Source organism: Microcebus murinus, chromosome 8 (genome assembly GCF_040939455.1).
Source record: "Microcebus murinus isolate Inina chromosome 8, M.murinus_Inina_mat1.0, whole genome shotgun sequence".
Lineage (NCBI taxonomy): Eukaryota > Metazoa > Chordata > Mammalia > Primates > Cheirogaleidae > Microcebus > Microcebus murinus.
This window is the reverse complement of record NC_134111.1, coordinates 59,750,052-59,894,230: the sequence shown is the minus strand read 5'-3', so window position 1 is coordinate 59,894,230 and position 144,179 is coordinate 59,750,052. Positions and strand designations below refer to the sequence as shown.

Here is a 144,179-nt window from a genome sequence, read left to right as displayed (position 1 = left end):
GATATAGAGATATTCACAACAATGCCTTCACTGCAGCCATGATTCTGAGATTACTTGAACTATTTTAAGTAGGTTTTTGCCATTTGCAACCAAGAGAGTATTGACTAATACATTCTCCAATCATTTATCTCATTAAAAGCTACCTCACATACACTAAGGTAAAACCATTAAGTTAGAAGAAAATAGACTAATGATAATTTTAAATGCTTATCTGTAAGTAGCATCCCAGTTGATTGATTCTAGATGATTGGCTAAAAGTGAACTACATAGTTTGAAATAAATCTTTTTGTTAGTTAAATTCTTTTTATTGTCTTTAGTCTTTTAGTGGGGATTTTATAGAAAAATGCCTAGCAGCAGATTTACAAGTTCTTTCTAGCATAAAGCCCATGCTCTAGTTCTGTTAATCAATAGATTTGAGAACACAAATTCAAACCATGTTAAATTATTCCCTTATATAATTGTTTACTACCAGTTCTTTCATCTATTGATTAAACAAAGGGAACTAAACTGAAACCTAATTCTAATGCTATCCCTAGAATCAATCCTGCAGGTGAAACGACTTTATAAGAAAGTATCTGAACCTCCTCAGACATGGTTCAAAATTGTCTAGCTTTATATTAAGTTATGGTATGTTTTTAGTATTAAATGTGGACTAATTTTGAAAATTATTAATGATATTAATAAGAAAATAAGTAACTCACTAATTCTATTTTATTAAATTGTCATTTAAAGTAACAAAATAAATTCAGTTATCCTAAGTCCTAGCCTAGGGCTAGGCTATCTCTTCTTAATGGGCCAAAATGGCCACCACTGCTCTTTATTAAAAAATAAGAATAGGCCGGGCGCGGTGGCTCACGCCTGTAATCCTAGCTCTCTGGGAGGCCGAGGCGGGCGGATTGCTCGAGGTCGGGAGTTCAAAACCAGCCTGAGCAAGAGCGAGACCCCGTCTCTACTATAAATAGAAAGAAATTAATTGGCCAACTAATATATATAGAAAAAATTAGCCGGGCATGGTGGCGCATGCCTGTAGTCCCAGCTACTTGGGAGGCTGAGACAGAAGGATCGCTTGAGCCCAGGAGTCTGAGGTTGCTGTGAGCTAGGCTGACGCCACGGCACTCACTCTAGCCTAGGCAACAAAGTGAGACTCTGTCTCAAAAAAAAAAAAAAAAAAAAAAAAAAAAAAAAAAAAAAATAAGAATAATAACTTATACAGTGAAAGTTTATAAGCCTCTATCATTTTAAAATCAGAAACATCTCAATAATATTGTTGGTAAGATTGAGAGCAAAGCCCTACAATTGACTCACAGTTTCTGCTTTAATTAGTTAAGAAAGTTTCATACTTGCCATAAGTCAATGATCATGAGATTATTATTTAGGTCATTAAATATGAAGTGTCCAATTTTGAATCAAAAGTTTGGTTTATTATATGTCAAACAAGAAGCAATATAATTAATCAAAGTATGCACCTAAACTTTTGACCCAGTTTTGCCATCTTAACAGTAGTTTGTTTATACTAACAACGAGAAAATCTGAACAGCGAGTGGCAATGAAATCATGAAAGGCATTTTCCACAGCTTGTTGAGAATTGAATATTTTTCCCTGGAATAAATGATCCAAAGCTTGAAAGACGTGATAGTCAGTTGGTGCGAGGTCTGGTGAATACAGCGGATGACAGAGAGTCTCCAAATCCAGCCCCTGTAGTGTGAGCAGCATTGTTTGTGTAACATGTGGTCAAATATTGTCTTGCAAAAGGATTAGCTTGTCTGTATTTACCAATCTCAGCTGTTTAATCACAAGCGTTCTCATCATTTCATCCAGTTGGTTGCAGTAGACATCTGCTATAATTGACTGACCAGGTTTCATGAGGCTGTGGTGGATAATGTCAGTGCTGGACCACCAAACACACACCATTAGCTTTCTTTGATGAATATTCAGTTTTGGACTGTGTTTCGGAACTTTACCTTTATCCAACCATTGTGCCGAACACTTGAGATTGTCAAAAAGAATCCATTTTTCATCACACATAACAATATGGTATAGAAACAGTTTGCCTTTATACCGTAATAGCAAAGAAAGGCAACCTTCAAGACTAGTTCTCTTCTAACGCACGTTTAATGCATGTGGAACCCATCTATCTAGCTTCTTTACATTGCCAATTTGTTTCAAATGGTCCAATATTGTTGGAAGAGCAATGCCAAACCTTGCTACTAATTGACATGTAGGTTGAGATGGATTCGCTTCCACTACAGCTTTCAGATCATCATTGTCCACCTTCATCTCATATCTCCCACATGGCTCATTTTCAAGATTAATAAAATCACCAGAATGGAACTTGTCAAACTATTGACCTACTGTGCGCTCATTAGCCACATCTCTCCCAAACACTTCGTTTCGTTAATATTTCGAGTTGTCTGTGCTGCATTGGTTCCACAACAGAGCTCATACTTGAAAATAACATGAATTTTTTACTTAACCATGGTCTCACAAAAATTGCTCTAAAAGAAAACTTGAAAGATTTTATCACAAGCCAGATCATACATTTGAAAGAATGAGCATGCACCCTCACAACAATAAAACAAGAAATGTCATGAAACATCATAGATATCAACTGTCAAACTTAGTATTTAAGGAAACCGAACATTTCATACTTAATAACCTAATCCTCCATGAATATAATTATAGGGAACTTTTGATAGGCCTTAGTTAAGAGGAGCTACATAGGGATATGGGTATTAACAAGATAGTGCTTGGTCTCCTTCATAATAGAATACTCCAAAGACCTCTCAAACTACACATGTCCCATTACATTATCTCTTGCACACTTCCACCTTTATTTTCAGTGGTGAGACACTATATAGCTTCTTGTTAACTTTGCCCTTTTTGCTTAGGGCAAAGCCTCACCTTTTTTAAGATCTCTGCAGCAACTACGGCAATAAATCGTTGCCTGCTGGGCCATCAAATCGAGATGCCTTCTGAAAAAGAAAAGTTTTTCTTTTTCAGCTCCTCATTCACATTCCATGATGTGCCATACACAAGACAATTTTTATTTTTAGACATGCCCATTAAATTCAAAGTAAAGGGATAATGGTGGATAGAAAAGATTGAAACAATAACAACTTTATGAGAGTGGCTTTTTCTAATTTTTGGTTATAAAAAAGGAAAAATATAAATCCTAACTCTTTTAAGAAAAGTACAGAAGGAAATGGAGCTTAATAGCAAGAAAATGATGTTTTAAACACTTGGCTTACTTTCTCCCATTTTAGTGTACTGAATTATGTTGGAGACCTAAAAATAGTCTTCTGACGTTATTAAATGAAAACTAATTTCTGCCCTGCATGCATTTAAAACTGTGCCCAGCATACAGTAAAGGCTCAATAAATATTAGCTATTATTATTTATATCATTATCACCAACAAACTTAACTATATTTCTTTCTTTTCATCCCTCCAATCTCAGGTGACAAAGCCATCCAATAAATTATTCCAGCTACTCTCACCAACTCAGGGCCTTGCATTCTCCCCTCTCTTCTCTACTGGCTGTTCCCTCTCTGCTATAATCCTAATTAGTTCTATTCTGAGCTCTACTCTTTATCTCCCTTCTATCTACTACTCTACTTCTTATCTTCCTTTCAAGGCCAAGCTGGCTCTAATTTCTCACTGTCTATTCACCCCACAGCCCCCCACAATTTAATGGTTGGTCAGAGAAAGAGGAGCTAACAGCGCCTGGGATGCAATTCTGAAGTTGGATCACTCTCCAGCCAGATGGCAAGACGGACTCCCTCTCTAGTGTTAAGTGAGCACTGAAGGCCTCTGGCACGCCGCAGCGTGGCAATTATCGAGAATTTCACCTGTGGTGACTTGGAATGGATGGCAGCTTGAAGGGATGCAGCAGGTTCTGATAGCTTTGGCATTTGTGAAATATGGAAGAAACAGTAATTATAGTGACTGGGGCTTTGTTTGGTTGTTGCTAAGTGTTATTGATGCATTGGAGAGACAAAATGACAAGCTCAATTCAGCCAATTAGCTACTTAAGGCAAAATGTGAAAATCAGAAGGCTTGCAGGGCAGTGTTTACAGAGACCTTCCTCTCTTGCAGCCACAGACCCTGCAGAAGACCAGGCCTGGATCCTAACTACAAGAGTAGAGAAGTTGAGATAAGCCTGAATTCACAACTCCAGCAAGTCTCCTACATCATCAGGGAAGGAGTGAGACCCTGAGGGCTTGCAGTAGCAACACATCCCTTAGAGCAGGAGTCCTCAAACTTTTTTTTTTTTATTTCGGCATATTATGGGGGTACAGATTTTAAGGTTTCAATAAATGCCCTTTCCCCCCTCCCCCACAAGTCTGAGTTTCCAGCATGACCATCCCTCAGATGGTGCACATGTCACTCATTATGTATGTATATACCCACCCCCCTCTCCCCTCCCCCCCTCCCCAATACCCTATTACTGTAGTACCTATGTGTCCACTTAGGTGCTAGGAACACTCCTACACTGCTGGTGGGACTGCAAACTAGTTCAACCTCTGTGGAAAGCAATATGGAGATACCTTAAAGCAATACCAGTGAATCTACCATTTGATCCAGCAATCTCATTGCTGGGCATCTACCCAAAAGATCGAATGACACTCTACAAAAAAGACACTTGCACTCGAATGTTTATAGCAGCACAATTCATAATTGCAAGGCTTTGGAAACAGCCCAAGTGCCCATCAATCCAAGAATGGATTAATAAAATGTGGTCCTCAAACTTTTAAAACAGGGGGCCAGTTCACTGTCCCTCAGACCGTTGGAGAGTGCGCACTGTGGGCCTGGGACTAGTTGGCTGCTAAGCAGGACAGGCAGTGGTGGCAAAAACACCCGGAGGGCCAGATAAATGTGCTAGGCGGGCGAGCCATAGTTTGAGGATGTCTGCCATAGAGGATAGTAGACCCCACTGCACTGCCTGAGGCAGAGGCCTCAACTTAGGCAGATGCTACACGAGGTAATACATGCCCTCCTGAAGATCTGCCCTTGTTCCTTTCTCCCCAAGATGAATAGCTAAAGTCAAAGCTCAGCACAACTCTGGCTAAAAGGAGAAAGGATTTATTCACTAAAAAAGCTGCAGGACACAGCTAATACATAGCAGAAGAATCCCCGAGAGCGTCTTGTAAGTCCTGCTTCTGGAGCACCCAACCTGAAACAAATATAGACACACATGCGGATGACTCCCAAATCAAATGTGAGCATAATAAATAAGTATATTGGGAGAATAATTGAACTTGGAAATCGAATGATTTAAATCTAATCTTGTTTCCCATTGTCCTTTCTGTTCTCTTAATGAAAACAATCTGGCAAACACTAAATAATAAATGCTTGTTTAAAGAATTAAAGAATCAACACAACATTTTAAATCATAAAATATTTCCAAAAGCTATCATTAAGGTAATTCTTGCTTTTTTCTAAATTAATCTTTTTACGTTGAATTATATTACAAACTTTGCTAATTAATGAAAACTTAGGAGGACAGATGTATCAGGCTCTGCAAGCTTGGGTGGCAGAAAATCACTCAAGCTATCTCAAGAAGAATGGATTTGTTGTAAGGAAACATACAGAAGCAGTGGAAACAAGAATCACACAGAAACCCTGCATAGCGTTCAGCTGAGCCTCATAGAGGATGGACTGCAGCTCCTAACCTGAAATGCTCTGGTACATTTCCAGGCTTAAATGATCTTGCTTCCCCCTCAGCAGGAAAAGGCGGCAGAACATATGCTATGATGACTCGGTCCTTCTTGTCCCTGTTTCTGCTACTCTCACAACTGACCAGCTTCCTCTCCATTTATAGTATCTGCTTATTCATAACTTTGTCTCCAACCTCAGGCCCTTCTCTCAGTTCGTCTCTTTGTACTTCTGCCCCCACAGTGAAATGTCAACTTTCTCTCTCTCTGTCTCTGTCTCTCACTCTCTCTCCCTCTACATATATATATATCTATACACACACACACACACACATATATATGTATATATATCACATTCAAACACTCAATAAGGTAAAATTTTATTAGTCAGAAAAATTCTCTATTTTAGCAGGTTTTTTGTACCAGGCACCTTAACAATGATTGGCTAGTTCTTGTGACAGATGACCACCTCTCGTCTGATTAGCCGCAGGGGAGGGGATCACATTGCTCAATTGGTGGTTGATGACTGATTAATACATGGCCACACCTGAATGCAAAAGAGTCTAGGAAATGCAGCACCTGGCTGGGAAGCTGACTCCCAGCAACAACCCCCTGCCATGAAATGGGAAAATGAATTTTTAGTGTACAATTGGTCATCTCTGCCTATTTTTTCAAGCTTGTGTTGTTGTCTGTTTATTAATTTGTTCATTTGTTTTTTAAATAAAGACAAAGAAAGCAGGGGAGCTCCCAGAGCAGAGTTTAAGTAAATTGAAGAAGATAGTTTCTATCTGGAACTAATAAAGATTATGGAGATTGCATTAAAATGAATTGTCAGGGCAAAGCAAAATAGCTTGGTATAATTAGGAAACGACTGCACTGAAACTGGCAGGAGCTTTTGCATTAAATCCTGATTTTGTCTTCAATAGCTATGTGCTTTGGGAAATGTGAGGAGGGTCACCTATCAGAATAATCTAGGACAGTAGTTTTTCAGACCACTTGGGTGCTTACTCAACCCTCTTCCCACTCACATGGTTTCCGTACCAGAATTCTTCCAGAAGACAGGAAGGGTATAATGGGAAAAACGTTTCACAAATGATTTAGATAAAGCCACTACCACTCTACCATACCCATCTTGTTTAGAATCACTGGACTAGATAGTATCTCAGATAACACTGTGATTCCTTTCTAGCCTACAAGTTTCAAAAATAACATTGTATATGTATTACAAATTCTTTAGAAGATTATCATGAGACTATTTGAAGAACTTCTATAAATCAATTAAAAAAGAAACAATTCAAAGTGGGCAAAACATACAGCCAGAGACCATGTCAATGACCAATAAATATATGAAAAAGTGACAAACCCCACATGTACCTAGAGAAATGCAAATTAAACCAACATCGATATTCAATTACTCATCACACCACAGTGAAGAAGTTTGATCATAAACAATATCAAGGATGTGGAAAGCAATGTAGTAGTATCACAATACTGAATGTTTGTAAGCCAATTACTAAGGCATTTCTACCCCTCAGTACATATTATTAATAGAAACACATGTGTAAAAGGAAACACACACACAGATCTGTATTGCAACATAATTCATAATAGTGAGAAGCTTAGAAATCATCTAAATATCATAAAATATAGCTGGATCTCTAAGATATATTAAATGAGGGGAAAAATAAACATGATGATACTTATGTAAATATTTTTTTAAATATACAAAACAATACATTATGTATCTCCAAGTTCCTATATATATGTATTTCCAAGTTCCTATATATATGTAAATATATCAATAAAGTCTGCAAGGATCTCTGGGGAATGGAGGGAGGAAACAAATATGAAGAGGTGGTCCAAAGAAAATTTGTTCTCTGGGTTGCCACAGAACCAACTCCAGCTCTAACACTTTGAAAGCAGCATCACGTAGTGTCTAGGAGTATAGGCTCTGAAGTCAGACTGCCTGGGTTCCAATGTCAGCTCTACTACATACTTTGTCAACTTGTATAAGCTATTTTACTTTTCAGTAGTTCCTCGGTGTGTTTATCTGTAAAATGGGGATGACATTAATCTATATCATATAGTTGTTAGAATTAATATCTTAGACATGAAAAAAAGCTCAGGACAATAGCTGATACACAGTAAGCTCTTCAGTATTTTAAGAGCCGGCCACAAACTAACCGATGGCTTAGGTCAAATTTTTGAGAGAGAATCCAATCAGCTAAGTTCAAGTGAGGGCTTTATTTCTCCTTTCATATTGTCCACATATGGCCACAAGATCATCCCTTACCATAACCTCAAGACCTTTCATGAGCCAGCTTTGGCTGGCCTCATCTGACCTCTTCAAGTTCACCATGGACCACTGGTAACTTATATAAGAAAAAGAAAATAGCATTCTGACATTTGTTATAAGACCTAGCTATTGTTCCTATATTTTATATCCATCAGATTCCCCTTTCTTTTTTAAATATCCCTTTTTTTCCATGAACTTTTTGAGTGGGTTCCTGTTCGTTGCAACCAAAGAACCTAGAATAGGACAATTCTTCAAGTAAATGAGTCATACATAAAATATCCTCATACTCATTGCTTATGACAAGTGTTGTGCAGAAGAACTATTGTACATAGGAATGATGATAAAGACAAATAAAAGTAAAAAGTTAAGGTCCTTCCTTCCTGCTTCAAAAACAGAAAAGATGTTCTGGGTAGTAACAGCAGCGTTTTATTCAGATGCAAATCCAACCACCCTTTGTGTGAGAATCTGTTTTATTACCTTTTCAAATTCTATTCTCTACCCATTAAATTGAGCCCTGAAGGGACTTCGATTTTGCAATATTTCATTAGTTACAATGTTAACCTGAAAGTCAAAACTACATTTTTGTTTTTAAGTATTCTATAATTCTAATTTCTCAGAAATTTAAACTGTGTTTTCTTGCAGTCTGATAAAGTGAAATTTTTGTGTGTTTTTTCTGATGATAGGAATGATTTTGGCATCCCCTACCTGTGTAAACCTACATGTAACCTGCTCCATGGCAACTTTGCCCATACTGAAGAAATAAAAATACTTCTCCCTGGAGTCAGCGATTGGCAGCTTCTCTGCCTCAAGGACATGGTCTATGTCTTTTTTAACTCAATCAGCTCAGCACCATGCCAGTGCCCTGCACAGACAGATGCTTCATAAATGCTTTTGAATTGACTGAGACAGCCAGAAAATGCAATGTCTTCTCTCCCCACGTTTCCTGCTGCCTAAAGCGGGTTGAGAATCAGCGGGAACATGTTGGGAGAGAGGATGATAAAGGCAGAACTTAGATGCTAAGCCTAGCATTTAAAATAATAATGAAATTTTCTGAGAAAATTCTTACTAAAATCCACGTGTATTCAGATAATCCCACTAGGAAATATTACAGGTGATAAATTGAGCACAATCATATTTCCCCCAGGTTCCCAGGAACATTTCATCCATCTCAGTGTGATAGCCAGAAATCAAAAAAGAGGGTGGAGAATTAATAACTGCACATTTTAAAGGATTTAATGAAATATTTATAGACTATTTCAGGCTTCTAATAAAAATTATTATCCTTTGGTTGGTAAGTATGACCTCCAGAGGACAATAACATTCTATTATAGCCCAAAATTCTATAAAGTTATTAGTTATCTCCTATGGGAAACCATCCTCTATTGACAAGGGATAGGATGGATAGTCCAATAGTTGAAATGATTCCATAAATAAATTTCAACTTGAAAGCTCTGTTGGAGTCACTTACCCAAATCAGAAGTTTAAAATTTGTTATCACAGGACTCTTAAAATTATAGCTAAGTATTGCTGAATTCCATGACCACAACAGAACCAGCTTTACTCTCATCTTGTGATTGATTATGTGATTGATTATGAATTGTATAAGCCAATTGATGAAAAACAAGTGCTATATTTCCTGCCATGACTAATGCTCTCCTTTGATGTCTTCCTTTAATGTCTATAAAGCTCATAAAATACAAGTCTGAATTAAAACCCTAACCAATGAACACTGCTTTTCTAGAAGGAAATAAATTATGTTTAATGTGTTGTTTCCATAAATATGAAGTTTTGAAACATACACTTAAATTTATACATATGAGTGAGATTGATATATATTATGTGTATATATGTATATATAAAGAATATAGCCTTTAAAGCCTTTTCATTTGAGATGGAGTATAAAAAAAGTAAATTGCTCCATCTGCTGGCTATATTTGGAAACAGACTCTAATTCTAAGCTCCAAGGAAAATTGGCGAGAATTGAGAGCTATTTCCAAGTATCAGAAAAAAGCTACATCCAGTAGCTTCTCTGACAATAAAAAATGTCAGTGTACCACCATTCAAAGCCTTGAGGGGTCACTAGAAAGCGCTTGATATTGTAGAACTAAAGATGTTCAATTGCTGTCTCAGTCCCACCAAATGTTTCTCTGCCCTGGTGCTAGCATATCCAGAAAAAAGTGAAACTCATTTCAGTGTCTACCACACACCCCATAACTAATACTAAACTTTGACATGTAAAATCCAAAGGTCATTCACACAGGCAGAATTGCTAGGCACACAGCATTCTGGGATCATATTTTGGTAAAAACAAATTAAATGTTCACAAGTTAGCAAATGTATAAATCCTTTAGCCAATCTGATGCCAAGTAGCATGTAATAAATTTGAATACACTTTAATAAAAAGAAAAAAGTCTCCAAATTTGGAATTGGAGTCCTGTTTAGCCCTACCTATGAGCTGATCTTCATAGTTATTTTTCCCAAGCTTTAACACAGCACTCTTTTAAAAAGACCCATACTACAGCTTTCAGCAACATCACTTATTTTATCATTCAAAATGTAAAAAGTTTCCTTTATCCTGCTTGATGACTAGTCCTCTTCCTGAGCCTGATATTATACTTTTCTCTTTCAGTGTTGAATTATGCAAGTGAGAAGTTTTGCTATCTCAAGATGTTTGAAATCTACCCTGTATTAATATTCGCTCCCTACTAATTTTTCTAACTTACTCAATAGCTGTTACATTTGAAATTTTTTATCCTTGTTCCATTTACTATACTAAATCACATCGTGAAAAATTCAATTACGAGTTCATGTGAATGATTTGAACTTGGGTTTTGTTGTTTATGATGCCACTGAAACTCATCAACTGTGCTACATTCAATACAGGGAGCACATTACTCTTTACACAATAATAGCTTCTTGTGAGGCTTTGGCTTAGTGTAGGACTGTGGTTTATCTGTAAAATCTTTTTCTTTCCTAGCATATTTTTCATGTTGTGAACCTGAATCATTTTTCTATTCTATTATGAAGTACTAAAGTAACTTGTAACTTGTTGCAAAGAAGAAAATCAACTTATCTTTTGAAGGAGTCCAAGGTTTATATTGAATGTAAACTATTATATGCAGTTTTCCAACTGGATGTGACAATGTAGGACAAATGTTCCTGTCAATGATTCTTTTCAAGGTGATTTAATCTCTCCCAAAAAGCAAGTTATATTTAGCAATTACTTTGGGGAAAAGGTGATTTTTTTTCACTTAACATTTCCCTCTACCCTGACATTTTCTTACTTTTTTTTTGTATTTATTATTTGAAATCTCTCCAACAGTTCTTTGAATACAAAACTCAACCCAATAATTTAATAAATGCTACTAATATCTGATTTCCAGAAGTTTATAATTTAATAAAGGTAAAATGCAAAAACAGCTTTTACAACACAATGTGGTAAGAATAGTGAAGACATACTGCAAAAGCCATTGTTGCATCCTTTAGAGACTGATAAAGACATCAGAGGAGAGGTAACTTGAGCTGAGCTGGCCCATGAAGGATGGACAAAAAATTCACCACCTGGCAAAGGACAGATGGGGAAGGGATTTCAGGCAAAGAGAAAGCATGTGTAAAACTCAAGATGTGAAAGAATGTGTAAAGTTTCTTCTTCTCAATTCTCAGTTCCTGTGACATTTTAGTTGAAAAATTCCACATGGAGAACTGATTTTCTAATAATGTTAAATATAAAACAAGCCACCCTATAAACTAGGGAAATTTTAAACCTTTATAAATGAATTATCTTTTAGCAAGCAAGACTACAAATATAAAATCTTTATGACCAAAAAAATATTTGGCTGCATTTTTATAAATGTTTCTAGCTTTCTATACATGGTCAGAGGAAAGGGTTGAGGGTGTGGGGACCCTGAAAGAATAATTACATTCCATAAAGTTTGGTGTTAAAAAAACAAAAAACAAAAAAACAGCATCAGAAAGAGCAGTATAGGCAAATTATTGTGGAGTAAGCTGGCAAAAAAAAAACTAGCTTTGCTTTGTACTCGCAATAATCTGTAGTCAGGTTGGATAATAGCTCTGTAACCCTGTCAATGACTTTATTTCCTAAAAGAAAATAGGTAATTAGTTGTTCCTTTTGCTTTTATTAGGATAGACACAATTGGGAATTTCTACATTTATTTTCATAGGAAGTTTCACCTGATTCTCAGCATGTGGCACCCTGTGCTATTGCAATTGCAATTTAATGATGAGGAAATGAATAGGAACATGGGCTGAATACTCCTGGAATTAAATGCATGCACTTTAGTGTCACTGAGTGATTGGAAGGTTTGATAACTTAGGGCATGAGGGCCCCACATTTACACTGCATGAGATACATTGGCAGCATTCCATGAGCATGGCATCTGCATCTTATTTTTTCATCAATTTTCCCTATGAATGTAGGGGTAAAGGACAGAAATATAGGTATTTCAAATATATCTGTAATTTTTATTAGGAAAATTTTAAACATATGCAGAAGAGTAAAGATTATTATCAACATAGCCAAGTTTATTTCATCTCTAACTTCCTCATTACCTCCCTAGTCCAAATCACTTTTGAAGCAATTCCCAGACATCAGATCATTTTCTCTAGAAACATATTAGTATATATCATTAAAATATAACATTCTTTAAAAACAAAACCACAGTACTATCAAAAGATTTTTAAAATACTACTGATTAACCTTTTATGACTTCTATATCTGATTTTTGTATTATATAATTACTAAATAATTCTCAGAAATATATATCTTTTCTTTTTTAATGAATGATAAGAAACTAATAAGCTAAATACTAATAAGCTAATACTAATAAGTTAATTAATAAGCTAAATAATCTTTAAAGACAAAGTAATTGTAGAGTAAATATAGAAAGTATACATAGGAAGAGAAAGCATAGAATAATGTCTGTATGTATATACATCTATATATATAGTCATTACCTCTTAAAATATATCCTAAATGACAAATAGTAACATGTGTTGTTGTTTTTTTAATTTTTCCAATGGGCTTTAGGATACATTGGTAGACCAGAACCATATTCCCAGAGTGCCAGGAGATTTGGTAGAAACTTAGATGAAAGTGACTTTATGATACCTCTGGGAAGATGGAACATGAGAGGCCAAGAGTCTCAGCCCTAGCAAAAGTTCCCAACCTGAGCCTGGCACAAAATGTGCAGAGCCACTGTCTTTATCAATGTAACCAAAATGTCAAAAAAAAAAAACAAAAAAAAAAAACTTTTTATCGGGTGGTGGGCAGGTGGGAGGGGGGAGGAAGAAAAGGGTGTATGTTTCCATAACGTGTGTGATGCACACCACTGGGGGATTGGACACATGGGGGGGAGGAATGGCAGGGGCAATATTTGTAACCCTAACAATATTTGTACCTCCATAATATGATGAAATAAAAGAAAAAATTGGGGGCAGTTATTGAAACCTTAAAATCTGTACCCCCATAATATGCTGAAATAAAAAAAGAAAAAAAGAAAAAATTTTTAAAAATTTTAAAAATCAGTAGAATAAATTTATATTTCCTATTGACTTCTTCCCTTTGTGTTAATAAAAAGCATCTGTTAGAGTTCACCAAAAAAAAAAAAAAAAAGACATCAAATGGGATTAGACTGAAGAGCAAAGGACCGTTCTCCACAAGCTACAAACTGCATTAATTCAAGTACTATGGACAAAATTTATACCTGGTGCAGTTGTTTCCATATTTATTTAATTAAAGCTAGAATGACTATACATGGCAAAACAGAAACTCCCTCCTCCACTACTATACCCTGCAAGCCCATACAGCCTATTAAAAGGGGATGAGAAACACTGGCCTGACATAAATTCTCCCCTCACAAAGGAGTTGTAAATATATATGGATGATAAATTTATATATTGCATCCTATGCATAATGAATTAAATTGCACTTTGATCAATTTAACTCAATATTAAGTTGACTAATTTTGAGAAGTGGAATATTCTCACCTTGTAAATTAATATTTGGAACATATGGAACTGGCTGAGTGTTAAAGTAATAGTCCTCTTAGCTCTGCTTTGAGGACACCAAGGAGGTATTACAGAAAGCTTATCAATGGATGAATTGCTTTTTATATACATTCAGTTTTGTACCCACAGATTATTCAGATCTGTAGATGAAACCACTATAATTGTTAAATTGCCCTATAGATTCAAAATCTGTGCATATGTGTAAATAAAGTATATGACACTATTAAAAATAGCCACTTTTTTATTTCAAAATATTAATTAAGGGGATACAAGTGTTTTTATTAATTGGATATATCTTGTATAATGCTTAAGTCAGGGCTTGCGGTATGCCCATCACCAGAACAGTGTTCATTGTACACAATAGGTAATTTTTTAGCCCACACCCACCCTACTTCTCTTCTTGGTTTCCCATGTCCTTTATATCTTTGTGCCCATGTTTACACATCTATTAGCTCCCACTTGTTAGTGAGAACATATGGTGCTAGGTTTTCCATTCCTAAGATACTTCACTTAGGATAATGGTCTCCAGTTCCATCCTCATTGCTGCAAATGACATTATTTCATTCCTTTTCATGCCTGAGTAGTACTCCATGATGTATGTACCACATTTTCTTTATCCACTCATGAATTGAAGGGTACTGGGTTGATTCCACATCTTTGCAGTTGTGAATTGTGCTGCAATAAACGTTCAAATGCAGGTGTCTTTTTAATAAAATGACTTCATTTCCTTTGGGTATATAACCAGTAGTTGGGATTGCTGAATCAAATGGTAGGTCTACATTTATTTCTCTGAGGAATGTCCATACTATTTTCCATAGAGGTTGCACTATTAATAACTTGCAGTCCCACCAACAGTGTATAAATGTTCCTTTCTTCTTGCAGCCATACCAGGGTCTATTGTTTAAAATAGACACTTCTGAGAAGTAGTTTTTTTAACAACTGCTATAGACAAGTAGGAACCATAAATGGCAGAAGTGGGTTAAATGAATTTTGATGGGATGGGAGTCAGTGATTCAACAGGAGGAAGACAGCAAGAAGAGAGGCAATAGAGCTCTGTGTGCTATTAATCTCCTCAACCAGATGTCTTTGTCTCATTGAAAAACAGGTACCATTGTGTTTTATGTCAAGAAAAAAAAAGTGTGTGGTTCTTTCTCTGCCTTTCTCTATTATGAGCTATAAAAGGAAAAATTAAAAAACCAAAAATCAAATTTTGGAAATCCAACCAAAAAGGCATTGTAGTTTGGTGGAATAAATTTTAGTTGAAGAATCAAGAGACCTGAGCTCAGATCTAACACTGTTCTTCCCTTATTACAGTCAATTTTTCCTGGTGAAATAATTTCCGTCAGCTGTGGGTGACTATACGAAAACCTAGCTCTTTGGCCTGGTCTCCTTGCTCCACTGAGCCTCCTATTTGGCCTTTCCATCTGCTTTCTCTATCAGCAGGGCTATACCGAATTAGCCAATTTTGTAAGGATCTGAATTTCCTCCTTGCAAAGAACCAGGTGAGCCCATTAAGGGTGCCATCTGTTTGGGTCTTCATTTACTCATTCATCAATATTTACTCAATTGAGCATCTACTATGTGCCAGAAACTCTGTTAGGTGCTGGGAATACAGAAGTAAACAAGACAGACACAGTCTCTGCTTTAATGTAGTTTACAGTTTAACAAGGGAGGCAATTACAATTGTGATATCTGCTACAAAGGAAACTACAAAATATAACAAGAGAACCAATTATAAGTACCATAAAGGAAAACAATATAAAGAAAAGTGCCTGTGAGACTACAGTTACAACTCATTAGTGAATCGTGAAATCAATTTAGTGAGCTAAAACCAATGTGCTTTTATTTAATGGAATGAATTGGGATAGACAGAAATAAAAAAGGAAGTATTAGAGTGTATCACGTGTAATAAGGAGAAGTATTGTTTCAAGCATTAACATATAGATAAATGCTGGGATAGAATAAAAAATGTATTTATTCCTGTGGGTTGTGGTGGGAAAAGTTTTAAGACCACCAATTTAGACACACCATAGAGACTATAACAGACATGCTTATCAATATTTGCTCCGACCAACTACTTCAATAAAGCCTACCATACCCAAGTCTACATGGCCTTACTCCATAATTCTTAAACATATCTGAGTAGACAGGGATGGACCTCTGAGCTAAGTTCTGCCACTGTATTACTAATAATCAACTAGATTTATCTGTAAGGATTTTAGAATTGAGGCACTGGGAGACAGAGCCTATCAGATGCAGATGCAGGCATTTGAGCTAAAAGATCATGCAAAGGCAATGTTGACAGTACCACATAGATCCCTGTGCAAGATGAATGAGCTTGTGAGAGAGAAGAATGGAGCAAACACAGAGAAAGAAAGAGCAAGGAAGATCAGCTCTTGACTTCGGGTATAGAAGCTGAACTCTATCTACTTATTTCCATTTCTCAGATTCCATGAGATCTTAGTCTTTTTCAGTAAACAACATCCCTCTTTTTCACTTGAGCTATTTGAACAGGTTAATTTATTTTATAACCAAGAATCTCCCTTAGAAAAAATTGGTATAAAGTTTATGTTACCCTTTTGATTCCTATTAACATCAATGATAATAATGTCTCCAGCAGCAAACAAGCAGGGTATCTATTTAAAGAGATCAGGGAAAGAAAACTAGTCCTTTCGTCAAGGAGGCCCTGCAAACAAGTCCTCAGTCATTTACAGTCTAATATCTAGACTGAGAATTTTTCAGTCTTTTAGACAATACCCTTCCATCATAAATAATTTTCTACATTGGTTTCACAATATTCTCAGCAGTACAGTGATCCATTTTCAGATACAGAGCAGAGAAACTGGCTCTCTTCCAGGTCACTCTCAAGTTAATGACACATCAACAATAATCTGGACAAACTAAACTGAAAGACTCAGTGTTCATTTACAACAGCTTGTCTGTTGCCTTTATTATGAATGGCACAATAGCTCAAATATGAAGATGCCACTGATAGATGACACCCTTGTGTTCATTCACATTGAGTTCTGTTTGCTACTTGAACTTGATTACAACTGACATCCATTGAGGACTATAAAAACATCCATGCTCCCTTCAGTCATTCAGGCACATAATGAGTTTGAACAAAACACAGGAATCCAAGAATATGCATCACTCAGAGAGTGCCCTTGAAATGAAGCCTTACCTTTTATTAGAACAAAGTATTATCCATATTAAGAGGAAAGCTGGAAATGTATACACTGCAGCTGAGACTTCAATTAGACATATCCTATTTTTCTTGTGCTTATGAAAGACATCAAAATCATTGAGTAAAACAAAGAGAATGTTTTCTCTTAAGGGGAAGGGATGGAATGAAGCAGGGTTTGAATTAGTCCCAAATTAGAAAAGACTTATTTTTCAAGTTGACTTCAAAAAATAATTCCTTGTCAACCTAAAATACATCAAGCTATGTAATGGCATAAAATAAAGAATGAAAAACTGTAGGGAAGAAAAAGAAAAATCAGTCTAGCCAAAGATATATGTTCAGATGGACTAGACAGTTACACTATAGATACTGGCTCTGTAGGTCTTGATGCTAATATGACCAAAGCTGGATGTCTCCTTCAGGTCAGTGAGTTTCCTTCAAATCCCCAGACTAAATCCCAACCCATACTGACCATCTTCCAAACACATATAAGGATGCTAAAAAAGAGTAAAACCCCAATGCTTTTATCAAAAAATAATTAAAATTACCCCTCCCTCACCCAGGCCCCAAAGCAACACCTCAGTGTGTAAAGAATAGCCAATTATTATTAGAGTAAAATAAAGCTTTATAATCTTATTCATCATTTACTAAGCATCAAGAAAAGTCTGAGAAATATACAAAATTGCTTATCTTTTGACACAGGAAATAGAATGGTGGTTACCAGGAACTGAAGGGTGTAAGGCAGGGATTGAGGATATATTCATTAAAAGTTTAAAAATCTCTTTTATACAGTAGGAATAAATTCAGGAGATCTATTGTACAACATAGTGACTATAGTTAATAACAATGTATTGTATACTTGAAGATTGCTAAGAGAATAGATGTTAAAAGTTCCCACCACAAAACAATGGCAGGTGTGTGAGGTAATGGATCTGTTAATTAGCTGGATTTATCCATTTCACAATGTACACATATCTCAAAATATGTTGTATACCATAAATATATATAATTTTTGTCAATTAAAAAGAAATAATGGATAACAGATGAGTCAACTCATAACTAATGGGTACGGAGTGCACTATATGGGGGATGGGCACACTTATAGCTCTGGCTTGGGCAATGCAAAGGCATTATATGTAACCAAAATGTTTGTACCCCATAATGTTCTGAAATTAAAAAAAAAGAAAAGAAAAGAAATAAATTAGAAAAAAAGGAATTTTTTTTTTTTAAAGAAACTAAGTACTTGTTCCTACATGAAAGGAAGAAAAAAAGTAGAAAAAGTATTCATGCCTCTTTCTCAGTCCAGGAAAACCAACAGAGTTGTATTTTTAAATATGTGTTATTCAGGTTCAACTTTCACAATTTTTGCCATATCTTGATAACACTTGTGTCTTATTATTTACTTAGTGTGTTTCTTTAAATTGAACTTAGCCTTTTCCTCTGCAGTAAAACCCTTGGGATCACAAGTGTGATGTGTTAGTTATATTTTTACTAATATACACTAAAATAAATATATTTCTATTAATTTGCCCTATTTTGTCCATGTCTCAGCTTAAATCATCACATATGACTCTAGTGATGAAAATACAAACTACACATAGGAAAACACTAACAATTAGGGAAATGGTACCCTTGATGAGGAATTGTCAAATGCACAAATTTTCTCTAGCTCCCAACAGGAAAGATGTTCTGCATTTGGCCTTTCTCTAAATGAATCATTTACCCTACACGGGCAGTTCAACAATCATGAACTCCAACTTAATCCATGTCAAGGCCAATACCGTGCCCTGGTGGTACCAAAGACTCATCCTTACTCTCCAGGAATCTAGAATGTAGTGCCAAGTGAACAAATTCTCTGAAAAAAAAAAAAAATACTTACTGTGTCTTCACAAATATTCCTATTATGATCCAACCTTAGCACCTTTCTCCTTCACTTAGAATGGTCACTTTCTCCTGTGACCATTCTAAATACCACTAGAACAGAACTGATTTCTGGCAAAACGAACTGGGGAGGCCGAGCCCCATGGCTCACGCCTGTAATCCTAGCACTCTAGGAGGCGGAGGTGGGCAGATTGCTCGAGGTCAGGAGTTCGAAACCAGCCTGAGCAAGAGGGAGACCCCTATCTCTACTATAAATAGAAAGAAATTGATTGGCCAACTAATATATATAGAAAAAATTAGCCAGGCATGGTGGCGCATGCCTGTAGTCCCAGCTACTCAGGAGGCTGAGGCAGAAGGATTGCTTGAGCCCAGGAGATTGAGGTTGCTGTGAGATATACTGACACCACGGCATTCACTCTAGCCTGAGCAACAAAGTGAGACTGTCTCAAAAATAAAAAAAAAAACATACTGGGGAGCATAGAATCAAATGTTCCCACAAAGGAGCTAAGTAAGATCAATCCTATATGACATTATAAAACAGGTAATGAGACAGTGTGTACAATAGAAGCATAATTAGATGAATATATGTATATTTATGCATAAAATAAAAATCAGAAGGAAGTACACTAAAATGCCAAAATATTAACAGTAATTATCTCCACATGTTGAAATTACAAGTGTTTCATTTTCTTATAATTTTTGTGTTGTACAAATTTTCTTCAGTGGGCTTATATGCTTTTTGGATATCAGAAATAAAATGCCTTTGTACTTTAATATTTGATTGCCATTTACTGAAGACTTTATTACAAAGGTGTGTTTTTTTTTAATAAAGTCTACCTCCAAAAAGAAAAAGGGACACAGCTTTCAGAATGTTTAATCACTTGTTCTTTGTAAAGGCCTTACCAGATGTCTTCATCTCTTTGCAGATCCTTCTGAGAATGCATTTTCCCTCATCTCCATAGGTGAAATTTATATCTATGAGGCCTGCCATGAAACTCAAAGTTAGAGGCAATTTCTTCTTCTGAATGCTGTAACATCTTGTTTGTAACTTACATATGGCAATCATTTTCTAACATTTTAAACATAAAAAAACAGGATTACAGAATTTTAGAGCTCAATAAGATCATAAATATTAACTCACTCAACCTACTTTGCAAGCGGGGAAACTGAGGCTCAATTAAATTATGTGACAAACTCCAATTTGCACAGTGAGTTAAATGTAGCCTCAAGACCAGACTCCAGGCTCCATCCAGAATCCGAGGACCCTGTTCTTTCTATTTACACTGAGATGTACCTTTTTGGAAATAATGGTTAAATGTTTTTTCTAAATTGAATCCAAATTTTGTCAACTAAGAGTCGTACATTCCTTTGCCCCCAGTGAGTTAAGCAAATATTTGATGATTATGTCTGGCACAACATGAGGCAGCAATGAATTCATTGGAGTTTCTCTTTTTCTTTCTTCTTGCTCTTGTGAATCCTGTGTTCCATACCATAAAAGGGAGAAAATCAGTCCTTAAAGCAGGTAACATAAAGTTGGGTACCAAACATAGTTGAACACTCCGTCTTAAGCAACAAGAAAGACAGTTCTTAAATCTGATATTTTCAGCATTGACTTTTCCTAGAGTTTCCAAGATACTTACATCTTGTCTCTACCTACCTATTCCCAAGTATTTCATTTAAATGTTAATATAATTTAAATATATTATTTTATTGTCAGCTAAACAATGCTGATTTCCAAACCCAGCAAGCAATTCACTCAAGTATTTTGTAGGAAGGGACCATACAATATATTAGAGATCCAATTAAAGGGAGTCCTGAATTTTCATTCAACCCACACTTCCCTACATTATATTCCAACCTCTCTAAAACACCTTTCACACATAGGATCCAGATTTTTAACAATGTTCAGGTAAACATTTTCAAGTTAGCTGATGGTAGTGCAGCAGTTCAAACAACGGTTTTGTTTCTTTATAATTGTGCAATCATTTAAAATTTTATTTCCTCTCACACAATATGGGAAATGGGAAAATAAAAATACATACACAGCTCTAGTATTATTAATGCAATTTATGGGAGGAAATGGCATACTCTAGGAAAAAATCTCTAAGCATTTTGAAAACAATACATCTTTAGCCTCAGTCAGATAGTCTTTGGACTATGTTTATAATTGTGAAGGAAATAAAAGAATATGTTCAAAAGGTTGAAAATATTTTCTTAAAGAAAATATTTTGTAATATAACATTGTTTCAACTATCTGGGAAGGAAATCTCTTTAGAACATGTAAATCTTTCTCAGATGCCACTCAGTTTCCAGTAAATCGTCTATTAATTTTCTTTGACTTTTTGTTCTTGGATAAAGGAACTCACTTCTGCACCAGCTCCCTGGGCTTTCTTCCCTTTCTAAAATATTGGTTCTTTCCCTTTTTGTTCAGAAGCCAAATGATTAGCTTCAGGCTCATGACTGATTTCCCATTGTTCCATTCACTTTAACCTCTCTCATTGAGCCAACAATCCGGACCCCAGAGGGATTTGTCACAGTTCTCCAATTCTCTTTCTCCCTCGGCAACAATTTTTATTTGATTTTTCTTTTTCTATATTTTTATGAAAAGAAAAATTCTCACTTTAACACTTCCTTTTAAATTGTCCTTTAGTTATGAGAAGAGGAAAGGACCTTAACTTCTTGGAACTCATGTTGACAGTGAACACTGGTGCTCATTTCTTTTGCTACAACCCAAAGAAGTGGAAATGATACTCTTAAAAATGGTGTTGCCTTTCAATCTATATTTGAAATCTATTGATCATAATGACAAACTTCGGTTTGATTCAGCAATAGAACAATCTCTCTTTTAAATCACCTAGAAATAAGAACAATCACCAATTACTAAAAAAGTTTCCAGAAAAGAAGACAAAAGTAATATTTTGATTCATGACATTCAATTAACAAAGTGCATTCAGTGATAGGATAAACGTAGCCATTGAAATCATCCTGAATGAGGCAATTTGTCATTATCACTAGTATTATAGTAGCAACGACATAAATAATAACAGGTACCACTTATTGAGAATTTTTCCATCAGCCAGACAGTATATACACTGGAGATGGTATTTAATTTTCAAAATACTCTGTGAGGCATGTAGTTCTTATCCTCCTTTTTGCACATGTCTTTCTTTATAGCCTCAGAGAGGTTGTTTAATGCCCAGTGTCACCCAGCAGAACCAAAATTCAAACTTGTGTATAATTGGAAGGCCAGGATGCAACAAGCAAGTCAGACAAATGAATTTTGTATGAGACTCTGAACCATTTGAAATCTGTAAGATTTTGCCAAAAACAAAAACAAAGATCTCACTTCATTGAAATACCATCTCTTCTGGTGTAGTTCCTGAGCCTGTGTTTTTGCAGGACAATACAGCAAGTGAAAATACCTACCCATAACACCATTTTTGTGAAACATGAATGCAATCATACACAGGAACTAGTCCAGAGGATAACACAATAAAACTCAAAGGTTTTATAAGTGTCATCTGATAACAGCTATCAACACTATTAAGGACTTTATATTTGAAAAATTTGATATATATCTTTTTCCCATAATTCAATCCACATAAACAATTTTTGTTCTGTTTAACTCATTTACATATATATTATCATTAAAAAGTTATCAAGTTTGGACTAAACTCACAGTAGAAATTTGAAAGCTAACCACAAGTTTCCTGGAATTCTAATGCTTATATTGGCAGTAAGATGCGATGAATATAAGAGTATCCTTTTGGAAGCAATCCCAGTGACTAAGGATAGTTTTTATCTACAATTCATTTCTTATTGAACATCACAGAACACAAAGGGAGGATGGGCATTCAAATTATTAAGAATCAGTTTTGAAATATAAAACATACAGATTCTTACTAATTTTACCATGATTTTTTAAGGTTCTTCTAGCACTGTTTCCAGTTATTAAATAAGATCCTCAGTAAGAGCTGTGTCCTTACAAATTTAGGAACTAAGCTCTTCATTTTTAAAAATAATGGAAAATTATTTTCCTCCTTTCCTTTTAAGATTTTCAAGTCAGAACAGTGGCACCACTACTCCCCCTCTCCCTTTTCTTATATATATGCCTATAGCATCAGTCCATTTTTAATAATAATATGAAAATGAAACTGTATCTTAAACCTCTTGATTGCGGGTATGATATAAACAACTAAATGTTGAGTAACAGAGGACTTAGAAGACAGCAGAGCCTCTTTTACTTGCCAAAACATGATTTCCCATTACATAATCAAATGAGGAGCCTTTAAAAAACTTAACTGATGTCCTGGGCACCTCTGAGCTTAACAGCATAACATTTTGATAAGAAAAGTTGTAAACAGATGAGATACATATGGATTATGTTTCCCTTGAAATTCTCAGGGTTTTAAAATCTAACAGATAATGTGCTTTGAGCTTTCATCTAATTCTCTGTTCTTGTGAAATTCAATGACCCTGAACATGGAAGATCTCTCCCTCACCTAGGATTACAAATCAGTCTGGAAAAACTAGTCACATATCACAGCAGATCAGTGACTTGGTCACGTAAAAAGATCTGATGCACCAAACCCACACCGTATGTGCAGACTTGTAATCTAAGCCCAGGAGGCGCATGAGAAAGCAAAGGGGAATAAAGTAGCAAAAGAGGCCAATGGAACAAAAATGGCACAAGAGTATTATAAAAAATATTATTGCACTAACAGTGAGTCAACAATTCTCCATCTTGAAACATCCCTGAACATTAAACAGTATGAATCAATCTGATAAGCCTCAGAAATAACATTAAAATATAGCATTTTTTAATATTCAAAGGCCACAAACAATACATGCAATCAACTGAAAAAGACATCTCTATACAGAAAAAAAAAAAAAACCTTTGAACATATTTTATTAAACAGTGTCATGTAGGAACTAATCTCAGAAATTTCATTAATTTTTTGGACGTAAGTGAATCCTTAGGAGAGGAATTTTACAAACCAGTGATCTGAAATTAAGCCAGGGGCCTGGGGAGCTGTACACAAAAGCACTTCGGTAAGGAGGATGAATGGGCATTGCAGCTGCTGTAATGGCAAAGCCATGCTAGGGGCATAGTTTCCAGAGACCTAAAAAATGCTATGAGATTTAACACTGGACAGATAAATGAATATTCTCAGAGAGTCTACTATGTTCCAGGTGCTACAGGTATATTACATATCTGATCTCTTTTTATCCCAAAAGCTTCGTGATACAAGCAGCAGCAGCATATCCAATGAATAAATGAAAGGCAAGTTTCAGGGAAGACAAGCCAAGGCATAGCTAAGTCTCAAGATTGTTCAGTGGATTTAGAAACAACATATACAATGTTTCTTTATAAATATAAACCACATATAGAGATGCAAATAAAATAGTTTAAGATTTTTTAGTAAATTGGTAGTTAAATAAGCAATGCAAAGCATACATTTTCCTACCTCCCTTTGAAATAACAGTGAAAGTAGACAAAAAAGAATAGTCCTCAGCATTATGAAGTCAAGAAAGGATGCCTTCTACAGATACAATATTCAGATATTTTCATAAACTTATGGGAGATTATGGGAGAGAAAGGAATTATGTTTATAGACAGCCCTATAAAACCAAAACAGTTCATCTTATATATATAAGAATGTTGTAAGGCCGGGCGCGGTGGCTCACGCCTGTAATCCTAGCTCTTGGGAGGCCGAGGCGGGCGGATTGCTCAAGGTCAGGAGTTCAAAACCAGCCTGAGCAAGAGTGAGACCCCGTCTCTACTATAAATAGAAAGAAATTAATTGGCCAACTGATATATATATAAAAAAAATTAGCCGGGCATGGTGGCGCATGCCTGTAGTCCCAGCTACTCGGGAGGCTGAGGCAGAAGGATCGCTCGAGCCCAGGAGTTTGAGGTTGCTGTGAGCTAGGCTGACGCCACGGCACTCACTCTAGCCTGGACAACAAAGCGAGACTCTGTCTCAAAAAAAAAAAAAAAAAAAAAAGAATGTTGTAATAGAGGATGTCTTCATGCTCTCGGTTGGAACAGATGCATAGGAGGGCTGTAGCGTCCATCTCCAGCTGGGCCCCCAAGAATCTTCCACCAATCAATAGTGAAAGATTTGTTTGGGAAGGACTATTCATATGTTTGGCTGAAGACATGAGCAGAGCAAACCTGCAAGAACTACAAAATACCTCAATGGACTCGAAGAATAAAACAAGAATGACTTCCTCCACAGGTAAAACCCCCTAAAGGTCACTGCTACGGGCTGCATCATGTCCCCCCTCCAATGCATATGTTGAAATCCTAATACCTAGTACCTCATAATGTGACTACAGTATTTGGAAATAAGGTCTTTAAAGAAGCAATTCAGTTAAAATGAAGCTTTTTGGGTGGACCCTAATCTAATATAACTGGTCTTCTTATAAGAAGAGATTAGGACACAGTCAAGCACTGAGAGAAAACCATGTGTAGACATAAGGGACAGACAGCTATCTACAAGCCTAGGAGAGAGGCCTCAGAAGAAATCAAACACACCAACACTGTGATCATGGACCTCCAAAACTGTGAGAATGTTTAAGCTGCGCCATCTGTGGTACTTTGTAATGGTAACCCAAGCAAACTAATACAGTCACCACCATATCACCCCCAGTAAAATCTCCCTTACTTAGAAAATTGTGGGAGTTCCAAGATATAATACCAATTCCCATCGATGGGGCCTAAAGCTCATTCTATAATCAATCATCCCATTCAAGATAGACCTTTTGCAAAGAAGATCTCATATCAGCTATTTATATGAATTAATATACCCTTCATTTAAAAAATATTATAGCTCAACAAAAACTCAGCAGACATCTAAGGGAAACAGAATGAAATGGGAAAAATGACCCTAGGTAGATGAAAAATAATACAAAGCAGGAATGCAATCTCAAAAAAAATTCTAATTAGTATCCTCAGAGTGCCTCAAGCTATTATGAAATGAAGAGCTAGTCTCAGAATTGAGAGCTATCTCATCTGGAGTTTAGAGAATCCTTTCTGAAGACAACAATCTGGTTTTAAAACTGCAAAATCTTATTTTTTAATATGGGCAGTTAAATATTATCTTGTTCTTCTTGCATTTATTCCTATTCTTCCCAAACCAAACCCATTCCAATGGATATTCAGAGATAGATAGGATCATGTATTCAAAAAAGAAAAAAAAAAAACAGTGTTGTAAATGACCCCACTTACTTATATATGTTTTTAAAGACTTTAGTCATGTTTCATAGTAGTGATTCATTGTGGTCCTTCATGCTAACTAGGGTTTCCCTACATCTAAAGATGTAGACAAATTGCTCTGGAACTCTTATGCATGGCCTGTGGGATTTCCATGTCTTCTCTAAGAGTTCTGTGACATCTCAAGGCTCTTGTTCAAGGTGCCTCTGACTAATTTCCTGCTTCTTCTGACTTCTTGTTCTCTTCTCTTCATTCTGTGATTCCTGTAAGTCTCATTTACTGGTGTCACCCATTCATAGAACACAGCCGCATCTTCTTGATTTCTTACTCTTACTCTTAACACAACTCACATGTCAGCTGTCAGTGCTGACTTTAATAGAGATTTGGGAGTAACAGTGAAGGAAAGTGCATATCAACACTGTTGGAAAATTTTAAAGTAAGTACTATACATTTGTTTTCCAAACAACAAAATGGACTTTCTTACAATTCAGATTCCAATTTTTCACCCTCTCTTTTGCTCAACCATTTCACTCTCCTTCTGTTCAAGCTACAACACAACTTCAAATTTCTGCTTTCATTTTATTACAAAAAAAAGTCTCTTTGCCCATTATTTACCTCCAAATTCATCAACTGATGAATAGATAAATAAAATGTGATTTATTGGTACAATATATTATTAAGCAATTAAAAGGAATGTAGTATTGATATATGCTACAACATGCGTGAATGTGGAAAACATGTACAGTAAAAGAAGCCAGTCTCAGAAGACTACATATTGTATGATTCCATTCATATGGAAGGTCCAGAAGAGGTAGACCTATAAAGACAGAAAGCAGATTAGTAGTTGCCTGGGGCTGGGAAAATGAGGAGGAAATGGAGAATGACTATTAAATGGATATAAAGTTTTGGTTATAGGGTGATGAAAATGTTTTAAAGTTGATTGTGGTGATGGTTGCATGACTGTGAATATACTAAAAGCCATTGAATTGTACACTGTAAGTAGGTAACATTTATGGTATGCAAATTAATCTGAATAAAGTTGTTATAAAATGAACAAACAAAAAAGTACCCAGCCTTCCCTGCTGACAATAGCAACCAATATTTGGTGGCTACAGGGTGTGTAGCAGGTAAGCAACAACCCTTACAGAAGGTTGTCTTAAAAGGGCTTTTTCCTCTCCAGGAGGAAATGCTATGATGGCTCCTGCATTGATTGATATTTGTGATTTAGTAACATCACCAACCTTCATTTGGCATACTGATTATAGTTCATTGCCACCTGTTCTCCAGTTGTCTCTTGCTGTGATTCCTATTGTTCTGTTCATTCTATTATTAAATAAATCTGTTTCATTTTAAAAGGCTGTGTTTTGGCTCATACTACACAACAACAAGCCCTTGGAAACTTGGCTCTTCACACTTATTCTGGATATCATTTTAATGGACTTGAGCACACATAGGCAAACTATAGGAAGACTGCCATTCTCTAAAAGATTCTTTTTTCAGAATTGATGTGGCGATATTAAAATTTTAGATATATTTTAAAGATTAAATTTTTTCTTTAAGCTCTTCAAACTGTAAGGTGATGAGTAAAAAAAAATTCTGGTTAAAACCAAAGTACCTCACCAGAGCATTAACGTCAATTATTGAAGTATTATTTGAGCTCATTAATTTTTCTTAGTCATAAAAAATATATAATAAAAATATCTTCAAATTTATGTCTATCAATGTAGGCTTACTTTTTAGCTAATATGGGCCCAGGAGGACAAAAAGTAGGCCAAGTTTTCATCCTAGACCAGGTTTGCCAGAAAAATAAGAATCTATGTCCCTGTGAAGATGCTGTCAGGAAACAAAGGACACTCCTAGGTTGCAGAAAGGAAAAGAACTACATCTGAAGCAAAGTGTCTGCAAAGGACAGACAAAGCAGATGATTGGGTCCCTGAGGCAGAGCCTAGAGTGATTCCCTAGGGTAATTACATACAGAAGGTGCAAGGTAGTAGGACGGAGCTTTTAAGTAGCTGCTGCAGCCAGCCTATAAATAAGAAAACTGCTGTGAAAGATACTGGCATTCTGATTTTTTTTAAGCTTTCCTTTTTCTTAAGTCCTTAAAATGGAGTAGATTCTATGCCCACGCATATTTCTCAAAATCTTAGTGAGAACTGGAAATGCAACTCTAAAATCTTCAAACCTGAAAAATTATTCAGTGTCAAAACTCATATTCATACCCTATACAGTCACTTTTATTACTTATTATTATTATTCTCTTAACTACCTTTTAACTACCTTTGTATCCTGTGACCTTTGTATCAGCTGGAGGAGGGGAGAGAGGAGACTTAAACATCCACCTGAGGCACAATTTACCGGAAGTTCCCAAATAAGCCTTTCACAAATTCACTATGAGAAAGCACAGAGGAGAGAAATAATGGAGTGCCAGTTTCAATAGAGTCTATAGATGAATGTAGGTGCTAAATAGGTGTTTTGATTAAAACTAAAGATGACTAAATATATGCCTAAACTGAGTCCTTGCAACCACTCCCAAACTCCATCATAAAATATTAATTTTAGAAGAGCTGGCAAAAAACTTCCGAATATTAAATGCAGTAGAGATACTGCTACAAAACCAGTCATGTTAATCCCTACAACCCTTCAGAACAAAGCCAACTGTAATAGTGTTGATCTTGACTCACTGATCCCCAAAGCACAGCGATGGGCCACTTTAACCATTTACTCATACGGTTCATCTGAGGTTTCCAGAGTGAATGGCAACCAGTTGTGATAATGGACACTTTATGGCATGTCAAAAATGACAACAATTTGAGACTCTCTTTAAAGATGTCAAAGAACATCTGTGTATTTCCCACTTTCTAAATAGAAATGTTCATTATGCTAGTTATTATGCATGACATCCCTAGAAGAATCTATTTAGAAAAGAGAGTTTCAGTGTTTCTCTTAGTAAATTCAGAACAAAGATGTATTAAATTCATATGAGATACAAATGAAATTAAGGTAAAGCTTAATCCTATTTACAGTGTTGACCATTTATGCACAATTAGTTACTCTCACATAATCTTCATTCGTGACATTGTTCCATATTTTAAAAATATAAGGAATCTTTGATGATCAGTTTTCACTGGGACATCATCAATAAAATCTGCTAGTTTTCTAATGGATAATTGTTGATAAAAGGCATTTGAGCTATCACATGTTCTAATGAATAATCAGGTACTCTACAAGATTAGTGAGCGTGGGGCAAGATAATGAGAAACAAGGTGGGAAAGCTTTTAAGGAAATAGAAATGTGTAATTGTGAGGTGATCACTTCAAAATCAGGTCAATATTTAAACTAAGAGTAATTCCAACCACAAATACAGTGGAATAATTTCTTTAATCACATAAAAATAGATCAAGTTCAAAGTTTATAATGAATAAGGAAAAAACTAAAACTCTTGAAGGTGCCAATTTTTAAACTATAGATGATATAATTGACCTACAAGAGCTATTTGAAAGGTTTCTGACAATTTTTTAAAAATCTAATTTTATTAGCTGCTACTGCCAAGGAATGCGTCAAGTTAAAAAATGAAAATGTCATACAATGTGTCCTTCGGCATAAAATCACCAAAGTGTTCTATGTTATTAACAACAAGCATCTTTATTATTCATAGAGAACTTCATCTCAGTGCCTTTGAATGAAAAGGGGTTAACTTAGTGAACAGTGTCCTCCATTTATTGCATACTTTCTCTAAAGCCCTGGACATTTCCAGCTGACAAATACAGACACAGTTTTCATTTTCAGAAACAACATTGGTTTGCTACACCATTGGGTAAAATCCAAGCGTTTAGTCAGGCTTGTTTCCCTTGCTGCCTGGCTTAGCACATGTAATGAGAATTATGTCTTTCACTTTCATGCCAACTTGAATACATTAGATGCAAGAATAACAGAGTCAGCACTATATCAAAATAGACATGCCCGCAGAAAATAATCTAATGTGTCCTTACCCAGGTGGCATTCAACTTCTAAACACTGTAACTAATGAACCACAAAAAAACTAATGACAGACTAGAGTTTTACATTAGTGTCATGAAATTACATAAACTATTCAACCCCTTTGTTCTCTTTCTTTAACCCATTTGTTCTTTTAAGCATAATTACCTTCAGATTGCCTGATAATATACTCAAGTATTTTTGGCCATTTTAAAAATAAGTATAAAAGGAATATGAAAATGTGATTATATTTTAGTTGAGAGTTTAAAAGGTCTAAGTATCACATGAAACCAACTATTATTTTCGAAAGAACAGTTAGCATCATGAAAAGTAAATCTGGATAATTATATTTTTTTGCTTAGCTGTATATGTAAATTTTAGACTTCTTTTCCAGTAAAGTGCTAGGTGCTAGGACTACACTATTTTGCATATATTTTGTAATTTGAGTCTTTTAGTCATAAATGAAGTAGATACATCATTATCTTCATTTTAATGATTTTAAAAATCAAGACTTAGAGAAATTAAGTAACTCATATAGATGGGCTAGAATCCAAATTTAGATCTGATGAGTCATTTAATCAGTAGGCTATATGACCTCCTTAGAAAGTTTTATTCTTTACAAACAATGACCACATGCTTTTATAATTTTTCATTTTTATGTTATTGTTTTATTTCATTTGCTATCATTTTTATTGTATTTGATCCCAGGTGCTTACACTCTTCTTTAAGTTTAGTTAACTGTCTGTCAAAAAACCCAAGTTACTTTTAGAAGTTAATACTAATTTGAACCATTTTGTCCATTCTGGAGCTAAAGCAAGTCTTGTTATTTGATTAATATTCATTTATTCATTCAATGAACTGCTTTTTTACTACTGCGGTAGATACTACTAGCTAGCTATCCTAGTGGCCACTCCCAAGCACCTCCCCTTGGCTCACCTCTCCTGTAGAAACTGGATATTTTGAATATTCACCTTCTAGACTCCCTTTCAGCTAGGGATGGCTATAAGATACAGTTCCAGTCAATGAGATGTAAGCACAAGTCAGTTAGGAAGTTTGTGGAAACATCTCTGCTGCCTGATAAAAGTGATAAATGTTGCTAGTACCACCCCCTTCCCCCTCTTTCTGCTTAGGTTATAAACATAATGCTTGGAACTGAGGGAGCCATCTTATGTCCATGAGAGAGAAAACATAAGATCAACAACAACAAAAAAAACACACCAAAGCTGGCAGTGCAGATAAAGAGTGAAAGTCTTGAGATCCCACCCCAAGTGTTCAGCAGTTGACACTTAGGCTTCTTGTAAAGTGTCAATAAATGTCCTATAGTTAAAGGTTCTCTTGGCTGCATTTTCTGCAACTCAAAACCAAAACGCAATTCTAACTCAGGTATCCACTGGCTCTGTTCCAGAGAATATAGCAAACGTTCTCATGAAGCTCATACTCTCATAGAAAAGACATTCAACAATAAATAAGTAAAGAATGTAAGAATGTTAAGCACAAGGAAGAACGATAAACCAGGGTAAGGAAACAGAGAGTGACAAGACATGCCTAGAAGTTTCTCTAAAGAGGTGACATTTGACCTGAATAAACATGGGACAAAGCCTTGCTTTGGAGAAAAATTATTGCAAGCTAAAGAAATAGCATGTACAAAGGCTATGAGACAAAAAAAAAAAAAGAAATGCCTGACATATTCAAGGATGCACAAATGGCCAATATGGCAAAGTCCAGTGAATTAGGAAAAACAAAACATTCCTGTAAAAGTAAGCAATTCAATTAACATCCATGTACTTTTATTTTAAAGCCTTTGTTTAATTTATCTGGAAGCATTTAACTTCTTAGAAAGCTACTCACTTGACTTTTGGCAATTTGCTGCCCTGAACTAAAAATTTTTTGTAGACCATTATTTTATCTCAAATACCATTTATCCATGACAACCCCAGAATGATTCCAAATACACAAACATTCCCCTGTTTTAAGGACAGTGATGATACCAAAAAATAGTGGAGTTTCTTCAAAGTTTGACTTCAGAGATAGAAAGGGTGGATAATGGTGCTTGCTGGGACAAAAAATCAGCTCTGTGAACAGAGGTCTGGCATATTTTTCACACTTCTTTCCCTAAGTCACTCTCGATACTAACCTACAGCACTTATTCTTTTCTTTTTTAACTGAATTAGCACCAAAGAATAGAAAAAATTAAACAAATTTCCTCACAACATGTTCAGAAATTTTGACATCCACATTTAATGATGAACTATGGGATTCCTTCAAGTCGCCATCTGTTAGCAGAGCTGCTTGAGGAGAAGCAGTGCAAAGATGTTGGATATTTCCCTCCATGAGGAGACAGCTGGTAGGCAAAACAGAAAAATGATAGACGCTAATCTAACCAATTAATCTAGTTTTCATATCCCTTTGCTTAAGCATTATGGCAATGAACTAAGGATGATTGCTTTTCACCTTGCATCTAAGAGGGAAGAAGTGATAGATTTGCAAGCTAGAAACAGTTCTACAAATGGAATCAGAGGGAAACAATATACTAAGTGGAAAGACTGGATTCTCTTTTAATGTACTTTGAAATTCTAATATTGTGTAGTTGAATTCATGATCAAGTCTCCAGTAAAATCAACATGAGTCTAAATGTTGAATCAGAGGATAAACAGACACATCTGTAGAAATAAAAATATCATTTTAGGTTTTCCTCTACATTGGATTGAAATATTTATGAAAGTTCTATTCAATTGTAGGAGAAAGTTTTTCTTTACAGAAGAATTTCAGCTAATAAATGTTGAAGGAATTATAATATTAGAATATCACCATTTTGCAACCCAAATGAAATCATTTATTCAAGCAATAATCATCAATGGATAAAACCATTGGTAACAGGTAAAACGTAACAGGTTAATGGTGAACAGGGTAATGGCGAACTTTTCAATGGGAGGCATCAGGCTGTCACCACCAGAAAGTACTGATCAATCTCAGTGTTACAGCAAGTGGGGAAACCTGACATTGTAACTCCTGATGTGATACAATAGAAAGCACATAGAACCACCTAAGAAATATTCTGGCCCAAAAAGTCCAATCAAGGCCAGGCATGGTGGCTCACGTCTGTAATCCTAGCACTCTGGGAGGCCGAGGCAGACGGATTGCTCAAGGTCAGGAGTTCAAAACCAGCCTGAGCAAGAGCAAGACCCTATCTCTACTATAAATAGAAAGAAATTAATTGGCCAAAAAAATATATATATATATAAAAAAATTAGCCGGGCATGGTGGCACATGCCTGTAGTCCCAGCTACTCGGGAGGCTGAAGCAGTAGGATTGCTTGAGCCCATGAGTTTGAGGTTGCTGTGAGCTAGGCTGACGCCATGGCACTCACTCTAGCCTGGGCAACAAAGCAAGACTCTGTCTAAAAAAAAAGTCCAATCTGGATCAAATCAAACTCCTAGAATTAACTTTTATTTATAAGAAATAGGAGGAACAATTATAGGAGGATACAATTATAACAATGAAAAGGATTATAACATATACAATGATCAATCTCAGTGTTACAGAAAATGGGGAAACCTGACATTGTAACTCTTGATGTGATGTAATAGAAAGCACATAGAACCACCTAAGAAATATTCAATACAATATAATTGTTATACAATTATAACAATGAAAAGGAGGAACAATTATAACATCAAAAGAGAGCAAAGGGATATATTCAGAACATGGGCATTCTATAGCACACCCACAACAAGGCAATGGAGAAAAAGATAATGAAGAGATTGCTTTATATAAAAAGAGACTTAAGAGGCACAACCACCAAATATGTAAACTTGTTTGAATCCTTACTCTGAAAACCATTTGTATAGAGACTTTTAAGAATTAGAGAAATATAATTACAAACTGTGTATTAGATGATACCAAAGAATTATTTTTAATGTTCATTGTGATACTACCACTGTGAGAAAATAGTGTTTTGTCTTTTGGAAATGCATACTGAAGTTAATAGCGATGAATTGATATTATGCCTTAAACTAAATCAGGAAAGAAATATGGGAGTAGATGAAGGAGATGTGGCAAAATCTTCAAAATCTGGCCGGGCGCGGTGGCTCACGCCTGTAATCCTAGCTCTTGGGAGGCCGAGGCGGGCGGATTGCTCAAGGTCAGGAGTTCAAAACCAGCCTGAGCAAGAGCGAGACCCCGTCTCTACTATAAATAGAAAGAAATTAATTGGCCAACTGATATATATATAAAAATAATTAGCCGGGCATGGTGGCTCATGCCTGTAGTCCCAGCTACTCGGGAGGCTGAGGCAGAAGGATCGCTCGAGCCCAGGAGTTTGAGGTTGCTGTGAGCTAGGCTGACGCCACGGCACTCACTCTAGCCTGGACAACAAAGTGAGACTCTGTCTCAAAAAAAAAAAAAAAAAAAATCTTCAAAATCTGAGCGATGGGTATAGGGAGTTCTTGAACTATTTTTCCTACTTTAACCATAGTTGAAAGTTTTCATAATAATTTTTAGTATTCATTAATCAGAGCTTCATTAGGTACTCTGTATGAAAATGTCTTCATACAGAGGACAAATGATATTAGCAAAAGGCAATTAAAAAGAAAATATATGGCTATTGAAAATGCAGTAATAAATACAAGCTGTCCTGTATCCATGGTATATCACCAGTAAAAAACAATTTGCAGGCTGGGCGTGGTAGCTCATGCCTATAATCCTAGCACTCTGGGAGGCCAAAGAGGGAGGATAGCTCAAGGTCAGGAGTTCAAGACCAGCCTGAGCAAGTGTGAGACCCTATCTCTACTAAAATTAAAAAGAAATTAGCTGGACAAATAAAAATATATAGAAAAAATTAGCCAGGCATGGTAGCACATGCCTATAATCCCAGCTACTCTGGAGGCTGAGGCAGAAGGATTGCTTGAGCCCAGGAGTTAGAGGTTGCTGTGAGCTAGGCTGATGCCATGGCACTCTAGCCCGGGCAACAGAGTGAAACTGTCTCAAAAAAAAAAATTGCATTTAAATATGATATATTTTCATTAACTATTTATGAAATGTATATATTATCAATCCCTGCTTAATAAGAGAAATAAAATATAAGGAAATTAAAGAAGAGATCAAAACTAGTCCTCACTTCATACTACTTTTTAAGAAAATAAGTCATACCATAGCTATACATACAAATAAGTTTTACCAATCTAAGATTTTATTTTTTTTGGAAACAGAGTCTCACTCCTGTTGGCCCAGCTAGAGTGCCGTGGCATCAGCCTAGCTCACAGCAACCTCAAACTCCTGGGCTCAAGCCATCCTACTGCCTCAGCCTCTGGAGTAGCTGGGACTACAGGAATGCACCACCACACCTGGCTGATTTTTTCTATATATTTGTAGTTGGCCAATTAATTTCTTTCTATTTTTTAGTAGAGACAGGGTCTCACTCTTGCTCAGGCTGCTTTGGAACTCCTGACCTTGAGCAATCTGCCTGCCTCAGCCTCCCAGAGTGCTAAGATTCCAGGCATGAGCCACCGCGCCCAGCCCAATTTAAGATTTTCTACAGAGCTATGTAGCCAACTGCCTATGGACTTCCATAAATTTAAATATCTGCACATTTTTATACAGCTCTGAAATTCTATCTATTTAAAAGGGTCATTGTCAATCATTGCAGTCCTTTTGGAGAGTAACCTGGCAGTGTATGGCAAAATATTAAGATAGTCAAACACTTATATTTAGAAATCTGACTCCTGGGCCTATATCCCAAGAAGAGGAAATTCTTGAAAAGAATTTTTAAAATAGGTGTGTCATAGCCAAAAATTTATGATAGCAAAACCTCTCAACAAACTAATGTCTGACCATTAGAAACACTTAATTGAACGAACTCAGTGAAATATTATGGTAAATATGGAGATTATATAGATATATACAATAGTTTATATACATACTGTTAAAAGGATGGAAAGTATAACTATAGATTTATTGGACTTAAAGTGATATTGATCTTACACTTACTAGCTGTGATTTTCGAAATGCTATGCAACACCCTGGAACTTAGTTTTCTTTAGAGAGTTATTATAGAGTTTCATCAAAATCAATAAATATTAGCTATTATTATGATTATTTTCATTATAAGAAGGGGTCCAAAAGAAATTCAAAGAATAGTATTAATATGCTTCAGAGAAAGGAATAATAGGTATCACTTATAAAATTTTTTCCAAATTATATTGTTTAAAATTCAAACTAAAACATTAAAACTGAATCATATACTTCTCAAATTTAGGATGACTTCTTTTTTCTCTATCTGTAGATAAGTAATATATATTTAATTAACCCAGAAGGTGTCTGTGTTTGAGACTTCAGTTAATCAAAACCTGGTAATTGAATTTAACAATACAGTTAATGTGATAAGTTATAGTCAAAGATTTTCTGCTAATCCATTTCTGTACTTCTAGGAGAAATACTTGTCTTTGATTTATTTATACATTGCTAAATTTATTTTTGACAATATTATATTTAGAAATTTGGCTTCGTATTCATAAATGAAGTTATCCTATATTTCTTTCTCGTATGTTTCTTTTCATTGTTTTTAATCAAGGTATATCAGCATCATAAAGTATTAGCTTTAAATTTTAAAAAGATGAGAAAAAGGCCGGGTGCGGTGGCTCACACCTGTAATCCCAGCACTCTGGGAGGCTGAGGCAGGAGGACCGTTTGAGCTCAGGAGTTCAAGACCAGCCTGAGCAAGAGCGAGACCCTGTCTCTACCAAAAATAGAAAGAAGCTAATTGAACAGCTAAAAATATACAGAAAAAATTAGGGGTGCATGGTGGCACATTCCTATAGTCCCAGCTACTCAGGAGGCTGAGGCAGAAGGATTGCTTGAGACCAGGAGTTTGAGGTTGCTGTGAGCTAGGCTGATGCCATGACACTCTAGCCTGGGCAACAAAGTAAAACTCTGTCTCAAAAAAAAACAAAAAGTTTAGAAAAAGTTTCTATAAATTAAAAATTATTTGCTCTTTGAAGGATTGTTATAACTCACCTAAAAACCATCTGGGCCTGAATGAGTGTATATTTGTGTGTTGTGTAGACTTTTAGCTAATGATTCAATTTCTTTTTATAGAGGTTATATATTTATATTTATATCTATATTTTATATAGGTATATTTAGGTTTTCTATATCTTCATAAGCCAGTTTTCTAGAAAGCTGTCCATGTGTCCAACTTTTCTAATTCATTAGCATATATTTTTGCATGCCATTCTCTTATAACTTTTTTTTTTGAGACAGAGTCTCACTCTGTCACCCTGAGTAAAGTACAGTGGCATCATCGTAGCTCACTGAAACCTCCAACTCCTGGGCTCAAGAGATCCTCTTGCCTCAGCCTCCCAAGTATCTGTCACAACCGATGCGCACCATGTTGCCCAGCTAATTTTTCTATTTTTAGCAGAGATGGGGTCTTGCTCTTGTTCAGGCTGGTCTCAAACTCCTGAGCTCAAGCAATCCTCCCACCTTGGCCTTCTACAGTGATAGGATTACAGGCATGTGACACCACACCCGGCCACTATTCTCATAATTTTTAAAATCTCTGCCATATCTGCAGTTATGCCCTACTTTTGTTCCTAATATTATATATACCTTCTCTCTAGTCAGTCTTGCCAGAGGTTGTCTATTTAATTCATCTTTTAACATAATCAGCTTTTGGCTTTTTGAACTTCTTTATAATTTTTTTTCTAATCCACCAATTCTGTTCTTTTCTTCACCTTTTTCTTTCTTTTGCTCTCTTTGGGTTTACTCCATTGCTGTTTTTCTAACTTCTTAAACTGAACACTTGGCTTATTTATCAATCTTTGTTCTGTTCTACCATAAGTAGTTAAGACATAAGATTGAAAATAGCTTCAAGGCAAAACCTGTTACTGATTATGCATTCAACAATAGGAAAAAAAGATTTGTGGTGAATAATTTGAAATGGGGGAAATAATAGAAAAATATCAACCTTCTGAATTATTTCCTAAATTCTAGTGAATTGGAATGAGAAATAATGCTAAATTAGCAAAGTCAGCTGATGTTGCTAATTTGTTCCTCTTGTTGAAGCCCATGAGAAGTGGCAGACAGAAAAGGAGAGTGGAAAATTTGACAGCTATGTACCAAAAACTTAGTCTAGATAAATATTAGGCAAGGAGCAATAAAATTGTCCAGACTTCTGATTGATGGTGATGGTTTCTCAAACTGCAGGATTTTCTGCATAGGGCTTAGTTAGTAGTCATTATGTATCCCAATCAGTGTTGTTTTTCAAGTACACCTATCCCTTGCTTAATGACTTTCATTAGTACCTGAAAACCCTGCCGTTCAGTAAAGAGCTTTTAAATGAAAAAAAAAAAAGTTTCCATTAAATTTAATGGGAAAATTATGATATGTTTCATCTCTACACAAAATACCCAAACAATTTTCACAGCTAGAAAAATATATCAGTTGAATGAAAACGTGTTTTTATTAGTAATAAACAGCAATTTGAAAGTAAACAAATACAGCTTGCACATAAAGTGCAGTATTATACTTGTTCTTTTTTCTTATTTCTGAAACATTTTTCTCACCAATCCATGAGTGAATAATCTTTCAATAATCTTTTAAATTTGGGGACTCATGATTATTTTGCACTTAGACTGCACTTGAAAACAAAATTATCCCAGAAAAACACCTTTTGGGAAAAATACAGGCTAAGTATGAGCCTATATATTGTGCCTAAATAAGGCATAATAGATTGCAGCCTCCCAGAGGTACTGCATCTTTATCTCTCTTGCTTAGAGCACGCACACAAAGCAAAACACTTTGGATTCATCCAAACGTGGCAGGCAATTCAAATGTGATCCACATGATAACTTCCGTCTAAAACTTGTCAAGTAAATTGTCAAATGTATCTTTGCCTGAAACCATAATGTTGAGATGCCACTTTTTTTTTTCAGGGAAGAGCGCAAACGCAGTCCCCCACTACCACAAATTATGCAATCGAGTTTCCCACATTTGGGGAAATCACAGGGGTCAGCATATCTGGAGTGCAATGGATAAGCTTCGCCCTGGGAAAAACCACCTTCATGATCATGGTAGAAATGTCACTTTTTATAGTGCATTCTTTGGTGAACAAGTTGTTATACAGAATAATTAAAAAGTGATCCTAAATAATATGAGTTTACAATAGTCATTATGGCAAAAAGTCATTTACTGAACAGTCATAGAGAGTAAGTCTGACTAGAGTTATGAATGGAAAGTAGATTATTGACTCAATAAGTATTAAATGCTTACTTAAAACAAGTTAGACTGCTCATGTAATCTAATCATTATATGGAGATTATACACCATTTTAACAACTTAGTTTATGCTGCAGGTTTAATTTAACCTCAACTATGGCTTTCTTTTAGGAAATTTCTGCAAAACAAAAGGCATACCATTTTGCTACAATTTAGCTCTATTTCTTAGAATAGAGTAATAGCAACTAGCAATATTAACCACACAATATCTGGAGCAATCTCATATGCTGAAAAACTATTAGTACAGAGAAGAGCTCTCTAAAAAAAAAAAAAAAAAACTGATGTTTATTCAGGAATCGGACATTTCAATGGGAATACGTGTGCATATTCGGGGAGGTAAAAGAATACAAAGGTTTTTAAAGGAAAAATGAAGAGAATTACATAATGTTTCTGAGATAATTATCTTTGGGTACAAGGATCAATAGCAAACATAACACCGGTCCAAGATTCGACAGGCAGTTGCTAGGAAGAAGTTCTCACAGAAGTATTTTTTGTGTAAGGTTGATTTGGCTTTTGTGCAAGGTTGTGGTTTTTGCAGAGTTTTTTGTAATCATTTTTGGTATCAGGCATTTAAGCACAAGAACTCTTCTCTTCATGGCCTTGCCCAGCTCCATTTGTCAGGGTTTTTATTTTTTCGTTTTTAACACAAGTGACTCCATTTTATTTCTGATAGTCTTCACACTTTGAACAGAGTAATAGGAACAAGCACTGTCAACCACACAATAACCAGATCAACCTCAGGTACTATTACTACCGTGTTTCCCTGAAAATGAGACAGGGTCTTATATTTATTTTTCCTCAAGAAGGCACCCTAGGGCTTATTGTCAGGTGATGTGTTATTTTTTTAAGTAGGGTACAACAATCTACATTTATTCAAATATAGTAAAAGTAAAATGACTAAAATGGCAGCCACAGGTTTCCTTCTTCCCCCTGGGGACACACAATACCTAAAGCGGAGCGACCCGCTCCTCACTTCACTGAGGAGACTTTCCCCTCAAAGCCTCAGCTTGCAGCATGCACAAGATGGCCGGGACCTGGCAGGGGGAGCTGACCTTGTTGGTGGGGCTGCCCGCACCTTTCTCATCTGCTATAGTAGCTGCCACGATGGGGCAGATGAGAAGGGCTGCTCGTTTTCTTTACCGCTCGGCGACTAAATGCACGGGTTGTGCAGATACGCTGCATAGCCACGCCCATCACTAGGTCTTATTTTTGGGGGTAGGGCTTATATTGTGCAAATGCTTAGAAATCCTGCTAGGGCTTATTTTATGGGTAGGTTTTATTTTCGGGGAAACACGGTACTTCTAGAGCTTTGACAAAACAACTGTCCTGCTTCATCAAGGAGACCTCTTTTGGGGAGGTCAGGAATGGCAGGGGTGGAAATGGACACCTACCTAGCCAACCAGGATCCACCAACTTAAACCAAGGTAGGACAGATCTGCAACTGATTGCCCTGTCCTCTGAATACCACAGTAATATTACCTCCTCCTTCTTTTTGTCTGGGTCAAACAATTTCTGCTCCCTAGTGTTTTGTATAGAGAGTTAACAATTTACTACATTATCTTTCAAAAGTATATGATAGTTAAATATCAATTATTGCTCCATTACCTAATCCTTTGTGACTAAATTTTACTTAAGTATTAAAAAAATTCAATATAGCCACCTGAATTCAAGTCTAAGAAGCTGTGACATTATGTCTATTAATAATTCTGAAGTCTTTTAGGAACAACCTGAGGCAGTGCTATCCATAGAACTTTCTGCAATGATAGATGTGTTCTGTATCTGCACTGTCCAATACGGTAGCCACTAGCCAATTTCTATTCATTTAAATTTAAATAGCTACATGTGCTCATTAGGCAAAAGTGAGAGGCAGAAGGTGAAAACCTGTGAGGTCCTGGCAAAGGAGTCTACGTAGCACAGCAAGAAATGTGGTTGGGAAGTTCTTAGCACAATGCACACAAAGGCCTCAGAGTGTGGTCATCAGGCAAGAGACCAGAGGTAGCAAGCCCTCATCTCCTTGCCAAGAAAGCAAGGGCCACAATTCTGATTACTCACAGAGGAGCTCATCTAAGACCTACTATTGTAGCGAAGAGAAAAAAACTTTACCTTTAGCCCTCTAAGGTTCAGTAGCAGAAGTCTTAGAATTAAACTGACAAAAGACAGATTAACAGGAGAAAAGGCATATTACTTTTATTTGATTTTAATATTTTAATTTTTACATGCATGTAGACCTTCACAGAAAAAAAAAAAAAAATGAGGACCCAAAGAGGCTGTTAGACCCAGAGATTATTATACCATTTTAACAACTTAACTAAATTGTTTAAATGGTATATAATACAATAGATTTAGAAAGAAGTGACAAAAAAAAGGAAAAGGGTTTGGGCCTTTAGGTGCAGCAAATTGTAAGAAGGAAAATACATGAAGAACCTAATGGAAGATAAAGGTTATTTTAGTAAAGTTAGTTTGTGCAGATGCACCTCAGTGCTGAGTTTTTATCTCCAGTGATAATCATTGTTTTTCTCCCCCTATGGGAGAGGTAAGGTGAAGACTTTCACAAAGGGAAATTTATGTCCTGCTTTTAGACAGATGGGGAAGGCAAAGTGCTCTTTCTGTATTTTCCATTTCTTAATTGCTTTCAGCGCACAATAATTTTTATAGCAAAGTGGCATATATTGAGGCGACATATTCAGATCCTCTTCACTATCACTACTGATTTCTGTATGAGCAGAAATCATTTGTCTTTATGATTGTTTTAAAAATTTCTTCCCTGTTTAAAAACATTTGTACAGAAATATAATGAAGCAAACATATAAAATTCAGCCTTCTCAAAGATGTAGTACCACCCTGACCATTTTTGAGATTTTGAATTCTCTTTTAATCATCTCAAATTTGGACTCTATAAATCTTTATTAGGTTCATATCTCTGCTTCCATCATTGAAACACATTGAAATGTGTAAGAATGTTACCATATTCCACAAAAATTAATTGAAAATCCACTATACATGATACTGTGCAAAGTGATAATACATTGATGAATAAAGGACACAGGGTCTCTGCTCCCAACAAGCTTATAATTTGGGGATAAAAAAGACATTTTGAAAAGTAAGCGAATAAATATAGAATTATGAACTGGGATGAGAACTTTGAAGGAAAAGTGCTAAGTACCATAAAAGAGAATAATGGGGATGTATTTTAGCCAGGGGGGGTCAGAGAATGTCTCTCAGAAGAGGTGAGACACGGAAGTATGCAAAGGAGCTAAGGAGTTAAACATGAAAAGAGTAAAAAAGAACAACTGTGCAAAGACACATTTGAGAGAACAAGAGACAGATGTACATAAGAGGAAACTAAAGAGGTAGGCAGGAACAATCTTATTTTGGGTCCTGTAGACATGGGTAGGAGTTGGAATTTTATTCTAATTACACTGGAAAGCTTCAAAGAATTTTGAGAAGAAAGTGGCATGATCCAATTTACATCCTAAAATAGTAGTTCTGGCGACTGTATAACACGGAACAAAAGAAATAGAAGAAGAGTGGATACAAGAAGATCATTCAGAAGATTAGAAAGTTGCCCTGTAAGTGCTAATAAATGGTTACAAATAAATAGTAGTTCCTGCAGCAATCTACCAATAACAGCCAATGTGTATGAACCATTTTTTGAAACCCAGAAGTATATCAATAGGTTAAGAGAACAGGTGCTGAAATTTCATCACAAATCAACTCAAGTCCTCAGGCTGATGCCTGAGATTCACTAAACTAAGAGATGATGATATATGATCCTTCAGGTATAAATGGAGAGAAACCAAAAGAGAAAAAGAAAGACTAATCCAAGGAAATTATGGAATTATATATATATATGTATATATATGTGTGAAACATAAAAAGATAATTTTTCATGAAATTAAAAGAAATTATATATATATGTGTGTGTGTGTGTGCGTGTGTGTGTGAGACAGAGAGAGAGAGAGAGAGATCTCACTTGGTGACAGAAGGACTACAGGAGATGAGAAGGAATCATGAAACACAGCTCTCAAATGGTGACAGGACTCAGACCAGAAGCCACACAGCTACTAAGCAGTATTTGTCCATTTGGAGATCTAGATTGAACTTGTCTGAGTTTCCTCATCTATAAAATGGTCATAAACAATAGTTTCTACCTCATGGGATAGTGAGTACTAAGTGAGCTAAGAAATATAAGCACTCGGAATAGAGCCTCAAAAATTTCAGATGTTCAGAACATATGCAAACTTTGTTTAAATAAATTTAAGTAAAATGTCAGATACCCTATGTTTTGTTTTGTCTTCAAATAATAGCAATTCCATATGGCAATCTCATAAAATTAAAGTTAATATTTACAACATCTTTTCAATATAAATTTTGTTGACATATGATTTAGCTACCCTATTTTCTTAACTTTTATTTTTTATTAGTTATTTTATGTATACCCAGTTACCTCCTTTAGAAATCTTGTTTATTAATTTTGGGGCTCCCTATTGAGTTTAATAAGATGTTTACTCAATAATGTAATAACTCCAGGTAAAATAGTATGAATAGTTTGAAATTTATTTTCTAACTTAATACTATATTTAAGTCTCTAAATTGAACTATATTGCAAGGCTATAATTAAGTTAGAAATTAATTACCTTTGAGATGATGAGTAAAGGTCTGAAGACATGAGACAAAGGGAAAAGGTTTTCTTGGGCTTTGAAATATATTTAGGAAAGGTGATAAAAAGAAGTATTTTTATTTCAAGTATGATTCATACTGTTCCTGTGATTTCAAATACAGTAGGAAGTATTCCATTACATTTCAATACCAAAATTATGAATCAAATAGCTATTTGAAACCTGAAGTATTTACCATATATAATTAATTTTTCAATCACAAGTACTAGAAATTGACTTAACATTTTTATTTCATTCTTTTTTAAATGGTTAAATGAGTATAGTTATCACAAAGTGATTAAGGGATTGAAAACCCTTTAATTGTTAATAAATCCTGAATCCTGTTCTGAACATGAATTTGCTCTTATGGAAATTTTAAGGCACTAGCAGTTTGAACTCAGTCTCCTCTTTACATAAATGCCATTTATTTCTTGCAACTTGCTTTTAATAATTGCTTAAGTCTTTAAATGCATTCAGACTTCTTAGTAGGTGCTGAAACTGTGTACCAGTATCAAGGGTAGAATTAAATGACTCATTTCCTTTATGATCAAAGCTGAAAAACTTTTTTTCTTATTATATTGTGAATTCCACCAAATAACCACAGTAATTTGTTGAATTTTTCTTTTTTCAGACATTCACATTCCAAGCTATTGTATAGTAAGTAAACTGGTAACTTTTTTCAATATACCTCAAAATTTCATTTTAAAATGCCCTGCAGCAAAGACAATAATACTAGCTATTACCTAGCAGTGGGGTGAGTCAGTTTACCCTTTCTATAGTTTGACATTTAAAATAAGTCTGTAAACATATTTAAAACATCTTAAATTGATGCTGTATATTAACACTCAGCAAAAAACACATTTGCCATTAACTAATTTTGAATAGATGTCTGCTTGTAAGAAAAAAATCAGTCTTTCCTAAACAACTAACCTTCAAATATAATTGTTGAAGTCATAAAGCATCTTTTTTTGCAAATATAACAGCTTCTATACCTCTACTTATATCATTCTAATGAAAAAGAAAAAACAAAACAGAAACTCTACAACCATAAAATATCAGTAATAAATTCTAAGAATCCTGGTAATTGTTTTGAAAAAAATCTATGAAAGCTTGATGTAACTATATGATAGTGGTTTGTTAAAGTGAACTTTCTTACCTCCTTTTAAAATCTTTCTCAAAATGAGTTTGGCTTTAGATGGAGAAATATTTTCACTCATCAATGACTAATAAAACTATAATCTTCATATGTTTGGCAAATTGTATTTCTAGTTTCTCGTCTGAAAAAGAGGACAGCAAGACATCAATCAGTTGATGTGACATCCCAGTGTTATGTACAATACTATTGAAAACTATACCAAATCACAGTATAATTTGTGTAGGCATCTTTTCCTTTCTCCCTTCATCTTCTATATTCAATCTGTTGCCAAATGCTGTTATTACTCTATCAGCATCTCCCTTTCTTTGCTCATTTTTTCTTTTCCTTTCCCAGGTTTTCATTATGTTATGCCTGAATAATTATGATATTCTCTTAACTCAGTGGATCTCAGATACCAATCTGAGGATCTGTGCAGCTTATATGACAGAATCTAACAGGCATAGGAGAAAGTGAGAAAATAAGAGCAATGCAGAAAATCTTTCATAACATCAAATTTATTCATCTTAATGTTCTGTCCTTTGGTCTGGGAGTGTGTCCTTCCTAATTTGATGTTAAAATTCTATTCATTTATGAAATAGTGAAAATAGTATGTGGTAATTTACTCTTTATGTTTTGTTGGTTTTTAAAAATAGTCTTTTTTAGCAAAATAAATAGTTGACAACTACATGGTAGCCCTCAAGAATTTTTTAGGAACTTTACTGGTTTATGACATCTAAAATTCTACAAAACAGTGTAGCTGATCTCCCTGACTCTGGTTGCTCCCAAATTCACCATTTGGTAAAGTGGTAAGATGCTCTGCCTAAAATCCAGAATCAGGCCAATCCATTGCTCAAGAACATTTACTAGCTCTTTGTTGCATCCAACATGTGTTCCAACACCAACAGCAGCCTCTACAATCTGGACTTATTGTACTTGTCCACTGTCCTGGTCAGGCAAGTGGCCTCACTGTCTCCCACATGTACTAACTATCTGTCTTTCGGCTCCAGGCTTTTAATCATGCTCTTAACCCCTGGAGAATTAAAAAACAAAAAAAAACAACACTCTTTCCCAAATTAAAATACTCCTGGCAATAAAATTTTTATTCATCCTGTTTGCTTGCTCTAGTTCCCTTCTAGAACCAAATTCCCTGAATTTCTTTTTTTTTTTTTTTGGTGAGTCAACCAATTAATCTTCTTAATCTTACTGTCATCATTATTTCCGGTAGTCAGTGAATCTTTTCAAGAAGGCTGCTTTTGAAAAGAATTTTAGTAATATGAATTGAACTATGAAAGGCAAAACCAAATTTTTTAATGTGAGTGTCTGTATATCCATTATCTTAATTTTATAAGATATCCAGAAAACCCAGATTTTAGTTTACCACATATGTATCAGTCTTACAGATAATGTTTTGTAGGTTCATAGGCATTGTGGCCAGGAATGGCCACAAAATTTTGTTATGAGTATCTTAGGAATATTTTAGGACTGGCTGAAGCTAAAATCAACAGACTGGTGGATATATTTAAGACAACAATCATATCCAATTACTTGTCTCACTATTTTGACTCAAACTCCTTTAATATCTTCCCATTGCCAAAGGGTATTAAACACCTACCTCTATATTAAAAACAACAGAGCAGAGTGGCATGAAAGAATATATATCAAAGCGTATAGTGGCGCTTCATTGCCAACTTAAACTTATTTAATACCAAAACTTATTCAATATATATTTTAATAAGCATCAAACTAGCTTAAGATTGTTGGAAATGCATAATTCTATAGTGTTTGAACAAAATGTCAATTAGAAAAATAAATGTACTTTGAAGAGTTACTATATGTTGTTACTTGTATACATGTACTGTATCCAAGTAGCTGGGGCATAGTAGAAACAGCTCTAATTTAGAGTCAGAAAACCAAAATTTGAGCATGCAAACACACACACCCTCTGGCAATTTATCTTCTTTGCGTTTCAGTTTCTTCATCTGTAAATAGGGAAAAATTAAATACCCTTCAAAAGCTGTTTGAGGATTAAATGAGGAAATGCCTGAAATAAAATTTTTATATTATTGTGTTACTATAGGAAAGTCTCAAATTGAAAAAGGCTTCATTAAATCTGTTTTCAAGAATTATGACTATAAGCCAAAAAAAAAAAAAAGACATGCTGCCTACAGTCAAAATCCTTAGTAAAAAAAGTAAAACATCTTGCATACCTGTAAAACTTGCAACCAAAGGTAGTATTTCAAGTGGGACAAACAAATATTTTTATTGTTCAAGTTTCTATTTACTGTTAATAAAAAATATTATTTCTCATTCCATCCAGTTTGACTGACAGGTTCAATTTTCTCTTTGGCTAATACAAAATGAACAACTTGGCAAATAATCATGCACTATATAATAACACAAAATTAAAGACATTAATGCAGAAAGTAAAAAAACTAATTATATGTGATGTTTATAATAAGTCTCCTTGGCATGAGCTGTTTCACTAGATTGATGAGGTCAAAAGTAAATTTGCAGCAGGCTGAGGAGAGAATAATAGGTGAGAAAGTGCAAATGGCAATTATATGCTTCTTTTTTAAGAAGTTCTGCTGAGAAAGAATGGAGGAAGCTGTGATGGAATCTAAAGGGAGGCCACAGAGACAAAATGGAGGGAAGGAAGGAAGGAGTAAGGAGGTGCTTTACATTCAAAATGAGCAGGGGAAAGGAAGGGGAAAAATTGGGGGGTTCAGAATCCAGACTGCTGAGGAGAAATAAATGAGAGGCAAGACAATAGCAACAGCAAGAGCTTCACTTTTGCTTTTTACAGCCCAGACTTGTTTTTATTTTTTTTCCTTTAACTGTTAACCATGTGAAAAGGACTTTTTTAAATAATTCATAACTTATTAAAATCACAAATGACCTGCAAAATCCAAATCAAATGAACAAATATCCCAAAGTAACTTGACATTTCTAAATCACTGCTCCCACTCTACCCCATTTCTTATAATGAACTGTTTGCTGTCTTTTTTCCTCCTATTAAACTATAAATTTTTTAGACTATTACTGTGCTTTATTTATGTTTTTATCCCCAGTACCAATCAAAATGTCTATAATCTAAAAAGAACTCAAGAAAGAATATATTTTGAATGAATGATAAAGGCAATGTTCATGGTGTTTTCATATATATATATGTGTATATATATATATTTTTTTTTTGACAGTCTCGCTCTATTTCCCAGGCTATAGTGCAGTGCATCAGCCTAGCTCACAGCCACCTCAAACTCCTGGGCTCAAGTGATCCTCCTGCCTCAGCCTCCCAGAGTGCTAGGATTATAGGCGTGAGCCACCACGCCTGACCATTTTTGTATATTCTTAAAAGCCTCAGATAGATCATGCAAGCCTTAGGATTCCGTGCCTTAAATTGAATTGGTGACAGTTATTGAAGCACATGCTTAAAAAGCGAGGTTCTAGGAATGAGGAAATCAGTCAACAAATATATATTGGGCACCTACTATCTGCCATGAACTATTTTAAGTACTTGGGATAAATCAATAAATAAAATATACAAAGATTTTTTCTGTTTGTCAGAAGGAGACAATAAACAATAAGCATTATATAACATAAACCTTAAAAAGTAAATTATATAATACTTTATAATTATGTAAATATTGTAATATTTACATAAATATGTAAATTTGTTAATGTGTAAATTATATAATAGTGTGGTTAAAGCAGGACAAAAGGCATGGGAGTCCCAAAGTTAGAAATAGGGGTGCAATTTTATTTTATTTTTTGATTTGTGGTTTTTTTTTTTCCAGCATATCACAGAGGTACAAATGTTTAGGTTATGTATATTGCCTTTGTCCCACCCAAGTCAGAGCTTCAAACATGTCCATCCCCCAAATGGTGCACACCGCACCCATTACCTGTGAATATACCCATTCTCTCCTCCCCTCTCCCATCTGCCCAACACCTGATGAATGTTACTACTACATGTGTACTTAAGTATTGATCATTTAATACCAGTTTGCACCTGTTTACATCCTCTGTGATTTCCTTCCTCAGTGTTTCATAGTTCTCCCTGTAGAGGTCTTTTATCTCCTTAGTTTTATATCTCCTTATATATTCCGAAGTATTTTATTTTCTTTGTTGCTATCGTGAAGGGTATTGAGTCTTTGATTTGGTGCTCAGTTTGACTGTTGTTGGCATATAGGAATGTTACTGATTTCTGTACTTTGATTTTGTAACCCAAGACTTTGCTGAATTTATCAATTCCAGTAGTCTCATGGCAGAATCTTTGGAGTTTTCTAGATATAAGATCAATCATCAGCAAAGAGCAATAGTTTGATCTTTTCTGCCCCCATTTGGATGCCTTCTCTTGTCTGATTGCTCTGACTAGGACTTCCAGCACTATGTTGAATACAAGTAGTGATAGAGGACAACCTTCTTTGGTTCCAATTCTAAGTAGGAATGCTTTCAATTTTTCCCCATTCAGTATGATGTTGGCTGTGAGTTTGTCATATATGGCTTGTATCATTTTTAGGTAAGTCATGTCTATGCCTATTTTGTTAAGCATTCTTATCATAAAAGGGTGTTGAATTTTGTCGAATGCTTTTTGTGCGTCTATTGAGAGGATCATAGGGTCTTTCTTTTTGCTTCTATTTATGTGGTGAATTACATATACAGATTTGCATATGTTGAACCATCCCTGCATCTCTGGGATAAACCCAGAGGGCTTGGTTGTGATGAATTATTTTTTTCATAAGCACCTGAATTTGGTTTGGTAGGATTTTCTTGAGAATTTTTGGATCTATATTCACAAGGGATATTGGTCTGTAGTTTTCTTTTTTGGTTACATCCTTTCCTGGTTTTGGTATCAGGGTGATCTTGGCTTCATAAAACGTTGGAAAGATTTCTTCCTTCTCAATGTTGTGGAATAATTTCTGCAGGATAGGCACCAGTTCTTCTTTGTAGGTCTTATAAAATTTGGATGTGAAACCATCTGGTCCAGAACTTTTCTTTTTGGAGGCTGTGTGTTTCTAAGAATTTGTCCATTTCCTCCATATTTTCAGGTTTATGTGCACAGAGGTTTTTATAGAATTCATAGATGATATTTTATATTTCCATGGCATCAGCTGTAATTTCTCCTTTTTCACTCCTGATGGAGCTTCTTAGAGTCCTTTCTTTTCTGTTTCTCATTAATTTAGCAAGATACATATTAATTTTTTTCCAAAGAACAAACTTTTTGTTTTATTAATTTTCTGTATAGTTTTTTTTGTTATTGATTTCATTTAGTTCTGCTCTGATCTTTGATTTGTTTTCTTCTGCTAGGTTTGGAGTTGGTTTGCTCATCCTTTCCCAATTCTTTGAGACAAATCATTAGATTGCTGATTTGTGATCTTTCTGTCTTTTCGATGTGGGCATTTATGGATATAAATTTTCCTCTCAAGACTGCTTTAGCTGTGTCCCGCAGATTTTGATAATTTATGTCTCCTTTATCATTTAGTTCAAAGAATTTTTTTATTTCCATCTTAATTTCCTCCTTAATGCAATAATCCTTTAGCAGAAGATTGTTTAGTTTCCATGATTTTGTGTAGAGATGAGAGTTTCTGTTGGAGTTGATTTCTAATTTTATTCCACTGTGGTCTGAGAAGATATGTGGTATCATTTCTATTTTTTTTAATTTTTTGAGACATGCTTTGTGACCAAGGATATGGTCAATCTTAGAGAATGTCCCATGAGCTTATGAGAAAAACATATACTCAGTGGTTTTGGGGTAGAATATTCTGTAAATGTCAGTTGGGCTCATTTTTTCTGGGATTCTCTTTAAGTCCATTGTTTCTGTGTTTATTTTCTGTTTGGAGGATCTGTCCTGTTCTGTCAGAGGGGTATTGAAGTCCCCAGCTATTATGGTGTTGCTGTTTATTATTGTTTAGATCAACTCCACTGTGTTTGTAATTCCTTGAATAAATTCTTCATTTCCAGAAGTTCTGTTTTCTTTAATATTTCAATTTATTTACTGAACTTTTCTTCAAAGTCCTAGAATATTTTTTGTGGTTCTTTATGTTGGTTATTCATTTTTTCTTGCATATCATTGAGTTTTCTTACAAACTATGTTCACCATTCTTCTTCTGTCATTTCAGTGTTCTGAATTTGGTTGATGTCCATTGCTAGAGAGCTGGTGTTCCCTTTGGGGGTGAGCTTTCCATTTGATTCTTTATACTTCCAGAGTTCTTTCACTGATTCCTTCCCATCTTGATCAGCTGTTGTTTTTTACCTTTAGACTTTTGTTTGGATAATGTCATACCCTGTTTAGTCTCTGAGCCAGTAGGTGGTATTTGTGGGTGAAATTCAACTACTCCCTGTATGATGAATGAGTAGATGCAGTGAAAGGGTGTGCACAATGACCTCCCTGTCAGTAGGTGGCACTTGCTGGCAGGAGCAAGCTACAGTGTTGTTTTGGGGTCCTGTAACTAGCTCTTGTTCCCCTGGAGAGGCACTCTAGTGCCTCAGGTGGTGGGTGGTGCCCTGAGACTTCCAGGTGTGTGCTTATTTTCCACCTCAGTTGGGGCAGGTGGGGGAGTGAGGCTGGGAAGAGCTGAGTTGGGTGAGCCTGCCCTCAAGCTCCACAAATGCTGTTAGCAGGGGTCAAAGGTCTGTTCTCTGCTACTGGACAAAGCTGCCAGGGAGGTGCTAAAATGGCCCCACTCAGCTGAAAACTCTGCATGTGGGGGTGAGGCTGTCTGAAACCTGCAGTTTGAAGCAGGCTTTGCTCCTTTCCACCCTCTCCTATTCTGAGGTTTCTCCCGGGCCTCTGCCAGCAGGCAGGACCTCAGGCCAGTGGATCTCCCCCAGCTGTGATGCGTGCTGGAATGTTCTCTGCACAGGATCACAGCCTGAGCTGGGAGCACGACCCTCCTGTGGAAGGATTTTTCCCCTCAAGCACATTGATCTGCCCTTGAAGGCACACACACTTCAGTAGGTTCATTCACCTATATCCCATCTGTGCCCTGGGGCAACGCGAGACCTGGGTGTACAAGATCTGGTCCGCAGGCCTCTCCCCTGGCCCCAGAGATCAATTCCTGACCCTGCCAGGAAGAGGAGTGCTGGTCTCAAGTCACCCACAGGGTGCCCAAGCTTCATGGATGTCTCTCTGCCTCAGGATTTGCCCTGATCTCCTGGAGTCACCAGACAAACGGCACCTGGGAGGGCTGGCAGGTAAAGAGCTTACAGTCTGAATATCCCTCAGTTCGCTGTAAGGCCCCAAAAGGAAAGGTACCATTCCCTACAGACACCTCCCAGTGGTAGCTAAATTATGTCTCTCAGCAGCCCTGGGTGGGGAAGAGGGGGAGGGGTTTGAATGAAGCAATATGGAGCCTGCCCATGGCTCAGGTCTGCAGCCAGGAGGTGCCCTGAGGGAGCTGGAAGCCTGGAGTCCTGTCTGCAGGAGGTTCACCACTCACTGGCGGCAGCCAGCTCTGGGCTGCTGTTAGCAGGTCTCTCCAAACGCTCCAAACCAGCAGTCAGAGATGCAAGGGAAGGGAAGTTTAATGCCTTCACCTACCGTTGTCGCTGGGGGGCTGACTCTCAGGGGGCTTTTCTGCTTCCAGTTCTCCTCCACAACTTCTCCCCGTGGAGTCTTCTGTAGTTTCAGGCACCCTTCTTTCTGACCCTCATCGGATCTATGCTTGTCTGCCTGTTTGTTTTTTTTCACTTTCTTCTAAAATCTGTCTTTCTTGCAGAGACACTCTGACTTGCGGTTTTTCTCCTCCGCCATCTTGCCTTGCTTTGTATTTGCAATTTTAAAGAAATAGGTTCCTCAGAGTATAACTCATTGGAACTGGTAACATCTAAGCAGACTGGAAGGAAATGAGGTGTTAGCCGGGCGGATAACAGGGCTTTCCAGTTGGCAGTACAAAGGCTATAAGGTAGGAGTGTTCCTGGGATGTCTGAGGAACATCAAAGAAAATAAGGTGGCTGGAGCTGAGTGAGTGGGAAAGGAAGAGATGAGGTCAGTGAGGAAACCGTGGGAGAAGGAGGCAAAAAATCATACAGGATCGTGTAGGGCATTAAAGACTTTAGATTTTACTCTGAGGAAAATGGTGACCCGTTGGACAGTTGTGAGGAGTGGCATGATCTGGCACTTGTAAACACTTCACAGAGCTGTGTTAGCAATGCCTTCATAACCGAAATTCCCAAAATGTAGCAGCATAAAACAACAAACCTTTATTATTTCTTAGTTCCTGTGAGTCAAGAATTTGGAAGCAGCTAAGCTGTGTCATTCTGGCTCAGGGTCTCTCATGAGGTCACAGTGGAGATGTCAGCTGAGGCTGCAGGCATCTCAAAGCTCACTTGGAGCTGGAGGATTCATGGCTGAGATGGCAGACCCACATAGCTGTTGGCAAGAGGCTTCAGTTCTTTGCCATGCTTGTCTTCCCCTACGGTTGCTTGAGTGGCCTCAAAGCATGACAGCTAGTTTCCCCCAGAGGAGGTGACACAAGAGAAAGAGACTAAAGCCACAATGTCTTTTACAATCCAGTCCTCAGAAGATGCACACTGTCACTTTTGTCTTATTCTATTCATCAGAAACAAATCTGTAAATTTTCTATTTCCCCTTTTTTTCCCCAATTTTCTTCTTTCCTGGGCTTCACTTTTGAGGGAAGTAGGAAAGTACTTACAAAGTCAGATTCTACTTTTTTCTTTTCTTTTCCTTTTCTTTTTTATTTTTTAATTATCTGTATTGCCCAGGCTGCATTGCAGTGGCTATTTACAGGCATGATCATAGCACACTATAGTCTTGAATTCCTAGGCTGAAGCCATCCTCCCACCTCAGCCTTCCCTGTAGCTGGGATTACAGGTGCACACTACTGACTTTTTTTCTATGTCTATTCAATCTATTTTTATCACAGTTTTGACTTGTACTTATTCCCAATAACTTAAAGAATTAGAAAATAAATGTAATCATTTCAAAGTGTTCAAATGTAGATATATTTGCACCAAAAATGTGAATTAAATGCTAAAAAAATTGAAAAGTTAAATTATTCCTCATTGTTTTTGAATAGTTTTTTCTCTTAAAACATTCAAAACTATTTCTTAAAATTAAAAGTCACAAGTATTAATGGATTCAATTTTTAAATCAAAATTCTTTAAAGTCAATTTTTTGCTTAACTTTTTGAAGATTAATATTATTAAATACTTTAGAAAAATAAAACCATTCATAATTCTAACATTCAGTGCCCATCTAGTTGTTAATGCGCTATCATGCTTAAAACATACTATATCTAAACATAAATTTTAAGAATGCGTACATACAAATACATATAACACATATATACATATTTAAGAATAAAATGAATTGTTTACCATTGCAAAATATATTCCTCATCAACCATGTGCAACCATTGAGAATACCTCACTAGTACAGGAGTACCCCCAAAACCATACAGTGGACACAAAGTGAAACAACAAAATGACACTAGCAATGGTGGGGATATACTGTGTTCAAGCTATCTGAAAGGAAGGATTTAGTAAGTTAATTTGTTTTTTTCTCTCACCTAAGTGTTTCCTCTACTTGCATTCTCCCCTTGCTTTGAAGCAGTGACCTTCTCCGATGCGAACACCACCAGAACACACAATTCTCACAGCATAAGGATGCAGTTGCATTTTGTTTCAAGGATATAGGGCAAGAGAGATAGGGAAGTTTTCCCTGGGGCCTGAAAAATGAGTCATGAGAGTACTGTAACAGAATTTCACTGTAGGCACTTTATCTTTCCCCTCTGCCATCAAAGGAGAGTAAGAAAAAGAATCAGAAATGCCCTACTTTGTTGCAACAGTAAACCTGTGCCAACTGCAGGCTATTGGATGAAAACTAGATTCTCTCATCTGTGCCCAATAACCAGTGAATAACAAGAGCTTTAGGAGCCAGGATCTTCTGGACAGGTGAAGACTGTCACCTTCAGAGAGAGGACTAAAAGCAGTGTAATTAATATCTGAGTATTATTGGAAGCATTGTATTTGAAAGAGAACAAAGGACATGCAAAATCCTTTGAATGACCTATCTCCTTTAATGTCCTAAAATTTCCATCTTGTTGCAATTATAAAAATCAAAGGAAGGTCTACCATAAGAAGGAAAATCACCTGTAGTTTTGGCAGACTATTTTCTATTTTAAAATCTTTTTGTTTTAAGACCTCTGTCCTATTTGCTTTCATCTTAATTTCTTTTAGTTCCTAGAGATGAATTAATTTATGTAATTGCAGCGTATCTTCCATTGGTTGGCAGTCATAGGGGAAAATTCTATAGTTTTGTGTATATTCTGATTTGTGGATATAATCATGTAGAATTTTTCTAACAGTTAAGAACTAGAATTTAGCATTTTGAGGGGAAAAATATCTTCCAAGAACGTAGTGCACTTCTTTTTTTCTTTTTCTTTTTTAATATTCACGATATTCCATACTTAGTTCTATGAAAGACTTAGTTCTCCATTGAACTCATGATAAAACTGATCCCAGATACAGTTTTTATTTCACTAAACACAACTTGAAAATGAACATGCTCTTTCATTTGGGAACAAAATTCAATTATAAAGAAACAGAAAATGCAATCTGAGATCAATAGCCTATTACAGTGCCAGCATGAGGGATAATTTCAGCTCAGTTTAATCTACTGAAATATGTGGCTATATACTGTTTATTTGCTTGTGCATTCCTACATGAGAAGTGACATACGTTTAGTTTAGTTTAGTTTTATTGGAGTACAAAGGATATACATAAAACTGAGTAGTATTCAAAAGCATAATATAAAATTCAAAATCAACAAGCTATTCAAATGCAATGGCTTCAGGAAAGAAAATTTAAATAAATAAACAATTAATTAATTAAAAAATTTAAAAAATCAACAAGCTAACAACCTTAGGCAAAAAAAAAAGTATCTCATTATGATATATAGATTCTCCTTAAAAATACAATTGGAATTTAATATTCAATAGTCTCATTTTAACATTTTCTTTTTTAAAAATTGGCAAGAATTGGCTGGGTGCGGTGGCTCAAGCCTGCAATCCTAGCACTCTGGGAGGCCGAGGCAGGCGGATTGCTCGAGGTCAGGAATTCGAAACCAGCCTGAGCTAGAGCGAGACCCCGTCTCTACTATAAATAGCAAGAAATTAATTGGCCAACTAATATATATATAGAAAAAATTAGCCGGGCATGGTGACGCATGCCTGTAGTCCCAGCTACTCGGGAGGCTTGAGCCCAGGAGTTTGAGGTTGCTGTGAGCTAGGCTGATGCCACAGCACTCACTCTAGCCTGGGCAACAAAGAGAGACTCTGTCTCAAAAAAAAAAAAAAAATGGCAAGAATATAGATATGTACTAAGTCTCTCAGCTGGAAATTAAATTTAAAGATGCATATTCCAATTCATGAATTTGTTTGTAAGATAGGAACTTTGTATAGATTATGAAATTCACTTCTATAATTTCATGTATGAGCAAACAGAGGTCCAGAGAGATTGAGTGACTTGCTTAAGATCAATCAGCTAGTTTGTTGGGATAAGAAGTGTGTTCTCACAATGGTTTGGGTGGGACAGGAAGCCTGCAGATTTGAAATGTCTCCAAGAGAATAAGTTCTGCAACTAGACTCTCCATTTCTCCACTTACTAGCTATGTGATTTTACAAGATTACTTAATCTCTTTGTCTTCAATGCCCAGATTTGGAAAATAGGGGTAATTTTATTGCCTGCTACCAAGGGCTATTGTGACTATTAAACAAGTTGATAGATGTGAAGCACTATGAATAGTGCCTGGCACCACCATGTAAATGGCACACCCAGAGTAGTGCAGTGTACAGTCTACGTAGCCACTTTATGTGTACATAAAGCCAATGGACTAAATAATATATGGTATTCTAGATTGGATCCTGGAAGAGCAAAAGGATATTAATGGGAAAATAAGTGACAGCCAAATAAAGTCTGGGGCTTAGTTAATAATAGTGCACCAATGTTGTTTTCTTTGTTTGTTTTTTTTTTAAGACAGTCTCACTCTGTTGGTCAGGTTAGAGTGCCATGGCGTGAGCCTAGCTCACAGCAACCTCAAACTCCTAAGCTTAGGGGAAATTAGGTAAGGGATATAGGAGGAATCATTCCACAATGTATATATACAACAAAATATCACATTGTACCCCATAAATATATTATTATTTATCAATCAAATAAAAGAAAAACAAGGGAAAAAAGAGAACTCCACCTTTGCAACATTTTTATAAATCTAAAATTCTTCCAAAATAAAAGGTTTATTTTTAAAAAGCTAATATATATGTTTATGAAAGTATTACTTTGACATTTATTTTTAAACACGTGGACTTAATCTGAATTCGATTCAGTAGGAAATATTAAGGATCACATGTTATTTATCCAGTGAGTTAAGACTAGACTCATAAAGCAATATAACAGTTGAGTAGATAATATGGCTTTTAGTAAAACACTTGATAAAAGATTTATCAATTTTTAAAATATGAATATCAAAATATTTGATTTACACAATAAGATACATTGGTTAAGCACTAAATCCAATGATAGTCTTCTTTAAATGGCTACAAGATGCACAAAAAAGCTTGTGCCCATTTTCTTAGTTATCTATGTATTTGTTTAAATATTTTACATACAAAACTATTGTACATTTATTATAAATAAATCAAGTGAAAGAAAGGCCTAATATTTTGTTATTTAACAAATATCTTTCGTTATGCAGCTTCCTTTTCTCTTGAACTACATAATGCCAGTTTTACAGTTTTCACAGGAAATTTCTCTCTCCATCTCGATATTCACTTTGATCAGATACTAGTTTCTAATCAAATACATTTGGTGTTTGTAAAATAAGCTTAGGCCTTTGCTAGGACTCCATCATTCTTATTTTATAAACAATGACAGAGGAAGTAAAATGCAAGTGTCTGACATTATTGTTGTCTCCAGCTATTTTCTCTCACACAAAAACAATCTTCAACAAAAAGAAAAAATAAGAATTCTACCTGGACACCTAAACTCTTCATTATTTTACCAAACTATAAAATTCAAAACATATACATAAAATTCTCTAGAAATTTCTTCCAAATTTCTTTTATATAATTCTTTTTTTTTTCTTTAGAACAGGGTCTCTCTCTGTTGCCCAAGAAGGAGTGCAGTGGTGCAACCATAGGCACTGTAACCTCAAACTCATGGGCTCAAGGGATCCTCCCACCTCAGCCTCCTAAGTAGCTGTGAGTATAAGTGCACACCACCATGCCTGGCTAATATATATATATATATATATATATATATATATATATATATATTTGTAGAGATGAAATCTCACTATGTTGCCCAGGCTGGTCTTGAAATTTTAGCCTCAAGTAATTCTCCCATCTTAGCTTCCCAAAGTGCTGGGATTACAGGTGGGAGCCACCATGCCTGGCCCTCTTCTATGTAATTCAGTTCTATAATAATAATCATTGGCGCAGTGTTTTACCAGGAAGAGAGATGGACCACCTGCATTAGCATCACCAGAGGAATATGTTCAAACTGCAGATTAACAAACTGGTCCCCAAACCTATTGGTTCAGAATGCCTTATGCTAGAGCCAGGAAATACACATTTTTAACAAGTTTTTCTCATCTCCCCCCCAACCCACTCCAAGTGATTCTTACCCACCCTAAATTCTGAAAACCCCTATGGTTCGGTAAGTCTTAGCTGCAATCCTCACTGTCTCCTATGCCCTGGTCTAGATAGAGTATGAAATGACTAATAAAATGGAGCATAGGGCTGGGTGCTGTGGCTCATGCCTATAATCCTAGCATTCTGGGAGGCGAAGGTAGGAGGATCATTTGAGCTCAGGAGTTTGCGACTAGCCTGAGCAAGATTAAAACCCCTATCTCTACTAAAAATAGAAAGAAATTAGCTGGACAACTAAAATATATATATATAAAAAAAAAAAACTGGGCATGGTGGCGCATGCCTGTAGTGCCAGCTACTCTGGAGGCTGAGGCTGGAGGATCGCTTGAGCCCAGGAGTTTGAGGTTGCTGTGAGCTAGGCTGACGTCACAGCACTCTAGCCTGGGCAACACAATAAGACTCTGTCTCAAAAAAATAAAAATAAATAAAATGGAGCATAGGACCTTTTTGGAATCCTTCACTTGCTCCTAGAATAGGACAGTGAACTTAAACTTATGGTAAATGTAAATTTAACTAACTTAGGAAGAATAGAGACAGCACAGTTTTCTTTTTATTAATTTTTTTAAAAAAAATTATTGTATATATTTGAAGTGTACAACATGATGTGTTAATATACCAACTCATAGTAAAGTGATTACTATAGTCTACCAAACTAGCATATGCATTATCTTATATAGTTACCTTTGTTTTCATTTATTTATTTATTTATTTATTTATTTATCTTGGTAGTAAGAGTACCTAAAATTTATTCTCTTGGCAAATTACCAATACACAGTACAATATTATTAACTATAATATTTATGTTGTACATTAAACTGCAGACTTATTCATCCTACATAACTGTAACTTCGTATACTTTTACTTGCATCCTCCCAACCCCCACCCCACCTCCACTCCTGATAACCATTGTCATACTCTCTGTTTCTATGTATTAATATTTGAATTTTTTTAGATTCCACATATAAAAGCTCATGCACTATTTTTCTTTTTGTGCTGACTTATTTTGCTCAGCATAATGTCCCGTATATTCATCTATGTTGTCTCAAATGGCAGGATCTCCTTTTTTAAGGTTGAATAAAATTCCATTGTGTGTATGTATGTGTCTGTGTATACCATGATTGGTTTATCCATTCATCCATTGATGGACACTTTATGTTGTTTCCATATCTTGTCTATTGTGACTAATGCTACAAGGAACAAAAGAGAGCAAATAGCTATAGATGGTGGTGATTTCACTTCCTTTGGGTATATATCCAAAAGTGAGATTGCTGAGCCATATGGAATTATAGTAGTTCTATCTTTAATTTTTGGAATATGTGGGAAATCTCTATACTGTTTTTCACAGTGGCTACATCAATCTACATTCTGAACAGTGCACAAAAGTTCCCTTTTCTCCACACTTTCCCTAATATTTGTTATCTTTTGTCTTTTTGATAAAAGCCATCCTAACAGGTATGAAGTGATATCTCATGGTGGTTTTGATTTGCATTTTCTTGATGATTAGTTATGTTGAGAACCTTTTCATATTCCTGTTGGCCATTTTTTGTCTCCTTTGGAAAAATCTATTTGGGTTTTTGGCCATTTTTTAATTGAGTTATTCATCTTTCTGCTATTGAGTTGTGTGAATTCCTTTTATATTTTAGATATGAACCCCTTTTCAGATATCTGGTTTGGAAATATTTTCTCCCAATCTGTAGGATGCCTTTTCACTTTATCAGTTGTTTCCTTTGCTGTGTAGAAGCTTTTTAGTTTGATGTAGTCCCACTTGTTTATTTTTGCTTATGTTACCTGTGCTTTTAGCACCCTATCCAAAACATCACTGCCAAAACCAGTGATGTGAAGAAGCTCTGTCCCTGTTTTCTTCTAGGAGTTTTACAGTTTCAGGTCTTACTTGTAGGTGTTTAATCCATTTTGAGTTAACTTTTTTTTGTACAACTTAATATAAATCTCTGATTTCATTCTTTTGCATGTAGCTATCCCATTCTCCCAGCACCATTTCCTCATGCTGTCTTATTGGTGCCCTTGTCAAAAATTAGTTGGCCTTTGGGTAGAAACTCAGAAGTCATTTTATCAAAAAGATGCCCGCACTCAAATGTTTGTCACAGCACAATTTGCCAATTGCGAAGATATGGAATCAACCTCAGTGCCCATCAACTGATAAGTGGATAAAGAAACTGTGATATATATACCATGGAGTACTACTCAGCCATAAAAAGGAATGAAATAATGTCTTTTGCAGCAACTTGGATGGAACTGGAGACCATTATCCTAAGTGAAGTATCTCACAAATGGAAAGACAAACACCACATGTACTCTCTAATCAGATCACTTCAATTTTTTTAGTGGAAAAGGAAGCCAGCTCAATTGATAGTAAGGACTCGGGGTATAGGGAGACGTATAACAGTTTCATTAGTAAATTCTCAAATTTACACTATTCCTGAAATGTGCAAAGTCTAAGTCTACTTTATTTTCCATAACTCATTTAATATTCTTCTTACTATTCCACCCCATTTGAAGAGTACAAATGAGTACCTCTCAAGGGTACATTTGAGAGGACAAGGGCTTATCTCAAAACTGTCAATTAATAGTATCAGTTTAAAAAAACCTCAGTAATATAAAATATTCAATCAGCTCAAAGTTTAGCTTCCTATCAGAACTGTTCTTCTCAGCCTCCTCTTCCCAAATTGGCATTGGGCATAGTGGAAAGCATACAGAATTCACCGAATTACTCCTCCAATGTCGACTGCTGTTCTAGTGCTGGTTCCCACTGTGCAATGGCTGGTGTGACTCTTGGATGTGCCAAATTGTTTGACTGAGAAATACAAGATCTGTTATCTTTGCTTAGAAATGGCCTGCTCAGAGCCCACCTCCATCCCATGCAACCCTCACTGACTCAACCCACAATCAAGCCTTGCTTACTGTGCAGATACCCTCGCGGAGTCTGGAGGTGACTCCCGTTGAGTGTCTGGCCTCACCCACTCCTGCAGCAAACCACTTTGGGCAAGTTCCCAGCAAGATCTTTTCCAGACTCAGATGGACTCTGGGAGCCAGGCATGTTGCCTTGGACTTACCTTTCCAGCCACTTTCATCTACCATTGCTGCACTATTTTTTTCTTATTTTTTTTTCTTTTTTTTTTTTTTTTTTTTGGTTCGATTGCTGCACTATTGCCTCCCATGTTGACACAGAGGCACCCAAAGTGGCAGTCAAATCAATATTCCAAAAGAAAAATAACATTTTTGGATTTTTTGCATATTTATCTGCCTAGAGAAGGGAAGTTAGAAACCTATATCTGACTACCTCTTTCTCACATATTCTGGGACCAGAAGGAACAGGCTTTTTCCCTTTTTTTCTGGCAGGGTTCTCCAGAGTATCAACTCCTTCTTTTCTTTTGGTTACTATATGCTCAACTTACAGAAGAAAATACGTGATCTGAGTCCTCTTGGCATGATTCTAAAACACAGAAGCCTTGGGTCAATTTGGAACTAGTGCTTACTAAAGATGAAAATATATTAGTTTAATAGCCCTAAGGTATTATTGCTTCCACACCAACAGCTATAAACCTAATCAGTGCTTTCAACATGCTCTGTGTATTTTGGAGCTGAGTTGAAAATACCTAACTTTCCACAATAGTATGGCATTAAAAGGGTGACTTTTTCAAAGCATTATTTCATTCTATGATTGTCTTAGTCACTCATGTTTTATTGTTATCATTGTCTTTTTACTTTAATTCTGTACTGAGGTAATTTCCCAAAGGGCACAATTTTTAAAAATCAAACCAATCAATAAACATGCCTTACTGCTATCTAAACTATAAACCCAAAATATTATACCAAGTGATTATGTTGAAGTTATTTATACATTCCCTTTTAAAGGTCACTCCTCTAAATTGAAGGCTTTCTATCAAACTGGCATTGCCTGTGTTTTGTGCATCGTTGTTTAACCTATAACAACCTATTTTCCTCTTGGGAGAAGAAAACCTCATTAATTTACATTAATACACACAGGTTTGACAGCTAACGCTGGTAGGCCTTCAATGCTTATTAATACTTATATACCACAACCTTACTGAGAACTTTTCTTCTTGTCAAATAATGCACTGGAAGCATTATATGAAAGTATAGCTTCACCAAAGAGGCTTGAGAGTTAACATTATATTTACTGGATGAAAAATGTTTACTTTATTGATTGTTCCTCTTCAAGGTTTAGTAGATTAATTCCTTAATCATATAGAGTTGTTTATGATGAAGGAAGTCAATTTATTTGAGCTAAACATTTTTTGTGATGTGAAAACATAGACTTTTTGGGCTAAACTATAAATATATTGTCATGACTTAAGATCAGTCTTTCTGGCTGGGCGCTGTGGCTCACACCTGTATTCCTAGCACTCTGGGAGGCCGAGGCAGGTGGATCACTCGAGGTCAGGAGTTTGAGACTAGCCTGAGCAAGAGCGAGACCCCGTCTCTACTAAAAACAGAAAGAAATTAATTGGCCAACTAAAAATATATAGAAAAAAATTAGCCGGGCATGGTGGCGCATGCCTGTAGCCCCAGCTACTCGGGAGGCTGAAGCAGAAGGATCACTTGAGCCCAGGAGTTTGAGGTTGCTGTGAGCGAGGCTGATGCCATGGCAGTCTAGCTGGGCAACAGAGTGAGACTGTGTCTCAAAAAAAAAAAAAAATCAATCTTCCAGCTATGTCTAGAATGATTTGAGCAGATGGAAAAAATTTATACAATATTATATTAACCTATTCATAAAATTATCAAGAACTGGAGATGGGCAGCTCACGTGATAATGAAACATGAGAGGTGAATATGAAGCATATTTCTGGAAAAAAATCAGAAGGACTCTGATTAACTGAATTTAGAAAAGAAAGGCAATAAAAAAAATCCTGAAAATAACCCAAAGGTGTCAAACCTAGAAGACTAGGAGAACAGAACGAAAGAAATTGGTGAGAGACACTGATTTGCAAAGGAAAAATGATAGAGTTCCATTCCCGACCTGTGTTGGGAACAACACATGAGCAACAGTGAGCCCTCCTGGGAGACACAGATAGCCACCAGGCGTACTAGAAGTCAGAGCCTTGAGGGAGAAGACGAGGCTAAAACTAAAAGATTTAAACATCAACCACAAAAAGAAAATGTTTAAAGCCCTAAGAATGGATCATTTCTTCAAGGAGAAACAAAAAAGTGAGAAAAGCAGAGAGTCAAACAGAAAGAAAAAATTAGTTAAGGAGACCAAAAGCAATTGAAAGACTGAATGAAACATCGTTCAGTTTGATTAGTTTTACATTTATTCTCCCTACAACCCAGAGGAAAACATTAAATAAATTCATAAAAAATATTGCGATGGGCTGGTAATTCTCTGACGCACTGTCAGAAGCTAGAAATCACACTTTTATTCATTCTTTCATTCGGCACCCACTCTATACTATGCATTCTGTAAGGTACAGTTAAATAAAACAGTCCCTGACCTAAAGAAGCTAATTTGAGTTTGCTTATAAAGAAAACTATGCCACTTTGTTCAATTATGCTTGGATATTTGCTAAGGGCTATTATGAGAAACAAGAGATGAAGCAAGTCCACATTTCTGGTTCCTAGATGTACCTCCTTTGGAAAAGAGAAGCACAATTACCACTATATTTGGATTATCTGTTCAGTTTGGAACTGGTGGTTCCGAATCATAACAAACAGGATGAGTTTAATTAAACTATGCCCAGCCATTGAAGACAACTGTGGGTATGGATGCAGCTGTGTGCCTTCAAGGAAAATGCAGAATTAGTGGGTATGCAACTTACAGCAACACAAAATTATCTTTAAAAAGATAAGTCCAAAATGGGTCTTACTGGGCTAAAATCAAGGTGTCAGCTGGACTGCATTTATTTGAAATGTATAGGGGAGAATTAGCTTCCTTGGCTTTCCAACTCCTGCAGGCTACCTGCATTCCTTGGTTCATGGCCCCTTATATCTTCAAAGCTAGCAATGTAGCATCTTTAAATCTCTCTCTCTCTCTGAATCTCACCCCTGACTCTCCTGCTTCCCTCTTTCACTTATTAGGACACTTATGATCACGTTGAGACCACAATCTCTCCATCTCAAGATCCTTAATTTGATCAGATCTACAAAGTCCCTTTTGCTAAGTGAAATAAGATATACTTATCCATAGGACCCAAGGATTGGGACATGGATATTTTGGGGGCCATTTTCTGCCTACCACACTGAGGTTTTATAACTAGTTGCCTATAATCCCTTTTAACAAACATTTTCAGGAGACAGAGTTTTTTCCCAAAAGTTTTTAGAGGCTGGCTGCAGATGGAAGGTTCAGTATCTGGAGAGCTAAAGATAGCTAGTTCCTAACATATGATAAAAGTCAAAAAGAGAAAAGTAGCCCTATTAAAACAGCCAAGGGGAGCCTGTTTGTTGTGGGCTTCATACGTTCAAGTAATTGATGTGTTTATATTTTTCCTACCAACACTATAACAGTTAAACATCAAGGAACATTTTCAACAGAGAGGAAATGAGTGGGAATGTTTTTCAGTTGTCAAAATAATTGGGAGGGACACTAGTGGTATCTAATGGGTAAGGGCCAGAGATGCCACATATACTACAATAAGAGGGCTAGGACTACACAAGTATGAAATGGCAACTGCATGATTTGTGTGTAGGTGAAACCCTATTTTTAATTACTTGGGCCTTGAACCTAATTCCATTTGACATGTAAACACAAAGTATTTTTTATATTCTTTAATGCAGTGACCACATATTATATATGGTACTATGTATTCAAGGGAAACATGTATACCTTTTATCCAAAACCAAGAGTTGTTCATCCTTTGGAAAATAATGCCATCATCAATCATGCTTCCTTAACATCTCTGGCACATCAATACAATACAGTCTGCATTATTAGCTATTGTATTCAATGTGCTTCCGTGTATGGATGCACAATATCATTGTCTTCTAGTGTAATTATGCTCATGGATTTACATACTGGATTATGTTTATTTTATTGTTATTCTTTTTTTATGTTACAACTAGGGCATTATATTTATTTTCCTAAATTTGTGCCCATAGGTAGTTAAATTATCTGTGAATTCTATGTTAAAATAGTGAAGGAGGGATAATAAAATACTTGTTATGTAAAGGGAAACTGGGGACTGTCCTGGCTTCTCAGGGCTATGACTAGCATTGATCCTACTTTGGTATTGATTTTATGCAGTCTTTGAAAATTACAATGCTACTTACTGCAATCATTAAATAACTATGAAGATTTTGTTTGCCAATTTTATACTTCAAACAATGTAGATGGCTGCTTGGAGCTTTGTTATGTACCATGTCTAATGGTCCACAAGTTGCCCCTCTATGAGACCCTGGGGATTTTTCTCCAACACTACTTAGTCTTATAGTTGGAGGATAGGAGAACATTAAATGAAAGTACTTTATTACACTAGTATTATAAGATAGGATAATAACAAAATAGATCCCAATTTTTAAAAATAAAGAAAGAAGTATTATGATTCCAGTAATCTAGAAAACTACAAGAAGAATTTGGCTTATGTAAAATGTGTACTTTATCTCAATAAGATAAATGTTGTACCCATAAAAAGGTGTTAGATGTGGATGTTAAGCAGTAACCTCTAACTATAAAAGAAATGATTTACTCTTTTTTTAAGTGAATTAATATTTTATATTTCTATCTCCAAATCTGAAGAAAAATTCTTGGCCCTCCCAAAGAATTCTTGATGTATATATCCAGTGTTTAAAGGGAAGAATATTTCTTTTAAAAGGCAAAATACTGGATAACCCTAGGTAAGAGGAAATGGACTTCTCACCTAAATATAGGTAGGATTCTGTGAAGCCTTTTTCTCCTTATGAACCAAAAAATAATAGTGCAGAAGGCATAGAAAATGATATAGATACTTACTGTACTTTTCTGAGAGGTTCAATAAAGGGTAAGTTTTACATAGCACATCACACAGAAAGTTGCCTACAATGACTCTTGACATTTTTCCCTCCTCTCAAAGTGTCACAGTTAGGACCATCATTAAACTTTTTTCACCAGTCCCTAGACGTTTTCAAATTATGACCCTTCTTATCAGCTTCTTGGAATAGGAGTTTTGTATCCTAGAATGACTGCTTTTCTTAAGGGACCCATCCACCAAAAATTCTGTCAAATAAAATTCATCTCAAATTCCCAAATTAAGGTTTATTAATCACACACCCCAATTGGTTTATACATTTTCTGCTCCCCTTCCTTGGCTCTGTCTCACAAACCATCTTACTCAGATGCCCTGGATCCTTCTGAATCTCATCAGTCAATAATACCACTTGCACCCTCTCAAATCAGTAGGCAGGCCAGAAGTTTCTAAATCTGAGATGCTCTGTGGTATCTGAATCATTATATCAATAGTTGTTGCTAGAGTCTATTTGTATATATCCTTCTGTGCGTGTTTTCTTCATCTTCAAGTGCTTCTTTCTATGAACCCTATACCCAATTTCACCACTTCTAAAATCCTTTCAAGATAGACTTTGAGTTCTGCAGGAGCTAGGCACATTGAAACAGGTTAGGAAGCAATCATTTCAACACTTCCTTTTCCAAAGTTGTCTTTTGATTCCTTAACTGTGAGATTTTTAAAATTCATTTTTAATTTTCTAAAATATCATTTACTGTGAAACCATTTATACAGCTTTATTGGAAGAAAAAAATTAAAACCAGTTTATGACTGAACTCTAAATATCTTTTTTACCTCTGTTACTCAACAATATGACATTAATTATAGCATCTGTCCAGCACTGCCCAAAGGCGACTTTGTATTTGGAAGACATGACTGAACCTTGTAACTAGAAACATATACTTTTTAGAGTTCTATACAGTCTACATTAAAGAGACCACAGAATTCCTCAATCTTTTTCTCTGATTCAATTTGATCCCAAAGACTAATCAGATATATATAGATATAATGTATAGATGTGGTGACCTTTTCTTAAAAGATGGTGTCTCTCTGTGTTACTCAGGCTGGTCTTGAACTCCAGGCCTCAAGCTATTCTCTTGCCTCAGCCTCCCAAGTAACTGGGAGCCACCCACTGCATCCAGCTGTGATAACATTTTCCTTAAAAATTCTGCTTTGCTATGGCAGTTCAATCCCCAAATGGGTCAGCCAATTCTCAGAACTAGTATATAGTTTCATTATTACTAATTTGGTGATATCTACTTTCCCATAAGACCTAATTTTATATTTTATACAAAAATTCTCAAAGAGAAAAAAAGGAGATAGACAAAAGGAATAAACCATTTCCCATTTATGTTCTTCAACTTATGTTTCCTTTAAATAATTTTCATGCTGCTATAGTGTATATGTTTCTGTGAAGTGTTTCAAATGTTTTTTGGAAAGGACCAGAGTACAAATATAGACATACATACTTGTATCATATAGCTATTTTATATTCCTTCTGACCCCCTACATTCTAATCCCTATAAAAATATTTTTTCTTGCCTTGAAAAACCCCTCTCTTTCGTGCAGACTATGATTTTCAAAAAAGGCTAAAGAAGTAGGTTTCAAGCTTAATAAAACTATAAATAACTATTTTAAGAGCCTCAAATATCATTATTTTCAGCAAGATGCAAAAGACCTTATAGCTGAAGAGTAACATAATTATCATCATGCCTAGCAAAGAACCAAGGTTAAAACTTCAAGGATGTTTTTAAAGCTATAAGGGCTCATAATTTTTGTATAGTCACAAAAATGTTAACCTAAAACTTCTATAGCTCTAAAAACACTCAGGGAAGTTTGCTTTATAACACTTAACAGAACATACACTTGCCACTTGAACTGATCTATAAGTGTGATCACTTCTGTACTGCTTGCTTGCCACTTTCTACCAGCAAGTAAGTCTAAGTAGCACTTTTGGGTGCAGTGATTGGGAGTAGAATAAAATATTTAAACATATTAAGATTTATCCAACTCCCTCATAAAATTATTTCCTTTAGACTGACCCTCTTTATGAAGTAATTTTTAAAAAGTACATAAGCTCTGTAATTTCTCACTAAGAAGGGGAAGTCTACATTTAACAATACTAATGGCTTACTTAACATTTATTTGCATAATATTTACTACATGCCATGCACTATTCTAAGCTCCTTCTATACATTAACTTGTTTAGTCCTGTCAACAGTCCTGCATGATAGACATTAATACCAAGATCATACAGCTAGTGGGTGGGAGGAAAAGTCAGCCGTCAGAGTCCATACACTTAATCATTAGACTATACTGTCTTTCATTTGTCTATATTGGGGAAACACATATTATTTTTGGAAGCCCTACTGAATAGAATGCCTAGGTGATAAAAGGTAGAATGAGGAAGAGATGTGCCTTTGGGAGGAAACATGAACTTTTGTCACTACATAATTTGTGATAATTAGAATTTAATTACCTGAAAGTCCTTGCAACTCTTTTTTAGTGTCTATATATGTTTCATTGTAAACATTCTTTAGGCAACTGTAATAAATTTAGGCTTGAACCATGTATCAATTATCAATTTGCACATGAATGTTGCATCATAAACTCTCCCAAAACTTAAATTCTTAAAATAACAACCATTTATTATTTCTCATGAGTCTTGTCAGTCAGCTGGGCAGTTCTTCTGGTCTCAGCTAGCCTAGCTCATGCTTCTGTAGTTAGCTGTGGACAAGCAGGCAGCTCTGCTGATCTGAGCAAGGCTTGGGTTGATCGAAAATACCTGGAATGAGTTGGCTTTGTTCTATCTACTCTCTCATCCTCCATTAGACTCCTCTCTAGAGTCTTATGGTGATGGCAAGTTTTCATGAGAGAGAAGAAATGTACAAGGCTTTATGAGGCCTAGACTTGGGACTTTTACACTGCAATTTTCATCCATTTTATTGACCAAAGCAATTCATAATGCTAGCCCAGATATGAGAAGTAGGGAAATGGACTCCATTTTGTGATGCAACAAACTGCAAAGTCACATTGCAATAGGTGTGGATGCAAGGTGAATAATTAAGGCCTTTTTGTGATCTCTTTACCATTCACACAGCATCTCATTTTGTATCATTCTATTAATAAAACATTCTAATAGATGGTCAGTTCCCAGTTATTTTCAATTGTACATGGAATATGCAACAAAATAGACCATATTCAAGTTTATAAAACAAGACCATATTCAAGGCCATAAAACAAACTTTAACAATTTTAAAACAATAGAAATCGTAAAATGACATTTACAGACCATAACAGAGCCAGCTAGAAATCTATAATAGAAAAGTATATAGAAAGTAAACAGTATGTTTCTAAATGCATAGGTCAAAGAGGAAGTCTTGAGGGAAATTTTAAATATTTTAAACCTAATATTAAAAATTTAAAACTTAAAAACATTTCAAAATTTGTAGAATACAACCAAAGCAGTGCTTAAGGAAAAATTTATAGCATTAAATGCATGTATTAGAAAAAAAGATCTAAAACCAATAATTTAAGCTTCTACCTTAAGAAAGTAGAGAGACTAACATAAGCAAGATGGCAGAGTAAGAAGTCCTGAACCATCCTCCCCCCTACAAACTCACTAATTCAACAATTTTCAGACACATTCCCTTTGTTAGAAATCTAGAAACTAAATGAAATAAAATGCTTCTGCACTCTGGGGTACAGCAAAATCCAACTCATTGAAGCTAGTAGGGGATTTGGGGTACCCTCTCACCAGAGTCCCTGCCCCTGGCACAATGCCATATGATCAGAAAGAGATCTTCTAAGTCCTGGTTTCTCTTAGAGGAGGGAAGGGATTCACTGATGCATCTGGTGCCTCAACTTTCCCAAGAGGGGTCTCCAGAGGACTGACCTCTGTCCTGCCAATCTTGGAGCCCAGATGGGTTTCCCATAGCCTCTGCAGCTTAGGAGTAAAGAGACAGCAGCTTGGGCCAGCAGACACTGCAGCTCCCCCTCCTAGCTCATGCAGAGTGAGCTAACAAAAAAACCACAGCTACCTGCTTCTTCTTAGAGAGGAAAAGAGTTGGTAGAGTCCCTCAGAAAATATAACAATTATAAATATAAAGTAGTCCCTGCCCCTTATTTGCCAGGGATATATTCCAAGATCCCCAGTGGATGCCTGAAATTGCAAATAGTACCAAACCCTATATATGCTGTTTTTTCCCATACATACATACTGAGATAAAGTTTAATTTATAAATTAGGCACAATAAGAGATCAACAAGAATAACTAATAATAAAATAGAACAATTATAAAACTATACTATTAATATAATAGAAGTTATGTGGATGTGCTCTCTCTCTCTCCTTCTTTCTTTCAAAATATCTTATTGTACTGTACTATGGGTAACCAAAACCATGGAAAGAAAAAACATTGATAAGAAGGGGCCAGTGTATATGTATCCAACATCAGAGCTCCTAAATATACATGCAAACATTGACAGAAATGAACGGAGAAATAAATAGCAATACAATAATAGTAGGAGATTGCAATATTCCACTTTCAGTACTTGATAGAAAATCTAGACAGCAGATCAATAAGTAAAGAGAGGACTTGAAAAATACTATAGACAAAATGGACCTAACAAATATATGCAGAACATTCCACCAAACAATAGAATACACATGCTTCTCAAGTGTACATGGATCTTTCTCCAAGAAAGATCACATGTTAAGTCACAAAATAAGTTTCAACAAAGTTCAGACAACTGAAATTATACCAACTATTTGTTTCTGACTAAATTGTATAAAAATAGAAATCGATAGCAGAAGGAAAACTGGTAACATCAGGAAATGTGGAAATTAACATATTCTTATACAACCATCGCATCAAAGAAGAAATAAAAAAGGAAATTAGAAGGAAACATCAGGACCATGGTGGAATAGGAGGCTCCTGATTATCCATCTTCCCACAAACACACTGAGTAAACACCTACACACAGATCAATTCTCCCCAAGAGAAAGCCAGAATCCAGTGAAAAGACTCCTACACACCAGATGACTGAGAAAATATTCACATCGAAATGAGTAGGAAAAGTGTTCAAAGAGACACTTGAACACTGTAGACATTCCCTGGAATTGGTTTCTACATGCATTGAGTACCCCAACTTTCACAGCCTTTACCCAAGGGACAGGCTCCTAAATCACCTAGTTCTGTTAGTTAATGGAGCTCTGAACTCCTGACTCTTCTAGACCACAGAGAACAAAACGGTGACTTTTCAATTTACAAATGTGCAGCAACTATCTCCCTAGGTTCAAAGTGAGCAGTCTGAAAAAGAGTACAAGCATCAGCCTCAGACACTATCCTTAGTCCAGGACAGAAGGAGTGAAAGGAAAAAGTCTGGCTGTCAGCTAGCTTCTCTGTAAGCAAAGAAGAAACCATAGCACACATCTAACATATCTAACCCCAACCTCTCCACCTGCATCACAAGGGACTGGCTTCTATCCCACTTCTCTCAAGGCAATTGCACAGCTTGACAAGCTCTGGTTTCTTGGGACCACTAAGAACAAAGACAATAAGGTAGGCAAGTACGAAGAGTTTACAGTCACCTAGAATCTCTGGCAAGGCTAAGTGGGCAGGAATATCTCCTACATGAGACCAATCTAACAAAATAGGCACAGAGGTAGCTCTTTTAACTAATATGCAAAAACCAACATAGGTAACATGTTCAAAATAAAAGAAAAAGATAAATCTTCAGAAGGCAACCTAATGAAATGGAGATATATGACTTACCTGACAGGGAATTTAAAAGGACAATCATAAAGATGCTCAATGAGATAAGGTGAACAATGTATGAACAAAGTGAGAACTTCAACAAAGAGGTAGAAAATATTTTAAAAGTAACAAACAAATCATCATCAAGCTGAAGAATACAATAACTGAACTCAAAAATTCAAAAATAGAGAGGTTCAACAGCAACTAGATCAAGAAAAAGAAAGGAGTAGTAAATTTGAAGGCAGATCATTGAAAATCAATTGCTCCAAAGAGTAAAAACAAACAGGAATGAAAAAGAGCAAAGACAGCCTCGTCAACTTATGGGATACCATCAAGCAGAATAATAAAAGAATTATCAGTGTATTAGAAGAACAAGAGAGAGAAAATGGGACAAAAAACATATTCAAAAAAATAGTGGCAGAAAAATTCTCAAGTCTCTGGAAGGAAATAGAAATACAGATCCATGAAGCTCAATAAACATGTAATAGGATAAATCCAAAGAAATTCACACCAAGACACATTATAATAAAAAAAAGACACATTATAATCAAATTGTCAACAGAAGTTACAGACAAAGAGAGAATGTTGAAAGCTATTGAGAAAAGAAATTTGTCACATACAAGGAGAACCTCACAACACTATCAGCAGACTTTTCAACAGAAACCCTGCACCCAGAGGGAATGGAATGATATATTTGAAAAGCTGAAAGAAAAAAACCACCTGTATATAGTATACTATTACTATATCCAGCAATCCTGTCCTTCAGAAGAAGGGGAGACAATAATTTTCTCAGACAAAGAAAAGTTGAGGGAATTTATCCCCTCTAGATGTACCTTATAAGAAATGCTAAAATTAGTCGTTTTTAATCTGAAGGGGAAAATGGCTAAGTAGCATCATGAAAATACAAAACTCAGCTGGGCATGGCAGCTCACACCTATAATCCTAGCACTCTGGGAGGCCGGGGCGGGAGGCTTGCTTGAGCTCAGGAGTTTGAAACCAGCCTGAGCAAGAGTGAGACCCCGTCTCTACTAAAAATAGAAAAAATTAGCCAGGCAACTAAAAATAGAAACAATACAAGCAAACAAAAAAACATTAGCTGGGCGTGGTGGCATGTGCCTGTACTCCCAGCTACTTGGAAGGCTAAGGCAGGAGGATCGCTTGAGCCCAAGAGTTTGAGGTTGCTGTGTGCTAGGCTGACACCATGGAACTCAATTCTAGCCCAGGCAACAGAGCAAGACTGTCTCAAAAAAAAATTAAAAAATTCTTAGGCCGGGCGCAGTGGCTCATGCCTATAATCCTAGCACTCTGGGAGGCCAAGGCAGGAGGATAGTTCAAGGTCAGGAGTTCGAGAGACCAGCCTGAGCAAGAGCGAGACCCCGTCTCTACCATAAATAGAAACAAATTAATTGGCCAACTAATATATATAGAAAAAATTAGCCAGGCATGGTGGCGCATGCCTGTAGTCCCAGCTACTCGGGAGGCTGAGGCAGTAGGATCGCTTGAGCCCAGGACTTTGAGGTTGCTGTGAGCTAGGCTGATGCCATGGCACTCTAGCCTAGGTAACAGAGCCAGACTCTGTCTTGAAAAAAAGAGGAAAAAAAGAAAAAGAAAAAAAAAATTCTTTATACATCTAGGCAAAAACAACATATGATTTATAAGGAAAATTATATTATCATCAGATGTTTTAACAGTAACACTATATGCCAGAATAAAATGGAGCTATGTATCTTATATACCCAAGGAAAGATAATATTAACCATTTTTACAGCTAGAAACAATGGTATTCAAGTACAAAGGGCAAAAACTTAATCACGTGTAATTCAAAAAATAATTCAGTGTTCATGTTTTCATGAACACGTCCTGAAGAATGTACTAGATGAGCTTCAACAATCACAATGAATAGGAAGGTATCCACATACGCATGAGCATTAAATATATAGTAACTGTACAACTAAGAATAGATAAATTTAAAAGGAAAAGTATACTTTGTAATGGCCAAATACTCAATGTAGATAGAGCACAACAATTAAAAATGAGGAGAGAGGAATGAGAACGGGAAGAGCAGAGGCAAAAAAAAAAAATAGTTTTTAACCATTCTCAACAATTATACCAATGGAAACAGTATTAGCATTGTTATTCTGAGGCTGATGTTTATATAATGTGAGATAAAATAAACAAGTAATAATGGGACATTCTGATTATGTCATTACGTATCTACCTTAAACAACAAAATTCTAGAAGATACAAGTGTAATACACAATAAATTTAAGTTTGCAAAAGACAACTGGAGTTCTGAATTTGAATTCTATTAGTATAAACTCATGAAGTAATTTATTACATATAGTAACCAATTTAGTAGCAACATGTAATTCCAAGCATCCTGATTATGGTACTGAAAAGGTATTTTTTCTAAAAGGTGAGGTAGGGTTTAGTGGAGAAATGGAGAAATGATTCCAGGCACGGGGCAGGAAATGTAACAAGATGTAAAAGAACATTTTGTGATTGATAATGAAGAAGCTATCAAAAACTACTAGAGTCAAGTTAAAAGGACTCAGGAGTCAACCAGAACCAACAAAGAGGCTCCTGGAGATGGGATAATTTGAGCTTCAATATGTTTATTTATTATATGGACTGCAATCACCAAATATACTTAATTTGAAAAGTTCATAGGGAAATAAAGTTATTAGTTTTCTCCAGAGGATAGAGAACCAATTCATTCACTTAAAAACTGGCAAGTAAATATTCTGCTTCTTCTCTATGAATTACATCATTTGGTAACAAAATACTAGAGAAGGAAAACTGTCAATTTATTAAAATGTTCTATTAAATAAAAATAATAAAATTAGAATATCACCCTTTTGTAAACCACCATGAATTAATGGGTCTTTGATGAAAGAACAAAACACTAGCTATAGTCTTACCAAGAGATCAAACCTAAATCTGATCAAGTCTCTGGATGCAGCTGCCAGTTTGCAAAATGCAGAGGACAAAAGAACTGTGTCAAGAATACACAATCAGCAAATCCTGAATGTGGGAAACTCTATACCTCAAAAGACTGATTCTTCAACAATAAATTGTAAAGAAAAGGATACAGGGAGAATCTGTAGATTAAAAGACTTAAAAGACATTGATTTTTTTTTTTTAAGAGGCAAACTAAGCTAGTGTCTAGGAATGCATGTTTGGATGATAAAACTTAAAGTATGAGGACTTTGACAATGAAAGAACAAGGAAAAAAAGCTAATAAAATAAAATTTAAAATAGTGCTTAATTTTGTGTGGAATGGGGCAAAAGGACACAACTTGTAAAATCCTAATTCTTGACTGGGTAGTAAAATGGTTACATGGTTGTTTACCTTTATTAAACTATACTTTTTGTGTTTTTGTTTTGTTTTTTCTTTAGAGACAGGGTCTTGCTGTTGCCCAGGCTAGAGTGCAGTGGCATCATCATACCTCCCTGCAAGTTCAAACTCCTGGGCTCAAACAATCCTCCCGCCTCAGCTTCCCGAGTAGCTGAGACTACAAACGTGTGCCACCACATCCATTTTATGCAGAGATAGAGGTCTAAACATGTTGCTCAGCTAGTCTCGAACTGCTGGCCTCAAGCAATGCTCCTGCCTGGGCCTCCCGAAGTGCTAGGACCACAGGTGTCACCTACAGTGCCTGAGCCCCTCCTACTTTTTAAAAAGCATTTTCATTATAAAAATAAAGCAAAAACAGGGCTGGGCATGGTGGCTCAAATTTTTTTAAAGAAATAACTAGCAAGTCCTCCGGACACCCTGGTAAGTTACATAGTTGGAGATAAACCACAAAAATTCAAAGTGTTACCACATTGGTGAAGTTATAGGGGTCCACTGTTCTGGGGAGTACTAGGACAGTCCCTCTCTAAAGAATAAATCATTTTACCTTGATCCTACCACTAAAAAAGATACAGCATTTGGTAGGCTTCTGGATTTTAGAAACAACACAAAATATAGACGGGAAAACCTCTTCAACCCAATTTGCAGGTAATCTAGATCTTAGTGGGGCTGAGTGAGAGGCCTCTGCAGTTTAGGCTGGAGTACACATAACCCTGTCACTTGGGCCACATGACCTGGCAAATCTCACGATGGTAGAGATATCCTTTAGTAAACAAGGATGCTACAAGGAGTCTCTGGCAAGCGGTGACTGCAGAAGTCATAACACAAACCCTTAGGTTTCTGGAGCTAAGTCAGTCTTCCCACAACAGATATTAAGGAGTAGCTCCTGGCATATCACAGCTCATTAACCATATGATCAGAGTTTCCGATAAACTGGGTATTAGCACATCCACCAAGCCATAAGACTAAATCCGCATGGTAGTAACTCGTGGTGCATTCATTAGAGGGCCCATGCCCCTTACATCCAAGACACCACCAGCACCTCTCCCTCAGCTTACAACAATGGCTTCATTGGGTGGTTCACTACCATCAGCTGACAGAGAAAACACCCAGACTTGGTTTCCACATTAATCACCTTGATATTTGACTGTAAACCAAAGAACTGACTGCTGCCACTCCAGACACAGAGTAGACCTGAAAGATAGTGATAAGGGGAAATCTACCCAGTTGGGCTGAGCATCAAGCAATAAATCTGGTCAGCACTTTGGTCTAGTGATGTGATGTCAAATTAAATGCTCACCATAGACCAGGCATCCTCAAACTACAGTCCGCGGGCCTCTGGCCCTCCAGGTGTTTTTGCCGCCACTGCCTGTCCTGCTTAGCAGCCGACTCCCCGGCGGGCCCCCAGTGCACACTCTCCAACCGTCTGAGGGACAGTGAACTGGCCCAGTTTAAAAAGTTTGAGGACTCCTGCCATAGACTGTAGGTCAACACTTCTCTAGTTATTTAGGTTGTTTGAGGTGCATTCTCTATGTTCATTCCTCAGGAACTGCTTAAGGGAAACATGTTCCCTGAATTCTTGCACACTCACGTCTGAGGAGTGATTTTTATACTTAAAAATCAGTTTTGCTAGATATAAAATCTCTTCACATTTTTTTTCTTTGCACAAATATCTTGAAGTGTTTTTTTTTTTTTTCTCCTGATACAGTGTTAAGCCTTGCTCTTATAAGTCACTTGCTATTTTTGCCTAGATAGCCAATCCCAAAGTTGGTATCTTGCTATTGCTTGTGTTCTAAGACTATATTTTCAGGCAGGCAGGGTGCTGGTCCAATATGTAGCTCCAACTCTTTTTTTTTTAATCCAGCAAAGCATTCCATTTCATAGTTCTGTGAATACATCTTTTCCTTTCTATCTCTAAAATCTGTCATATCTCCACTACTCTTTATCTCTTTTCTGATTTCTAAAGCCCATTTACCTTAAGGCATTAACTGTTGTTAATCTGCTTTTGCTTATTCTAGTCTTGTGATTTTTTTCATTAATTTCTAATATTTTCTACGTTTTTCAACTTGACTTTTGTTACTCTTCCCCATCATATATCATTTTCTAAACATCTTATAACTCGGTTTTAAGTAATAGGTCACAGATATTACCCATTTTAATGAGCATGCCTTTCTGGTGTGTTTCACTATCTATAGTGATGTTATTTCTGTTTATCCTTTTTTGTAACAACTTTGCATGACTATAATTTTATGTTATTTTTGTGGGAACTTATAAAAGAAACTTTTTTCTGAACATATAAAAGAAAGCTCAGGGGTAATTTTTCTAACTTCACAGATATCCCTCTTGTTTTTGTGTAGTATCTAAAAGTCAGCCAGCTTGCTTCCTAAGAGTTTCCTGAATCTTTTAACAAAGATGAGTAAGATATGTTGGGGGGGGGCGGGGGAAACAAACCCAAATTATAGCAAGCATTTTTAGCCAGAAAGCAAACTTCATACTCCATGGAGGCCTATGGAAATAAAATGTCCCCTCCAATAAACCAAAAAAAAAAAAAAAAGCACATTTACAAAAAAGAGTATAACTCAAATACAGAAGTTTTTTAATGGAATTTAGTAGCCAGTTCTACCTTGAAAAATTGAGTTCTGCATATAATGAAATAATTATAATCCTATTTTAAGATGGAGGAGAAAGACTTCAATGTGAAAGTTTTCAGATGAAAAGTACTCTATAAATGATAAATGAATTTTTTACCCATGACAGTACATTCCTTAGTATAGTCTCATCTCAGAGAACAAGTCTTTAAACAGTAGTTTGCTGTGATTTAAAATGAGTATCAAAACCTTCCATACAATGTTACTTATAAAAATGTGTTAATATTAAAGGACAAATGCAGATTACCTAGATACATATATTAAGGTCATGTTTTTTCAATTCAGGTCATCTCAATTAAAATCTTCCTTTTTAGGCTGGGCACAGTGGCTCATGCCTATAATTCCAGCACTTCAGGAGGCTGAGGCAGGAGGATTGCTTGAGGCCAGGAGTTAAGAAGAGCTGGTACAACACACCAAGACCTCATCTCTACAAAAAACTTAAACTAGCTGGCCATGGTGGTGCCCACCTGTAGTCCTAGCTACTCGGGAGACTGAGGCAAGAGGCTCACTTGAGGCAGGAGTCTGAGGTTACAGATGCTTTGACTGCACCAATGTACTCAAACCTGGGTGACAGAGACCCTGCCTCTCATTAAAAAAAAAAAAAAAAAATCAAGTAAAAAGATTATGAGGAACTTTTCAATGAAGGCGTCAGGCTTCCATTTGTCCAATGAGCAATCTGAGCATAATTTTTAAAATGAGGCAAACAGAATGCTTCTTGATACCATATCAAGTATTCTTGCCCCCCCCCCAAAATGAAATCAGAATCTAATCTTCTCTAGATCTAAATCCTAGGATATGGAATAAATGAACAAGTTGAACAAAGGAACTAAATTCAAACCGTGGGAATGCACACAGTTCCTTCAAGTCATGGTGTGTTGGATAGAAAGATGAGAGGAAGCTAAATTAGATTTTAAGACATTTAACAGACAAAACAAAATTTATTGTGTACACCTGGTTTAGATCATGATTTGAACAAGCCAACCATAAATATTATAGTTTGGAGACAATTAGGAAATTTGTAAATGGACTGAATTTTAGATATTAAGATACTATTATTAATTCTGTCAGGTGGAATACTAACATTGTAATTACATATGAAAATATCCTTTCATGATACAGCTGTAAGTATTTAGATTAAAATGACATTACATCTGGGATGTGCTTTAAATAAAAGGGGAAGAAAAACAAGTATGGCAAAATTTAATGGTAGTTAAAGCTGGATTACAGGCATATGAAGGTTCATGACATACTTGCTCTATTTCAGTGAATACTTTAAAACTTTTTTAATATAAAAATCACCCTTTCAAAAAATGTTCAATACATACAATTGACAAAGTTTATTATTAAGAAACTTTAATAGAAGGTTTTTAAAAACAATATTTTTGTTTTAGAATACTGAAAGATAACAATCCACAACAGGACATATACAAACAAGGATAATTAAAATATTAAATACTATCTAAATTAAAAGACCATAATTCAAATTGCTAATTATAATCTTTATGTTTTGGTAGAAGCAGCTACAGTTGCCCTTCATGAAATTCACCCCACCTTCTCATGAAGACTACAAAGCCTCACCACAAATTCAATCATTTAATTTACAGTAATCAACGCTGAGTTTTTTGTGCTTAAGCATGCACTAAAACAGAAAGCACAAAATCCTGTTTACAGGGATTTTTAGTTTTCTTTAAAATGTATCTCAAGCATCTTTTGAAGTGCGAACTTACAAGTAGGCTGTATCCTAAAAGAAAAAGGCTTCTTTTTAAAAGAAGTGTGAGATAGCCATCCAATACTGCCAGGAGTGGTTATATAACTAACCAAAAGAAACCAGCAGTACTCTCTGCTAACTCTGTTTTAGTGTAGCAACCTTCTCCTTGGTACTTCAGTTCTTAGCTGTTACTATACTACCAGCCAAACATATACTCCATTGCTCTGGATACAAGACTTTCATCTTTTTTTGGCGTTTGTCTGTCAGAAATAACCTATTAAAAAAACACACAAAAAATTGTTAAGTCATTGTTTCTTTAATGTCACAGACAATTCTACAATTAATAGCTAATTTGAAAGAGAAACATTAAAATGCATCTATAACACTAAATTATATAGTTTAAAAGTTAAAATATGGCCTTAGAATATTCTTATGCTTGTAAGAATGGCAAAATTTTATTCCTTTGGCAAAGCAAATAATATGTTTCTTAAATTAGAAAACTGAACAAATAACATAAAAGCTGCAAGAAATGGGGAATTTAAAACATCGGTATTATAAACTAAAGTGACTGTTTCAGGACCCGTATCTGCAGCTGGCTAAGTTCAGAAAACCTGGCTAATCAGCAACAGACAATAACATACTCAGTGAGAGTCACAATACTTCTAGCATTCTTCAAAGAATATAATGAACTTCTTTAAATTTTTTTTTTTTTTTTTTTTTTTTTCGAGACAGAGTCTCGCTTTGTTGCCCAGGCTAGAGTGAGTGCCGTGGCGTCAGCCTAGCTCACAGCAACCTCAAACTCCTGGGCTTGAGCGATCCTTCTGCCTCAGCCTCCCGAGTAGCTGGGACTACAGGCATGCGCCACCATGCCCGGCTAATTTTTTATATATATATCAGTTGGCCAATTAATTTCTTTCTATTTATAGTAGAGACGGGGTCTCGCTCTTGCTCAGGCTGGTTTTGAACTCCTGACCTTGAGCAATCCGCCCGCCTCGGCCTCCCAAGAGCTAGGATTACAGACGTGAGCCACAGCGCCCGGCCTTTCTTTAAATTTTTTTGATGAGAAATTTTTCCTCTCTGAATAAGAGCTAGTCAATGTCTTCTTTTGATAACCAAAACTACTCCAACCTAAGGTTCTTCACTTGTGATATCATCAGATTTAGTCATCAGTTTTACAGGGTTTTAATGTTCCTTCAAGCCAAAGATGTATACATGAGATACTTTATATGTATGCAAATATAACTTAGAAAAAAACAAAATAACAAACTCTCAAAATGTTTTAAGGAATGGCAAAGAAGCTTTTTAAAACTTCAAGATAACTTTCCAATTGACCAAGATACAAACTTCAAAATATAGAATTTTAAAAGTTTAAAGAGTTCATCAAAATAATCACCTCAGCATGAAATATTAATGGCATTGGATTGGATTAAATCAATCAATGAAAAAGCTAAATATATACTCAGCCTTCAAAGTACATTTTTTAAATCCAATCCTTAAAATACCTGATAGTCACTAGTAGAAGCTTTGTATGCTGTAGCAAGAGGTCTCATGGTAGAAATCCTAGGAGTACTTCCAGGTTGTGTTGGTGTACCTAAGGTTTTGATTGGTGGTGTAAAGGCTAGAGATGGAGATGATAAAGCATATCTGTCACTGTTTTCCATAACACTCTGGAGAAACAAAGAAACTCCTGTTTATAAACGTAATACATATTATTCAATATTACATCCTATTTACAATAAAAAACATATCAAAAGAGGCATACTTTAATCTAATTAACCTTTCAAATAACTTTAGGCTTAAGAAAATATATGCTTCTTAGCCAGCATCTGAGATCTAATACTCAACCAGAAATCTACCTTCAGTGACCTAAAACAACCTCAATACAATTACAGACCACAAGAGTAAGAATCTCCTAAAAAACACTATGAAAAAAATCAGCAAGGACAATAAAGAGAATTCTTGAAGAAACCTGGATTAGAAGGGAAAATCAAAGTCCAAAGTTATTTGAGACTCAGTAACCCCAAATATTCCTCTAGCTTCTGCAAACATCTGTTACAGCACAGAATAATAATTATACAACTATATACTTTTAATAGATTATAAGACCAGGAGCAACATCTGTCTGCTTTGTTCACTAATGTGTATATACCAGGCAATTCCTAGTATGTAGTGTATGTAAGTACACATATAATTACCAAAAGAATGTTCATAATGATTTTACATGCCACAAAAAATTATACTCTGTATTTAATAAGTACATAAATATGAAATAATTTTTTAATATCTTCAAATAGGAATGACTAACAAAAAGCTTCAGCCATTCAAAAGTTAACGATCAGTTACCATTCACGTTAAATAATTCATTCTGAAATAGCACCATTCCTTTCAAGTATTTAAAGAATCTGATATTGCTTTGCAGAAGAAAGAGAATGGGCTCGTAGTCAAAAGAGACCTAAAATCTAGGCCTCACCTTTAACAACTCTGGACAAGTTACCAAAGCCGTCTTAGCCTTTTTCCTTTTTCTGAAAAGTGAGGGGGTTGGGATAGATTATCTCTAAAGTCTTATGATTAAATACCTTTGGGCTTACCATGAAGAGTATGGTAAATAATCATATTTTACAAACTAAGAAAGAGAGGCCAAGTGAAGCCAAGTGACACAAGCACCAATTTCAATACTTAGTCTCATGCTCTTTATATAGATTCTTTTCTTTACATCACCAATAACTTACTTTATCAATACAGGGTTTTACACCAATCATGATGGATTCTCCAAAAATCCTCCCATCTTTGCTTAAGGCTTTCCGGGCCTGCAGTTTAGATTGATAACGAATATGCATCCAATTTCCTGTGTTAGACATCTGCAAAGAATGAAGTTGTTTCTTTAAAAACTAAAATATATAAAATCTACACCTAATGAATTCTATTAGAAAATAGAAACAGGGTCGGGCGTGGTGGCTCATGCCTACAATCCCAACACTTAGGGAGGCTGAGGCGGGAGGTTCACTTGAGGCCAGGAGTTTGAAACCTACCTGGGCAACATAGGAGAGCCCATCTCTACAAAAAAATTTTTTTAGAAATTAGCCAGGCATAGTGGTATGCACCTGTAGTGCCAGCTACTCAGGAGGCTGAGAGAGGAGGACCACTTGAGCCCAGGAGTCTGAGGCGAGCTATGATGAGGCCACTGAACTCTAGTTTGGGCAACAGAGCAAGACTTTGTCTCAGGGAGGAAAAAAAAAAGGAAAATAGAAACATGTACAGATAAGTTTACTTCCATTTCTTGATATCCTGTAAAAAGCTGTATACTAGGGTTCAACAAAAATCCTACGGAAACAGTTTCAATAATCTATATCTAGTTCTCAATTCTCTAAAATAAAGACTATGTGGCAAATATTCTCAGAAAGAAAAGAAATTCTCAAAAGAATTATTATAAAAAGGTCTTACACTTGCTAAAAAAATTTTTTAAACTGTATTCAATCTGATTTTGTGTAAGATTTCAGTCAATCTCTAGTAACAGAAAAAACACTTTTTTTTATAACTTATACAAGACAATTTTTTAAAGCTCTAAGCTGAAAAGCTCTAAAAATTCTATAAACTGAGAAACTTTTTCCCCTTCTTTTATTCCCCAATAAAACAAACTCAATTGGAAACCAGTACTATAATATTTAGCATAATCTCTAAGAGACTATAAACTATTTAAGAAAGGGGGAATGGATCCTGAAACACTCTTTTCCTTATCTCCTCTCTTTATCTTTTTATCAAACACTAAGCAACTTAAAACCTTTTAGATTCCAAAGGACATATTCTATCAAAACTTTAAAAAATTATAAAGCTTAGGAAGCATAGACAAAATTCAGAAGCAAAGTTTCTTTCAATTCATAGTTTATCTTTCCTTAGCCAAAATCCTGAATTGAAAAAAATTAAGCCTTACCACATGTTTTAAGATATTCCCATACTGTGCAAATTGTAATAATATATAGGAAGCAGATGCTTGAGGAAACCTGAAAAAGAGTTGTCCAAATGAAACAGTCAACTTCCACTATCAGTACAAATGCAAATTACTATACTTACAAGTGTTTCAAGATAAATTTCCTCCAACTGTCTAGAACATTAATAGATTCTTGAACATCCTGTTTTCCCCTGTTGGCAAACCCTGTCATTGCCAAGTCCCTCTTTACAGCCATTCTTCTCCATTCTCAGAGTATACCCCTGAAATTTCTAAAAATTCTACTCTGTCATTATCACATCTCACAGAAAAGATCTATTAAGTTGCAGATCTGTATGTATTTTATAGTGTGTTTATAAGCAATATTTAGGTATACTATGGTTATTGAAAGAATTATAAATTATAGACACATATAATTATGCAGCAAGCATTACCTAAAGATTTTGAAATTTAGACCTGAAACAAAAATAAAACTGAGCACTAACAGCAATGATACAGAATCATTTATTACCCATATCTCTGTATAGGAAAGTTCTAAGTGACTTTTACTTTCTTGTTTATAAAGTTCTGTAAGGTTTGAATTTCTTACAATGAGACATTATTACTTTGATAGTCCTAACAATAAAAGTATTTTCAATCTGAAAACAATAACCACTATCAGTAGTGTAGAAACATCTATCTGGAGGTTCTTTAACCACTAACTTCAATTATCTGTAGCTTGGATTAGAACCCTAAAGAAAAATATGAGTCACAAAAATAAATAAGAAAGTAAACACATTAACATCTGAGTAGAATATGTACTGCATTCAGAACTGGAATTTTATTTTACTTATACAACTCTGGGATATGAGATTTCTAATCCCAAAGAAAAACAACAAAGGAAATGGGGTGTCTACAGAGCAGAGATAAAGAAAACAAACATGAAAAGGAGAAATAATGGCTATAAGTGAGGGAGGTATTAAGCGAAAAAAAAACCAAAAAAACAAACAAACAAAAAAAAACTAAACCAGAATTCTAGGACTCTTGGGCCACTTTACTCCAATACTCTATATAAAAGAATCACCCATTGCAACAGCCAAGCTCAAGAATTAGGATTTAAAATATTTTTAAAAATTAAAAAAATTTAAAAAATCACCCAAAACAGATAAATGATAATTCAGGACAACATTAAGTCAGCTGGGAAAAGGCCATAAAAGAAGAAACATTTATAATGCATTTTTTAGAAGTATTTCCCATAAATGATCAAAACAAATTGTTTTATCCCTTAAAGGAAAATTTCAGATCTTGCAATTAATTTCATAAAGAAGGTTAGGTTACTGAAAGTAACAAAATAAACAGCTGGGAAAGTTAGGCCTTAAAATATGAAAAAAGGACTAGCAGTACTTCAAGTAGTTTATCTAATTACTGAGACTTTTTTTTTTTTTGAGACAGAGTCTCGCTTGTTGACCAGGCTAGAGTGAGTGCCGTGGCGTCAGCCTAGCTCACAGCAACCTCAATCTCCTGGGCTCAAGCAATCCTTCTGCCTCAGCCTCCCGAGTAGCTGGGACTACAGGCATGCGCCACCATGCCCAGCTAATTTTATATATATATATATTAGTTGGCCAATTAATTTCTTTCTATTTATTGTAGAGACGGGGTCTTGCTCTTGCTCAGGCTGGTTTTGAACTCCTGACCTAGAGCAATCCGCCCGCCTCAGCCTCCCAGAGTGCTAGGATTACAGGCGTGAGCCACCGCGCCCGGCTTAATTACTGAGACTCTTAAAAGGGACACTGCTACTATCAAGCCCGAAAAACAGACTTTTAAGAGTGGACATACATGTTCAAAAACATGCAGACATTTTATGAGTATATAAAAATCTAAACATAAAAGGAAAAAAAGAATCAAGAAGCTAGCCCAATTGCTATGGATATACGGCTGAGTATGGGCCCTGAGTTCTGGAGAACAAGGGAATGCAATGGCCCTGATTTTTATCTAAGCAGAATCAATTTTTCTGTATGTTTGATAATATTCATTATAAAATTGGGGTGGGGGTATTTTTTTGGAAGGTAAATGATCCAAAACCTTACCCAAACACAGTCACCCAAGTGTCATCGAGGTGATCTTCTGAAGTCAGAGAATCTCCTTGAGTATAAAAAGGATCCAACTGGGCAGGAGATAATGTTGTCTTTCGTGGCTGACCAATATTTGCTGGACTAAACATACTTTGCCCTATAGTAGTATATTTAGTTAATTACCAACATAAATACCTTAGTTTATTTAAAATCAAAGATCTTAGTTTTAAATGATGACGTATATTAAAAGTTGGCAATTACATAGTTGAAAACACACAAGGGATCAAATGGCAATTTCATACTATCATACAATGAGAGAAAGTAATTCATAATTGGGCATCATGTATGATTTTGCAATGTTTCATTTCATTCTAAATTTGCTAAATGCTTTATTCATTTCTGGTTAAACCTACACCAGAAGGATCAGTCAACCTTAAAGACTTTTGTTGGATTCTTATTCCAAACCTACCACTTTCATCACAGCACCTCTGCCTTAAGAATATTCAAAACTTATTAAAATCCAAATGCCTTGGCCCCCACAATATGGTTCTAATCATATTTTTCCAGTATGTCCCTAAACAGTATCCACCCAACACCATAAAATGTGAATGTGTTCTCTTTTATTCAGGTCATTTCTAGCTAAAATGTCTTATCCTGTTGGTTCTTATCCTCCAGTAACAGCTACCAATAATGAGTACTTCTATATGTCCAATATGCCAAGCTACACACTTTATGTGTTCATTTTATCTCAGAAGCACCATCCAATTAGGATTATGTATTCTGGAGAAGCAGAGACTATTTTTGCCTTTGTAGTAGCAATAATGATACACTCATTCAAGAAATATTTCTTCAGCATTTATTTTTTTGGGTTTTTTTTTAGACAGAGTCTCACTCTGTTACCCAGGCTAGAGTGCCGTGGCATCAGCCTAGCTCACAGCAACCTCAAACTCCTGGGCTCAAGCAATCCTTCTGCCTCCTGGGCTCAAGCAATCCTTCTGCCTCAGCCTCCCAAGTAGCTGGGACTACAGGCATGCACCACCATGCTCGGCTCATTTTTCTATATATTTTTAGTTGGCCAATTAATTTCTTTCTATTTTTTTTTAGTACTCTTGGTCAGGCTGGTTTTGAGCTCCTGACCTTGAGTGATCCTCCCGCCTCAGCCTCCCAGAGTGCAAGGGTTATAGGCGGGCGTGAGCCACCACGCCAGGACCCTTCTTCAGCATTTAAATATGCACTAACCATAATTCTACTGTATTAACGATACAGTAGTAAATAGGTTAAACAAAAAAACTCTATGCTTAATGGAGCCTAAAGTCTGAGGAAGACAGACTAATAAGCAAATATTTATGTTAGTATGTTAGAAAACAGAAAATCCTGTACAGAAAAAAAAAAATAATAGAGAAAAAAAATAATGCAAAGAAGGGAGATAATTATTTGTGAGGAAAGGTTAAATAAAAAAGATTTTACTGAGGTGCTATTAAAGCAGAAACCTGAAGAAGGAGAAGGAGAACAAGACATGCTAATATCTGAAGAAGTAAATATTAGGTGAAGAAATTAACAAGAGTAAAGGCCCTGAGAAAAAACTTGACTGGTGTTCAATGAACAGCAAGGCCACTATTTGCACAGTAAGGGAGAAGGATATGAGGTTAAAGCAAGGAGATGAAAACACAGAGGTAACAACATGCCAGATCATGAAGAAAAATCTTGTAAACCACTGTAAAGGCTTTGGCTTTTACCTCAAAGCGAGGTGGGGAAGCAATGGAAAATTCTGAGCAAGGGTGACATAAGGGACTAAAATTTCAAAAGGATAATAATAGGTAGCATTTTATTAAGTGCTAATTATTATACCATTCTTTCTTTACATGCATAATTTTATTTAATTCTAACAACCCTGTAAGACAGGTACTCTTAGTACCTCCATTTAATGAATTAGGAAACGGGGTAATATTAAATAACATCCAGAAGGGATGTTGAAATTCCAATCAAGGCAATCGGAATCCAAAGCATGAACTCTTAGCCAGTAATCTAGTTAACACCTGTATTTACTACAGCAGTTCTACAAGTGTGCCCTGGAGACCCTTCACTTCCTAAGACCCTCTCATGAGATCAGCCAAGTCAAAATTATTTTCATAAAAGTACAAAGTTTCATTTGCCTTTTTCACTCTCACTCTCTCCTAAGTGTACAATGGACTTTTCCAGAGGTTGCTTGATGTGATTTAATAGATTAAGGTTAAATGCAGAAGCACATTCCTGAGAATTCAGCTATATTTTACCATGTTTGAAAGACATAAAACAATGTCATTCTTCTTATAACTTCTTCTTTTAGAAAATAGTAACTTTTCACTTCAGAAAAGTTATTTGTTTACATGAAACAGCTTAACTATTTTTAAATGAATAATTTTTAAAATTTTGTTTTAATATCTAAAGCAGCAAATCAAATATCAATAGCTATAATCCATGTAAACAAAAACAAAAGTTCTTTAGTCTTCAAGGTGAAAAGAGAGTCCTGAAACTAAGTAGTTTCAAAACCACAGTTTTACAGGGCCATGTATATGAGTCACACTCTGTTTTTATGGATTTTCTAGAGGGTCCTTGGCTCAACACATTCTCATCCTAAGTCATTCCAAAATATTTACAGTCAAATGGATTTCTCAAAGAATATTCTTAAAAAATAAGAATTGTCTATAGGAGAAAAATAAAAACTACTGTGATAGGTTTATAAAAAGCTTATGCTATTTTATCGTGATATGATATTTAGAATGCACATTAGCATGTTAAAAATTTAGAGATTATTCAATAAGGAAATTTTTATAAATACAACTCAAAATTTTCTATACTAATTGATCACATTTTACCCTTATAAAATACATAATGTGGTAATGCTGTATAAACTGAAATAAAATCTTAAGCCTCCCAGCCAACAGAATTGACCCCCCTCTTGGTCAAGGGGACTCCTCAAAATAAAAAAACCTTAAAGCTGAGTTTCTGGCCAAGAGAAGGGAGGTCAGACACACCTAATTAATTATGCCCTGTCCCTTCTGGAGTTATTTCTTATAACAATAAGATACAAAATCATTAACAAGCCTAAGATGCCTGTAATCCTAGCACTCTGGGAGGCTGAGGTGGGTGGACTGCTTGAGGTCAGGAGTTGGAAACCAGCCTAAGCAACACCCCGTCTCTACTAAAAATAGAAAGAAATTAATTGACCAACTAAAAATATATATATATATACAAAAAATTAGCCAGGCATGGTGGTGCATGCCTGTAGTCCCAGCTACTCGGGAGGCTGAGGCAATACGATCGTTTGAGCCCAGGAGATTGAGGTTGCTGTGAGCAAGGCTGACGCCAGGACACTCACTCCAGCCTGGGCAACAAAGTGAGACTATGTCTCAAAATAAATAAATAAATAAATAAATAAATAAATAAATAAATAAATAAATAAATAAATAAATAAATAAATAACAAGCCTAAGATCATATAACACAAAGGTTAAACCATATCTACAGGTCATCAATGTCCAGTGGCAGTGGCTTGTCTCTGATTAACAGACTTCCTTAACTTAAAACATTCCAAGACTTTAGACAAAGCTTCATTTCCTTAACCAATTACAAATCAAAGAATCTTTAAATCCACCCATAACCTATGATGTCCCACTTCAAGATGTCCTGCCTTTTCGGGCCAAACCAATGTATGCTCTCCATGTATTGATTCATGACTTTATGTGTGATTCCTATCTCCCTAAAATGTATTAATATAAAACCAAATTGTAACCAAAACACACAGCAAGACCACTTGCTCAAGGCTTCTTGGGCATGGCTCTCCAAGACATAGCCGCACATATCTGACTCAGAATAAGCCCTCTTTAAATTATTTTACAAAGTTCAGGCCAGGTGCCGTGGCTCATGCCTGTAATCCTACCACTCTGGGAGGTCGAGGCGGGCAGATTGCTCGAGGTCAGGAGTTCGAAACCAACCTGAGCAAGAACAAGACCCCATCTCTACTATAAAAATAGAAAGAAATTAATTGGCCAACTAATATATATAGAAAAAATTAGCCAGGCATGGTGGCACATGCCTGTAGTCCCAGCTACTCAGGAGGCTGAGGCAGCAGGATCGCTTTAGCCCAGAAGTTTGAGGTTGCTGTGAGCTAGGCTGACGCCACGGCACTCACTCTAGCCTGGGCAACAAAGTGAGACACTGTCTCAAAAAAATAAATAAATACATAATTTTATAAAGTTCAAGCTATTTTCCATTGACAGCTGATCTTATGTCAGGTAGCTCCTATATGCCTTATAAATGCCTAACAAAAAAATTCACAGGGATGAGACCTATTAGGAAATGAATAATAGAGCCATTATTCAAATCCAAACTAAGAGCAAAAAGAGTAACCGAGTTTTAATTTCTTATTTATGAATATAGACCGATTTCCTCAGAGCCATACAAAAAGACATTCTCTTAACAGACAAGCTATATACAATGGCCAGACACAGTGACACACTATTAACCAATCACAGAGATGGACTGAAGAATCAAGCTAGTCTTAAGATTTTATACTCAAAAGGTCAAATTAAAAAAAAAAAAAAAGCCTGAGCTTTTTTTCAAATATACTGAGCTTCATTTCTCAAATATTACAGAATTAAAATAAAACAATATTAATGATAATGATCACCAGCATGTACTGAGTATTTATGCTATACACAAGGAGCTATTTCAGATGCCTTTACATGTATTCATATTCACCCTAATAACAAATTCTAATGATCACCAGCATGTACTGAGTATTTATGCTATACACAAGGAGCTATTTCAGATGCCTTTACATGTATTCATATTCACCCTAATAACAAATTCTATAAAATAGAAACACCATCTCCATTTTACATATGAAGAACACAAGGTACATGTGTATATACAATACTATCTAGGCAGTTGAAGATCAAGAGCATGTTTACAAGTTTCAATAAATGTTACTTTCCCTTAATTAATCTGTAATGAACCTATAATGCAAGACTTATCTGTTATTCCACAAATCAAATGATAGTAGACAAGAACTCACAAAAGTTAACTGTTTTAATAAAACTTCAACATAAATTGTACATTTGGTACAATTATTCTTTTGCATCAACAGCATAAACACATTCATAGAGCCAAGTCTAAAAGATTTCCAGGAATGATGTCCATGTCTTGCCTCTAAACAATATTAAAACAAAACTATACCCTGGACAGGATCAAAAGTTAAAGTTATGAAGTAAAAACTACAATGCAACAATATGATTCTAACTGAAGAGAAAAATATGATCACCTAAGAATTTCAAAAATCTCAACTCTTTGACTATGCTAGGTAACTTAAGTCTCTAGACTTCTTTGAACTCAAACGTACAAACCAGAACTAGTCTAATTTAACCAATATAAACTTTCCTTCAGGTAAAATATGTGTCAGATCACCTCAGATCTATTAGGCTTATTAAAGAAGCTATTTAATTCAGAACACTATCCTAGACCCTACTAGAAAAAAAAGGAAATATGCTCAAGACTATCGACATGTTTATGTTCAAACAGTAGTCAAGTAATCAGGCTAAAAAACAATTTAACAGCCAGAAAGTTTGAGGAGCCAATATTCAAATATTTTTATAAAAGCAATCAAGGAAATGAAGGTATGCAACAATTACTAACTTTAGAGAAAACAAATTACATAAAAGAGAATAGAATTCGAGTTTATTACATGGCTCCGACTTGTGGAATTATCTGACTTTTAAAACTGAGTTTAAGCTAATAAAAAGAAAATACAAAATAAATAATTTAAAGGAATGTTAAACTATGTATATCCTATGATACATTTTAACAATTCTTTTTCTTCATCACCATAGATGCATTTAATAGGTTCAGGCTGGGTATTTCAAATCTGAAAATTCAAAATCCAAAACACTCCAAAATCTGTAACTTTTTAAGCACCAAGATAACACTCAAAGAAATTCTACTGGAGCATCTCAGATTTAAGATTTTCAATGCACAAGTATAATGTGAATATTCCAAAATCCAAAAAAGTCCAAAGTCCCAAACTCTTCTGGTCCCAAGCATTTCTGATACGGGATACTAAACCTGTTCAACATATTTCCAAAATAAGTCTGATTTAAAGTGACCATCCAACTTTGACAACTGCCGTGTTTTTAAAAATCTGCTTATTAACTCACTAATCAACTATCCCTTTAGAAAGTAAGCAGAAGCACACATTCATACAAAAGATATCCTTAAATTTAGTTTTTACTACAAAGACATGTCATTAAAAAACCAAAGACAGTAAAAGGCATTTCAGTATAAAATCTGAAGCCAATTCAAATTTTCTATGTTGTATGTTACCATTAAGGTACAATTTAGTTATGCTACATCATGTAATAACCTTCAAGCAAGAAATGAAGGCTCAAATTGAGACAACCATTATGACCTTTAAAAATAAAACAAGTCAAAATTAAGTCTCAAACGAATAAGCAATCTAATTTTTGCCCTGTCAACTACTCTGAAAAACATAATCACTTATACATAATCTAAAACTATTTACATAACTTTAGCATAATTGCCCCCCACCTAGTTAATGTTTAATTGCTCCACTGATTTTATTTCCTTTCAATCAGCCTTCTGGTACCTACATGCTATGCTTTATAAGATGAAAATAAAGTGTGCCTATCAAACCACAACAAATTGGACTGTAATATGTCTCCCTTGGTAAATCACTATTCAAACACTCTTCATAAGATCAGATTAAAGCAGAGGTCAAAAGACTTTATTACCCTTTATGAAAATGTCTTCAATTAAAGAACAGATTCAATTATTTCCAAATAGACCACTAACCTAAATGAAAACGAGATAAAAAATAGTAAATTTTAAACAGATACATGGCAAAAGAAACTTGGACAAACAGGACAAAAGAGGTTCCTGGCAGTGTTCTGTTACCTTCTTATCATGAAACAAAGTAGCACAATATGTGATAAAGAATTTGGTCTCTGCTCAATGAGAGTTCTGGCCTTCATCCAGTTCCCATGAGCTAACCTCTTAACTATGGGAATTTCCCCAGCAATACCAGTGTCTTTGTTATTCATGGTGGGCCCCTAAAGACTGCACCTGATAGTTTATGCTAACAAGGTGACTCTCAGTGGAGGCTGGTCACCACAGAAAGACCAACCATGTAATAAAAGGGTTGGAGGTTTCAGTCACATAGTATCATCCCACCTTTGAGAAGAGGAAGAGGACTGGAGATTGAGTTCAACCACTTAATCAAAGACTTCAATCATGCCTACATCATCAAACTCCAGTAAAAACTCTTAACATGGAAGCTCCAGTGAGCTTCCCTAGTTGGTAACACTCCATATGTATTGCCATACACGTTGGGAGGATAACACATGCCCCTAAGGACAACGGAAGGAAAGCTTCAGATTTGGAACCTGCAAGACTTCACCCCTATGTGTCTCTTCCTTTGGCTGGTTCTAATATGTATCTTTTTGCTATAATAAAACTGAAACTGTAAATATACTTTAAAAGTACTTCTACCGGGTTCTCTGAGTCTTTTAGTAAATTGCCAAACATTAGTCTTGGGAACCCCCAAATTTATAGCCAGCTGAAGTGATGGTGGCCCTGGGGACCCCCAAACTTGCAGCTGGGGTCTGAAGTAATGCCAATCTTAGAGACTTTTTTTTTTTGAGACAGAGTCTCACTTTGTTGCCCAGGCTAGAGTGAGTGCCGTGGCGTCAGCCTAGCTCACAGCAACCTCAATCTCCTGGGCTCAAGCAATCCTACTGCCTCAGCCTCCCGAGTAGCTGGGACTACAGGCATGCACCACCATGCCCAGCTAATTTTTTTGTATATATATTTTTAATTGGTCAATTAATTTCTATTTTTAGTAGAGACGGGGTGTCGCTCAGGCTGGTTTTGAACTCCTGACCTTGAGCAATCCACCCACCTCAGCCTCCCAGAGTGCTAGGATTACAGGCGTGAGCCACCACGCCAGGCTGAGACTGTTTAATAAGACTTTGCCGTTTGGCACACTCACTGTACCCAAAAATCATATTGAACAATAGATCCTACATCTAACCGAGCATGGTGAACTGAATCCTTCAGACACCTAATGACAATCATTCTAGAAAATCTCAGGTTTTGGAGACTATTGGTACTGTGAAAGGCTCCTAGCTGAATCAAGGAAAACTAAAGTATGTGGGGAGTAGATGCCAGGTCCCTCCTCATCCTAGGCAGCCAGATAATTGTCACTCTTCCCCTCCAAGGCCATGACCGAGGATTTTGTCTCTGAAGAAAGAAACCTGAACAGCTCAAGACTCAAGGAGTCCAGTCATAGTAGAGAACAACTGCAAGGAGATTAAGTGAAAAGTGGCATATTGAAAAGGCCCTGCCCCCGTCTATATTCAGAACAACAGCTTAGGCATTACGGCTGAGAATTAAAGGATCCTTCATTGGGAAAATTAGAAACAAAACAAAAAAACCTACACATGCTAGAATTAGATTCTTCCCAACAAAAAGATAGTTACTGTCCAAAACCCTTACAATGAAGCCCAGTAAGAGACAAAATAGCTTCTTTCCACTAATTCCACCTCCTGCCAATATTAAACCCCTAAATACACACTGCTTCCAAATAGCTCTTTAATGCTTCATTCAATAAATATGCCTCCACCATGATAAAATGGATGTGAAAAAAACAAACAAAATAAGAACTAGAAGGGACCCGATAATAAGAACAGGAAGACAACCACTATTAACCTCACTGTTAAGACTTTTTACCCAAGAAAGAACAGAATGCAACATTTCTAAGTACATTCAAAGAACTACTCGTTAAAAAAGTTATTGGAAATTAAAATGACAGAAAAAAATTGAAAAATTATTGATTGAGGAAGTCTCTTGAAGAGTAGAACAGAAATATGAATGATAATGTAAGGGGAAAAAGTGGAAAATTAGAAATCTCTGCAGTGATGTAACACACAAACAGAAGGAAATCCAGAAAGAGGAAACAGAAAAAGCAGAGAGAAAGCAATTATCAAACATAATACAGGGAAGTTCCCCAGAACTGAAGGATATAAGCATCTTGATTGAAAGAATTCATCAATTCCCCAGGAAAACAAATGAAAAAGTCCCACACCACGACACATTTAAGAAATTTAGACTACCAACCATAGAAAGATCATAAATTTTTCCAAAACAGGGCACATACAAATACCCACAAATCACCACGACAAATAACTTCCACAGAACACTGGAATAATGGAATGATGCCTCTAAAATTCCAAACTAAAATACTATACCCAGGCCAGGCGCGGTGGCTCATGCCTGTAACCCTACCACTATGGGTGGATTGCTTGAGGTCAGGAGTTCGAAACCAGCCTGAGCAAGAGTGAGACTCCGTCTCTACTATAAATAGTGTTAGGGACCGGCTTCCTGCACCCCGCCAGGCAGACGAACAAAGACACCAAGGATGCAATCACTCAAGAGGAGCTTTATTTTCTGGCTAGCCAGGGTCCAGGCCCTAGAGTGCCAGCGCAGTGGCCGCTCTTACAGGCAAGGACCCTGACCAAAGCTGGGGCTCCCCTTTTATACCCCCTCCCTCTTGAACACCTGCGCTGCACAAGCTGATTGTGCGTGTTAGTCTTTAAAATGATTGGTGGACTGGTAGCCCGCTGGCGGCAAAGGGGGCTTTCTCCCTTATCTGGCACCGTACCTATGCATCTAGCTGCAAGCAAGCGAAGTTTAGCCGATAGCTCTACCTTTGGGCCCCAAGCTAGCAGTTTCCAGAAGCCGATTACTCCTCCCCTGGGCCAATTTTCTGTTATCCGGGCTCGCACAAGTGAGCCAGCAGCTTTGGGCTGCAACCAGGCCCTTACAATAGAAAGAAATTAATTGGCCAACTAATATATATAGAAAAAATTAGCTGGGCATGGTGGCGCATGCCTGTAGTCCCAGCTACTCGGAAGGCTGAGGCAGAAGGATCACTTGAGCCCAGCAGTTTGAGGTTGCTGTGAGCTAGGCTGACGCCACGGCACTCAATCTAATCTGGGCAACAAAGCGAGACTCTGTCTCAAAAAAAAAATAAATAAATAAAATAAAAATAAATAAATAAAATAAAATAAAATACTATACCCAGCCAAACTATAAATTAAGTGTGAAGACAGAAATATGCATTTCCAACATGAGGTCTTAATTTCACTGCCCATGCAAGCTTTCTTAGAAAGCTACTGTGTTAGAGACTAAGACCCTCAACACCCCAACAACTTGTCCTATGCACGGGCCTCGCCCTGGAAAATTCCCAGGACGAAAATAAGCACCCAACCCTCCAGCTATAGCTCCCAGAAGAATGCATTCCATGACGTGCTTGCTCCAGGGTGTGCTACCTGCAATTGTTCCCAACCCCCGAAGGTTGAGGCTGAGTGATCAGTTACAAACAGCTTCGATGTGATAAAATGCTAATTGGGGCTAATGGACCCAAACCCAAGCCTCATCATCCCCCCACTCTATTTTTCTATTCATACTTCCTTATTTCTGTATAATTATAAAACCAGCAAAAAATCTAAGTAAAGTAGACCTTGACAACCATTTGCTTGGTCTCATTCCTTTCTCTCGCCCATCTCTTTCAGGCACGGTCCCCCTCGCCCCCCGCGAGTAACAAAAGGTCCCGCGGGTCGGGTCGAGACACTACTGGAATTATTCTTCACCAAAATTAGGACATAAAGATGACAACATGCTATCTAGGAAAAAGAGCTCAACTCTAGAAACTTGCTAAGACAAATCCTAGGATGGCAGATGTACACCATGTTAAAACAGAAAACAGTCAAGAGAATGGCTAAAGAAAGAAATTCTCAATTTAAAACAAAGAAAAATGTGTGGGGTTTTGTTTTTTTTTTTGAGACAGAGTCTCAGTCTATGGCTTGGGCTACAGTGCCATGGTGTCAGCCTAGCTCACAGCAACCTCAAACTCCTGGGCTTAAGCTATCCTTCTGCCTCAGTCTTCTGAGTAGCTGGGACTACAGGCATGCGCCACCGTGCTCAGCTAGTTTTTTTCCTATATATTTTTAGTTGTCCCACTAATTTCTTTCTATTTCTAGTAGAGACAGTGTCTCGCTCTTGCTCAGGCTGGTTTCGAACTCCTGACCTTGAGCGATCCTCCCGCCTCGGCCTCCCAGAGTGCTAGGATTACAGGCATGAGAAACTGCGTCTGGCCAGAAAAATGTGTTTGAACCTGAGTATTCTCAAAAAGATATCTATCATAGCAAAAGAATGTTTGGTTAAAGTAAAGTGAACAAATGGCACATAGAAAGTTAGATTTAGACTAAGGGAAAACATAAGAATTATCAAAACTACTGGAAAAGCAAGAGTTTTATCTAAAGGATAAAGTATACTAATTGGTTCAGCACTGAATAGTTTTTACATAGTCATAATATAAACAATGACAAAAGAATAAAGTTAGATATAATTAAATTCAGATAATGTTAGGGGAAAATAAGATAGAATATCTTTAATTACTTTAAGAAAAACATAGCAAAACTGAAAACCAAGAATTAGCAATATAATCATACGTAGTTGATTGGCTAAACAACAACGCTCCAAGATGACCATGTCCTAATCCCTGAAACCTGTGAATGTGACCTTATGTGGTAAAAGGGACCTCACGGATGTGATTATGGATCTTGAGATGGGGAGATTATCCAGAATTATTCAGGTGGGCTCTAAATGTAACCACAACTATCCTAACAAAAGGGACACAAAGGGAGATTTTATCTCAGAGAGAAGGTGATAATGATGATGTAAGCAGAGATTGGAATGATATGCTTTAAAGATGGAGGAAGGAGGTATGAACAAGAATACAGCTAGAAGCTGAAAAAAATAAGGAAATATTTTCTCTAGAGCCTCCAGAAGGAACCAATCCTACTAGTACGCTGACTTTAGCCCACTGATTGATTGATTTTGGACTCCTGACTTCCAGAACTGTAAGAGAATAAATTTTAAGGTTGTTTTAAGCCACTACATTTGTTACAGTGACAACAGAAAACTAGTACAGCATCTCATTTAGATATATGGAAGTAAATTTTAAAAAGAATGGCTCTAGGATCTGGACTGGGTAGTTCATAATAAAGCTAAGCTGCTGCAATTCATTATAAGTATTTAAGTGCTATTTGATTTCTTAAAACTAAATTATTTTGACTAAAACATAAAATATTACCCCCACCATAACTGGAGACCACTCAGTGGTAGGTACCATGGCTAGTTTGACATGAGATTAAATGTTTGGTGACTAGTTAAAAATAGGATTATCTCAGATTATCCATATGGGCCCAATATAATTATGAGAATTATATGGGAAATGGGAAGGAAGAGGGAAAAGAGCAATGTAGGAAAGAATCACTTGCAGGCCGGGCACGGTGGCTCACACACATTGGGAGGCCAAGGCAGGTGGATCGCTCAAAGTCAGGAGTTCGAAACCAGCCTGAGCAAGAGCGAGACCCCGTCTCTACTAAAAATAGAAAGAAATTAGCCGGACAACTAAAAATATATAGAAAAAATTAGCCAAGCATGGTGGCGCATGCCTGTAGTCGCAGCTACTCAGGAAGCTAAGGCAGGAGGATCACTTGAGCCCAGGAGTTTGAGGTTGCTGCAAGCTAGGCTGACGCCAGGGCACTCACTCTAGCCTGGGCAACAGAGTAAGACTGTGTCAAAAAAAAAAAAAGAAAGAATCACTTGCCATGGCTGGCTCTGAAGATGGTAGGAAGTCATAAGCCTACCCAAATGTGGGCAGCCAGTAGAAGCTAGAAAAGGGAGGGGCAGGGGAGATTTTTCCCCTACAGTCTCCAGGAGAAATGCAGTTCTGCCAAAGCCTACATTTTAGCACATTAAGATCTATTTCAGAATTCTTACCTCCAGAACTGTAACATAATAAATCTGAGCTGTTTTAAGTCACTAATTTGTGATAATATGGTTCAGCAGCAATAATAAACTAATACATCTAGAATAAGGTTAGTGTTTACTTAGTGTTATTAAAGAAAAACTATGCCCTGCCAAATTGAATACAAATATTCCAATCCTCTTACTTGGTATTAGATATTCATGCTGGGATGTCATTGCCTCAAAATACTATACACATATATTCATTTCCTGTGGCTGCTGTAACAAATTACCATAAACCAGATGGCTTAAAACAGAAATTTATTCTCTCACAGTTCTGGAGGCCTGAAGTCCAAGATCAAATTGTTGGCAAGGTCACATGCATGCTGAAGACTCTAGGGAAGAACCTACTGCTTGCCTCCTCCACCTTCTGGTGACTGCTTGCATGCTTCAGCAACAACAGAACCTGTGGCCTTGGGGCCACATGTGGCCTTCTGGATCCTTGAGTGTAGTCTTTGACTGAATCCAAATTTTATACAACATATCCTTTTAATAAAGGGATTTGTCCTGTAAAGTTTGGATTCAGTCAAGGGGCCACACTTGGGGATCTGGAAGGCTACATGTGGCCATGAGGCTGCATTTTCCCTAGCCTGGTTCTCTGCCTCTAATCACATCACTTCTCTTCTGTATGTTTCTCTGCCTCTTTTGTGTCAAATTTCTTTCTTCCTCTCTTTATAAGGATACTTACAATTAGATTTAGGGATCATCCAGGTAATCCTGGATCACACCCCCTCCCTCACCTCCTTAACTCTCTACCTTTTTGAGTCTCCTCTGAAGGTCCTTAACTTAATCCTATTTTGGAGGCCATATAGGGCCAGTCACAGGTTTCAGGGATTTGAATGTGTACATATTGTTTTGGGGGCCATCATTCAACTCACTACAACTTATATCCAGCAACATAATCAGCCAAAAAATATTTACTGAGGTTCTTTGGACCCAGCTCTATAATTGGTAAACACTGAATATATAGGAAAAAAACTCTGTCCTAAAGGAGTTCATAATCTAGTTATGGAAAAAGATAAGAGCCAAGCACAGATAGCTTTAATGGGAGCTCATATAAGGAGAAGCTAACCCAGATCAGAAAAAGAAGAGTCCTTTTTCTCCCCTTCTGGGAATATTATCAGAACTCTGAGGTCCTCACATCAACAAAAGCAGCCCAAATGTGCTATAGCACCAGTCTCCAACTTTTTGGCACCAGGGACCGGTTTCATGGAAGACAATTTTTCCACAGAAGGGGGGGCAGGAGGGCATAGCAGTATGCAGGGGGAGAATGGTTTCAGGATGATTCAAGCACGTTACAGTTATTGCATACTTTATTTCTATTATTATTACATTGTTAACCTCTCTGTTAATGATAATTTGTGTCTGCAGCCACTCCCCAATGCTAGCATCACTGCCCTAGCAGCACCTCAGATCATCAGGCATTAGATTCTCATAAGGAGCGCAACCTAGATCCATTGTATGCAGTTTACAATAGAGTTCGAGTTCCTATGAGAATCTAATGCCTCCGCTGTGTAATAGGAGGTAGAGCTCAGGTGGTGATGCAGCAATGGGGAGTGGCTATAAATACAGAGGAAGCTTCCATCAGTTGCCCGCCATTCACCTCCTACTGTGCAGCCGGGTTCCTAATAGGCCACAGACCCGTACCAGTCTGAGGTCCAGAGGTTGGGGACCATGGTGCTATAGCATATCACTTAGTATCACACTTAATCTGTTAACAATATGCTAACACAAATAAGGATTTTAGTTCATTAATAAATGGCTTACCATTTGGTAATAGAGCTGATATTACAAGAGAAAGAACTTCAAGAAAAAATTAAAAAATAAAATGAGGATAAAAACCAGAGGAAATTTTAAACAGCAGCAGCAGAAAATTGAAGGATGAGGATGAAGAAAGAAAGAGCAAAGATATTCAGATTTCTTTACCAGAGGCAATAATATACCATGGTTGAAAGAGTTTCTGATATTCTTCCATCCAGATTTCCTTTGTCTTATAACCAAGATTTTCCTGCACCAGAAATCAGATTCTACAAGATACCTTAACATTAAAGAAAAAAAAAAAAACCCTCCTTACTGGACACAAAAAACCTAAGCATATCTCTAAATTCTCTACAAAGAGATAAAAAAAAAACTAAGCATAAAATAGCACTCATGTCATATATCCCATGACATCTCTTTATAAATGTTGCCAATCTCAGCTAAAATTTACAAATTATATATTAAAAAAGAAAAAAAACTCTTCACTTAACACTAAATAGAGAAGCAAAAAAAAAAAAAAAAAAAAAAACTTGCTCTAAGTGAAAAGTCTAGGTTTTCCCCTCAATTTTCTTGCCAGCTCCCTTTTTCTCTCCCTTATTACTGGCCATGCATGATAGTTCTCCACATTCATCACATCTTTTCAAAAATATTTGCACTTATGCCCCGTTAAGGCTTTCTATATGTAAATTCTTTAAGCTCAAAGTAGAAGCAGCAGTGTCTCCCAGTGGCCAATTCATGATAGGTATATTTTGCCTATCATAGTTTTTGTATTTTCATATATCATTTCTACAACTATAAAACCTCGCAGAAGTTACTATATTAGAAAAAAATAAGTTAACAAAAGGATATATCATCAACTTTAATCCTGTGCTTTTCCACTTGACCACAATAAGAAAATATATGCTTTTCAGTCAACTAAGAGCCTCTAAAACATAAAATATATTACTTAACATATGTGTTTTTGCATTTTCAATATCCTTGGGATCATTTACTGACTCAAACAACTAAATAGTCACTATCTGTGTAACATAGCATTGTCATCTACCTACTTGTTGTAAGAATTTGACCAGGTTATAGTTGTTAAAATCACAGGACACTCCAGCTCACCTATGTAGCTGAAAAGAATGGCATACTAGATTTTTGACCATGACACACAAGTTAGACAGACTTCTAACGATGTCTGTCCCCTGGTTTAACTGGTAATTGACTCAAACACTAATCTGGGTATTGCCATGAAGGAACTTTGCAGATGAAATTAAGGTTAGTAACCAGCTGACCTTAAAATAAGGACTTACCCTAGATTATCCCTATGGGGCCAATATAATCGAATGAGCCTTTAGCAGCAGCAGAATGCAGAAAAGTCAAGTCAGAGAGATACAAGGCATAAAAAAGGTCTTGATCTGCCATTGCTATATTTGAAGGTGGAAAAAAGGAAGCAAAGAGCCAAGGAATGAGGGTAGCCTCTAAAAGCTGAGAAAAACCTCAAGGTGACAACCTGCAAGGAAACAGGAACCTCATTCCTTCTCACATCCACATGAAACTGAATTCTGCCAACAACCTGAATGAGCAGAGAAGCACATTCATCCCCAGAGACTCCTGAAAGAAACACAGCCCTGCTGACACCTGAGCTCTAAGCAAAGAACTAAGCTGTACCCAGACATTTGACCTATAAAAACCATGAAATATATTTGTTGTCTTAAGCCACAAAGTTTGTGGTAATTTGTCATTGGCAGCAATAGAAAATACAGATTTTGGGGCCACAAGTCAGGTGCTACTGTTAAACACTTAAAGACAGGGAAGTGACTTTAGAATCAGGCAGTGGGCAGAAGCTGGAAGAATTCTAAGGAACATGATAAAAAGGCCTAAATTGCCTTGAACAAATTATTAGAAGAAATTTAGACTTTAAGGACACTGCCAATGAGGGCTCACAGACTGCTTGAAGAAACCTAGACTTGGTGGATCAAAAGAACCAACTTGTAGTTGGATACTGCTTTTGTTAGTTATCCATTCTGACAATTTCTACCTTCTATGTAATTGTTGATTTGGTTAAGTTTAAATCTATTGTCTTGCTATTGTTTCTTATGCTCCATCTTTTTTGATATTGTTCTCTTCATCTCCTCCTTTCCTGCCTTCTTTTTATGTCACCACCTCTCACCTGGATTACTGGTGGCCTTCTAACAGGTCTGTTTCTACCCAAACCCCTTGTCCCCAAACTATTCTCATCACAAGAGCAATCTCATTCTAATTGTTTTCTAATTTTTCTAGGTAGATACCAATTGTTACAGTGATTTACAAGACCCTGTCATACACCGTCCCTGATTACCTCTGACCACATTTTCTACTATTCTCCCCATCACTGATTCCATTTCCATCACACTGGCCTCTTATTCTTCCTCAAACACACCAGACATACTCCTACTTCAAGGTCTTTGTACTTGCTGTTCCTTCTGTCTAGAACACTTTCCCCTGCCTCCCTCAGTTCGGGTTTTTAAGCAAATGTTAATTTTCCCCTAAGTACCTGTGATAGGTGAAATGATACCAAAAAGATGTCCATGACCTAATCTCTGGAACCTGTGAATATGTTCCTTCACATGGCAAAGGGGAAATCAGGTTGCAGATGGAATTAAGGCTGCTCATCAGCTGACCGAAAATAGGGAGATTGTGCTGGATTATCAAAGAAGCACCCAATATATTTAACAAGGGTCCTTAAAAGAGAGAGAGAGGGAATTGTGACCACAGAAGAATGGTCAGAGAGATGGAAAACTGCCGGCTTTGAAAACAGAGGAAGGGCACCACGAGCCAAGAAACGTGAGCAGCCTGTAGAAATAGAAAGGCAAGAGTATCCCCCAGAAACTCCATAAATTAACACAACCCTACCAATGTTCTAATTTTAGCTTATTGAAACTCATTTCAAACTTCTGACCTCCAGAGCTTGTAAGATAATATATTTGTACTGTTTAAGCCACTTTTAAAGTTTGCGGTAACTTGTTATGGCAGCAATAATTCATACATTATCCTACTTAAAACTATAAGCCTCTACCCCCAACTCTCCTTTGCTGTTTAATTTTTTTCCTCCACAAAATGCATTAAGTTTTAACAAACTTTGTAATTTACCTATTTTGTTTATATATGTAAATTCTGCAAATAAATGTAAGCTTTAGAAAGGCAGAGATTATTTATTTTGTTCACTATTTCTCAGAGCCTGGTATGTGGTTAGGTGGCTCAAATATCTGTTGAATAAACATTTGATGGGATAATAAATTTATGAATACATATGAAGAACTGAGGTAAGGATAATGTTGATGGTGATAAAAATGTCATTACTCTTGAAGAAAAAAACATATATAATCAGCAGTTGCTTGTATTCAACAGCATTTAGATTTATAGCTATGCATTAATATGTCTCAAAACACCTTTATTATTCATTCTCTTCAGTATTCCTTTACTCTCCAACTACAACAGTTTTAAATTACACAATTTTTAATAATTCAGGAGACACTTCAAATATCTAAGTATATAATTTTTTTTAAATTCTTAAAATTTTGAGTAGAATATCCTATCATGCCTATACATTCATAAAAGAATCAATATACAAAGTATTTCCTTCCTGAAGTTATGGACACTTGAGAAAATGTCCAAGTTTGAAATATAAAAGAAAAAATTGTGGCAATTATCAACAAAGGTCATATATTACCTTCATTCAAAGAATAGAGACAAGTCTTTGGTGTTGCTTACCTGTTCCGGGAGTAGTTGTCGTAATTCCAACAAGAGGACTCTGCATTACTGAAATGTTTGGCTACACAAAAACAGAAAAAAGTGGTAAGATAAAAATGCATAACCATAATATAAATACGGTAAGTACTGAAAGGCTTTGTTCAATAGATAACTGAATTTCTATTAGGTGCTAGAGATGCCTCTAGCTCAGGGTTGAAAGGTAATCTAAGTTGAGCAGTATTAACTTAAAACATGCCACACTCTTTAGCATATTTGTTTAAAATAAAAGCTACACAGTTTTCAAAATACTTTTTTATAGAAAGTAACATGATAGCTATTTGTTTCTAGTTCCTAATGTCCGATATTTGTAATAACAGACAAAATGGTGTTCACCAAGTTCACACAGAAAAACAGAAAAGCAATAGAATTTTATTTTTAAATAGACATGAATCATTAAATACTATAGATTCAAATCAGTCTACACAATAAAAGACAGCATACCCCTACCACTACCAGTAGAAAATACCAAAGCTGGAAAATTATCAATACTAGTCCCTTTAAATACGAGAAAATTAAAGATTAAAGTAATTAAAAACCCTTCTATAAACAAAGACAATATCCAATCAAGAAATGAGAAGAGTGTTTTAAAAAGTTAGAATAAACTCTTTCTAGAATATATAGATTTTTAAAAACAGATTCTGATTAAACTAAGGAAATCTAAAGTCTAGCAAACAGAACTAAATGTTGAGAGAATGTTAGGAAAGATACAAATTCATTGTTCAATGCTTAATGCCAACTTCTTTCACAATTAGAGGTTGAGCAAAGTCTCAAGGAGCATAACTAATTTGAGCTCTAATCTAGGAATAATATTTTTACCAACTTTCAAGTCAAAAACATTTTCTATAAATTATGACCCATGAAGCTTTTAAACATTTTGAATATAGAAATAACTGTCATCTACCTGTTTCTGTATTATCACAGAAATAGTGAAAACTAGCATAAATTTAGAAGCCAGTAGTTCTCATGCCAAACTAAACATCAGATTTATTCATCAATCTTTATAAAACCAACCCAGTTCAGGACATTTCTCCATTAGGAATATAACACATGCCATACACATAATTTTAAATTTTCTATTAGGCACATTAAAAAGTACAAACAGGTGAAATTTAGCTTCATTTATTTAGCCTAAGACATCCAAAATATAATTTCAATATGTAATCAATATGGAAATTAATGAAATACTTCATATTCTAAGTCTTCAAAATCCAGTGTATATTTTACACTTAAAGTACATCTCAATTAGGACTAGCCACATTTCAACTATCAATAGACACATTTCAAATATCAATTGCCACACTTAGCTAGTGGCTACTGTTGGATAGGAGAGCAGGTCTACAAGTATTGGGAATAAAAGGTAATCTGTTTAATACATGCATGAATTTTGCTTTGCTTGACAAGGAGGCCTAATATGCCAGACATATCAAGCCTACAGTCAAAATTCACTGAAAGATGCTTTCTAATATTAAACTCTCAAACAACTTTACTAAATTTGATTTAGGGAAAGGCATAAAACATATCCGAATCAGACGGTAGAATTATCTTTATATAAACAATTTATCAATTTAACTGATATCAATTTAACTTTGTTTATATGTCCTACTGAGCACATATATAGTAATAGGAAAGAACACTTGCGTCTAAAAAGCTACTAAACATCCTACTTAAAAGTCCATACTACCTTTCAACTGACAATCAAGAGTTACCATAGTGTTAACACAGTACAGCTATTACAAATACTGGCCCTAGATTCAAGACTGCCTGGATTTGAAGCCTGGCTCTGCTACAGACTAGCTGCCTTACCCTTGACAAATTACTTAACCTTTCTGTGTCCTAGTTTCATCAATAATAAAATGAAGCTTCTAATAGCTACCTCAGATTCACTGTAAAGATTAAATAATACATTAGAAATTGTAAGATCAGGGCCTGCATACAGTAAGTATTTCTTAAGTATTAGACACTTTTCTTCTTTTGGCTGTCGGCCCCATCAAAATAGAGACTGTCTACCTTAAATATAACCTATGACTAAAAACAACACCATAAGAACACCTATACCAACCAAACCATCACCATCAGAACACCTACACCAGAGGCATACTAAAAGCCTCTAAAAAGATATTGGTCTTATAGTAATAAACCCATTCATAAAACAAAGGTCCCAAAGCATTACCAAGTGCCCTACATCTGGATAAAACCCTACATTTGGATAAAACCTGAATCTTCATTTGTTCTTTCACAAATTTATAAATATTAAACTCCTTAAACAATTGGAGTGACTTAAACCATAATCATATTCTACATATATGTTAGGTAGGGTGAGAGCAGGGATGGGTGGGATAAAGCATACATATAAAAACCACAGAATTACCTCTATGAGAAAACAATCTGGGGTTCTACATTTTTAAGTGAATTTCAAGATAAATACAATTTAAGTGGATTCTATGATAAATGTGTTTAATGCATATTCTGTGCAACACAGTTACACTAAAACAGACCTCAGGGAAATATTTCTAATTATTGACGCTCACTATATAGCCACATAAAAACATGAAGTTATACACTGCAGATGAGCGTATATATACCACCTGTCTTCTTGAAGATAAAGGTGTTGATCCAAGTCCTGGGCTAGAAATGTCATCGTATATACTTCTAACTGGGGGAGCTCCACTTTTATCTTTATGAGCTGGCACAACTGGTTGTGGTGGTGACCCACCTACAATGTACAAAAAAATACAGACAGGTCAGAAAACAAAGGCATCTTCCATCTTTCTGGTAAGATTTTTAATTAACATTTTTGAAATATTGATTTAAACTCCTATCTTCTAGTTCTTTTCAAACTTTAATATGCTGAAGAGTCACCTGGGGATCTTGTTAAAATTCAGACTGATTCAGAAGGTGTGGGGTGAAGCATGAGATTATGCAGGTCTAACAAGCTCCCAGGTGATGCCTATGCTGCTGATCTACAGACTGCACTTTGAATAAGAGTTTTCAAAATAAGTAGTTAATAGAGATTTTAGTTTTTAGGAAACACATGTAACTTTTGCTTTCTCTACAAAATGCTTAATACAAAACTTGATCCCACTTCTCACTGAAAAGTAGGTATTAGCTCCAGTCTGTGGATACCTAAATAAATATAATTCCCTATTGTGGAATTTAACTGTCAAGATTAAATAGATGGCATTCCTGTTTCCCATATTAGAAATATATTTAAGTACATAATAAAGACATAGAACGAGGACCAACCTCTGTGACATAAAGATATCTTTATAACTTGAAGAACCTACAATGCCAAATAGTGATACAGCCCAGGCCCTCTGTAAGACTAATGTCTGACCCTGAACAGGATAGTATAGCATAGGCTATTTACAGCAGAGGCTATAGAATGAGTCTGACCTGGGCTTTAAAGTGCTCTGTCACTTACTAATAAGAGAGCTTCAGCAAATTACTTACTGCATTTAGGCTTAGTTTCCTCTTTTGGAGAATGAGGACACTACTACCTACCCTTTAAGGTTGATAAAAAAAATGAAATAACATATACAAAATATGATTAATATACTGCCTGGCTCATAAATGCTCAATATATGGTAGCTACAATAATAAAATAATACATTTGAATTTTAAAAGTCTGTCCAGAAAACAATGTTAAGTGAATTACTTCAAATATAAGAAGTAGTTATCTTTTAAAATATTTCTTTTATTTTAGGTAAAGGAGTCCTGTAAGAAATACAGGATGCTTTTAAGTTAAATACTTTGTGTTGACATGTTGTGTCAAAAAAAAAAAAAAAAAAAAAAAGAAAAACCCTCGCCCTAGTTTGCAAAGTTCTTTTACTAATCACACTATATGTGAGAATCTTAATTTGCTATGTCTAGAAATAGCATTCTTATCTACAAATTTTCAAATTACACTTTCTTTGACTGGCTATTTGCTATTCTTGTATTTTCAGATGAATTATTCAAAATGAATTCAGTTGAAGCTAAAGCATATTTCATTAATTCTAAGAGGCACTCTCCCCTTACTCATACACATACTTTAACATCTCCAAAACAGGGATATATATTTTACAAAAAATAGCATCATAGCATTGTGTCGTATTTTAGTGTTTTTCTTTCCTAGTGGTAATAAAAGGTGAATTTTACAAAGGCATCTTAGAATAAATGAAATATAGGACAAATTTTTTAATGAATGGTTCTTAAAATTATAATAGCTTATACGCCTATTCTAAGAGCCTTAAAAGCTTTGCTTTACGCTGGGCGTGGTGGCTCATGCCCGTAATCCTAGCACTATGGGAGGGATCGCTAGAGGTCAGGAGTTCGAAATCAGCCTGAGCAAGAGCCAGACCTTGTCTCTACTATAAACAGAAAGAAATTAATTGGCCAACTAATATATATATGGAAAAAATTAGCCAGGCATGGTGGTGCATGCCTGTAGTCCCAGCTACTCGGAGGCTGAGGCAGCAGGATTGTTGAGCCCAGGAGTTTGAAGTTACTGTAAGCTAGGCTGACGCCATGGCACTCACTCTAGCCTGGGCAACAAAGTGAGACTCTGTCTCAAAAAAAAAAAAAAAAAAAAAAAAAGCTTTGCTTTACAATAGAAGCATTAATTTTTTTAAATAAGTGTGTGATGAGGGTGAATCCTGCACTACTCCTTAAAATTATAATATGTGTGTTGATATTACTATAAACTATTTTAAGCAATTCACCTACCTGCAAGTAAAGGTGATCTCATTTCCATTACTCCTACAGAAGGACCACTAATTGATCGAGGTTGTGGAGTCACTGGAGCTGGTAAATCTCCCATTAAAAATCCAGGTAAGAACTGGGCATTAACTCCTGGCTTTGGAGATGCTGGTGAACCCAGCATCATTGGTTCAGACCCTAAATGAATTAAAAAAAAAAAATTAACAACTTTCTGTTATAGTATCTAGCAAAAAGATGTAAGAATCCAGCACAATTGAGAATTTAATAAAAACTCATATTATAGAACTATAGTTGAATTTATTACTTTAAAGCCAATAAAAACTATTTCTAGAAAAATGTAAATTACCTTGTACTCACAATGTTAATCTTTAATAGCTGTTTTTGTTTATAGTATTTCATCAGTTTAAAAAAATCAACACTTTGTTTCCTTTTTTAAATACAGCTATGGTTGGAATACACTTATTTTTAAATTGAAATTTTTTACTTAATAGATTATCTTTAAAAATCCCTAACAGAACTTCTTTCCATTTCTGGGTCAGTTTCTACTATTAATATGTAACCACCAAAAACAAGGACAGAATGCACTAATTACACAAAGTCTTAGCAAATCAGACACAATAGGTTTAGACTGCTAAATGTCTCATTTTTCTTCCCCATTTGTAAATACAGTGAACCATTTTTGTGATAAAAGTATAAGCATGCAAACATTAGAGCACTTGTGAAATAACAGTGATAACTACCATCCTAACTCAGAAACACATTAAAGAGAGTTGGAAATTTTAATTTGTGGATCATTTTTTTAAATCATTAGTTTTAAAGTTAATAATCAATAAAATTCTCCCTAATATAAAATCAATTTAAAGAGAACTAATACCACACAGCTGTCAATTCAAAAATCAATCTTCACACAGGGTAGATATTATTATTCCCTTTATGAAGATAAGCAAGCCATATCATTCTAATTTCAGAACAAAATAGCACAGTAAGGAAAACATGAGCAATAGAGTCTGAGATGTGGGTTCAAGTTCTCTCAGCAAAATGAGCATAAGTACAGCATCCACTCACAGAGCTTTTATTAGAATTATAGCAAATACTCGGGGGAGCAGGTGGGCATTCCCATCTCCCACCCCACCCCCTTTTGTCCCCCAAAAAGTAAAAAAAAAAATTATAGCAAATACAGCACTTGACCTAGTACCTGATATTCAGTAAGTGCTCAATAAATTATTATTCTACCAGTATTTTATAGTAGCAAAAACTGAATGATTAATCTGTAAATGTAGAATCTTCAATCTCTGCCTATAAAAATAATTTTTCAGGGCCGGGCGTGGTGGCTCACGCCTGTAATCCTAGCACTTTGGGAGGCTGAGGCAGGCGGATTGCTCAAGGTCAGGAGTTCGAAACCAGCCTGAGCGAGACCCTGTCTCTACCAAAAATAGAAATAAATAAATTGACCAACTAAAAATATATATACAAAAAATTAGCCGGGCATGGTGGCGCATGCCTGTAGTCCCAGCTACTCGGGAGGCTGAGGCAGTAGGATCGCTGAGCCCCAGAGATTGAGGTTGCTGTGAGCCAGGCTGACACCACGGCACTCACTCTAGCCTGGGCAACAAAGTGAGACTCTGTCTCAAAAAAAAAATAATAATAATAATAATTTTTCAACTAGGTGACAAAGATCACTCAAAGATCAAATGTTTAATATGTTACACATATGGTTTTTATTATTACTGAACTTCTTCTAAATAGCCTTGAAAATTTGTTTCCTGTTATCCAAAAACTATCAATTACTTATTTTTCCTCTTATTTCCTATTATAATAGACTTCCATATTAACACAAGTATATAAAAAAAGGAAAAAAGCAAAGTAATTCTGAAATGTGTGAAAAACTGTAATTACATTGTAATTATTTCATAAAGTGCTAGTTACTATGTTACATGACACTAAATATTTTCCAAAACCAAAAACTAAAATCAAACCAAAAGCCTAAAGAAAAGCATATTCCGAACAGATATTTAGAAAACCACAGCAATAAACGCAAAGTTTTTGGTAACACTACAAACTACCTTCACTCTTCCATCCCCCAGAAGAAAAAAGTACATGGCAAGTAAAGTAAGAATTAGGTTAAGGAAAGTTCTGATATATCTGGATATAAACTGACACAGCAGAAAGCACCAGAGAGTTAGGAGGGCTTGAGGGGCTCTTAATCTGGACTGTCACTAACCACCCCTCAGGGCAAAATGTCACTTAAAGAGAGAAATTAACTAATGGATGCTGCAGGTCCTAAATTCTATTTCACAGTTTACACTCCTAAATAAGTACTCAACTAGTACAGTTTGTTGAAGTTTTAATATACTAGTAACTATCAGGAATATCTACAATACGTGGAGTTGAACACGTATTAGATTTCCAGCCAGACAATATACAGGGATAGTTTTATTCACATTTGTAACCACAATAAACATGCACTCTAAAATGTTTTTGTTGAAGAGAAAACTTTGGAACTGAAAATGAGCTTTCTGATCTCTAAAGCATACGAAAAATAAATACCTAGACCGACATCTGTATGTAAGTTTTAATGTAGCACTGTACCTGCATCATTGACTGACATTATGCATTTAGTTTTTTATGGCACACTAAAGTAATTCAAGTTACTCTATTCTCAAAAGTAAGTAACTTATTTTACACAAACATGGCAAGCATAGCATGCCCTTAAAATCTAAAGAATTCATTCTACAAAATATATACCACGCTTGGTCTCTTTTCCAAACTCAGAATGTTATAACCTAATTTTCAGGTAAAGTCTCTATAATAATAGACGGTTTATTTTCTGTTCTAAAATTTTCGACAGTTCTCACAAGGCACAAAACCCAACAGAGGGAAATTAAAAAAAAAAAAAAAAGGAAACCAACATGGCAGATATTTTTCAAAGACGACATATTTCAACAAGGCTCCCCAATAAACAATGAGAGTGAATCTTTAAAAATTAGATTTTGACTGGTTAAAAGATCTCCTACAATACTTAAGAGTCACTGCCCCCAGATAAAGGCGGGAAAAATTGTGCAAACGCCTAGCTTCCTATTAAAGCCAATATCTCAATGATTACCATCACCTGGTTGCTCAAATTTCGCACGATTCAAGCCTCCATTAATAACAGAATCCCTTAGCAAGGCCCGGGAGAGTAAAGGAGTCAAAACAGGAACTGGAAGCATTGGTGACCAAGGAGCAGCGGGTATAACCACACACTCCAGGGCACCGCCCACCCACGTGCACACTGATCAGTTCCTTCCCTAAGACGCTTCCACGGATCCCGGAACCCAGCAACCAAGCTTCGCGTCTCGGGTGTTGGGGGGAGTCTCAGGTAGGGGCCAGTCTGGTGCCGCCAGCGTGCGGGGACACAAACACAGCTCGGTCACCGCTCGGCGGCCGTTTCTTCTCCCTCCTAGGGCGCACAGCTTCCCGCACCCACCTCGGCAGCGGTAAGGTGTTGACGCCTGGAGCAGCGCGGGGGCGACTAGGGAGACCCCGGATCCCCCTCCCCGACTGAAACCAGCAGGCAAGACCCTGACTACTGCCTTTCAGTCTTGCCCGCTTCCGGGCCGACAGCGTGGATGGCAGTGGCAGCAAAGAGAACAGTTTTTCACTCACCCATCGTGGGCACCTGGGGTTCCACGGCAAAGGCTGCCATTGCGGCGGCAACTACACTTATCCAAGGCACCTTCCCAATTTTCAAAAATGGCGGAAACTCCCCCACGGGTAAGCGCGCGCTACCTTATGGGGGTAGCGTAACTTCCGGACATGCGCTGTATTTAACTTGAGGACGTCGGAGCCATTTTAGAATAGGGCAAGTGTCTTTGCTCAGACTAGGAATCTTTAAGAAAAGGAATTTTCACTGGGAAGGTGGCGAACCAGTGTGGAAGCTGTGGTTCTGGGAATGCTTTTCGTCACTCTGTGAGCCTCCTGACTTGTTGATACTTGAGTTTCATAGAAACAGATTATTTTACTGTTTCATAATTAGTTTGGTTTCACCTGGTGCTTTGTCAGCTGTCAGCTTTAACGATTAACACCTGGAAAAGTGTTAACTTAATGAAACAGTTGGTATTTCTTTTCAGTGTTGGTTTTTGTGCTCAGTATGCCTCTCTTCTCAAAGCCTATAGTCAACCATCTGTATACCATTTCTTTTTAAGCTGGTGTTATGTAGGTACAATTTTACATTAAAGCATAACTAGTATGCTGTTTTATTACATATTGCATACAAAAGAGTATGGCTAATGAAAATGTATAAATAATGGAACTCAATTATAAACACTTATGAACCCACCCACCGTGTGCTCCTGCCTATGCCATTCCTCTCCCCAGACTTTGCTACTTTTAAGGTATATTCATAAGTAGATCATATACATTCTATAAATGTGTGTGTAAAAATGTTGCTTAGTTTTGCTAAGCAACATTTTTGCTAATAAAGTTTATTAACTATTAAAAAATGTGCTACATGTGTATAATCTGGGATGTGCACACCAAGCTCATTATCCCCAAAATATCCACATATGCTCAGCTATTTCTTATGGGACTTCCTAAAATCTCACATCCAGCAAGAACTTTGTCATTGGGATAAGGCAATAACAAGGCCAGGATTAAATGGTAGGTTCTCAGAAATCGAATGTTATAAACACTCACAGATGGAATTGACTTTTTAAAAATGAATGTGTGAATTCATTTGTGTCCCCCAAAAAGTTATGTTCAGATCCTAACCCTCATATTTATAAATGTGACCTTATTTGGAAATAGGGTCTTTGCAGATAAAGTTCAGATAAGGACATACTAATTACCACAAACTTGGTAGCCTCAAACAACGCATATTTATGTCTTACACTTTTGGAAGCCAAAAATCCAAAATGAGTTTTATGGAGCTAAAACTAACATGTCATCCGGACTGATTTCTTCTGGCGTCTCCAGGGGAGAATCTGTTTCCTTGATTTTTTCTAGCTTCTTTCTATCCCTCATCTTGTGCCATCTTCCTACCACTTCAAAGCCAGCCATGTAGCATTTTCTGCCTGTCTGGCACTGCTTCCCTCAGCTTCTGTCATCACATGACTCTGTGATTACATTTAGGGCTCACTAAAGTAATCCAAAATAATATTCCTATTTCAATATCCAGTTGAGGTGATTAAGTTAATAATCACACCTGCGAAATACTTTTTACATATAAGGTAAAATTCACAAGTTCCAGAGCTTAGTGTGTGGATATCTTTGGGGACTATTATTCAGCCCACAACACACAGCAATCCACCTTTTAAAATTAAGCTACCAAGAAAGGTTTACTAATGAAGAAATTTCTATACAAATTATAATCTAGCCAAACAAAAGAGTACGATGCATCTATTAAAATGAATAAGATGGATTTGATATGTGTAAATGTGTATTGACCTAGAAAGAACTCTGATAGATATAATGAAAAAAGTAATTTGAAAACAGAAATATATAATGCATATATATAGCATTTCATTTTTATTTAAGAAAAATGTATATTTGGGTACAGAAGCAGAGAGAGAGAAAAAGAAAGAGATGCTTGTTCAAATAAAGGAAAAAATTGAAAAAGATTTGCATCAAACTATTAAAGGAGAGATGGAGTAGGAAAGGGGTTTGTAAACTGGAGGATTTAAGAAGAGTCTTTAACTTATTTTATATAATTTTCTGTGGTTGATTACAAGCATTATTACCATTTTCAGTATTTTTTAAATTGAAAACTTTTTTTCCTTTAAGAAAGAAAATTATTCCCCTTTCTTCACCTTCATTTCAATCTTTTACCCTTTCAACTGGCTCTTTCCTTACCGAGCTATAAAGATAAGCAGTCTTGAAACCTTCCCTAGACCTCTATTCTCCTTCTAACTACCACATGCTAATTTCTCACACATTTCTTTTTCTCAAGATATCAAAAGAAGGGTCTACAGACTACAGTAAATGATGTTTCCCTATCTTCACCATCTCAATTTTTAATTCATAACACAGTAACTCCTATGTAAATGCTCTTCTGAAACTACTGATTCCAACTATTTTTTTTTCTAATTTTTAAATTAGACCTGTCTCCTGGACATCTGCAGTATTCAGCAGCTTTGACAATCTTTTCCTAAGTACAAGTGTTTTCCTTGTTTTTGACGTTACTACACTTGTTATTTCTCCTCATAACTTTCTACTCCTTCCCTGGCTTTTCAATAATCCCATTTTTTTCTAACCTGAAAATGTTACTGTTGCTCAAGACTTTGTTCTCTCTGTTTTTCAACTCTTAATTGTTTTCCTTGGAGTCCTTATCAGTTATCACATCTATGCAAATAATTTTCAGTACTGTGTGTCCAACCTCTCTCTAAAGCCAAATGCCACTTTTTCAGATGCTTGCCAGACAACCTACCTGTACATCAAACCTCAAAAACAAGCTCATCTTACCCCTAAAGCTAGCCCCATTCCAGTTGTTCTTTTTTCTGTTGGTCTGTTAGCAACCCAAAATTAAAATCATGGTGTGTTAGACAGCAGAATTTGGAGTTAGACCTGAATTCAGAGCTAATTCTCCCACTAAAACCTGTATAGCTTGGATTTGTATTTAATTTCTAGATTTTATTTTTTGTAAAATAGAAACAATACCTTCTTTGAAAGGTAGTTATGCTTAGTACAGTGTCTGGTCCACGTTGCTTTTTTGGCATCCACCTTGTCTGCCATTAAACATTCAGATATTCTTTCTGCCTCCTTAATTTCTAGACAATTGCAATCAACTCTTCAGATCTCCCTGCCTTCAGTTTCTCCTACTGAGCCTAACACACCAGCAGCCAAAACTTTCTTCTTGGTACACGTCACCCAGCTGTCCAAACACCTTCTCCGAATTTGTATTATAGAGATTGCAATAGGCACTCCTAAAGGCAACCTACATCATCACCTTGCTTTCACAATAGGGTAGTTGAGAGCCCTGGCTTCAAAAATAAAGTCACTTCCTCTTCTCACCATAACCTTTTGCTGCAATCAATTCTCCCATTATTCCTTTTTGCAAACCATCATTCTCTCATGTGGAACAGCTCTTCACATTGTGTTCCTTGCTTACAGCAATCTCCCTACATAGTATCCCTTCCCTTTCCACCTCACTTTACAAAGTTTTGTTCTTCAAGTAAAAGCCCCTTTCTGCCATGAAACCTGCCCCAGTCATACCAGCCCTTAATCATCATTCCCTTTTAGAATACCCAGTGCATTATCTCTGTATCTCATTTGCAATAATATACTTGTTTTGTAAGTTTTCTTTTCAGCCCTACTAGATGGATTTTCTTAAGGGTAGGGACCATAAACTTTTTCTTTCTTATACTACTACCATCACTTTCAGTTAACATATGTTGAAAAAATAAATGAATGAACAAACTAATGACAAGCTTTAAAAAAATAAACATTAAACAAAGTATAATTATCTGACATAACTTATTTGATGCAGTTTTGCACATTTGCAGATTTTTAAAATCATAACTTTGCACATAAATTCTGGTAGAAGTGCGTATTACCATAAAATTAAGATCTGTTTATAATTCTAATTATCCCCTTTTTTTGGAAAACAAGATTTCAAACTTTGGATTATCTTGAATGAGAAACACATGTACAATTCTACTTTTTTATATTTCTTGTTATACTCCAATCTTTGGAAATATTGCATTTGACCATATTCCTCTGTACATGAGTGAATTGTCTTAATGCTATATATTAAGATATTATTATGAATAAGTATCTAATTACAATACTTGCTTTCCTGCTTTGTATTCTGAACTTATTGAACAAAATATCATATAAAGTGGAACCTATTCGCTATTTCTATTCTGAATTTATGGTTCCCCAGGTCCCCTTCCCAGGACATAGGATTTAATCAAAGTGCTGTTTTTATAGACCATTGATTTTCAAACTTAGGTAAAGAACCCTTTCTTCAAACAAAGTATACTTTCTTCAAACAAAGTATGCTTAAGAAATACAACAGAATGACTCTGGTTGGGAAAACAAAAAACAGAAAGAGTACATGCCCCATCCACCAACTCAGGGTTCTTGGCCCCAACCTGTCCTCTGACTATCACAGTTCCAGGTGACCCTTGAAACACTTGGGTGGAGTACCTAGGGCTACAGAGAGCTCAACCTGAAAATTAGCTCTGGGCAATATATATTTCAACTTTTATCTAAACTCAAAATGAATTTTGAAAAAGTCAGGAATATATAAAATCTCAAAATGTCTTTATTTTCAATGAGTTTGATATATTCACAGCCAAACTGCTTATATATCTATCATAGATCCTGAATATTCATCAACCTACTTATGTTTATTAATATTCAGTATTTATATAAAATATAAAATCAACTGTTGCTCTTAAAAGCCCACTCTCAGTCTACTCTATAAAGTAATAACAAATAATTTTTAAAAATTGAAGCAAAGAAAAAAGATATCCACCTTTAGTAAGACTTTAGAAAAAAGATGGAGTTTGTAGTCTTCAGAAAGAGAGCAAGGGGAGAGAGCATCCTATCACTCATGTTGTCATCATCTCAGCCTTCAGCAGCTGGTGTTGCATGCATTGTCATTCACTTAGACTGTGATGTCACATAAAGCACATAGAGGAACCATGACTCTGTAGGGCCAAAGCCAAGTGATCTCCGAAAGATGTAGAAATCATCTTCAGAAAAATACAGACCCATTATTTGTTATTTGCATTATCTGACATCTGTAAATAATAATGACCAAAGCCATGTCTTTAGAAATTTAAAAATAAACTATTACATATAGAAATTTGTGAGGCTTTTCTAATCATTTTATTACAGTGAACAAATGGCAGAAAGAAGGCAGCCAAACATCAAAAGAAACACCAGTTTGTCTGATTCACCTGTTGTCCTTAGTTCAATTAAACAGTTCCTTTCACCTGTTGGAAGTGAAAAAGTAGCTTTAAAATTTACATGACTTTCTGGTGTGATTTTATTGCTTGTTCTTCTGTTTGAACTATCAGACATATAGGTTTGATAAGATATTTGAAAGTGGATGTTTTATAGCAGGCAAAATAAACAGTTATGCAGTTGATTTTAGAAAGCTATGTTTGAGATTTGCTTTGAAATAATCTTCTGAGGTAGGGAGGGCACAGGATGGGAGGAGGGTTGATGGGGGGGCTATACATTAAACAAGAAAAGCCATGAGTTAATAAATGTTGATAATATTTATACTATTCTCTACAATTTTGTGTATATTTGACATATATCCTAATTAAATGTTTTTTAAATATCAAGTCTAAATTCTAGGATGTTCAAAAGTCATACATTCTGTCTCAGATAATGTGAAAAATGAATCTTTCCTTGCTTGATCATGTCTTTGTTTAGAAAAGTAGCATTTTGTTGAAGACGGGTACAAATCTTGACATTAAATAATTAATAGCTATGTGGTATTAACGTAGTTATTTTTATTTGAATAGTGGGGATAATTGGACCTACCTCATATGTAATACATTGACTTATTCACCCAGTGATACATATATATGTTAGGGTTAGGGTTATATATATATATATATATATATATATATATATTTTTTTTTTTTTTTTTTTTTTGGAGTCAGAGTCTCACTCTGTTGCCCCTGCTAGAGTGCTGTGGCGTCAGCCTAGCTCATAGCAACCTCAAACTCCTGAGCTCAAGTGATCCTCCTGCCTCAGCCTTCTGAGTAGCTGAGACTACAGGCATGCGCCACCATGCCCGGCTAATTTTTTCTATTTTTGGTAGAGACAGGGTCTCGCTCTTGCTCAGGCTGGTCTCGAACTCCTGAGCTCAAGGGATCCACCTGCCTTGGCCTCCCAGAGTGCTAGGAATACAGCCGTGAGCCACTGTAGCAGGCCAATATTTTAAATAATATGTACTCAATAACTAAATTATAGCCTAATGGTCTTACCTGTCATCCAGCATATTACATAGATTTTGACTTTCCCTCATTAATCCACCAAACAGTTTTTTCCAGGGTCACCAATGACCTCCATGAGGCTAAACACAAGACATTTTCAGTCCTTGTCTTTTTTTTTTTTTTTTTTTTTTTGAGACAGAGTCTCACTCTGTTGCCCTGGCTAGAGTGCTGTGACACCGGCCTAGCTCACAACAACCTCAAACTCCTGGGCTCAAGCAATCCTTCTGCCTCAGCCTCCCGAGTAGCTGGGACTACAGGCATGCACCACCATGCCCAGCTAATTTTTTCTATATATATTTTTAGTTGGCCAATTAATTTGTTTCTATTTTTAGTAGAGACGGGGAGGTCTCACTCTTGCTCAGGCTGGTTTCAAACTCCTGACCTTGAGCAATCCATCTGCCTCAGCCTCCCAGAGTGCTAGGATTACAGGCGTGAGCCACTGTCCCTGGCCAGTCCTTGTCTTATATAACTTCTCAGCATAAGGTCTGTTGAACACTCTCTTTGAAGCTGTATTTAGTTTCTTTGATACTATACTCTCTTGGTTTCCCTTCTACCTCTCTGGTCATATGGCTAAGTCTCTTTTCTTGACTCATTCTCCTCTACTGAGCTTTTTTTTTTTGAGACAGTCTCACTTTGTTGCCCGGGCTAGAGTGCTGTAGCATCAGCCTAGCTTACAGCAACCTCAAACTCCTGGGCTCAAGTAATCCTTCTGCCTCAGCCTCCCAAGTAGCTGGGATTACAGGCATGCACCACCATGCCTGGCTAATTTTTTCTATGTGTTTTTAATTGGCCAATTAATTTCTTTCTATTTTTAGTAGAGACGGGGTCTCGTTCTTGCTCAGGCTGGTCTTGAACTCCTGACCTTGAGTGATCCTCCCGCCTTGGCCTCCCAGAGTGCTAGGATTATAGGCATGAGCCACCACGCCTGCCCTCTGCTGAGCTATTAAAGGTTATTGTTCCCCGAGCCTTTATCTTATAGGTATTACTCTAAGCTCTTTCTTTATATGATGTCATCCATGCCCATTGCCTGGATGACTCTCATATCATAACACCAGCCCAGATTATTCTCTGTGGTACAAATTTAAATATCCAATTACCTATTTGACATTGCCACTTGACTTGGATATCTCAAAGGCACTGCAAAATCAAATAAAAAAGCCAAACTTATGGTCTCTCTGATAAAAATGAATATCTCAGAGAATGACACCAGAAGCTATCTAGTTACTAAAGCACGAAACCTTGGAATGGCCTTAAAAACCTCTGTTTTCCAACACCAATTCAATACCAAGTCCTGTGAATTCTGCCTCCTAAATACCATTTAAATGCATTCACTTCTTTCCATTTTTACTGCGTCAACCAAATCCCAGCTTCATCATCTAATACCTGGACCTAGCTTTCTTTTTCATCTTACTTTCCCTCCCTAATCCACTCCCCATAGTGCAGCTTGAGTGAGCTTCTAAAAATAACATCCTGAGCAAGTATTTCTCCTACTTAAAACTTTTCAATTTCTTTCACTGCTCCAAAAGACCAAAACTCTAAAGCTGCCTACATGGCCCTGCGTGACCTGGCCTAACAGTCCAGGCTTATCTGACACCATCTCGCCCTATCTGGTTCACTGCTGCAGCCAATCCAGCCCTTCTTTCCATCACTTGAATGTGCTGTGCTCCTTCTCAGCCCTGGGTCTTTACAACTGTTCTTCCCTCAGTTCTGGAAGATCTGCAATAACCCACTCGCTGTCACTTAGTCAACTCCTACTTATCTTTCAGAACTGATTGCAAATGTCACTCAAAAGTCAGGAAAGCTTTCCCTCATAAGTGGACGAGGTTACAGTTTGAGTTACATGCTTCCGTACTTTTAAAAATAATACATATCTCCCCTCCCAACTAGACTGTAAGCTCCCAGAAGTCAGGTACTTGGTTTTCTATTAAGACTTTTAAAAACATTTTTGTTTTGAGATATTTATAGATTCACAAGCAGTTGTAAAAAATAATAATAATACAGAGAGATCTCATGTGGCCTTTACCTAGTTTCCCCCAATGGTAACATCTTGCAAAACTATAGTACAATGACACAACCAGGATATTGAATGTTAACATACATCAAGATAAAGGACATTTTCATTTCCATAAGGATCTCTCATGTTGCCCTTTTAAAACCACACCCATTTTTTTTCTGCTGCCACTACCTCCTTAATCCCTGGTAACCACTAATCTGTCCTCCATCTCTACAAAAAATGTTGTCATTTCAAGAATGTTATATTAGTGAAATCACACAGTATGTGTTATTTTGGCCTTGACTTTTTTACTCAGCATAATTATGTATAGATTCATTCAGCTTAATGCATATAGCCAGTAGTTCTTTTTATTGTTGAGTCATATTCCATGGTATGAATGTATCACAATTTGGTTAACCATTCACCCATTGAAGACCATCTGGTTTGTTTTTAGTTTGGCTGTGTCTATAAACATTTATGTACAAGTTTTTATATTAATAAACATCATAATTTCTCTGGGGAAAATGCCCAGGTGCATAGCTGCTGGGTCATATGGTAGCTACATGTGTAGTTTTAGTTTTTAAATAAACTGCCAACAGAATAGCTATAACATTTTACATTCCCACCAGCAACATGTAAGTGACCCACTTCCTCTACATCCTTGTCAATATTTGGTGTTGTCACTGTCTTTCTTTTAGCCGTTCTAGTACGTATGATATCTCATTGTGGTTTTAATTTACACTTCCCCAAGAGGTATAATGTTGAACATCTTATCATGTGCTATTTGTCATCCTTATATCCTCTTTAGTAAAATGCCTCTTCATGTCTTTTGTCCATTTTCTAACTAGATTCATTTTTTTTACTATTGAGGGTTTTTTTATGTATTCTAAAATGCTAATTTTTGTCATCTATATAGTTTGCAAATATTTTCTTCCACTCTGTGGCTTGTCTTTTCATCTTCTTAACAAGGTTTTTCCTAGAACAAAATTTTTCATTTTAATGAAGTCCAACTTATAAATTTTTGCTATTAGAAATCATGAGTTTGGTGTCAAGTCTAAGAATTTTTTGCCTGGCCCTAGATTCCAAAATTTTCTTCTGTTTCTTTTTTCCTAAAAGTTTTATAGTTTTACATTTAAGTTTGCACTCCATTTTTTAGTTAATTTTTGTCGAAGATAGGATACTATGTAGAAATTCTTTTATCGTTGTTGATTGTGAAAGTCCAGATGTCTAATTGCTCCAGCCTCATTTGTTAAAAAGGCCATCTTTTCTTCTCTGAATTGCTTTTGCACCTTTGTCAAAAATCAATTGAGCATAATTGTGTGGGTCTATTTCTGGATTCTCTGTTCTGTTCCATTAATCTATGTGTCTGTCTCTCTGCCAATACTGAACAGTCTTGATTATTGTAGCTATATAATAATTCTTGAAATCAGATACACTTTATTCTCATTTTTCAAAATTGTAGCTATTCTTGTTACTTGCCTTTCCATATACATTTTAGGATAACCTTGTCTATATCTATAAAAAATCTTGCTAAGATTTTGATAGGAATTGGATTAAATATGTATATCAATTTGGGGAGAACTGACATCTTTACTATATTTAGTCTTTTACTCTATGAACACAATTTTCTCCATTTGTTTAGATCTCTTTTGATTTCTTTCATTAGAATTCCATAGTTTGGGGCATACAAGCCCTGTACATGTTTTGTTAAATTTACACCTAAATATTTTTTCCCTTTTTTTGAGTAATTGTAAATTGTATAATAGTTTTGTATTTTTAATTTTGGTAACTCTATGTTTGTTGCTAGAATGTAGAAATACAACTTGATTTAGTTTTTTGTAGAATCCTTGAGTTCTTCTATGAAAACAATCATGCAGTCTGCAAAAGGAACTCTTTTCTTTCCTCCTCTGATCTGTATGCTTTTTTATTTCTTCCTTGATTTATTTCACTGGCTACCAATTGCAGCAATATGTTGAAGAAGAGTGGTAAAAACACACATCCTTATTCTATTCCTGATCTTAAGAGGAAAGCATTCAATCTTTCACCATTAAGTATAATGTTAGCTATAGGGTTTTTTGTAAATGCTTTTTATCAAGTTGAGAAAGTTTCTCCTATATTCTTATTTTTCTAGAGAGTGCTAAATGGTATAGCGGGCCAGGCACAGTGGCTCGCACCTGTAATCCTAGCTCTCTGGGAGGCCAAGGCGGGTGGATCGTTTGAGTTCAGGAATTCGAAACCAACCTGAGCAAGAGGGAGACCCCGTCTCTACTATAAATAGAAATTAATTGGCCAACTAATATATAGAGAAAAAATTAGTCGGGCATGGTGGCACATGCCTGTAGTCCCAGCTACTCGGGAGGCTGAGGCAGAAAGGATTGCTTGAGCCCAGGAGTTTGAGGTTGCTGTGAGCTAGGCTGACACCACGGCACTCACTCTAGCCTGGGCAACAAAGTGAGTCTCTGTCTCAAAAAAAAAAATAAAAATAAAAAAATAAATGGATATGGCAGCTTGTCAAATACTTTTGATGGTATTGATTGACATAATGTGATTTTTCTTCTTTTGCCTAATAACATGGTTGATCATACTGATTGATTTTCAAATGTTGGGTCATCCCTGCACCCCTGAAATAAACCCCACTTGGTTATGGTATGTAATCTCTTTTATGTATAGCTGAATTCTTTTTGCTGATATTTTGTTAAAGACTTTTACATCTATATTCAGGAATAATGTGGGCTATATTCTTTTTTGCACTATCTTTTTCTGGTTTGGGTATCAGGTTACAACTAGCTTCATAAAATAAGAAGTATTCCCTCTTCTATTTTCTGGAAGAGATTGTGTAGAATTGGTGTTAATACCTTTTAAACATTAGGTAGAGTTCTCCAGTGAAGTTTTGAGAAAATATGAGCATAGATATTTCTTTTTAAGGAATTTAAAATTACTAATTCAATGTACTTAACAGTTCCAGAGCTATTCAAATTATCTATTCATATTAGGTGAGTTGTGATAGTTTGTGTTTTCAAGGAAGCGGTCCATTTTGTCTAAATTGTCAACTTTATTTATGTAGAGTTGTTTATAGTATCCTCTAATTATACTTTTGATGTCTGCAGTCTGATATCTCCTGTTTTATTCTTGTTATTGGTAATCTGTGTCTTCTCTTTTTTTCTTTGTTAATCTGATAAGAGGTTGGTTAATTTTATTGGTCTTTTCAAAACTCAGCTTTTTGATTTATGGATTTTTCTCTGTTGTTTTCTATTTTCCATTTCATTGATTTCTGCTCTTCCTTTGGTTTCTTTTGAGTTTCTTTTGCTTTTCTTGTTCTAGGTTCTTGAAGTGGGGCTTAGATTATTGATTTGAGCCTTTTTATCTTTTCCAATACATACATTTAATATTGTCTATAAATTTCTCTTTCAGCACTGCTTTAGCTATGTCCTACGAATTTTTATGTCTTCTATTTTTATTTTCATTCAGTTCAATGTATTTTTATTTCCCTTGAAACATTTACAATACTTGTCTATGGATTATTATGAAGTATGTGGCTTAAGTTCCAAATGTTTGGAGATTTTCCTGGTATCATTCTATTACCGATTTATAATATTATTCCAATGTAGCCAGAAAATATACTTTGCATGATTTCAAATCTTTTAAATTTGTTGAAGTTTATGACACAGAATATGGTTATATTGGTATAGGTTCCATAGGCACTTGAAAAGAATGAGTGTTCTATAAATGTAAATTAGATCCTGTTGGTTGATGATGTTAACTTCTTCTATATCCTTGATGTTTTTCTGTACCATTGGTGAAAGAGGAGTGGTGATGTCTCCAACTATGATTGTAGAGTCACCTATCTATTCTTTCAATTCTATCAGTTTTTGCTTCACATATTTTGCATCTCTAATCTTTTGTTACATACACATTTAACATTACTATATGTCTTCTTGGTGTTTTACCACTTCAACTGAAGTATAGAAGCTTTTATGCTTCTTTACCTTCCCCCATTTATAATTATTTTAAATGTTTCCTCTACATACATTAAGAAGCATATCACAGGGTATTATAATAATGTTTTAAGCCATCAAATATAATATAGAAACTCAAAAGAAAATGGAAAGCTTATTGTATTTAGTCATATTTTTATTTCCAATATTCTTTCTTCCTGATGCTCCAATATTTTTTATCATTTTATTTCTGTTTAGAGAATTATTTTAAGCCATTCTTTTACAGTAGGGCCATTTATAAATTTAAATTTAAATGCTCAAAGCACTCCTGTGGATGATACAAAAGTGTTCCAACTATAACCAGATCACTACTACAGACAACAACTAAGCCTACAAACTACAGATATAAATAATATACTATCCATTATGAACAAGTTCAATCAAGGCTTCATGTGACATTTAATGGCTGAAAACTAAACACCGCTCAGCAAAATAAAATGTGTTTAAATGCTTTCATGTGAATAGCATTATGAATAAAGAAGGCTCACCCAGCAAACCTGCAGCAATACTGACCATTGAAACAACATTATACATCAGTCTCACATTTAAGAGGGTTCTGCCTGCCTTGGTTAGCTTCAAACAGCTCACTGTCGGTTGATTATATTTAGGCTGCTTCTTAACAGAAGCAAAGAGTTCATAGCATTGCATGTGATGACATCTTGTCAGGCTATAAGCAATCTCAAAACATAACTTGCATTTATCCCTTCTATCTTGCTCATGACAGCATAAAAAAGCCTGCTTTCTCAAATGCATAGATGTGCTCAATGTGCACTTTCCAACTTATGCTTGCTCTCTATAATGTATATTTAAGAAGAGCTCAGGACTTTTTAAAATAAAATCTACATGGCAATGATATTTTCTAAATCATGAAAGCCTACTTGGAAATAAACTGTCTTAATTACTATAATTATAGTATACTTTATTCTGAAGAAAAAAATTCAAAATCTTTAAGCAAATTTATAATGTACATAGTTCATTCTTGCTAAAATGGAGACAGATATTAAAGAAAAAAAGAAAGAAGACCTATTCAAAGCCTCTGGCCAAAGTTAAAATTGTGAATAATTTTAGGCCTTCTAACAATGTATTTAAATTTCTTACAAAACCATAACTCTTCTTTCCTTAAAAATATGTTCTCCAGTAGAATACAACCAGAAAACAGATCATTGAACAAATCACATCTTAAAAATGATCTTTCAATATAAAACATTTTCCCATATATCCAAGAAGATCAAAAACCTGTAACATGGGACACAAAAACAGAATGGTAGGCACCCACAATAAAAGCACAAAATATGAGAGGATAGATCACCTAATCTAAGAGCCAAAAGTTTACAATAATATAAGAGAATATCTGTACAAACATTTATATGCTTTTAAAAAAGAAATGCAAGTAATATAATTAAATCTTTAAAAATCAAAATGAAATGTATGTATGTTTTCACAAGAGAATATAAAAATTTTGTGTATATTGTAACCACTATATAAATATTGTATAAACTTTCAGATTTAGTTACCTCTTTTAGAAAGTTTAAGATATTGATTTTTAATCTTAAAAAGATTCTTTTTCTTTTCTTTATTCTTTTTGATCAAGATCCCTGTGAATTAAAAAGATTCTTTACAAAGAAATTTACCTCCTTTTGAAACAGTAAGTAGCACTTCAAGTTTTTTCCTTCATGAAAATAATTGCTGGAGTAGAAAAATACTAAAAGGCTTTATCAACCAATTTATTCTTTCCATGCTCTCATATAAATTTTAAATGTAAACCTTTTTCTTCTAGAAATCAATGACTGGTAATACATTGTTATTAATATTTTTCCTTAGCAATTCACAGATATATTTCATCACATATTATAATAACAAAGAAAAATAATATAACTTTAAAATGTATTCATAAACTAGCTCAGGACATTCAAACTGACCTCTGTTTACATTTGAAAAATAGAAGAAAAAAGGAAATTTTTGCTAGTCTATTCTCCAAAAAAGGGGAAAGATGATTATAGAGGCCAATTCAGAAATTAGTTGTCCATCATCTGCTAGAATGCAACTCACAAACTGTTGGCCCTTTCTAATTCCTGTGTTTAGTCACATTTATTGCTTTCTTTGCCCTCTTGATATGTACGAAGCTGCTCCACAAAGCCAGAATTTGGACATATGGAAGGCCTTGCATTTTTCACCAAAGAAAAAGCACTGGTAAATGAGGTTTCTTCAGAATTCATCAAGAAGCCTATTACAATTGCAGCAGCCCTGGAAACTCCTGCATTACAATGAACAAGAACCACTCCATCCTGCAATAAAATCAAACAAAAATCTTCATTATTAGTTTGAGAAAGTGTATTAAATCAATTGAACATTCTTATACTACTTAAAATTATAAAGTAAATATTCAATTTTAGCTATTGGATTCAATTTATTTGATTATTAAAATTCATTGCAAGCAATGAATGGAAAATCAGTTAATCAATCAATTGATCAATCTACTCCTTCCCCCACATCCCCAGGATTGAAATATTTTGATGATGTGTTTGGAATTCTAAAACAGTATCTTTTATTAAACTAAAATAATCAAGTAAAGTACACATGAAAGCCTAATAACTTAGTAGCCAAATGTATATAAATAAGAGAAAAAGCGCAGGTAATATACATGGAAACATAAATAAAACTGTAATCATAGACAGAAAGCTAGAGGCATTCCAGGCACATATAGTGTTCCCATAAAGCAATTAGTGTCACTGGCTTGGAAATCTAGGTGTAAAATGATCAGCAAGGAAAAAGTTTTCTACCTTTGGGCATATTTTATTCTGGAAGGAAGTAACTTAAAAATATTTAAACTTATGAGGTAGTAAAATGATAACGCAAATAGCTTTTAATAAGGTGAAGTGGAAAAGGTAATCAGACACCAGCATGAGGTCAGTAAATGAAAAAACCGTTTCAGGTAACTTGCAAATGATACTATCCAAGTGAAAAGGGACACAGTGCAACACCAGTGCTAATGGGGGCAATATTGCATTAATAATAAATGTGATAGATAGATCTGCTGGAACAGCACTGATACAGCTTGGCTTATCTTAGGCTTTTAAAAAGTTAATGATCTAAACAAATGTAGTGAACTGTGAGCACATCCTACAGAATTAGACATTGTATTAATAGTTATTTTGTGTCCTAATTCTTCATTTGGTATAACACACCAAAACAGGTGGGAACAGGGCAAGAAAATAAACATAGTACTGAAAACCCTCTATCTAAAGCACTCATTAAAAATATTATTATTAAATATATATATTTTTTATGACTCATTGGATTATTTTACTTCTGCAAAGCAGTTGTCTCAGATTCATATACCTGTTGAAAAATTCCTTTCCTCAATCTGTTGAAACAAATTTGCCAGTATATCTCTTTTCAAGACAGCCAAATGACCAACAAAAAATTAGTTAATATTTTGAAAACCATATCAAAAAAGACAATTTCAATTGCATTCTTATAGCTATTTATGACTCATTTCCAAACCTTAACTGTTTTTGCACAAGAAAAACAAAACACAAATATACACTGTATATGTCAGTAACTTTTCACTTTGTAGTGATAGCTCATTTTTATGAAACTTAAGATGTTTAAAAATTATAGTCACTGATGAAAATTATTAATGAACTTCATTTAGCTCAAAAAAAATTCATTAGATATTCCAAAAGAGCTGGCAATCATAAGCTTAATAAGCAAGGGATGCCTTTCAATGTCATTTTTAATGTTTCCTGGTTATATATTGGTCATATTTTTATTTTATGATCTATGCATATGCCTTTGAAAATGAGACCAGTTTTATTTTCAGTGTTATACACTGTGCATCCGACTTTAGCTAATGTTTTAAAATGTTAGTATTTTCTTCTTGCTACTTTCCTTATATAATAGCCACTTTTCCACAGCTTTTGAATTTATCTACTTTCTACCTTTTTATTATTCCTTAGGTATCATATTGTCCTTAAAAGTATTTCCGGAAAAATTATTAGCTTTATATTCCTTTTCCAGAACTCAAAATAATGCCAAATAATCTATAAAGCAATTTTTTTTTTCCTTTTCACTTGCTGTTATTCTGTGCTTGGAACACTTTTGTTCTTCTTCGTGATTACCTAACTCTGACTTCTGTTTTAAGAAGACTACCTCTCTCCAAGTGAGATGAAGGCAAGAGGAATGTCTTAATCATCTTTGTGCAATTCTTGGCACACAGTAGGTATTCCATAAAAGTTTGCTAAGTGAATAAATTAATTTGTTCTGCGTTTCTAAGAGAAAAGTATTCGCTCAAAACTTCAAATCACCATTTTGCCATGAGTGGATAGTAATTATGCTATGAGCAGACAGTAATTATGCTGTATATTTCCATTTTATAGAATTTTCTTTGTTCTCTTGCTGTTATGAATAGCTTTTCAACCAGACTGCAAGCTCCTTGAGAGCAGCAATATGTATCCTTCATATTTTCTCAGAATAAATAAAGCCATGAATAGATCTCTTCTAGGAAAAAAAAATCAATGAAGAAAATTCAAATTATATTGCTAAAACTTAAATATGTATCAGTCTGTAGAATAAAGAGTTTTTAAGACAAGAAAATATTAGCTGAGGTTAGGATCCCAATACAAAACATAAGGCTTGAGAAGTTAGAACATATTGTGGAATTGGTCCATCTTATCAGAAACATCTAATGTAATTCCTCAGATTCTCATGGTGCCATCATCTCATGGACCCTCAGCTTGCTCTGCCTCAGCTGCCAAATCTGTGGCCAGCTGCTCCCCTTAGGTCTATTCGGTTTTGCTTGCGTAAGAAGGCTGCTCTTCTCCCATGGTGCCCACGTGCATAGACAAGCAGACCCTGAGCTCTGGATTCTCTTACTAATTCTGAATTTGGATGAAAAGTTACACCACAGGGCATTGGATTTTCCTTCTAAGTGGCTGCTGAAGGAATAGAATGTTTTAACTTGGAATTGTGGGGTTAGTTACCTCTATGTCAGCAAACTTTAACCAATAGGAAACAGGCAGGAGCTGACAGTTAGGCAGATAAAGTCTCTCTCTTTGGTCCCTCCCAAGGTCTATATTGAGGTACAGTTTCTTTGTACTGCCCGTCTAGAGATGTCTTGGGTGGTAGAGCAGCTGTTCTTTCTGAGCACCCAGCTATTTCCCTGTCAGCTTACTGTGAAATGAGCTCAACAGAGTAAACATATCACCTTGCATTGCTTCTCATCCTTACCTTGAATCACATTCCTTTCTTCTCACTCTCACTGTCATTTACTCTGCTGAGTAATTTTAATTTTAATAGGAATATGGATGATATCTACACTTTACTATCTAAGGCATATTCTACATCTCCTTAGAGAAGCAGCCCATACAGAAATATACCATTTTTATTTATTTATAATACTATTAACTGGTACACTGGAATTTAACAATCTAGAGTCTATAAAAGTTTTCATAAGAGAACAGAATGGCTAATATTAGGCTTTGAATTAGAAAACCTCTTCCTTTGCTTCCATCCACATTAGGAAACCTCTTCCTTTGCTTTCATACAGTCATGCATCACTTAACAATGGGGATATGTTCTGAGAAATGTGTTGTTAGGCAATTTCATTGTTGTGCAAATGTCATAGAGTGTACTCACATGAACCTAGATGGTATAGCCTATTACGTACCTAAGCTATATGGCATAGCCTATTGCTCCTAGGACACAAACCTGTACTGCATGTTACTGTTCTAAATACTGTAGGCAACTGTAACACAATGATATTTGTATATCTAAACATAGAAAAGGTACAGTAAAAATGCAGTATTATAATCTTTTGGGACCACTGTTATATATGTGGTCCATTGTTGACCAAGATGTCATTATGCGGCACATAACTGTATCTACTATTGAAGTTGATGAACAGTAGAATTGAATAGTTTTATATTTTTAAGGTAGTCTAGTAGGCAGGCACCTAGAATAGTGCTGGGAAAATAAGGCACTCAGTAAATATTAATAAATGAACAAAGGAAGGGAGAGAAGGAGACCCCTAGACCAGAATTCAATTAAACTTGCTACTCCTAATGTCGTTGTTAGGTATGCCAGGAGAGCTACTTCTCTCTTAAGTGCTTCCACTTTACCTTCTATTTATCTTATATAAATCTCATAAGAATTATTTACTGACTAAAAATGATGTCATTTCAAGGTATAATTATTGATAATAGCTAACCTACATGCCCTGCCTGTCAGAATGTTGACTTGGATATAATACCAAGATTAAAGTACTGTTATATTGTCTGTTAGTCTTCCAAAGTCAGAAAGCCAATATACAGTTTCTGATCAGCATTTTCACACAATCTCAGTAAAGCAACTGACACTTAGTCCTTAGAATGCCTAAAAACTCTATTGCTAAAAATGCATAGATTCACAGTCACTACCTCAGTCATTAAAATGAATATAAATTAATAATCATAAATATAGTAAGTCTAGAGTAGCCTTTGTCTTGATTGTTCTCCTGATTATCCTGCAAAGTGGTGAGAAGACAGGCAGCTATAAACCCTTTAAGGAAATCTAACTCCATATTTACATAGGAAAATTCAGTAAGTAGAAAATTTTATCTCCTAAGATTTCTTAGTAAAGCCTAGGAACTAGGAAGATGAGAAACTGAATTAATGTTAAAAGTAAATATCTCATTGAGAAAAGAGCAATTAGAAAACTGAGTAACTGTAGGAATTAATGCAATGCTATTGAAGGGGACATTTCATAATGGTATTTTAGAGCTTCATTACAAAAATAATAAAGAATGGATAACAGCCCCATACTCTCAAATTTCTGGTTAACAAAACTTACCATATAATCGTTATGTGTCAATTATAAATTTTAGAAAGTTTAAAACATCCCTGACTTCACCACAATGCAACGTATTAATATCAATGTAGAAAAATTGCATCTATACCCCACAAATATATACAAATAAATAAATGGGAAAAATAAAATACAGATACAAAAAACCTTACCTTCATTTTTGCTTGTTCAATAAATTCAAAACATTCTGGAAAATAAGACAGGATATTGGTTTCAGGAAGATCCAGTATAGAAATGCTCTTATATGTAAAGTCACTTAGGAAGGCATTTTCTACTCCATATGCAACATTGAGAATATGAGTCACCTTAAAGAGAAAGAAAAAAGATGATTTTTTAAAAGTCCCATGATTTAGGTGATCTAAAAAGAGACTGGGATATTGTTATCTCTACCAGTAATAATAAAAATTTAAACATGACTCATGTGAATGATCCTTCCTCCAGGAAACCTTCTCTAACTGCCACATCCCTCACCAGAAGTCCTCCTTCTTCATATTTTCATAGCCCCCTATCCTTGCCCTATTATAGCTCATATCACCTAGAGATTGTTTGTCTCCCTCACTGCACTAGAAACTCCATGAGGGGAGAGAACACATCTATCTCACTATTATAAGTGAGTGAACAGTGAGCTTGGCAGAAACTGTTTAAAATCTTTGCTGAATAAATCGGTGAATGTCCATATAAAAAAAAATGAGAAGTTTATTAGCGGTATACAAGTTCCCTTTCAATAATTATTTCCCTATTTTCCTTCATACTGTTTACTAATAAAATGGTTCTCAAGCTTAAAAGCTTACCCGGCGAGCTTTTAAAAACTAGCAATGCCATAGGGGCTCTTACTCAGAGATTCTGATGAATTAGTCTGGATGAAAATTGAAGGGGAGGAGGAATAGCTGTGAGATTATCCTTCAGAAAGTGCACTTAAGCAATCTCCTCCTACTTCATCCATGTATTTGAGCCCCTTTCCTAGAGTGCACCAAGCATGAAGCAAGCTATGTAGAACATCCAGTAAGAGAATCCAAAGGCTAAATGCATCTGAAAAATGAGTCACTGTTTCTTGTTGTGACAGTGCTTCTTACTGTATTTATTCTCTTTTCTTAGTGTGAGTCTTAGGTTTTTGTCTAATGCCAGCATTTTCATGTATTCCACACATTTCTAGAGTATTTGTCCTCACCACCCTCATAGGTATGGCTCTGGCAGCGCTCCACTCTCCCTCCCCAACACAGCTGAGTAGATTTGGGTGGACACTTGACTTAAACTAGACCAATCAGATTATCTTTAGAAACTTTAAAAATAGATTTAAAAAACAGCTAAAGCAACCTCCAAACATGAGAGCTTTATGACAGCATTTCCTACTACGTGCTGAGAGAAGCAGAACAATTCCTGCTGCAAAGTGAGATGAGTGGAATGTGCAGAGAGGGCTGTGGGTGCCAGTGGACAGAAGAGAAGGGCTATCTCGGATGGCCTTCCATTCCCTGGCTCCAGTCTCTGGTGAGACATGGCTACTCACTACCTGTGGGTCCAGAGATCCCCCTATCTTTATACACATTCTTGTTCCTGGCTCAGGTTGCTCAAATTGGTTTCTGGGGCTCGCAACCAAAAGAGTATTAACTGAGACACTCAAGGAGCCAAGCCTCCTGAAGAGAGAGCCATCAGCCATTTATGAGCCTACCCGCCTCGTGGAAAGAAGATGAGAAAAGAAACTCAAATGTCTACTTAGAAGTGATTCTTAAAAAGAGAGGAGATGGGAACAACTAGAAAGAAGGGAGAACATTTTCAGAAGATAAAGTCTGAAATGTCCTTCTGCTTTCTCCAGTGAAGTCTGATTTGACTACATCACATCACTCTCTCACCCCAGTGCTCTTACAGCCAGGATTATAAGACTCTGCTCTTAATAACACAGTATCTTCCAATGTTTTATAATATTGATATGTTTACTTTGTCTTTACAGCTGTATTATAGGTTCCAAAAAGATCAGAGATGAGGTCTTACTACTTACAGAATTTATGCATGTATGTGTATGTATATACCATTGACTTATATATTTTCCTTATATATCACAGGATTCTGGAGAAGATGAAATGAGAATCTTGGGGAAACACATTGAAAGGGAAAAGTGCTTTGGAAATGCCATGGATTATTAAACTACCCAAATGCCTAGGTAGTTCAGCTGTTTGGAAATGCAATTTGGATGTGTATTGATTGAATGGTCCTGATTGATAAGAATTTCACTGAATCATGGGTGGTGGTGGTGATGGGGAACCCAGCCTGAAAACCCTTCTGATAATAGAGAATACTTTTAACTTAGTTACAGAGCTCCTAACGATGATTGCCCTTGGGATGGGATGCCCTTCATAATAGGGATAATAAGAATAGCCCCTTTATTGCGTACTTGTGCCAGGCATACAAGTTATCTCACTTAATCCTCATATTTAGGCATTATTGTAACAAAATTTTATTTTCTAACTGGTTCAAAAATCAAAACATTATAAAAGAAAACATTGAAGTCTTGCTCTGTCTCTACTCCATTATCTCCCACCCTAATGATAACTACCTTTGTTGGTTTCTTGCATATTCTTTTAGAATTTCTTCATGCAAATATTCTATTTACTGACTTTCTGACACAAAGGCAACATCTTTAGGTTTTTTCCCTATTAAAATATGTCCTGGAGATCTGTTCACATCAGTATATGGAGCTCCTTCTTTGTGTTCTTTTTTGTTCTATACAGTATTCTGTGGTGTGGGTGTCCTATTGCTTATTTAACCAGTTCTGTATTGATGGACAGGTGGGTTGTTTTCAGTAATTTGCTATTAAGAACAATGCTGCAAAAAATAACTTGGAACATTTAATATGTTAGACTTAGTTTTCTATTTACACAGTGCTTTATTAGGCACACACCAAGCACTCAAGGGACACTTTATTAATAAAGCAACCATTATTATCAACTCTAAACATTAAAATTAAATTCCTACAGCAATTTCTGAAATGGTCTTACACAAGAGAATTTCTACTGGTTCCAATATTTTGTTTAAATTCTAGGATATCATTTCGAAATGTGGCATATATTTAAATCAATGATTTTATTTTGCAGCATCTTAAATTTTTCTAGGAATCTTCTTAGCATTATTAACAGGGTCATTGTGTACAGAGAGAGCAGAATCTTTTAAACAGCTATTTGTTTCATATCACCAGGATAAAGCTGAATTTCAACTAGTGTATCATAAGAGAGGAGAAATAATAAAAACACTGGCCAATCCAGACATTCACGAGTTTTCATTTGTCATTTTTTTACCCTGAGAAATATCAACTTAGGGTAAATAAGAACTTTGAAACTTGTTCTATCTTTGTTAAAATATAGATATAAGAGGGTTCCTGTTAGGAAATACAGTGATTCTCATATCCTTATGCAATACAAGGCCATGATTTCTTGTTGTCAGGTAGTAATTATTATAACAAACCAAGAACAGTCCAGTTTAAACACAAGTCAGTAATTTGACAAGTAAAAATATCAAAGTAGTTAATGAACTGGGTAGTACATAGTTATTAATATTATCCTTGGGAAAATAATTGCAAGTATTTATCACATAAATTTTTTTATCCTCAATTCAATCAAAATTTTTTCTCAGAGCTGTGGGTGACAAAGATAAGTAGGACAGAGTCTCCACCCTCCAGAATTTTGCTAAAAGAGAGAGAGAGAGAGAGAAAATAGAGGAGGGGAAAACATGTTCATTGATGGTAATAATATAAGACAGAAAGGTTAAGAGCTAGGAAAAGAACAAAGTACTATGGGACCAAAAAGGAGGAATAGAGTGCTGAACTTGCCCCTCTAGGCCCTGGGCCTTCACATTTGCTATCCTCTCAGCCTGAAGTGCTCTTTCCCCATCTAAGCATGGCTAACTCTGTCACAGGACCCCAGTGGAAATGCCACGCCCTCAGAGAGCCTAACTCATGATGCTTCCCACCCCGGCCACTCTCCTCTCACTGCCTTGTTTTAATGCTGTGAACATGTTCTCATCTTAAAATATCATATTTTAATAGCAGGGACCTTACTCCTTATTAATTTCCCGATTTCCTATACTTAGAAAGGGGATTAGCAAAAAGTACGTGCTTAATATTTTCTTAAAAAACAAATGAGTAAGATAACCAAATGTTAAAGTCCTACACTCCTTCAAGTAAAGACTCCTCATTCTCACATATTCCATTTGTCTCATGGGTGAGAGTCAGGGTGGCAGTCTTCTGGCTATTCCTTGCTTCTTCAAAATCACTTCTTTTCCACCCTGCAGTAAAAATCCTTGTTCACTGGGGTTCATACAAACTGATCCTTCCATCTTATACCCACTGTTTCTCTTGGGCACTTCTCAGTCTGCTGAATCCTACTCCAAGTCCTACCATTATCCTGGGTAACATCAACTTCCATTTGGGTTTAACAGTTCCCTGTCTACTTTATTTCCAGTGACCTTAATCATCACTTTAATCATCCTCCTTCAAGGCCAATGCTAGAACTTCTCCCCCTCTAATTCCATCAGTGTAGGTATCCCACTCTTATCTTTCCAACTCTTTCACCCACTTACTCATACTAGATCTCACAAGAACCACCAATTCGATCATCCTACATTCTTTTTATCTATCATCCCCCTCTTGTCTTCACTTCTATTCAGCTTATTGTCCATTGTCTACAACTTCCTTTTCTATTCATAAAGCTCATTACAGTTCTGTGCTTGGGGGTCACGTGGCCTTCTATTTTCTTAGCATCTTCCTCTAACAATAATTCTTACTTTTCTGTATCTTCAATCCTTTCTCTACAGTCAGCCTTAAAACATGCTCAAAACTCTCCCATCTCCCTCCCTGAACCTCAACATCATCTATGGATCCTCTCCATCTTTTTTCTTTTCTTTGGCTGCCATTACTTCCCCTCTGCCCCTCCATTCTCAATCTTCTGAAATCTGGCTTTGGCCTCCAATTCAAATGAAACTGTCCCCACCAACTAACAACCTCTTTGTAACAAAGTCCAATGGGCATAATTCAGTCCTAATTGTACATAAACTTTCACAGCATCTAATACTGCTTTCCTCCTTAAAGCACTCTTCCCTCTTTGGCTTCCATGACATCACATTTTTTAACCTTCTTATGACCTCTCTTAGCTCCTCTTCTCCCACTGCATTCTTCTTCCTTTGATCATTCCATATAGGTTGGTATAGGGTTCTGTCATAGGCCCTCTTCCCTGCTTGCCTTATGCCTTTCTCCAGGTGATTTCGTCTATTCCAGTGATTTCAATCACTACTTACAAGCTGAAGATTCTTAAATCTATATTTTTACCTTTTTCCTGAACTTCAGACCCCATATATCCACACTTCCTACTGAACAACTTTGCCTAGATGATCCACAACACCTGAAATTAAAAGTGTTCAAAACTGAGCTCGTCACTTTTCCTACAAAAGGTGTTCCTTCTATCTCATTCCCTATCTCATGTCTTGACCCCAATCCTACTTGGTTACCAAAGAAAACTAGATATCAGCCTTGACTCCTCCTTCTCCCTCAGCCTCATTCCTTCCTGCCCTAGAAGTAATCAAGCACTAAATTGTGAGAATTCTACCCTCCTAAAAAAATTCCTCAAATCCATCCACTTCTCTGTCTCCCCACTGCATCCCAATCTAAGCTACCATCATCTTTTTTTAAGATTACTGCAATAGCTTCATAACTGGTCTCTCCATCTCTAACTTGACCAATGCTCCAAGCTATTTCCTACACTGTTTCTAAAGAGCAATCTTCCTATAATAAAATGCAAACATGATCCTATTATTTCCCTGGGTAAAACCTCCTAAGGGCTTTTCACTGTCTTTTGATCAAGTCCAAACAACTTTCTTTGGCTTACATGGCCTTTTGTGATCTGGCTCATGCTTACCTCCCTGGCCTTTCTCTTGGTATCCTTCTTTCTCATGCTCTTTGTTCCAGGGTTACTGAACTTCTCTGTCCCTAAAAGCAACAGCCTTTCTCTTGCTTCTGAGCCTTCACACATACTGTTTTTTTCAAAAAATCTGAACACTTTTCTGTCTGCTCCCTCCCCACCTCCTTCAGAGTAAAACTTCAATATCACTTCCTCCAAGAAACCTTTCCTGACCCTCCTACTCACAAACAAAACAAACATGGATTAAGGGTATCATCTCCTGTGCACTCCTAAACACCATGCTCTTCCCCATCAAAGCACCCAATGCAGTGTACTACAGCTGCTTTTTTTTCTATCTTTACTCTCTGCCCCTTAGATCATAAGCTTTATGTGAACAGGAATCTCTTGCACCCCTCCTACCATAGCAATTCCATGACTTGAAACAATGCTTGATAAAATGGTAGATGACTAAAAATTCTTTTAAGTAAATACTGAAATAAGTAACAAACCACATCAGTTGTATGAAGGAGGGTGGGAAGAAATGGCATTAGAGAAGAGGTGGTATGTGAGTTGGGACTTAAGACATGAGTAGGTCTTGACAAGCAGAACTGAGTGAAAGTGTCACACACAGAGGAACTATATAAGCAGAGACATGAAAGACATGCCTCCAAGGTCAGGTTCATGAGGGTATATGAAGGAGACTGAGAAGAAAATAAAATTGGAAAGATGGATTATAGATCCACATATTTGAATTAGGTAAAATTATTTTTGCAACTTTATTAGTATGATAGCCAAAATGTTACCAATTAAACTGTAAAGCATACCAAAAATGGACCAATACAGTTTTTCCTAAATAATAATAATAAAATGCTTCCTATATGTGGTGTCAGATTTAAAGCAATTTTTTTACCTTGTGCTTTTTCAGTGTATCCAGATCATGAGCAGCATCTTGCGACCCTATAAAAAATAAATTATATCACTTTGAACATAAATATAATCATCCTGACTTTTTATATAAATTTGTGCAACAATTCTATTACCTATTCATTTATTTTTTACAAAACCCAACAACTTAGGAGGACCTCAGTCCAACTTTCTGAAGAGTAATTTGGTAAACTTCATCAAAAAATATTCATTTTATGTTTGCTCTTGAACTCTGAAATTGCGCTTCTAAGAATTTATCCTAACACATAGATGTTGCAAAGATTTGCTATAAGGATTTTATCATACTATTGTTTATAATAAAAAGAAGTATCATTTTTGAATATAAAAGTATTTCACTATACTTTTATATAGTGAAATATATATAACCATCAGCATCATTAGAAATAAGAAATGGAGAAGAATATTTATGTAATGAAAATATGTTCTCACTATATTAGGTGATAAAAGCAGTTACAAAATACTATCATTCATTTTATAAAAACAAAAAATATGTATATGCTTAAAAATGGACAAGAAGAATATAGAACAAAATGTTAACAGTGGGGTTGCAGGTGATATTTTTCTTTATGCACATTCGGACTTTTTCTACAATAAACATCTTTCTTTCGTCACTTAAAAAAGGGTATTATGAAAATCAGGCCGGGCGCTGTGGCTCACGCCTGTAATCCTAGCTCTTGGGAGGCCGAGGCGGGCGGATTGCTCAACGTCAGGAGTTCGAAACCAGCCTGAGCAAGAGTGAGACCCCGTCTCTACTATAAATAGAAAGAAATTAATTGGCCAACTGATATATATATAAAAAATTAGCCGGGCATGGTGGCGCATGCCTGTAGTCCCAGCTACTCGGGAGGCTGAGGCAGAAGGATCACTCGAGCCCAGGAGTTTGAGGTTGCTGTGAGCTAGGCTGACGCCACGGCACTCACTCTAGCCTGGGCAACAAAGCGAGACTCTGTCTCAAAAAAAAAAAAAAAAAAAAAGAAAAAAAGAAAATCAGACAACCATAAGATGACTTAGTTCTAGCTGATCTGGGAATACCCAGAGGCTTAGAGCAAATGCTGTTGGTCTAAGAATCCAGCCCACACTCCGTGTATCATGAGGGCTGTGCCCTTCTGCAGTCAGCTTCCCAGATCTCCCCCCACAATTGGAAACTGGCTCTAGTTAATAAGCAAGTTCATACGGGAAAATAACTAAAGTAAAGCAAGTTTCAAAATTGAAAAAACAGGGCATTTATATTTAAACATTTTAAGCATTTTTTTACAATCCTGAATTAGGTTCCATTTCATAAATGGTGTTTTTCTTACCTTTCCTATCTGGGAAATTGGCCAACTTTTATCCTGTGATTTTAGGTAGCTGTAAGGTCAGTAAGTATGCTGTTTGGCCAATATCCAATACCAAGCTGACAGGCTCCTTACTGAGCCTACATTCAGCTTTATTTTCCTTAAAATTTAAATCAGCACAAATGGACTTCAGGTAATCAGCTTGTGTTTTTCACCTAATACTTAGTAGTATTAAGTTCAAGTTAATTCTCCCTACAGTCTAAATGTCAGCTTTTCTCCAATTTTAAGTAGATGCTTTATGTTGCAATCTGTGATAAACATTTTATTTTATTTTTTGAGACAGAGTCTCACTCTGTCACCCCTGGATAGAGTGCAGTTGTATCATCATAGCTCACTGCAACCTCAGATTCCTGGGTTCCAAAGATCCTCTTGCCTTAGCCTCTTGAGTAGCTGGGACTATAGGCAAGCACCAGCACGCCCAGCTAATTTTTTCTATTTTTAGTAGTTCCCAGCTATTTTTTTCTATTTTTTAGTGGAGATGGGGGCCTCGCTTTTGCTCAGGCTGGTCTCGAACTCCTGAGCTCAAAGGATCCTCCTGCCTCAGCCTCCCAGAGTACTAGGATTACAGGCATGAGCCACCGCACCCAGCCTGACAGATTATATTTTTACTTCACCAAAACCAAAAATTTAGCACCCCATGCTGGGAGAAGCTGTGCTGCTTTGAGGAGGTTATTAAGAAGGAAGCTCTTAAATTCAACCAGCAAACAACCCCAATCTCCCAGAGAGAGTCCAAGTCTGGTCAGAAACAATCCCTTCATCATTCACGTGGAAGAACTTTAGATGTCACCATTCATGATTGTAACAGGCAGAAAAAGGTTCATCTTTAAGAAGAAAGAAGCTTGTGCCTGATGAAAGTATCCCATTTCCTGCTCCAGAGAGAAGACCTTATTAAGACCAGTTTCAGAAATCCCTCCCAGGATTCTCCCAGGAACCTAGGGAGTGTTCCAACCCTAATCTAAGAACACTTTGGATAAATCCACGTTAAAAAATAAGATGAAAACGCTGAATTGGTGAATAATTAATGAAAATTCTGCAATAATTATTTGAAACCAGTATTACTACAGTGGAAGCCAAGTAACTGAAAAATGTACCAGGACATATTTTCTTTCCTAGATATGGTGAGCCAGACCTGGGTGAATTAGCTGAATGACTCACAACTTTTCACTGTTAATTTGGCAAGAATATGGTATAATTTTTCACTGGGCTTCAGTAACTACTTGGAGATATTTATTTGGTGAATTTAAAGATAGCCTATATAATAATTCATATAATACATAATACAATAACTCATGTATAATGTAATCAACTTGTGTCAAAAACCTTTCACAACCACCTCATGACAATCCTGAAATAGTCAGATACTATTACTTCAGCTTTACAAATGGCTTTTTGGAAGACCAGAGAGGATAAATGACTTGCACTAGCTAATCTAGTATATTACAAGTAAAGCAGGGTTGCAAATTTGGTCTACATGAAGCAGTCTAGTATAATGATGGAAAGCAGGATTCAGACGTGGGCTTGATCCCAGCTCTGTTATTTACTAAGCGTGTTGCCTTGTGCAAATTACATAACCGTTCTTAAATCCCAGTTCACATTTATAAAAGGAAGCTGATGATTCCTACTTCATAGGGTTCTTCAAAGGAGTGAAATGCTGGGTATCCTTCACATGGTACCTGGCTATTTCTGACTCCCAGTTCAGTGTTCTCTCTACTCAAGGATGCCTTCCTTGGCTGCATAAATATCAACAAGTCATTTAATCTTTCTAAGTCTTAATTTTTTATTAATAAATGAAAAATAATTCAGACCTACTTGAAAACATTGTTGGCTATGTTTTTAAGAACACAATACCATACTCTTGCCAAATTAACAACTCTGTATTTTTATAATCTTGCTTCATTTGCTACTTGTGGACTATGCTTGTATAGGGACTCAGTATTTCCATAATACAAAAATAATAATAAATTCGTCAGACTTATATCTATAAAATAAAATCCCTTCTTCTTAACACTCCAAAAATAGACAACATGAACAGATGCGGCCACAGGAGGCATGTACTCTTTATGGTTTGTAACAGCTGAGTAGGCAAACAAGCACATGACTAGTTTAAGTATTAAGTTTTCTATAACTCTAACCCTTGTCACTTGTAGTTTTGACTGATAAAAGCATTCTATTTGATTTTTAAAAAAAAAACTATATATTTTATAATCGAAGAAAATACATCAATATGTTATCCTCCAGAGAAGTTAGAAAAAGAGGAAGAAAGCTTTTCTAAAATTCAAGTATCAGCTGCCAAGTGCTACTAAAATCTACGCTGCTTATGGGTATATTGTGGGGCAGAAAGGTCTCCAGCCGGCTAATGTAAGTTCCATATCAAAAAAGGAAACATTTCAACTTTTGGGCAGGACAGCTGATAATAAACACTATTACACATAAGGGTGGAAAATGAGAGAGCAGTGTGGCTAAAAGGACTCAATAGACTTAGTGGCAAGTCAATGTACTCACCCAGGAGCAACCATGGCTTAATAACGCCAACTTGCAGGTCCAAGCTAAGGTCCTGCACATAACCACAACCACCCCCACTGCTCGGCTCTAGTTCTTCCACAACATGAATTCTGGCATCTTTCCATGTCTCTATAATTTTTTTTCCAGTTAGCGTTGTCACCCTTGTGCATTGCTTCCTGAGATTATTCCGGGAGAATGCTTTAATTTCCTGGTTAAGGGAGTGCATTACATGAGCAGTGGCTGGAGCAAATGCAAGCAAATCCAGCCAGCACAGGGACGGGCGGAACCGCTCGCCCCTCACTGCTCAGGTAACTAGCACAGCCTCGGCGGCGCTCGCCTCCCCAGGAGACAGCCGGCAGCGCCCACACGCCAGGAAGGCCGGACGTCCGGCTCCTTTTCTCCCAGCACCGCAATGTAAGGCGAGGTTTGATTGGACATTGAGAAACGGGTGCCGATTGGATTTTGTTTCTTCTTCCTGTTGGCCCCAAACCTGCGTTTTCCTCATAGGCTTGAGGGATCCGCTGGGGAGCTTTCTTGTTGTTGCTTTTTAAATCTAGTTTCATGATACACCCAGAATGGTAAATATAAGATTTAGTTGGAGAGAGAGCTGATATTTCCTGGCTCTTTAAAGGCAGCGATTTTTCTGGATATGTTCGACTGGCGTCATTTATGGGGGTGACCATGAATGACTGTTCGTGAGGCGGGGTCACAGTGCAGACCTTCCAGCGTCGCAGAGCCTTTCCCTCCCTTCCCCCTGCTTTTGGGCTATTCCAGGGGGCGGAGGGTACAGCAGACGCTAAAGTTATTTCTTGCTTCCTGTGTACTTCACACTTTCTCTTTCTGCTGTTACTGCCAAGAGGAACGTGTACTAGATACAACTGTTGTGTATATTTGTGAGGCCACACTTTAAATAAAATATGAAAAAAAAAGATATTTCTTTTTAAATTTTTAATGTTTCTTTATGTAGATTGACAAGAGCTTTAAAGTTTATGTGTTTTCTGACTTTCTGCCTGTGTTTTCATTTTATGCAGTAAACATACACTCTGTAAGAATTGCAGCAAGTCCATCCATACAAAGAATTGAGAAAATCGAGAGCGCAAACATCCAAATTTATAAAACAGATAAATTATAGAATATGATTCTGATTACAAAGGAAACCAGAAGGCTTCTTTAAATAGGAATTTTCCTAACCCCTGTTAAAAGTAAAGTGCAATT

The 144,179-nt window shown here is 36.0% G+C and overlaps 2 protein-coding genes and 1 non-coding gene across 6 annotated transcripts; all 3 read right to left on the bottom strand.

The window, feature by feature from the left end:
• Positions 1 to 39,162: 39,162 nt before the first annotated feature.
• Positions 39,163 to 39,323, bottom strand: LOC142872772 (U1 spliceosomal RNA). Its single transcript, XR_012920874.1, has one exon. It is a non-coding gene; the product is annotated as a U1 spliceosomal RNA (small nuclear RNA).
• Positions 39,324 to 80,016: 40,693 nt separating this feature from the next.
• NUP35 (nucleoporin 35) lies at positions 80,017 to 118,119 on the bottom strand. Of its 3 annotated transcripts, none has more exons than XR_012920587.1 (9): positions 113,184 to 113,300; positions 109,545 to 109,715; positions 107,426 to 107,553; positions 104,802 to 104,862; positions 86,398 to 86,539; positions 84,317 to 84,386; positions 83,118 to 83,246; positions 81,891 to 82,075; positions 80,017 to 80,662 (listed from the first exon to the last, which is right to left on the bottom strand). XR_012920587.1 is itself a non-coding variant. In XM_012788452.3 (9 exons), exons 2-9 carry the CDS (start codon positions 109,702 to 109,704, stop codon positions 80,585 to 80,587), a joined length of 933 nt encoding a protein of 310 aa, XP_012643906.1. In that variant the 5' UTR covers positions 109,705 to 109,715; positions 117,994 to 118,119; the 3' UTR covers positions 80,017 to 80,584. The 3 variants fall into 3 exon arrangements, 2 of the variants coding, with proteins under 2 accessions (XP_012643906.1, XP_012643901.1); XM_012788452.3 differs by lacking the exon at positions 113,184 to 113,300 and adding an exon at positions 117,994 to 118,119 and having other exon boundaries at positions 81,891 to 82,055; XM_012788447.3 differs by having other exon boundaries at positions 81,891 to 82,055; positions 113,184 to 113,298.
• A 5,870-nt stretch (positions 118,120 to 123,989) lies between these two features.
• DUSP19 (dual specificity phosphatase 19) lies at positions 123,990 to 143,361 on the bottom strand. Of its 2 annotated transcripts, none has more exons than XM_020288305.2 (4): positions 142,965 to 143,361; positions 139,094 to 139,140; positions 132,457 to 132,609; positions 123,990 to 127,746 (listed from the first exon to the last, which is right to left on the bottom strand). In XM_020288305.2, exons 1-4 carry the CDS (start codon positions 143,188 to 143,190, stop codon positions 127,540 to 127,542), a joined length of 633 nt encoding a protein of 210 aa, XP_020143894.1. In that variant the 5' UTR covers positions 143,191 to 143,361; the 3' UTR covers positions 123,990 to 127,539. The 2 variants fall into 2 exon arrangements, with proteins under 2 accessions (XP_020143894.1, XP_075861850.1); XM_076005735.1 differs by having other exon boundaries at positions 127,613 to 127,746; positions 132,457 to 132,491.
• Positions 143,362 to 144,179: the final 818 nt, after the last annotated feature.

Coding starts and splice junctions, on each gene's coding strand:
- NUP35 (XM_012788447.3), bottom strand. CDS start 113,223: ATGGCAGCCTTTGCCGTGGAACCCCAGGTGCCCACGATGG. Junction 86,540..104,801: donor GACAACTACTCCCGGAACAG/GTAAGCAACACC, acceptor ATACTACTATAG/GGCAAAGTATGTTTAGTCCA. Junction 83,247..84,316: donor GGAATATCTTAAAACATGTG/GTAAGGCTTAAT, acceptor CATTCTTTGCAG/ATGTCTAACACAGGAAATTG.
- DUSP19 (XM_020288305.2), bottom strand. CDS start 143,190: ATGCACTCCCTTAACCAGGAAATTAAAGCATTCTCCCGGAATAATCTC. Junction 132,610..139,093: donor ATACACTGAAAAAGCACAAG/GTAAAAAAATTG, acceptor TTTCTCTTTAAG/GTGACTCATATTCTCAATGT. Junction 127,747..132,456: donor TTGAACAAGCAAAAATGAAG/GTAAGGTTTTTT, acceptor ATTTTATTGCAG/GATGGAGTGGTTCTTGTTCA.